Source organism: Podarcis pityusensis (assembly GCF_964106645.2).
Source record: "Podarcis pityusensis genome assembly, chromosome: W".
In the NCBI taxonomy this organism is placed as follows: domain Eukaryota; kingdom Metazoa; phylum Chordata; class Lepidosauria; order Squamata; family Lacertidae; genus Podarcis; species Podarcis pityusensis.
This window is the reverse complement of record NC_138045.1, coordinates 10,628,167-10,770,863: the sequence shown is the minus strand read 5'-3', so window position 1 is coordinate 10,770,863 and position 142,697 is coordinate 10,628,167.

Here is a 142,697-nt window from a genome sequence, read left to right as displayed (position 1 = left end):
CACGTTCCGGGGGTTCGACTCGGACGAGGAACCGACACGAGACGCCCGTTCCCCGGAGGGGTCACCCTCGGGATCTGCTTCAGAACCCTCGTATTGGTGGGATGATCGACCAGAGGAGCAGTTCCGCAGAAGGTGGCTGGAGGGTCCAGGACGAGCAACGTCTCCAGAAGGCAACGAGGGAGAGACGGACATGGACGTTTTCGGGGACGACCCGGGTTTCGAGCACGGCGGCACAGAGATGGAAGCGGAGGTGACCGTCGTCAACGAGAGCAGGGAGGAAGAACCGGAAGACTTCGGATGGCGGCCCGCCAGGGGAAGCGAACTGTATCCGACATTCGTCCCCCTGACACGGCAGCACCCAGATCCCGCACCGGAAGGAGGGGAGGGGGGAAGAGGGGGCTTCGAGGGGGGGATGGATGTCAGGGGTTCAGGAGCAGAGGCAAGGGCAAGGGAGGAAACAGAGAGCGAGGGGGAGGAGGCAGAAGAAAAGATGAGTGATGACGACGACCCGAGATCTCCGAGTCTTTCCAGTGAATCAGAAGATTCACAGAAAGGAGCACCAGTGGCCAGGGCAAGGGGGGAGCCTAGGGGGACACCCCAGGAAGATAGAGCCAGAGGGGACTCAGAGGGGAGCAGTTGGAAATCGGGACCAGCGTCACCGCCAGAGAGCAGGGAAGAGGAAGGGCGCCAGGGATCAAGCGCTGGCAGCTCACAACAGGGGGGAGGGCACGAGTCAGGAGTGGCCACACCTCCATCTGGGAGCGAAGAAACGGTCAGACGGAAGGTGGAAGGTTGGGCGCGCGCGCCAAGTTCAAATGCACAGGAAGGTGGCGCAGTAGGCAGCCCGGAAAGGGAGCCAGGTCCTAAAGCCCGCCGAAAGGAGGGAGAAGAGTCAGGGGGGTCAGCGTCAGAGGAATCCCGGAAGGAAGAGACCCCGGGGGGCAGAGGGACCCAGAGAAGAACAGTCAGGCGGAAAAGGTGGAGCAAGGCTAGGATATTAAGTTGGTGTACAAGGGGCGGAGACTCAGACGGAGCTTCGCCGATCTAACCATTAGACGTAGGGTTGCACGCAGCAGCTTGAGAATGGAAACTGTAACTCAATAAAGACTTTTATTTAATGATCGCTGGCTAGCGTGATCCTCTGTGAGCTAGGATCTGGAAGCAACTCTGACAGCTGCGCTGGGAAAAGGACTCTGTGGTTGTAAGAGATCTCTTCTGGGAGGGGCTAAACGCTTCCGTGAAAGATGAGCTGGCCAGGGGCGATAGACCTAGCACCACTGCAGAAGTGGTCCAGAGAGCACTCACAATAGGAGTGAGAATGGAGGAACGCCCATGGAACAGAGATGAGGGTCGCTTAGCACGCACACCGGCCAAAGCACCTCCTTTCATGCCTAGGGAGAGTGGACGCGCCCACTCCACGCCTCCTTTGGGGGAGGGAGTAGAACCAATGGAGTTGGGTGTTGCTAAGGCTCAGACAGCGGCCAGAGCCCTAACGCCAGGAGCAGTCAAGCCGAAAAATCCTAGAGGGAACAGGAAGTGTTTCTTATGCGACAGTGCACAACACATGGTCAAAGAGTGTCCCCAGAGGATCCAGAAGCACACTGCAGCCTCCGCAATTATTAAAGGGGGAATTCAGCAGGAGGGGGAGCAGCAGGGAAACGACCAAGCCTGGTTGGAAGCAGAGGCACTGGGGCCCAGCCAGGCAAGGTTTTGAAGCAGTCCCCAGAGATTCTGAAGCCCAAAGACCCCCTCCCGCCCAAACCAGTGGTGCAGCTCACTGCATCACTTCAACTGCCCAATGGATTCATCTTGGAGGTTCCTATTACCATCGATTCTGGCAGCAATGCAGACTTTGTGGGGGTGGAATTTGTCAAGCAGCACAGCATAGCACTCCTACCTGCCACGATGCCCCTGAACGTCGTCACAGTCGATGGCAGGAAGCTGCTGGGGGGGAAAGTGGTACAGCAGACACCACCTATGGTGATGCAAATTGGGAATCACCGCGAAGTCATCAGTTTCAATGTCACCCACCTATCCGAAACGCCCATAGTGTTGGGCATGAGTTGGCTGGATAGGCACAGCCCAGCGCTAGCCTGGTACCAGAGGCAACTGACCTTCTGCTCCTCTTACTGCGCGGAACATTGCATCCAGACCAGTCAGGAAGAGGAGGGAAAGGAGGATGCACAACAGCTACACCTCGGCATGGTGCAGGCGGTACCCAACAAGTACAAGGAGTTTTTGGACGTTTTCTGCGAGAAAGAAGCTGACAAGCTACCTCCTCATCGGCCCTACGACTGCACGATTGACCTCCTACCGGGAGCGAAGCTACCAACGGGGAAGCTGTATTCCATGTCTGAGGACGAAATGCAAGAACTCAAGGAGTTCATAGAGCTCAATTTGAAGCGGGGATTCATCCAAGAATCCAAATCAGTAGGGGGCAGTCCCGTGTTCTTCGTGAAGAAAAAAGACACGCCCCAACGGAGACTTGTGGTGGATTTCAGAATTTTAAACTCGAGGACAAAGCCCACTGCATTCCCCATGCCCAAGATAGACGATCTGCTAACGACGGTGAGGAAGGGGAGAATCTTCACCAAGCTGGATCTGCGAGGCGCATACAATCTGATACGCATGCGAGAGGGCGATGAGTGGAAGACGGCCATGTTTACACCCTTAGGCACCTATGAATACAAAGTCATGCCTTTCGGATTACAAAATGGCTCTCACACTTTCCAAAAATTTATGCACCACGTGTTGGCGGGGCTCCTCTACAAGAAGTGCGTCTGCTTCCTAGACGACATCCTGATCTTCTCGGAATCGCAGGGAGCTCACGAGGAGGACGTCAGGGAGGTCCTGCAGAGACTACGGGAGCACAAGCTCTACGCCAAGCTGGAAAAGTGCCAGTTCGACGTGACGGAAGTGGATTTCCTGGGATACAAGCTGTCGGACAAGGGACTCGCTATGGACAGCGCCAAGGTCCGCTCGGTGCTGGACTGGAAGAGCCCACGCAACAGGAAGGAAGTCCAGAAGTTCGTCGGCTTCGCCAATTTCTACCGCAAATTCATCAAGGGGTTTGCGAAGGAGACGGCGGCTATCACGGACACCCTCAGCTCCAAGAAGAAGAAGTTCATCTGGACGGAACAGGCGGAGCAGTCTTTTCAGAGGCTCAAGCGTCTTTTCGCGTCCGAGGAACAGCTGCTGCACGTCAACCCCGGCAACCCGCTGAGGATTGAGACTGACGCATCAGACAGAGCGGTGGGGGCGGTCCTGTTGCAGCAAGATCCGCAAGGGAACTGGAGACCCTGCGCATTTTACTCCAGGAAGCTCAGCAAGTCGGAGCAGAACTACACAATCTGGGACAGGGAGTTGCTGGCCATTCATGCAGCCTTCAAAGCGTGGAGGCATTTCCTCGTAGGAGCCCGACACACCGTGCAAGTTCGCACAGACCATAAAAACCTGGAGTACTGGCGCACGGCGAGGTTCCTGAACCAGAGACACATCCGCTGGGCGGAGTTCTTTGCGGATTTCGACTTCAGGATAGAGTACATCCCGGGAGACAACAACGTCATGGCGGATGCACTTTCCAGGAAACCGCAGTATCTGGAGGAAGCGGCGCCGGCGGCAGCTAAACACATTTTCACACCGGCAGTGTGGACGTGCTCTGCAGCCACCGTCGACCTGGACGCGGTACGTCGAGCGCTACAGACGGATCCATTCGCGCAATCCAAGATGGAGGAGGTGCGACGGGGCACAGCGAAGGACGGCGAGTTCCAGATACGTGACGGACTGCTCACCCGCAAAGGGGCGCTCTACGTGCCGGGAGATGACCTCCGCGCGAAAGTCCTGCAGCAGTTGCACGACACGCCCAGTGCTGGACACTTTGGCAAGGACAAGACGGCGGAATTGGTGGCCAGAGACTTTTGGTGGCCCCAGATGCGAGGGGAGGTCGCAGATTACGTCGCCAGGTGTGACACGTGCCAAAGAGCCAAACCAGTGCACAGGAAACCGGCGGGACTGCTGGAACCGCTACAGACGCCGTTCGAACCATGGGAGCAGGTGGCCCTGGACTTTGTCACGGATCTGCCCAGCTCACGAGGCAAGACAGCGGTTCTAGTGGTCGTAGACCTGTTCACCAAGATGGCGCACTTCATCCCATGCGCGAAGGTAGCCACGGCGGAACAAACTGCCAAGCTGTTCATAGACCACGTGTTCAGGGTTCACGGCTTGCCACGGTCCATCCTGTCTGAAATGGGGCGCCAGTTCATCTCGAGTTTCTGGCAGAAGCTCCTGGGCATCCTGAACGTCAAGATCAACTTAGCGTCGGCGCGACACCCGCAGACCAACGGGCAGGCGGAGAGGGTCAACGCCATCATGCAGCAGTATCTACGATGCTACGCGAATCAACAGCCCTCGACCTGGGTGGACTACCTGCCGCTGGCCGAGTTTGCCTACAACAACACGAAGCATGGGTCCACAGGGGTGACACCGTTCTTCGCCAACAATGGGCGGCATCCCAGAACCTTCCCGGGGTTTGAGAAGAAGGGGGAGGGGGAGTCACGAGGGGGAGCTGAGCACTTGGCAGCAGAGTTACAAGAGGTCCATGAGCAGCTCAGGAGGCACTTGGAACTAGCCAAACACGCCTACAAAGTGCAGGCAGACAAGCACAGGAGGGTAGGGGAAGACATCCAGGTGGGGGACTGGGTATGGCTAGCGGCCCAGGCAGTGCCGGCCAAATCGTTAGCCAAGCAGAAGCTAGGACACAAGCAGTTGGGGCCTTACCAAGTGGAGGCACAAATCAATCCAGTAGCCTTCAGGTTGGCGCTTCCGGAGGGTTCCAGGATGCACCCGGTCTTTCATAGGTCGGTGCTCACACCCTACAAGGCACCACACAGGTTTCAGGCACAAGGGTCAGCACCAGCCCCAAGCAGAAAATCACCTGCAGGGGGGGAGTCACAGAGGGTGACACCAATCAACGAGGTCACGGAGATTTTGGACTCGAGATGGGGGGAAGAGGGAGTAGAATATTTCCTCGCCAGGGAGGGTACCCCGGCTAGCGCCAACAGATGGGTACCGGACTATGCCCTGGAAGAGCGCTATCTCAAGGACGAGTTTCATGCACTCTTCCCCCAAAAACCCATGCCAGCAGATTTTTTCGACGACTGGCTTTTCACACCCACACTTTCGGCCAGCACGTTCCAGGGGTTCTCATCAGACGAGGAGGCGGAGCCGGGACGGAGCACACCAAGGGGATCTTGTTCGGGGGTCGACACAGACCGCTCCTATTGGTGGGACGATCAACCGGAGGAGCAATGGAGGCGGAAATAGTTGAGGGGACCTTGGCACGCAGAGTCACCCGAGGTATCGGAGGGTGGGACAAACATGGACGAGTGGGGTGAGGAACAGGGGTTTGAGCACGAATGCAAAGAGATGGAAGCGGAGGAGATAGACGTCGATGAACACAGTACGGACTGGCTGGAGCCAGCGGGAGGGCTGCACGACAGGGGCACCGAACAGTATCCAGCTCTCGCCCCCGAAGCACTGGAGCGCCCGGAACCCACGCCCGGAGAGGGGGAGGGGGGAAGGGGGGGCTTCGAGGGGGGGGTGGATGTCATGGGCTCAGGGGCTGAGCCACAGGGGAAGGAGGAGATGGAGAGCGAAGGGGAACAATCTGAGGGGAGCTCAGGAGGGTATGCCAGTGATCAGAGAGATTCCATGAGTCTCTCCAGCGAATCACAGGATTCCCAGAAGGGGGGCCCCAGAGGCAGGGCAAGGGGGGCCAGTGGGGAGTCTCCAAGCGGCAGCTGGAAATCAGGGGTAGCTTCCTCACCAGAGCGTAGCGGGGGGGAAGAATCCCAAGGATTAAAACAAGAGCCTCCTGCAGGAGGAGAGAGTGAGGCTGGACTGACCACGCCTCCGTCAGAGAGTGGGGGGGCGGAGGGAAGAGCAGGTCCGGCCAGCCTCCCTGAAGGAGAAAGCAGTGAGGGGAGCAGTGTAGCCGTTAGGAGGAAAGTAGGCGGCTGGGCGCGCGCGCCAAGTTCAAATGTGGAGGCGCGCGGGCCAGCAGAAAACCCGGATTGGGAGCCAGGTCCTAAAGCCCGCCGGAAGGGTGGGGAGGAGTCAGAAGAATCCGCCTCCGAAGAAAGTAGGAAGGAGGTAACCCCAGAGGACAGGAGGACCCGGAGGAGAAAGGAGCAGAAGGAGGAGAGGAAGAGGTGGAGCAAAGCTCGGGTCTTGAACTGGTGTAGGGGAGGGGAGGAGTCAGACGGAGCTTCGCCGGTCTAAGGACTCAGACGTAGCGCTGCGCGCCACGGATGTCAAACCAACAATGAACCACAATAAAGACTTTTGTTTATAAAGAGCAACTGGCGTTGGTCCTCTGTGAGCTAGGACCTGAGGCAGCGCTGACACACATATTTCAAGTCGTGTTCTTTGGTGTTAATGCACATTGACCTAGAAATCGCAAAGTGTTTGTAATGAGACCAAAATAACACAACACCGTCTTTTCGCTTCCATATGCGTAGAAAGAAGAAAAATAAGCTTTGATTGGGCTTATTTCAATTCGCATGGTGTTTTTTGGGTGTGCACCAGAAACACCCCCAACGAAAGCAAAAAGGTGTTTTGGGTTGTGTCAGCGCTGCCTCAGGTCTCACTGGCATACCCTCCTGAGCTCCCCTCAGATTGTTCCCCTTCGCTCTCCATCTCCTCCTTCCCCTGTGGCTCAGCCCCTGAGCCCATGACAGGTTGCATCTACATAAAAAGAAGATGATAAAGCTCTGATTGGGCTTGTTTCAAATTGGTGTTTTTGGGGTTGGAATGCACATTCACCCAAAAATCGCAGAGTGACATGTTTGTTCTCAGCCCAAATCAAGCACAGGTGTTTTCGTTATATCTCAATAGAAAGAGGACGAATAAGCTTGGAGTGTTTTTTCGGTTTACATTCACCCTAACCCTAACCCTAACCCTAACCCTAACCCTAACCCTAACCCTAAACTCTAACCCTAACCCTAACCCTAACCCTAACCCTAACCCTAACCCTAACCCTAACCCTAACCCTAACCCTAACTGTCAGGGCTGCCTCAAGTCTCAGCTCACAAAAGACCAACGCCAATCTCTTCTTATATACAAAAGTGTTTGTCAGGGGTTCAGGAGCAGAGGCAAGGGCAAGGGAGGAAACAGAGAGCGAGGGGGAGGAGGCAGAAGAAAAGATGAGTGATGACGACGACCCGAGATCTCCGAGTCTTTCCAGTGAATCAGAAGATTCACAGAAAGGAGCACCAGTGGCCAGGGCAAGGGGGGAGCCTAGGGGGACACCCCAGGAAGATAGAGCCAGAGGGGACTCAGAGGGGAGCAGTTGGAAATCGGGACCAGCGTCACCGCCAGAGAGCAGGGAAGAGGAAGGGCGCCAGGGGTCAAGCGCTGGCAGCTCACAACAGGGGGGAGGGCACGAGTCAGGAGTGGCCACACCTCCATCGGGGAGCGAAGAAACGGTCAGACGGAAGGTGGAAGGTTGGGCGCGCGCACCAAGTTCAAATGCACAGGAAGGTGGCGCAGTAGGCAGCCCGGAAAGGGAGCCAGGTCCTAAAGCCCGCCGAAAGGAGGGAGAAGAGTCAGGGGGGTCAGCGTCAGCGTCAGAGGAATCCCGGAAGGAAGAGACCCCGGGGGGCAGAGGGACCCAGAGAAGAACAGTCAGGCGGAAAAGGTGGAGCAAGGCTAGGATATTAAGTTGGTGTACAAAGGGCGGAGACTCAGATGGAGCTTCGCCGATCTAACCATGAGACGTAGAGTTGCACGCAGCAGCTTGAGAATGGAAACTGTAACTCAATAAAGACTTTTATTTAATGATCGCTGGCTAGCGTGATCCTCTGTGAGCTAGGATCTGGAAGCAGCTCTGACAGTAAGCTCCATCCCTAGATTGTGGGCATCTACGTCCTCGCGGAGAGGAGAGAAAGCGGGTGCCTACTAGCGAGCTCACGAACGGCAGACAACATGACGGCCGAACAGCAGATAGTGGAACTCAGAGAAGCAGTGACACGACTGAATGCCGAGGCTCTTGCATCCAGGAAGAGAGAGGAGGACGCAGCTGCCGCCTACAGGGATCTCCAGGTCAGGTTGGAAGTGCTTACGAAGCAAGGGCAACTGACACCCAAACCGGAGGGGATTGGGTTGGGGAGACGAACAGGCGGTCTGGTCTCTCACTTCGATGGGAATTTGCAACAGTACCCCAACTTTAGAGCAGATGTAATGTGTGCACTGCAACTGCTGAACAAAGACTTTAGAGATGAGCAAGAGAAGGTGGGATTCATCATGTCCCATTTGCATGGAGATGCTAAAGCATGGCTGCGCAATTTGTGGAGAGATAAGGATCCGGCGCTCCAAAATGCGGATGCCTTTATTAAAGCGATGGATGGGTGCTTTTTGTCAAGCATTGACGTGGATCTTGCTCGGCAGCAGATACATGGACTGAAGCAAGGGAGGGCCAGCGTAAGGCAGTACCATGCCCGCTTTTTCGCTTTGGTCAGTGCTCTGGAATGGGACAGAGATTCGGCTCCTGTAAGAGACCTGTTTTGGGAGGGATTGCACGGCTCGGTTAAAGATGAAATTGCGAGGGGGGAGAGACCCCGGACCACGCAGGAGATCGTTCAGAGGGCGCTGGCGGTGGGGGTGCGGCTGGAAGGACGTCCGTGGAGCAGGGACGAAGGGCGTGGAGGGCGCGAACCAGCCAGGGGCTCCTCCTTCCTTCCCAGAGAAGCAGCGCGTGCGCAATCCACGCCTCCGCCAGGAGGAGGAGCGGAACCTATGGAGGTTGGAGGTGCAAGGGCTCAGTCAGCAGCCAGAGCCCTAGCACCGGCAGCAGTGAAAGCGAAGCCTCCTAGAGGGAACAGGAAGTGTTACATCTGCGATGATCCACAGCATATGGCGAAAGAGTGTCCCCAGAGGCTCCACAAGCACACTGCAGCCTCAGCAATGGTAACTGCAGCAACGCAGCAAGGACAACCACAGCAGGGAAACGAAGGAGTCTGGTTGGAAGAAGAGGCACTGGGGCCCAGCCAGACGTGTCAGTGAAGCAGTCCCCAGAGATTTTACAGCCCATGGACCCCCTCCCGCCCAAACCGGTAGTGAAGCTCACCGCGTCGCTCCAGCTGCCCAATGGAATCACCATGGACGTGCCAATCACCATTGACTCCGGAAGCAATGCGGACTTTATAGGGCAGGACTTTGTCGACCGGCACGCTATACAGTTGCTGCCTGCCACGCTGCCCCTGCAGGTTGTCACGGTGGATGGCAGGGAGCTGCTAGGGGGGCAAGTGGTGAAGCAGACGCCACCAATGGTGATGCGACTTGGGAATCACAGGGAAATCATCAGCTTCAATGTCACTCAACTATCGGACACGCCCATTGTATTGGGCATGAGTTGGCTGGACAAGCACAGCCCGACGCTGGCTTGGTACCAGAGGCAGCTGACCTTCGGCTCTTCCTTTTGCGCTGAACACTGCATCGTGCCCAGGCAGGAAGGAGGGGAAGAGGAGTCACAGCTGCAGCTAGGCACGCTGCAAGCGGTTCCCCACAAGTACGCGGAATTTTTGGAGGTTTTCTGCGAGAAGGAGGCAGACAGGCTACCCCCCCACAGACCATATGACTGCAAAATTGACCTGCTGCCGGGGGCGGCGCTGCCCAAAGGGAAGCTGTATTCCATGTCTGAGGACGAACTGCAGGAACTCAAAGAGTTCATAGATCATAATTTGGAGCGCGGTTTCATCCGAGAGTCCAAGGCAGCGGGGGGCAGTCCGGTATTCTTTGTTAAGAAGCGGGACACGCCCCAAAAAAGACTTGTAGTGGACTTTCGCATCTTGAACAGTGTGACCAAGCCATCGGACTTCCCCATGCCCCGAATCGACGACCTCCTCGCAAAGGTACGGAAGGGCAGAGTGTTCACCAAGTTGGACCTGCGAGGGGCATACAACCTCATTCGCATGCGGGAAGGAGATGAGTGGAAGACAGCCATGTTCACGCCCCTGGGCACCTACGAATATAGAGTTATGCCTTTTGGATTGCAAAATGGCTCCCACGTTTTTCAAGCTTTCATGCATCACGTGTTGGCGGGGCTCCTCTACAAGACGTGCGTCTGTTTCTTGGATGACATCCTGATCTTTTCGGAATCGCAGCAGGAGCATGACAGACACGTCAAGGAAGTGCTGAGCAGGCTACAGCAACATAGGCTTTACGCCAAGCTGGAGAAGTGCCAATTCGACGTGACGGAGGTGGATTTCCTGGGCTATAAGTTGTCTGATAAAGGGCTCGCCATGGACAGCGCCAAGGTCCGAGCAGTGTTGGATTGGAAAAGCCCACGCAACCGGAAGGAGGTCCAACGGTTTGTCGGCTTCGCGAACTTCTATCGCAAGTTTATCAAAGGCTTTGCGATGCAGACAGCGGCCATCACGGACACGCTCAGCTCCAAGAAAAAGAAGTTCATCTGGACAGAGCAGGCGGAGCAGTCCTTTCAGGCACTCAAGCGTCTCTTCGCGTCGGAAGAGCAGCTGCTTCATGTCAACCCCAGCAGGCCGATGAGGGTGGAGACAGACGCTTCGGACAGAGCCGTGGGAGCAGTCCTGCTGCAGAAAGACCCGCAGGGGGTTTGGAGGCCGGGAGCGTTTTACTCAAGGAAGCTCAGCAAGTCCGAACAGAACTACACCATCTGGGACAGGGAGTTGCTGGCCATTCATGCAGCGTTCAAAGCGTGGAGGCACTTCCTGATCGGCGCCAAGCACACGGTGCAGGTCTGCACGGACCACAAGAATCTAGAGCACTGGCGCACGGCACAGTTCCTGAACCAGAGGCAGATACGTTGGGCTGAGTTCTTTGCGAATTTCGACTTCCGAATAGAATATGTCCCGGGGGACACCAACATCATGGCGGATGCTCTCTCCCGTAAGCCACAGTATCTGGAGGAGGCAACGCCAGCGGCCGCCATGCACATCTTCGCACCGACAGTGTGGGCGTGCGCGGCGGCAACAGTTGACCTGGATGCGGTGCGACGAGCGTTGCAGGATGACTCCTTCGCGCAAGCAAAGATGGCAGAGGTGCACAGGGGCACGGCAGCGACCGACGACTTCCAGCTGCGAGATGGTTTGCTCATCCGTAAAGGGGCCATCTACGTGCCGGGAGACGAACTTCGCGCCAAGGTACTGCAGCAGCTGCACGACGCGCCCACTGCCGGGCACTTTGGCAAGGAGAAGACGGTGGAATTAGTAGCCAGAGACTTCTGGTGGCCCGGAATGAGAGGGGAAGTCGCGGACTACGTGGCGAGGTGTGACACCTGCCAGAGGGCCAAACCAGTGCACAGACCGCCGGCCGGACTGCTGGAACCGCTGCAAACTCCGTTCGAACCATGGGAGAGAGTGGCCCTGGACTTTGTCACGGATCTGCCCAGCTCGAGGGGCAAGACGGCTGTGCTGGTGGTGGTGGACTTGTTCTCCAAGATGGCACATTTCATTCCGTGTGCGAAGGTGGCCACGGCGGAACAAACCGCCAAACTGTTCATAGACCACGTGTTCAAGGTTCACGGTCTGCCGCGGTCTATTCTGTCCGACCGAGGGCGACAGTTCATCTCGAACTTCTGGCAGAGGCTGATGGGCTTCCTGAACGTCAAGATCAACCTGGCGTCGGCTAGACACCCGCAGACCAACGGGCAAGCGGAGCGGGTCAATGCCATCATGCAGCAGTACCTGAGATGTTATGCGAATCAACAGCCTGCGACGTGGGTGGATTACCTGCCTCTCGCCGAGTTCGCCTACAACAACACGAAGCACGTGTCCACGGGGGTCACGCCGTTCTTCGCCAACAACGGGAGGCACCCCAGAACCTTCCCGGGACTGGAAAGAATGGGGGAGGGGGAGCCGCAGACAGCAGATACGTTCGCGTCGGAGTTGCAGGAGGTCCACGATCAGCTGCGGCGGCACCTGGAGCTGGCTAAACACGCATACAAGGTACAAGCGGACAAACACAGAAGGGTTGGCGAAGAGATCCATGTGGGAGACTGGGTCTGGTTAGCAGCCCACGCAGTGCCGGCCAGGTCGTTGGCGAAGAAGAAACTAGGGCATAAACAACTGGGGCCCTACCAAGTCGAAGAACAGGTCAACCCGGTGGCTTTCAGGCTGGCTCTTCCGGAGGGTTCCAGAATGCATCCGGTGTTCCACAGATCGGTGCTCACTCCCTACAAGGCACCTCACAGGTTTCAGGAACCAGGAACGGCACCGGGTCCGCTCCGAGAGAGAACCGGGCAAGGGGGAGTGGCACAGGAGGAGCGCATCAACGAAGTCACGGAGATTTTGGACTCCAGATGGGGGGAAGAGGGGGTAGAATACCTTCTCGCCAAGGAGGGCACCCCGGCCAGTGCCAACAGCTGGGTGCCGGGCTACGCTTTAGACGAACCTCTGCTCAAAGAAGAGTTTCATGCCCTCTTCCCACATAGGCCAATGCCAGCAGACTTTTTCGACGACTGGCTTTTCACGCCCACGCTTTCAGCCAGCACGTTCCGGGGGTTCGACTCGGACGAGGAACCGACACGAGACGCCCGTTCCCCGGAGGGGTCACCCTCGGGATCTGCTTCAGAACCCTCGTATTGGTGGGATGATCGACCAGAGGAGCAGTTCCGCAGAAGGTGGCTGGAGGGTCCAGGACGAGCAACGTCTCCAGAAGGCAACGAGGGAGAGACGGACATGGACGTTTTCGGGGACGACCCGGGTTTCGAGCACGGCGGCACAGAGATGGAAGCGGAGGTGACCGTCGTCAACGAGAGCAGGGAGGAAGAACCGGAAGACTTCGGATGGCGGCCCGCCACGGGAAGCGAACTGTATCCGACATTCGTCCCCCTGACACAGCAGCACCCAGATCCCGCACCGGAAGGAGGGGAGGGGGGAAGAGGGGGCTTCGAGGGGGGGATGGATGTCAGGGGTTCAGGAGCAGAGGCAAGGGCAAGGGAGGAAACAGAGAGCGAGGGGGAGGAGGCAGAAGAAAAGATGAGTGATGACGACGACCCGAGATCTCCGAGTCTTTCCAGTGAATCAGAAGATTCACAGAAGGGAGCACCAGTGGCCAGGGCAAGGGGGGAGCCTAGGGGGACACCCCAGGAAGATAGAGCCAGAGGGGACTCAGAGGGGAGCAGTTGGAAATCGGGACCAGCGTCACCGCCAGAGAGCAGGGAAGAGGAAGGGCGCCAGGGGTCAAGCGCTGGCAGCTCACAACAGGGGGGAGGGCACGAGTCAGGAGTGGCCACACCTCCATCGGGGAGCGAAGAAACGGTCAGACGGAAGGTGGAAGGTTGGGCGCGCGCACCAAGTTCAAATGCACAGGAAGGTGGCGCAGTAGGCAGCCCGGAAAGGGAGCCAGGTCCTAAAGCCCGCCGAAAGGAGGGAGAAGAGTCAGGGGGGTCAGCGTCAGAGGAATCCCGGAAGGAAGAGACCCCGGGGGGCAGAGGGACCCAGAGAAGAACAGTCAGGCGGAAAAGGTGGAGCAAGGCTAGGATATTAAGTTGGTGTACAAAGGGCGGAGACTCAGATGGAGCTTCGCCGATCTAACCATGAGACGTAGAGTTGCACGCAGCAGCTTGAGAATGGAAACTGTAACTCAATAAAGACTTTTATTTAATGATCGCTGGCTAGCGTGATCCTCTGTGAGCTAGGATCTGGAAGCAGCTCTGACAGTGTTTATTGCAGTTCATTGTTTGCTTCACATCCGAGGCGCGCAGCCCTACGTCTGTTACGCTTAGACCGCTGAAGTCCCCTCTGAGTCAGTCCCTCCCCTGCACCAGTTTAAGAGGCTTGCGCTGCTCCACCTCTTTCTCTCTTTCCTTTTCCGCAGGGTCTTCCTGCCCGCTGGGGTTTCGCCCCTCCTGGATTCCTCTGACGCGGAATCCCCAGATTGCTCTTGCCCCCTCCTGCGGGCTTTGGGACCTGGCCCCTCCTCCGGGCTCCCTGTACTTCCGCGCGCCTCCACATTTGAACTTGGCGCGCGCGCCCAACCTCTAACCTTCCTTTTGACAGCTACACTACTCCCTTCACTACTCCCCTCCCCTTCCGGGAGGGTGGCTTGCTCCGACCTCCCTCCCTTCTCTGCTGCCGGAGCTGCTTCCCCTGATACACTGGAACCTCCACCCCCTTCGCTGCACTCTGGCGGGGAGGCTGGTCCTGACGCCCAGCTGCCACTTTGGGATCCCCCGCTGGCCACCTGCTCCTGACACGTTCCCCCTGGGGCTCCCCTGGCCTTGACCACCGGCGCCCCCTTCTGGGAATCCTCTGATTCGCTGGAAAGACTCATGGAATCTCTTGAGTCATTGTCATCCTCTTCCTCGCTGTCCTGGGACTCATCCCCATCGCTCTCCATCTCCTGCCTACCCTGTGCCTCTGTCCCTGAACCCCTGACACTAACCCTAACCCTAACCAAAACCCTAACCCTAGACCTAACCCTAAACCTAACCCTAAACCTAACCCTAACCCTAACCCTAACCCTAACCCTAACCCTAACCCTAACCCTAACCCTAACCCTAACCCTAACCCTAACCCTGCTGCTGCCGCTCTGCCGTGAGTTTGTGGGGAGGACCGCTCCCCCCTGAAGCCCTTTTTCCACCTTGGGCCTGGGGGCGGGCCCCATACTCCACCTCAGCATATAAGGCTCCAAGGAGGCCTCGGGACATTGCTGCTGTTGCTTTGCCGGTGAGTCTTGGGGAGGACCGCTCCCCCCTGAAGCCCTTTTCCATCTTGGGCCTGGGGGCGGGCCCCATACTCCACCTCAGCATATAAGGCTCCAAGGAGGCCTTGGGACATTGCTGCTGCTGCTCTGCCGTGAGTTTGTGGGGAGGACCGCTCCCCCCTGAAGCCCTTTTTCCACCTTGGGCCTGGGGGCGGGCCCCATACTCCACCACAGCATATAAGGCTCCAAGGAGGCCCGGGACATTGCTGCTGTTGCTTTGCCGGTGAGTCTTGGGGAGGACCGCTCCCCCTTGAAGCCCTTTTTCCATCGTGGGGCGGGGGGCGGGCCCCATACTCCACCTCAGCATATAAGGCTCCAAGGAGGCCTCGGGACATTGCTGCTGCCGCTCTGCCGTGAGTTTGTGGGGAGGACCGCTCCCCCCTGAAGCCCTTTCTCCACCTTGGGCCTGGGGGCGGGCCCCATACTCCACCACAGCATATAAGGCTCCAAGGAGGCCTCGGGACATCGCTGCTGCTGCTCTGCCGTGAGTCTTGGGGAGGACCGCTCCCCCCTGAAGCCCTTTTTCCACCTTGGGCCTGGGGGCGGGCCCCATACTCCACCACAGCATATAAGGCTCCACGGAGGCCTCGGGACATCGCTGCTGCCGCTCTGCCTATGAGTCTTGGGGAGGACCGCTCCCCCTTGAAGCCCATTTTCCACCTTGGGCATGGGGGCGGGCCCCATACTCGCCTCCGCAGCTTATGGGGCTCCAGGGAGGCCTCGGGTGTGTGGGGTGGGGTGGGTGTTTAGTTGGGTGTGGGAATTTGTTTAATTTAATTATGTTGTGTTTGTAACTTTGTTTTTTGTTTTTATAGTTTTATTGTTCTGTTAGTTTGTTTTTTGTATAGGCTTTAATTTGATTTTAAGGGGAGGGCTCAGGGCTGCCTGGGAGTGGGTCCCAGCAAACAAAATGGCTGGGGCAGGTTCCACAGGGGGGGATGCACTCGGACAACCGATCTCAGTGATCACGGGTAGGAGGAGGAGTTACGCTAAGACCAGACCATGTCATTACCGAGGAAGCAGGCTTAGTCGTTGTTTGAGGACTATCCCTGCCTCCAGGCCTGGTCCTGACCGGAAGGATACTGGAATCAACAAGGGAAACCCACATGACCTGAAAGTGTTGCTGTGCAATGCCAGGTCAATGATGAATAAAACCTCTGCCATCCACGACCTGATTGTGGATGGAGGATTTGACCTGGCATGTGTGACAGAGACCTGGTTGGATGAAGCAGATGGGCCCGTCCTTGCCGCTGCTTGTCCACCAGGTTTCTCTTACGCACAGCAACCCAGGCCTTGTGGGCGGGGAGGGGGGGTTGCAGTGATTTTTAGGAAGTCATTAGTTTGCACCGGGCGTCCTATTGGAAAGACCCAGTTCTCTGAGTGCATGTTCTGGAAGTTGGGCAATAGGGGCAGTACAGGATTCCTTTTGGTGTACCGACCTCCCCGCTGCACCAAGGATTCCCTGCCCGAGCTGCTTCAGGTCGTGGCGGATGTCCTCCTGGAGACACCTAGTTTGGTTGTCCTAGGGGACTTTAACATCCATGCCGACACGACCTTACAAGGGGCCGCTCGGGACTTCGTGGAAAGCATGGCCTCCATGGGGCTGTCCCTGAATAAGTCTGGCCCAACTCATAGCCACGGGCATGCCTTAGACCTGGTGTTCACCTCTATGGATGTTGGTGATCTGACATTAAGTAAAAGCGAAACCAAAGAAGTGCCATGGTCAGATCACTTCCTGGTGCAACTGGACTTCTCCGTGACCCTTCCCCTCTGCAGGGAGGCGGGACCGATTCAGATGGTCCGCCCCCGCCACTTAATGGATCCAAATGGTTTCCAGAGAGTGGTAGGGGATGTTTTATCCCATGTTGATGGCCTTTCAGCTGATTCCCTGGTGGCCCGCTGGAATGTGGAGTTAACCAGGGCTATTGACTGTTTGGCTCCAAAGCGCCCTCTCCGATTGCATGGAGTCCGGACAGCCCCGTGGTTTTCCACGGATCTGAGGGCAATGAAACAATCGCTGAGACGGCTAGAGCGCCGGTGGCGGATAACCCATTCTGAATCTGACCGGACACGGGTTAGAGCTCAATGTCGAGCCTACCAAGTGGCAATAGCGACGGTGAAGAAGACTTTCTTCACCGCCTCTATTGCATCTGCGGAAAACAGCAGCAGGAGACTCTTTCAGGTGGTTCGCAATTTAGCGGAACCACCTGCTCCATCAGGGCCCAGTAGTGGCCACATGATCTCCTGCAATGACTTTGCAAAGTTTTTTGCAGATAAAGTCGCTCAGATTCGAGAAGAGGTAGACTCCACCGTGGGAGCAGGGCCGGGGCGGGAGAGTGCTAGAGTCCTGTCTAGTCAAGTTGTGTGGGATCAATTCCAATCTGTTACCCCCGAGGATGTGGACAGGCTGCTTGGACGAGTGAAACCAACCACTTGCCTCCTTGATCCTTGCCCATCCTGGCTTATAAAAGCTAGCCGGGAAGGACTGGGCGATGGGCTTCGTGGGGTGGTGAATGCTTCCCTCCGTGAGGGAGCCTTCCCAGACCCGCTGAAAGAGGCGGTTATTAAACCGCTTCTTAAAAAACCATCTTTAGATGCAGCCACGATAGCCAACTATCGCCCAGTCTCAAATCTTCCATTCTTGGGCAAGGTGATTGAGCGAGTGGTTGCTGAACAACTCCAGGCACGCCTGGAAGAAGCGGACCATTTGGATCCCTTCCAGTCGGGATTCAGGCCTCATCATGGGACTGAAACTGCCTTGGTCGCACTGGTTGATGATCTCCGGCGGGCTAGGGACAAAGGTGAGAGCTGTTTCCTAGTTCTGCTGGATCTCTCAGCGGCGTTTGATACCATCGACCATAACATCCTTCTGGACCGTCTTGAGGGGTTGGGAGCTGGGGGCACTGTTATACAGTGGTTCCACTCCTTCCTCCTGGGCCGTGTTCAGAAAGTGGTGGTGGGGGATGAGTGTTCAGACCCCTGGGCCCTCACTTGTGGGGTGCCTCAGGGTTCTGTCCTCTCCCCCATGCTTTTCAACATCTACATGAAGCCGCTGGGAGAGATCATCAGGGGATTTGGGCTGGGTGTTCATCAGTATGCAGATGATACCCAGCTCTACCTCTCTTTCAAATCAGAACCAGTGAAGGCAGTGAAGGCCCTGTGTGAGTGCCTGGAGGCGGTTGGAGGTTGGATGGTGGCTAACAGATTGAGGTTGAATCCTGACAAGACAGAAGTACTGTTTTTGGGGGACAGGAGGCGGGCAGGTGTGGAGGATTCCCTGGTCCTGAATGGGGTAACTGTGCCCCTGAAGGACCAGGTGCGCAGCCTGGGAGTCATTTTGGACTCACAGCTGTCCATGGAGGCACAGGTCAAATCTGTGTCCAGGGCAGCTGTTTACCAGCTCCATCTGGTACGCAGGCTGAGACCCTATCTGCCTGCGGACTGCCTCGCCAGAGTGGTGCATGCTCTGGTTATCTCCCGCTTGGATTACTGCAATGCGCTCTACGTGGGGCTACCTTTGAAGGTGACCCGGAAACTACAACTAATCCAGAACGCGGCAGCTAGACTGGTGACTGGGAGCGGCCGCAGAGACCACATAACACCGGTCTTGAAAGACCTACATTGGCTCCCAGTATGTTTCCGAGCACAATTCAAAGTGTTGGTGCTGACCTTTAAAGCCCTAAATGGCCTTGGTCCAGTATATCTGAAGGAGCGTCTCCTCCCCCATCGTTCTACCCGGACACTGAGGTCCAGCACTGAGGGCCTTCTGGCGGTTCCCTCACTGCGAGAAGCCAAGTTACAGGGAACCAGGCAGAGGGCCTTCTCGGTAGTGGCGCTTTCCCTGTGGAACACCCTCCCACCAGATGTCAAAGAGAACAACAACTACCAGGCTTTTAGAAGACATCTGAAGGCAGCCCTGTTTCGGGAAGCTTTTAATGTTTGATGTATTATAGTATTTTAATATTCTTTTGGAAGCCGCCCAGAGTGGCCGGGGAAGCCCAGCCAGATGGGCGGGGTATAAATAATAAATTATTATTATTATTATTTGTCAGGGGTTCAGGGACAGAGGCACAGGGTAGGCAGGAGATGGAGAGCGATGGGGATGAATCCCAGGACAGCGAGGAAGAGGATGACAACGACTCTAGAGATTCCATGAGTCTTTCCAGCGAATCAGAGGATTCCCAGAAGGGGGCGCCGGTGGTCAAGGCCAGGGGAGCCCCAGGGGGGACTTGTCAGGAGCAGGGGGCCAGCGGGGGATCCCAAAGTGGCAGCTGGGCGTCAGGACCAGCCTCCCCGCCAGAGTGCAGCGAAGGGGGTGGAGGTTCCAGTGTATCAGGGGAGGCGGCTCCGGCAGTAGAGAAAGGAGGGAGGTCGGAGCAAGCCACCCTCCCGGAAGGGGAGGGGAGTAGTGAAGGGAGTAGCGTAGCTGTCAAAAGGAAAGTTAGAGGTTGGGGGCACGCGCCAAGTTCAAATGTAGAGGCGCGCGGAAGTACAGGGAGCCCGGAGGAGGGGCCAGGTCCCAAAGCCCGCAGGAGGGGGCAAGAGCAGTCTGATTCCGCGTCGGAGGAATCCAGGAGGGGCGAAACCCCAGCGGGCAGAAAGACCCTGCGGAAAAGGAAAGAGAGAAAAAGGTGGAGCAGCGCAAGCCTCTTAAACTGGTGCAGGGCGGGGACAGATTCAGAAGGGACTTCAGCGGTCTAAGCCTAGCAGACGTAGGGCTGCGCGCCTCGGATCTGAAGCAAACAATGAACTGCAATAAACACTTTTGTATATAAGAAAAGAAAGGCGTTGGTCTTTTGTGAGCTGAGACTTGAGGCAGCCCTGACAGTAAGTCCCTTCTCGAAAAAACTGCAAAAATTTTTTTTTTGCAAAGCTCACGAAGTTTGGCAGACATGACTACTGAGGAGCAGATAACGACCCTGCAAAACGCAGTCGCTGAGCTATCCGCTGCGGTAGTGGGCTCCCAGAAGACAGTTGCTGAAGCAGAAGCGCGATGCCAGGATCTGCAAGCCAGGTGGGACCGTGCGTGCAAAGAGGGGTTCCCGGGGTCCAGATCAGAGGGAATCGGTCTCGGACGGAGGGGGGGCAATTTAGTAGCCCACTTCGATGGGAACCTGAAGCATTATCCCAGTTTCAGAGCAGACGTCGTATACGCGCTGCATTTGCTTCGGAAAGACTTCAAAGATGAGGAGGAGAAAGTAGGCTTTATTGTGTCCCACTTGCATGGGGACGCTAGAGCCTGGTTACGCAATTTGTGGCGCGAAGATGGTCCTGCCCGCAGGAACTCTGACGAATTTATCAAAGCCATGGACGCTTGCTTCCAATCTACCGTTGACGTGGATGTGGCGCGCCAGGAGATGCATGGATTGCGGCAGGGCAAGGCTACAGTGCGTCAGTACCATTCTCGCTTTTTTGCATTGCTGAATGTGCTGGGCTGGGAAAAAGACTCCCTGGCAGTGAGAGACTTGTTTTGGGAGGGGCTTCATGGCTCAGTAAAAGATGAGCTGGCTAGGGGAGACAGACCTCAAACCCTAGCAGACGTCGTCCAGAGGGCACTCACGATAGGGGTGCGCCACGAAGAACGCCCTTGGCACAGTGAGGAGGGGCGTCACGTCCGCCCACCAGCTAGAGCGCCTCCTTTTCTTCTTCCCAGGGACCTGGGACGTACAAATCCCTCGCCTATGCTGAAGGGAGGGGAGGAGCCAATGGAGCTGGGTCGTGCAAAGGCTCAGTCAGCTGCCGGAGCCTCAGCGTCCGGAGCAGTCAAGGCGAAGCCTCCTAGAGGGACCAGGAAGTGTTACATCTGTGACAGCCCACAGCACATGGCTAAAGAGTGTCCCCAGAGGCTCCAGAAGCACACTGCAGCCTTAGCAACAGTAACAGGGGAAGAGTTCCAAGGAGAACAGTTTCAGGGAAACGAGAATGCCTGGATGGAAGCAGAGATGCTGGGGCTCCACCAGGCAAGTCAGTGAAGCAGTCCCCAGCGCTTTTGCAGCCTACAGACCCCTTACCACCCAAGCCAGTGGTGCAGCTCACTGCTACTCTCCAGCTACCTAATGGACTCACCCTGGAAGTCCCCATTACAATTGACTCAGGGAGCAACGCAGACTTCGTGGGGATGCAGTTCATCAAGCAGCATCGCATAGCGCTACTACCAGCCACGCTGCCTCTGAACGTCGTCACGGTAGATGGCAGAAAGTTGCTGGGTGGGCAAGTGGTACAACAGACGCCACCCATGCTGCTGAAAATTGGGAATCATCGCGAGGTCATCAGTTTCAATGTCACCCAACTGTCAGACACGCCTATAGTGTTAGGCATGAGTTGGCTGGATAGACACAGCCCATCATTAGCGTGGTACCAGCGGCAGCTCACCTTTGGCTCGTCCTACTGCGCACAACATTGCATCCAGACAGGCCAGGAGGAGGAGGGCCAGGAGGAAGGGCAGCAGTTGCATCTAGGCATGGTGCAGGCAGTGCCCCACAAGTACAAGGGGTTTTTGGAGGTCTTCTGTGAAAAGGAAGCTGACCAATTACCACCCCACCGGCCCTACGACTGTGCAATTGACCTCTTACCAGGGGCGACGCTGCCGACTGCGAAGCTGTATTCCATGTCTGAAGATGAAATGCAGGAACTCCGGGAGTTCATAGATCACAATTTGAAGCGGGGATTCATCCGAGAATCCAAGGCCGTGGGGGGCAGTCCTGTGTTTTTCGTGAAGAAGAAGGACACGCCCCAAAAAAGGCTCATTGTGGACTATAGGGCCATCAACTCGATGACAAAGCCCAAGGCCTTCCCCATGCCCAAGATTGACGACCTGCTCGCGACGGTGAGGAAGGGGAGGATCTTCACCAAGTTGGATCTACGCGGAGCATACAATCTAATACGCATGAGGGAAGGTGACGAGTGGAAGACGGCCATGTTCACGCCGCTGGGCACCTATGAATACAGAGTTATGCCGTTTGGTCTCCAAAATGGCTCCCACTGTTTCCAAGCATTCACGCACCACGTGCTAGCAGGACTCCTCTACAAGAAGTGCGTATGCTTCCTCGACGACATTCTGATCTTCTCAGAATCGCAGGAGACTCACGAGAGAGACGTAAAGGAGGTCCTGCAGAGGCTACGGGAGCACAGGCTCTACGCCAAACTGGAGAAGTGCCAGTTTGACGTGACGGAGGTGGATTTCCTGGGCTACCGGCTGTCCGACAAGGGACTAGCCATGGACAGCGCCAAAGTCCGCGCGGTGTTGGACTGGAATAGTCCGCGCAATCGGAAGGAGGTCCAGAGGTTCGTCGGTTTCGCCAACTTTTACCGCAAGTTCATCAGGGGTTTCGCGAAAGAGACGGCAGCTATCACGGACACCCTCAGTTCCAAGAAGAAAAAGTTCACCTGGACGGACCAGGCGGAGCAGTCCTTCAGGAGACTTAAGAGTCTCTTCGCGTCCGAAGACCAGCTGCTACACGTGAATCCCGGCAGGCCCATGCGGGTTGAGACTGACGCATCTGACAGAGCAGTGGGGGCCGTCCTCTTGCAGGAAGATCCGCAAGGGAACTGGAGGCCCTGCGCTTTCTATTCCCGGAAGCTCAGCAAGTCGGAACAGAACTACACCATCTGGGACAGGGAGTTGTTGGCCATCCACGCGGCTTTCAAGGCGTGGCGGCACTTCCTTATCGGAGCCAAGCACACCGTGCAGGTCCGCACGGACCACAAGAACCTAGAGTATTGGCGCACGGCGAAGCTCCAGAGCCAGAGGCACATGAGATGGGCGGAGTTCTTTGCGGATTTCGATTTCCGGATAGAGTATATCCCGGGAGACAACAACGTCATAGCGGATGCGCTCTCCAGGAAACCGCAGTATCTCGAGGAAGCGGCACCAGTGGCAGCCAGGCACATTTTCGCACCGCAAGCGTGGGCGTGCGCTTCCGCCGCCGTGGACCTGGACGCGGTACGACGCGCGCTACAGACGGATCCGTTGGCACAATCCAAGATGGAGGAGGTGCGAAGAGGGACAGCAAAGGACGGCGAATTCCAGATACGCGACTGTCAGAGCTGGCTCCAGGTCCCAGCTCACAGAGGACCAACGCTAGCCGGCAGTAATGTACAAAAGTCTTTATTGAAGTACAGTTTCCATTTTCAAGCTGCAGCGCCCCAGCTCTACGTCTAGGGGTTAGATCGGCGAAGCTCCATCTGAGTCTCCGCCCCCTGTACACCAGTTTAAGATTCTAGCCTTACTCCACCTCTTCCGTCTCTCCTTTCTCCTCTGGGTCCTGCTACCCCCCGGGGTCCCTTCCTTCCTGGATTCTTCTGACGCTGACGTTGACCCCCCTGACTCCTCCCCCTCTTTTCGGCGGGCTTTGGGACCTGGCTCCCTATCCGGGCTGCCAACTGCGCCGCCCTCCTGTACATTTGAACTTGGCGCGCGCGCCCAGCCTTCAACCTTCCTCTCGACCGTTTCCTCGCTCCCCGATGGAGGCGTGGCCAATCCTGACTCATGTCCTCCCACTGGCAGTGCGCCGCCTGATCCCGATGCCTGGGACTCCTCCCCCCTACTGCACTCTGGTGTGGACGCTGGTCCTGATTTCCAACTGCTGCTCTCTGAGTCCCCTCTGGCCCCTTCTTCCTGGGGTGTCCCCCTCGGCACCCCCCTTGCTCTGACCATGGGAGCCCCTTTCTGTGAATCTTCCGATTCGCTGGAAAGACTCAGAGACCTCGGACCGCTGTCATCGCTAACATTTCCTTCGGACTCCTCCCCCTCGCTCTCTATTTCCTCCCTTTCCTGTGCCTCTGCTCCTGAACCCCTGACAGCGACGGTCTGCTGACCCGCAAAGGTGCTCTCTACGTGCCCATAGACGATCTCCGCGCGAAGGTTTTACAGCAGTTACACGACGCACCCAGCGCGGGTCACTTCGGCAAAGAAAAGACGGCGGACTTAGTAGCCAGAGACTTTTGGTGGCCCCAGATGCGGGGAGAGGTCGCGGATTACGTCGCCAGGTGTGACATTTGTCAGAGGTCCAAGCCAGTGCACAAGAAGCCAGCGGGATTGCTGGAACCGCTGGAGACGCCACTACAGCCGTGGGAACGGGTGGCGCTGGACTTTGTTACTGATCTGCCCAGTTCGCGGGGCAAGACGGCGGTGCTTGTGGTTGTAGACCTCTTCACCAAGATGGCGCACTTCATTCCTTGCGCGAAGGTGGCAACAGCGGAACAGACCGCCAAGCTGTTCATAGACCACGTGTTCCGGGTGCACGGCTTACCGCGGTCCATCCTGTCCGACCGGGGTCGCCAATTCATTTCCAGTTTCTGGCAGAAGCTCCTGGGCATCCTGAATGTCAAGATCAACTTAGCGTCGGCGAGACACCCGCAAACCAACGGCCAAGCGGAGAGGGTCAACGCCATCATGCAGCAGTACCTGCGATGTTACGCCAATCAAAAGCCTGCAACTTGGGTGGACTACTTGCCGATGGCCGAGTTTGCCTACAACAACACGAAGCACGCGTCAACGGGGGTGACACCGTTCTTCGCCAACAATGGGCGACATCCCAGAACCTTCCCGGCGTTGGAGACAACGACGCAGGGGGAGTCGCAGGGAGCTGAGCATTTAGCAGCAGAATTGCAGGAGGTCCACGAGGAGCTACGGCGGCACTTGGAACTAGCTAAACACGCCTACAAAGTGCAGGCAGACAGGCACAGGAGGGCAGGAGAAGACATCCAGGTGGGGGACTGGGTATGGTTAGCAGCCCAGGCGGTGCCGGCCAAGTCGTTAGCTAAGAAGAAGCTAGGACACAAACAGCTAGGGCCATACCAAGTTGAGGGCAGGATCAATCCCGTAGCTTTTCGGTTGACCCTCCCAGAAGGTTCCCGAATGCACCCGGTCTTTCATAGGTCGGTGCTTACACCCTACAAGGCCCCACACAGATTTCAGGAGCCAGGGACGGCACCAGACCCACGTAGAGAATCACCAGGGGGGGGGGAAGCACCGAGGACCCCGACACTCAACGAGGTCACGGAAATTCTGGACTCGAGATGGGGGGAGGAGGGAGTGGAATACCTCCTCGCCAGGGAAGGTACCCCGGCCAGCGCCAACAGTTGGGTGCCAGATTATGCTCTGGAGGAACCTCTTCTTAAAGACGAGTTCCATGCACTCTTCCCACACAGGCCCATGCCAGAGGAGTATTTTGACGACTGGCTTTTTACGCCCACACTTTCAGGCAGCACCTTCCGGGAGTTCTCCTCCGCAGAGGAGACCACGCCGGAATCGAGCCCTCCAAGGGGATCGTGCTCGGGGGTGGACACGGACCGCTCTTATTGGTGGGACGATCAACCAGAAGTGGGGTAGCGAAGGGGGCCTTGGCAAGCAGCATCGCCTGAAGTAACAGGGGGAGGGAAGGGTTTGGATGTGTTGGGGGAGGACCCCGGTTTCGAGCACGCATACACTGAACTGGAAGCAGAGGAGATCGACGTCGATGAACTGTATCCAGCGTCTACCCCCGCTACAACGGAGCTCCCGGAACCTGCGCCCGAGCAGCGGGAGGGGGGAAGGGGGGGCTTCGAGGGGGGGATGGATGTCAGGGGTTCAGGGACAGAGGCACAGGGTAGGCAGGAGATGGAGAGCGATGGGGATGAATCCCAGGACAGCGAGGAAGAGGATGACAATGGCTCTAGAGATTCCATGAGTCTTTCCAGCGAATCAGAGGATTCCCAGAAGGGGGCGCCGGTGGTCAAGGCCAGGGGAGCCCCAGGGGGGACTTGTCAGGAGCAGGGGGCCAGCGGGGGATCCCAAAGTGGCAGCTGGGCGTCAGGACCAGCCTCCCCGCCAGAGTGCAGCGAAGGGGGTGGAGGTTCCAGTGTATCAGGGGAGGCGGCTCCGGCAGTAGAGAAAGGAGGGAGGTCGGAGCAAGCAACCCTCCCGGAAGGGGAGGGGAGTAGTGAAGGGAGTAGCGTAGCTGTCAAAAGGAAAGTTAGAGGTTGGGGGCGCGCGCCAAGTTCAAATGTAGAGGCGCGCGGAAATACAGGGAGCCCGGAGGAGGGGCCAGGTCCCAAAGCCCGCAGGAGGGGGCCAGAGCAGTCTGATTCCGCGTCGGAGGAATCCAGGAGGGGCGAAACCCCAGCGGGCAGAAAGACCCTGCGGAAAAGGAAAGAGAGAAAGAGGTGGAGCAGCGCAAGCCTCTTAAACTGGTGCAGGGCGGGGACAGATTCAGAAGGGACTTCAGCGGTCTAAGCCTAGCAGACGTAGGGCTGCGCGCCTCGGATCTGAAGCAAACAATGAACTGCAATAAACACTTTTGTATATAAGAAAAGAAAGGCGTTGGTCTTTTGTGAGCTGAGACTTGAGGCAGCCCTGACAGGTTCCATCTACATAAAAAGAAGATGATAAAGCTCTGACTGGGCTTGTTTCAAATTGGTGTTTTTGGGGTTAGAATGCACATTCACCCAAAAATCGCAGAGTGAAATGTTTGTTCTCAGCCCAAATCAAGCACAGGTGTTTTTGTTATATATCAATAGAAAGAGGACGAATAAGCTTGGAGTGTTTTTTCGGTTTACATTCACCCTAACCCTAACCCTAACCCTAACCCTAACCCTAACCCTAACCCTAACCCTAACCCTAACCCTAACCCAAACCCAAACCCAAACCCAAACCCAAACCCAAACCCAAACCCAAACCCAAACCCAAACCCAAACCCAAACCCAAACCCAAACCCAAACCCAAACCATAGCAAAGCGAAGTGTAATAAGCCTAAAAAAAGCCAAACAGCTTGATTTGGTTTCCAGTTACATAGAAAGAAGAATCTTGGATTTCGCTTATTTCAAGTCGTGTTCTTTGGTGTTAATGCACATTGACCCAAAAATCGCAAAGTGTGTGTAATGAGACCAAAATAACACAACACCGTCTTTTCGCTTCTGTCAGGGCTGCCTCAAGTCTCAGCTTACAAAAGACCAACGCCTTTCTTTTCTTATATACAAAAGTGTTTATTGCAGTTCATTGTTTGCTTCAGATCCGAGGCGCGCAGCCCTACGTCTGCTAAGCTTAGACCGCTGAAGTCCCTTCTGAATCTGTCCCCGCCCTGCACCAGTTTAAGAGGCTTGCGCTGCTCCACCTCTTTCTCTCTTTCCTTTTCCGCAGGGTCTTTCTGCCCGCTGGGGTTTCGCCCCTCCTGGATTCCTCCGACGCGGAATCAGACTGCTCTTGCCCCCTCCTGCGGGCTTTGGGACCTGGCCCCTCCTCCGGGCTCCCTGTATTTCCGCGCGCCTCTACATTTGAACTTGGCGCGCGCCCCCAACCTCTAACTTTCCTTTTGACAGCTACGCTACTCCCTTCACTACTCCCCTCCCCTTCCGGGAGGGTGGCTTGCTCCGACCTCCCTCCTTTCTCTACTGCCGGAGCCGCCTCCCCTGATACACTGGAACCTCCACCCCCTTCGCTGCACTCTGGCGGGGAGGCTGGTCCTGACGCCCAGCTGCCACTTTGGGATCCCCCGCTGGCCCCCTGCTCCTGACAAGTCCCCCCTGGGGCTCCCCTGGCCTTGACCACCGGCGCCCCCTTCTGGGAATCCTCTGATTCGCTGGAAAGACTCATGGAATCTCTAGAGTCATTGTCATCCTCTTCCTCGCTGTCCTGGGATTCATCCCCATCGCTCTCCATCTCCTGCCTACCCTGTGCCTCTGTCCCTGAACCCCTGACATCCATCCCCCCCTCGAAGCCCCCCCTTCCCCCCTCCCGCTGCTCGGGCGCAGGTTCCGGGAGCTCCGTTGTAGCGGGGGTAGACGCTGGATACAGTTCATCGACATCGATCTCCTTTGCTTCCAGTTCAGTGTATGCGTGCTCGAAACCGGGGTCCTCCCCCAACACATCCAAACCCTTCCCTCCCCCTGTTACTTCAGGCGATGCTGCTTGCCAAGGCCCCCTTCGCCACCCCACTTCTGGTTGATCGTCCCACCAATAAGAGCGGTCCGTGTCCACCCCCGAGCACGATCCCCTTGGAGGGCTCGATTCCGGCGTGGTCTCCTCTGCGGAGGAGAACCCCCGGAAGGTGCTGCCTGAAAGTGTGGGCGTAAAAAGCCAGTCGTCAAAATACTCCTCTGGCATGGGCCTGTGTGGGAAGAGTCCATGGAACTCGTCTTTAAGAAGAGGTTCCTCCAGAGCATAATCTGGCACCCAACTGTTGGCGCTGGCCGGGGTACCTTCCCTGGCGAGGAGGTATTCCACTCCCTCCTCCCCCCATCTCGAGTCCAGAATTTCCGTGACCTCGTTGAGTGTCGGGGTCCTCGGTGACTCCCCCCCCCTGGTGATTCTCTACGTGGGTCTGGTGCCGTCCCTGGCTCCTGAAATCTGTGTGGGGCCTTGTAGGGTGTAAGCACCGACCTATGAAAGACCGGGTGCATTCGGGAACCTTCTGGGAGGGTCAACCGAAAAGCTACGGGATTGATCCTGCCCTCAACTTGGTATGGCCCTAGCTGTTTGTGTCCTAGCTTCTTCTTAGCTAACGACTTGGCCGGCACCGCCTGGGCTGCTAACCATACCCAGTCCCCCACCTGGATGTCTTCTCCTGCCCTCCTGTGCCTGTCTGCCTGCACTTTGTAGGCGTGTTTAGCTAGTTCCAAGTGCCGCCGTAGCTCCTCGTGGACCTCCTGCAATTCTGCTGCTAAATGCTCAGCTCCCTGCGACTCCCCCTGCGTCGTTGTCTCCAACGCCGGGAAGGTTCTGGGATGTCGCCCATTGTTGGCGAAGAACGGTGTCACCCCCGTTGACGCGTGCTTCGTGTTGTTGTAGGCAAACTCGGCCATCGGCAAGTAGTCCACCCAAGTTGCAGGCTTTTGATTGGCGTAACATCGCAGGTACTGCTGCATGATGGCGTTGACCCTCTCCGCTTGGCCGTTGGTTTGCGGGTGTCTCGCCGACGCTAAGTTGATCTTGACATTCAGGATGCCCAGGAGCTTCTGCCAGAAACTGGAAATGAATTGGCGACCCCGGTCGGACAGGATGGACCGCGGTAAGCCGTGCACCCGGAACACGTGGTCTATGAACAGCTTGGCGGTCTGTTCCGCTGTTGCCACCTTCGCGCAAGGAATGAAGTGCGCCATCTTGGTGAAGAGGTCTACAACCACAAGCACCGCCGTCTTGCCCCGCGAACTGGGCAGATCAGTAACAAAGTCCAGCGCCACCCGTTCCCACGGCTGTAGTGGCGTCTCCAGCGGTTCCAGCAATCCCGCTGGCTTCTTGTGCACTGGCTTGGACCTCTGACAAATGTCACACCTGGCGACGTAATCCGCGACCTCTCCCCGCATCTGGGGCCACCAAAAGTCTCTGGCTACTAAGTCCGCCGTCTTTTCTTTGCCGAAGTGACCCGCGCTGGGTGCGTCGTGTAACTGCTGTAAAACCTTCGCGCGGAGATCGTCTATGGGCACGTAGAGAGCACCTTTGCGGGTCAGCAGACCGTCGCTGTCAGGGGTTCAGGAGCAGAGGCACAGGAAAGGGAGGAAATAGAGAGCGAGGGGGAGGAGTCCGAAGGAAATGTTAGCGATGACAGCGGTCCGAGGTCTCTGAGTCTTTCCAGCGAATCGGAAGATTCACAGAAAGGGGCTCCCATGGTCAGAGCAAGGGGGGTGCCGAGGGGGACACCCCAGGAAGAAGGGGCCAGAGGGGACTCAGAGAGCAGCAGTTGGAAATCAGGACCAGCGTCCACACCAGAGTGCAGTAGGGGGGAGGAGTCCCAGGCATCGGGATCAGGCGGCGCACTGCCAGTGGGAGGACATGAGTCAGGATTGGCCACGCCTCCATCGGGGAGCGAGGAAACGGTCGAGAGGAAGGTTGAAGGCTGGGCGCGCGCGCCAAGTTCAAATGTACAGGAGGGCGGCGCAGTTGGCAGCCCGGATAGGGAGCCAGGTCCCAAAGCCCGCCGAAAAGAGGGGGAGGAGTCAGGGGGGTCAACGTCAGCGTCAGAAGAATCCAGGAAGGAAGGGACCCCGGGGGGTAGCAGGACCCAGAGGAGAAAGGAGAGACGGAAGAGGTGGAGTAAGGCTAGAATCTTAAACTGGTGTACAGGGGGCGGAGACTCAGATGGAGCTTCGCCGATCTAACCCCTAGACGTAGAGCTGGGGCGCTGCGGCTTGAAAATGGAAACTGTACTTCAATAAAGACTTTTGTACATTACTGCCGGCTAGCGTTGGTCCTCTGTGAGCTGGGACCTGGAGCCAGCTCTGACAGTCGCGTATCTGGAATTCGCCGTCCTTTGCTGTCCCTCTTCGCACCTCCTCCATCTTGGATTGTGCCAACGGATCCGTCTGTAGCGCGCGTCGTACCGCGTCCAGGTCCACGGCGGCGGAAGCGCACGCCCACGCTTGCGGTGCGAAAATGTGCCTGGCTGCCACTGGTGCCGCTTCCTCGAGATACTGCGGTTTCCTGGAGAGCGCATCCGCTATGACGTTGTTGTCTCCCGGGATATACTCTATCCGGAAATCGAAATCCGCAAAGAACTCCGCCCATCTCATGTGCCTCTGGCTCTGGAGCTTCGCCGTGCGCCAATACTCTAGGTTCTTGTGGTCCGTGCGGACCTGCACGGTGTGCTTGGCTCCGATAAGGAAGTGCCGCCACGCCTTGAAAGCCGCGTGGATGGCCAACAACTCCCTGTCCCAGATGGTGTAGTTCTGTTCCGACTTGCTGAGCTTCCGGGAATAGAAAGCGCAGGGCCTCCAGTTCCCTTGCGGATCTTCCTGCAAGAGGACGGCCCCCACTGCTCTGTCAGATGCGTCAGTCTCAACCCGCATGGGCCTGCCGGGATTCACGTGTAGCAGCTGGTCTTCGGACGCGAAGAGACTCTTAAGTCTCCTGAAGGACTGCTCCGCCTGGTCCGTCCAGGTGAACTTTTTCTTCTTGGAACTGAGGGCGTCCGTGATAGCTGCCGTCTCTTTCGCGAAACCCCTGATGAACTTGCGGTAAAAGTTGGCGAAACCGACGAACCTCTGGACCTCCTTCCGATTGCGCGGACTATTCCAGTCCAACACCGCGCGGACTTTGGCGCTGTCCATGGCTAGTCCCTTGTCGGACAGCCGGTAGCCCAGGAAATCCACCTCCGTCACGTCGAACTGGCACTTCTCCAGTTTGGCGTAGAGCCTGTGCTCCCGTAGCCTCTGCAGGACCTCCTTTACGTCTCTCTCGTGAGTCTCCTGCGATTCTGAGAAGATCAGAATGTCGTCGAGGAAGCATACGCACTTCTTGTAGAGGAGTCCTGCTAGCACGTGGTGCATGAATGCTTGGAAACAGTGGGAGCCATTTTGGAGACCAAACGGCATAACTCTGTATTCATAGGTGCCCAGCGGCGTGAACATGGCCGTCTTCCACTCGTCACCTTCCCTCATGCGTATTAGATTGTATGCTCCGCGTAGATCCAACTTGGTGAAGATCCTCCCCTTCCTCACCGTCGCGAGCAGGTCGTCAATCTTGGGCATGGGGAAGGCCTTGGGCTTTGTCATCGAGTTGATGGCCCTATAGTCCACAATGAGCCTTTTTTGGGGCGTGTCCTTCTTCTTCACGAAAAACACAGGACTGCCCCCCACGGCCTTGGATTCTCGGATGAATCCCCGCTTCAAATTGTGATCTATGAACTCCCGGAGTTCCTGCATTTCATCTTCAGACATGGAATACAGCTTCGCAGTCGGCAGCGTCGCCCCTGGTAAGAGGTCAATTGCACAGTCGTAGGGCCGGTGGGGTGGTAATTGGTCAGCTTCCTTTTCACAGAAGACCTCCAAAAACGCCTTGTACTTGTGGGGCACTGCCTGCACCATGCCTAGATGCAACTGCTGCCCTTCCTCCTGGCCCTCCTCCTCCTGGCCTGTCTGGATGCAATGTTGTGCGCAGTAGGACGAGCCAAAGGTGAGCTGCCGCTGGTACCACGCTAATGATGGGCTGTGTCTATCCAGCCAACTCATGCCTAACACTATAGGCGTGTCTGACAGTTGGGTGACATTGAAACTGATGACCTCGCGATGATTCCCAATTTTCAGCAGCATGGGTGGCGTCTGTTGTACCACTTGCCCACCCAGCAACTTTCTGCCATCTACCGTGACGACGTTCAGAGGCAGCGTGGCTGGTAGTAGCGCTATGCGATGCTGCTTGATGAACTGCATCCCCACGAAGTCTGCGTTGCTCCCTGAGTCAATTGTAATGGGGACTTCCAGGGTGAGTCCATTAGGTAGCTGGAGAGTAGCAGTGAGCTGCACCACTGGCTTGGGTGGTAAGGGGTCTGTAGGCTGCAAAAGCGCTGGGGACTGCTTCACTGACTTGCCTGGTGGAGCCCCAGCATCTCTGCTTCCATCCAGGCATTCTCGTTTCCCTGAAACTGTTCTCCTTGGAACTCTTCCCCTGTTACTGTTGCTAAGGCTGCAGTGTGCTTCTGGAGCCTCTGGGGACACTCTTTAGCCATGTGCTGTGGGCTGTCACAGATGTAACACTTCCTGGTCCCTCTAGGAGGCTTCGCCTTGACTGCTCCGGACGCTGAGGCTCCGGCAGCTGACTGAGCCTTTGCACGACCCAGCTCCATTGGCTCCTCCCCTCCCTTCAGCATAGGCGAGGGATTTGTACGTCCCAGGTCCCTGGGAAGAAGAAAAGGAGGCGCTCTAGCTGGTGGGCGGACGTGACGCCCCTCCTCACTGTGCCAAGGGCGTTCTTCGTGGCGCACCCCTATCGTGAGTGCCCTCTGGACGACGTCTGCTAGGGTTTGAGGTCTGTCTCCCCTAGCCAGCTCATCTTTTACTGAGCCATGAAGCCCCTCCCAAAACAAGTCTCTCACTGCCAGGGAGTCTTTTTCCCAGCCCAGCACATTCAGCAATGCAAAAAAGCGAGAATGGTACTGACGCACTGTAGCCTTGCCCTGCCGCAATCCATGCATCTCCTGGCGCGCCACATCCACGTCAACGGTAGATTGGAAGCAAGCGTCCATGGCTTTGATAAATTCGTCAGAGTTCCTGCGGGCAGGACCATCTTCGCGCCACAAATTGCGTAACCAGGCTCTAGCGTCCCCATGCAAGTGGGACACAATAAAGCCTACTTTCTCCTCCTCATCTTTGAAGTCTTTCCGAAGCAAATGCAGCGCGTATACGACGTCTGCTCTGAAACTGGGATAATGCTTCAGGTTCCCATCGAAGTGGGCTACTAAATTGCCCCCCCTCCGTCCGAGTCCGATTCCCTCTGATCTGGACCCCGGGAACCCCTCTTTGCACGCCTGATCCCACCTGGCTTGCAGATCCTGGCATCGCGCTTCTGCTTCGGCAACTGTCTTCTGAGAGACCCGTACTGCAACGGAGAGTTCAGCGACTGCGTTTTGCAGGGTCGTTATCTGCTCCTCAGTAGTCATGTCTGCCAAACTTCGTGAGCTTTGCAAAAAAAATTTTTTGCAGTTTTTTCGAGAAGGGACTTACTGTCAGGGCTGCCTCAAGTCTCAGCTCACAAAAGACCAACGCCTTTCTTTTCTTATATACAAAAGTGTTTATTGCAGTTCATTGTTTGCTTCAGATCCGAGGCGCGCAGCCCTACGTCTGCTAAGCTTAGACCGCTGAAGTCCCTTTTGAATCTGTCCCTGCCCTGCACCAGTTTAAGAGGCTTGCGCTGCTCCACCTCTTTCTCTCTTTCCTTTTCCGCAGGGTCTTTCTGCCCGCTGGGGTTTCGCCCCTCCTGGATTCCTCCGACGCGGAATCAGACTGCTCTTGCCCCCTCCTGCGGGCTTTGGGACCTGGCCCCTCCTCCGGGCTCCCTGTATTTCCGCGCGCCTCTACATTTGAACTTGGCGCGCGCCCCCAACCTCTAACTTTCCTTTTGACAGCTACGCTACTCCCTTCACTACTCCCCTCCCCTTCCGGGAGGGTGGCTTGCTCCGACCTCCCTCCTTTCTCTACTGCCGGAGCCGCCTCCCCTGATACACTGGAACCTCCACCCCCTTCGCTGCACTCTGGCGGGGAGGCTGGTCCTGACGCCCAGCTGCCACTTTGGGATCCCCCGCTGGCCCCCTGCTCCTGACAAGTCCCCCCTGGGGCTCCCCTGGCCTTGACCACCGGCGCCCCCTTCTGGGAATCCTCTGATTCGCTGGAAAGACTCATGGAATCTCTTGAGTCATTGTCATCCTCTTCCTCGCTGTCCTGGGATTCATCCCCATCGCTCTCCATCTCCTGCCTACCCTGTGCCTCTGTCCCTGAACCCCTGACAGCTTCCATATGCGTAGAAAGAAGACGAATAAGCTTTGATTGGGCTTATTTCAATTCGCATGGTGTTTTTTGGGTGTGCACCAGAAACACCCCCAACGAAAGAAAAAAAGGTGTTTTGGGTTGCATCTACATAAAAAGAAGATGATAAAGGTCTGATTGGGCTTGTTTCAAATTGGTGTTGTCAGGGGTTCAGGGACAGAGGCACAGGGTAGGTAGGAGATGGAGAGCGATGGGGATGAATCCCAGGACAGCGAGGAAGAGGATGACAATGACTCAAGAGATTCCATGAGTCTTTCCAGCGAATCAGAGGATTCCCAGAAGGGGGCGTCGGTGGTCAGGGCCAGGGGAGCCTCAGGGGGGACGTGTCAGGAACAGGGGGCCAGCAGGGGATCCCAAAGTGGCAGCTGGGCGTCAGGACCAGCCTCCCCGCCAGAGTGCAGCGAAGGGGGTGGAGGTTCCAGTGTATCAGGGGAAGCAGCTCCGGCAGCAGAGAAGGGAGGGAGGTCGGACCAAGCCACCATCCCGGAAGGGGAGGGGAGAAGTGAAGGGAGTAGTGTAACTGTCAAAAGGAAGGTTAGAGGTTGGGCGCGCGCGCCAAGTTCAAATGTAGAGGCGCGCGGAAGTACAGGGAGCCCGGAGGAGGGGCCAGGTCCCAAAGCCCGCAGGAGGGGGGAAGAGCAGTCTGGGGATTCCGCGTCATGGGAATCCAGGAGGGGCGAAACCCCAGGGGGCAGGAAGACCCTGCGGAAAAGGAAAGAGAGGAAGAGGTGGAGCAGCGCAAGCTTCTTAAACTGGTGCAGGGGAGGGACTGACTCAGAGGGGACTTCAACGGTCTAAGCGTAACAGACGTAGGGCTGCGCGCCTCGGATGTGAAGCAAACAATGAACTGCAATAAACACTTTTGTATATAAGAAGAGATTGGCGTTGGTCTTTTGTGAGCTGAGACTTGAGGCAGCCCTGACAGTAAGTCCCCTCTCAGAGAAACCGCAAAATTTTTTTTTGCAAAGCTCACGAAGTTTGGCAGACATGACTACTGAGGAGCAGATAACGACCCTGCAAAACGCAGTCGCTGAACTCTCCGCTGCAGTACGGGTCTCTCAGAAGACAGTTGCCGAAGCAGAAGCGCGATGCCAGGATCTGCAAGCCAGGTGGGATCATGCGTGCAAAGAGGGGTTCCCGGGGTCCAGATCAGAGGGAATCGGACTCGGACGGAGGGGGGGCAATTTAGTAGCCCACTTCGATGGAAACCTGAAGCATTATCCCAGTTTCAGAGCAGACGTCCTATACGCGCTGCATTTGCTTCGGAAAGACTTCAAAGATGAGGAGGAGAAGGTAGGCTTTATTGTGTCCCACTTGCATGGGGAAGCTAGAGCCTGGTTACGCAATTTGTGGCCCGAAGATGGTCCTGCCCGCAGGAACTCTGATGAATTTATCAAAGCCATGGACGCTTGCTTCCAATCTATAGTTGATGTTGATGTGGCGCGCCAGGAGATGCATGGATTGCGGCAGGGCAAGGCTACAGTGCGTCAGTACCATTCTCGCTTTTTTGCTTTGCTGAATGTGCTGGGCTGGGAAAAGGACTCATTGGCAGTGAGAGACTTGTTCTGGGAGGGTCTTCATGGCTCCGTAAAAGATGAGTTGGCCAGGGGGGACAGACCTCAAACCCTAGCAGACGTCGTGCAGAGGGCACTCATGATAGGAGTGCGCCACGAAGAACGCCCTTGGCACAGTGAGGAGGGGCGCCAAGTCCGCGCACCAGCTAGAGCTCCTCCTTTTCTTCCCAGCGACCTGGGACGTACGCATCCCTCGCCTCGGCTAAGGGAGGGGGAGGAACCAATGGAACTGGGTGGTGCAAAGGCTCAGACAGCTGCCGGAGCCTCAGCGTCCGGAGCAGTCAAGGCGAAGCCTCCTAGAGGGACCAGGAAGTGTTACATCTGTGACAGTGCGCAGCACATGGCCAAAGAGTGTCCCCAGAGGCTCCAGAAGCACACTGCAGCCTTAGCAACAGTAACAGGGGAAGCGCTCCAAGGAGAGCAGTTTCAGGGAAACGACAATGCCTGGCTGGAAGCAGACATGCTGGGGCTCAGCCAGGCAAGTCAGTGAAGCAGTCCCCAGCGCTTTTGCAGCCTACAAACCCCTTACCACCCAAGCCAGTGGTGCAGCTCACTGCTACTCTCCAGCTACCTAATGGACTCACCCTGGAAGTCCCCATTACGATTGACTCAGGGAGCAACGCAGACTTCGTGGGGATGCAGTTCATCAAGCAGCATCGCATAGCGCTACTACCAGCCACGCTGCCTCTGAACGTCGTCACGGTAGATGGCAGGAAGTTGCTGGGCGGGCAAGTGGTACAACAGACGCCACCCATGCTGCTGAAAATTGGGAATCATCGCGAGGTCATCAGTTTCAATGTCACCCAACTGTCAGACACGCCTATAGTGTTAGGCATGAGTTGGCTGGATAGACACAGCCCATCATTAGCGTGGTACCAGCGGCAGCTCATCTTTGGCTCGTCCTACTGCGCACAACATTGCATCCAGACCGGCCAGGAGGAGGAGGGCCAGGAGGAAGGGCAACAGTTGCATCTAGGCGGTGGGGCCAAGATGGCGACGGAGGTAGCAGCCTAATTAGAGCCTCCGATTTCAACTAAGCGTTTTTATTAGTTTTAGCCTCTTCAAGACCCCAAAACTGCACCTTAAGGACCTTAAAGACTGTTGGCTGTCTGTCCTGTCGCCTCGTTTTAATTAGTTTATTCTTTTAGTCTTTTATTGTTTTATTGTTTTATCGTCGCACTGTTTACTGATACTGCTACACTGACTTACAACCTTGGAGCTCCCGGACAACGGATTGGCTTGAAATACAACCAAAGAAGCAGAGGAAACCGCTGAACTCCAGTGAGCCTAACCTCGATAAGATAAGTCCAAGAACTCCCCCATGAATACCCTCCCGCCCCAAGTTAAGGCTTAAAGAGGGAAAGGTAGGGAGGCTCCCTGATCCAACAGCCTGGACACCGGTTTTCCAAACTTGACCTCTACCTTTATTTCTACAACAAAGTGCCCAATAAGGGAAGCTTTCAACATAGAGAATGGTGTTTACAAGACAGAGCTATAAAGAGCTGGGAATTCCCCTCATCAAAGCGGCTGAACCCTCTACAAGAGGAAGGCAGGTGAAAATCTCACAATATTTTAAACCGAAAACAGACAAAATAAATAATGCTGACAAACGACACCCCCACGAATGGTCCATAGACCGTACCAGGTACGGGGAGCTAATGGAAACAGACGAAGAAGGGGTGGGAGTCAGTCTGGCAATGGAAATAAAACAAGTTGCCATAGAAGATGAAGCCTCAGTGAATCAACCGGGGCTGGAGGAGGAACAAGAGTCACAAGAGGAAAACCCAGTAATTAAGACAGATGAGCCCTCCCAGGGACCAGGGCCCGGGGAGAAGACGGGGTTTCACACTGCGACGAATGGGGACCCGGAGGACACAAGAGCCCAATATCTGGACTTGGAACACCTCCCCTACATACTAACAGGGCTATATAATGATCTGTTAAATGAACAGAAGTTGCAGATAGGCAGAGAACTGGGACACATCAAAGACTTCCTCTCAGAATGCTTGGGCCTACTTACCACTTTGACTGAAATAACTAGGAGAATAGACAACCTGCATTCATATAAAATTCTCTCTAGCACACCAAACGATAACACCAGTAAGGAAAATAAAACCCGACATAATGTGGAAAAAAGGAAAACATCTAGGATCAAAGCAAACCAGAAGGGAAACTTAATTGACCCTAAGAAACCCCTTTTAAAGGGGAAGTGCCCCAGGAATAAAGAGAAGAAGCCCAAGAACGTAAAAATGGGAAGGAAGACAAAGCTCCCATCTCGAACAAAGAAAATGAACCTCACAAGACTATTTAAGCTATTAGAAAATTCAAATCCAACGAACCCAGCTAACCTAGTCCTGCCACCCCTTGATAAAAGCCGAAGCCCAAGCCCAAATAAAAACCTCCATAAGGCTGGGCTTTTCAATTCAACAGAGGAACTCCATAAGGCTAGGCTTCATAATTCAACAGGGCAACTAGCGCTCCCGAATGGAACCGCGGGAAAATCAAGAGAAAACCCGACCCCTAAGCAAGAAACTACTCCTAAAACAACATACTCTCGCAGAAATCTAATTCTAAACAAACAAAAACTCATCATCCTACCTGTATACATGCACAAAGACCTCCTTTCTCCAGCACAACAGAGAATTTATATTCTCAAGAAAACTGAATTAGCCGTTAGAGGGTTCGTCCCAGCAGAAAACATCATTAATGTTAAATTTCTGCCATCAGACAAGGACCTAAACAGAGTTGTGGTAACATTCAGAGACTGGCACACAACCAAACTAGTTTCAGACAATAAGGACAAGCTACAAAGGGTTGGATTGCAGGTGACTCGCCTATTCGAAGTGTCCGGTACTCCCACTCCTCTCATCGAAACAATCATGACTGATAAGACAAAATCAAAGCCGACAATGTCTATGACGGACGAGAACTGTAAGATGCTTCAACTAGAGGCAGACAAAGCCCCAAACCAGCTGGCTAAAAGACCAAAAACCCTATCCCCAAATCACGTACCAGATGAAAGCTCCAACATAGAGAAGGAAAACCGCCTCATAGCAACTATTGAACAAATACATAAAGCTCAGGATGCACTAATTGAAAGATTAGCATCCATAAGGAAAACTATTACACTCCTAGCCACACCTGTCACCAGGGAATTTAACTATGCAACCTATACCACAAAACCTCTATCCAACAGTGAGTGGATACTAAGGCTATTCCTATCGCCAGAGGAACTCGGACCTACGGAACCACCTATAACAAAGAAAACAATAACACATCAAGCTGAAATAGCGGTACCACCAGGCAAGAACGGTTCAATCTTTGTGGACAACCTAGGAGCCCTAGACACCATCCACACGGACTGAAATAAGGTCACGGGGAAAGAACGTCCCTCCGGGACACTAAAATGTGTCCAAGTTCACACCGTGCCAAAATGTCCCACTACACACCCCAAAACGGACATAATGAATGATAAATCCCAAATTGGCTATAAACCTAAGCTTGATTGTCCCTTGAGATGTCTGACAACCAAAAATCACAAGCTGACCACCTGTACGTGGAACATCGCAGGGTGGGGAGCCAAAAGCAAAGATCCCAATCTAATGGACTTCCTCACTAAATTTGACATCCTGTTCATCCAGGAAACCTGGACGATAGACGAGCTCTACCTGGATAATTACCACTCATGTATTAAAAGAGCAACACCTAGCCAAAGAGGGAGCAGACCCAAAGGAGGCTTAGCCTTACTGTTCTCAACGCAGATACAAGCTAATATTATCCAATTACCCTCCAATGATGAATGGTCTGTAGCAGCAGTTTTAGATTTCGGACAAAGTAAACTGCTATGCATAAACTTATACTTACCTACATGTCGTCGGCAGGCACAAGTAGAACAACTATGGAAAGAAGTGGAAGCCCACGTGGTGCAATGGAGGAGACAACACCCGTCAGCCATGATATTACTAGCTGGTGACCTAAACGCAAGAGTGGGCCCTAACGACAACGCCCTATATGCACATTTTCACCAATGGCCTCCAGAAATGGAAACTATCCCACCCCTAATGATAAGATCATCCTACGATAAGACATGCAACATTGGAGGACTACATTTAGCACACATGGCCTACAGACAGAATCTACACTTACTGAATGGGGCTATACAAGGAGATTATCCTGGTCAATACACGTATTGGTCAGGACACAAACTGTCAACGATAGATTATTGCATTGTTTCCCAGGACCTGATCCCTAGGATATCAAAATTCACCATTACAGCAAGAGCTGAAAGTGATCATCTACCTTTATCCCTCGTGTGTGATTTACCCTTTGATCTGCCCAAACCACAACACAGATATCAACCAGATCTAACACCCGGAACAGGCCTCAAGAAAATCAGATGGAACGGACAAGTGAGCGAGCAGATATCTAACTGGTATAAAACTGAGGAGAGCTACCGTCTCTCAAAAGCAATTATGGAAGGGTGCTTAGAAATAGAGGAGAGCGCCCCGAACATGATGACAACATATGAAATACTTATACAAAAAATTCAAGAGTTTGTTGTAAAACCGAATTCCAAGCCTCCCCACCGTCGGAAAACTTCCAGGGAGTGGTTCGATCATGAGTGTATAACCTCCAAGAAATCATTGATCCACTCCTTCATCTGCCATAAGGATAATCCAACAGAGGACAACAAACAAAAGATGCTTGAAGCCAAAAGAAGTTACAAAAAACTTCTGACGCAAAAGAAAAGATACGCAATGAAGTTATTATGGCAGCAACTGATAGAGGCCTCCAAATCAAGTAACCCATCATTATTCTGGAGAATCGTAGCTGTACAACCGGATAGGGGCCTATCACAACTATCCTGCTGCATATCAATGAAAGCCTGGGAAACGCACTTCCATAATCTTTACGAGGAATCTAGCGATGAGTCCTATGCATTAGACATACCGGATGATCAGATACAGTCATGGCCAGCAGTCTCATTAACAGAGACCCATCTGCTGATTGACCAACTAAAGAACGGGAAAGCCCCCGGAATTGACTGTATACCAGCGGAACTATTTAAAACCAATGCAAACTGGTGGGCCCCCTTGCTAGCCTCTCTGTTCACATATATAGATAGAACTGCACAGATCCCATACGACTGGGGGACTTCCATCATTATTCCCATTTACAAAAAAGGCTCGAGGGACGATCCCTCCAACTATAGACCTATAAGCCTCCTGAATATAATAAGTAAATTATACGCTAAACATCTCAGCGAGAAACTGTGCGAATGGATAGAAAGAGCGAAGATTCTTGATGATGCACAGGCAGGATTTAGACAAGGGAGATCCACAATGGATCACTGCCTGATCTTACAGCACCTAGCTGAGAAATACACGTCGCATCACAATCACCACCTATTCGCAGCATTTGTAGACTTTAAAGCAGCCTTTGACTCCATCCCAAGAACTTGACTCTGGGACAAACTCAACAAATCATCCATAGACCGACGTCTGCTGCTACTAATATACAAACTGTACAATAACACACGACTTCGCATAAGATGCAGCCAAGAAGGCCAACTCTCTAATTTCATTAGAACAACAAAGGGAGTTAAACAAGGGTGCATTTTAGCCCCCTTTTTGTTCAACATCTATATAAACTCCCTAATAGACCAACTACAAGGAGCGGATACACACGCCCCAAAATTAGCAGACAAAAAACTGCCTATCCTACTCTATGCAGACGACGTGGTTATATTGTCCCAGACTCAGATGGGCCTCAAAAGAGCTCTTAACAGCTTATCCCAATATTGTAGAGAAGAGAAACTAGCAGTGAACTACCAAAAAACAAAAATCATGGTTTTCTCTAACAAAAGGAAAATATACAGATGGAATTTAGACAATCAGGAGATTGAACAAGTGACATGCTTTAAATATCTAGGAGTGATATTCCAAGCATCAAGGAAGAAGACTGCCCACATAAACTACAGCTCCTTTACAGCACAAAAAAGTACAACAGCAATCCTAAGATTCCATCGTACAACGGGAGGAAATTTCATTCCTGCTACAATTAAACTATTCGTTGCAAAACCAACAGCACAAATCCTATACGGCGCACCACTCGTCTCCCTCTCTAATCTAGACCCATATGAGAAGATACAATCAGGTTTCCTTAGATCACTCCTGCAAACACCTAAATGCGTCCCAAACGCCGCCTTACGACTGGAAACGGGCTTATACAGCATTAAAGCCAAAGTATGGATAAGAACTTTATGCACTTGGCTAAGACTTAACAACTCACCGGTTGGACTACTTCCCCTGATGCTTCTTGACAAATTCCAATCTAGCTGGTTGAAGGGCATTCTCAGAAAACTGGCCACATATGGTCTCTCCCCAGAGTATTTATTAAGTTTAGAAAGGGGAAGGGCCAAGAACATAATCAAAGAAAGACTCAGGGACATTGAAACCCAAAATGACTTTAACCAACTTCCGATAACCTATAAACTTCTATACAATTCCCAAAGGCCCCATCTAGCAAACTATCTCAAAGTTCTAGACAATGCTAAACACCGATGGGCATTTTCCAGGGCCCGCTTTAACGCCCTCCCTTCAGCTCTTCTAGAGGGAAGATACAATAAAATACCGATCGAACAAAGATTATGCCCCTGTAACAGCAATGAAATCGAAACCATTGGGCATGTCATCTTATACTGCCCATTATATCGAGACTCAAGAAAAGAGCTGATCGAACCGATTCTGAGGAAAATACCTCGCAGTACAGACGACACCTATATCAGACACCTCCTAGCTGACAAAGAGCCCGAAATTAACAGGTCCGTGGCAAAGTACTGTTACATTGCAACAAGAATAAGACGAGCAATGATGTCCACAAAGGAGTTCAAACTGTAAACATCGAAGGAACGACAATAAACAGTAGCGACTCCTGAATCGAATTTTAAAAACTTAAAACTCGAAACCTGGTCATAAATATAAGCACCAACTCTGTGAATTGGCCATATTTTTACTGTTACTTGTAGCACAATACTACTCTTAATGTCATGTTTTATAAATTGCTTCCTGGTCATTGACCGTATTAAAGATATTTGTTATTTTGTTGCATCTAGGCATGGTGCAGGCAGTGCCCCACAAGTACAAGGGGTTTTTGGAGGTCTTCTGCGAAAAAGAAGCTGACCAATTACCACCCCACCGGCCCTACGACTGTGCAATTGACCTCTTACCAGGGGCGACGCTACCGACTGCGAAGCTGTATTCCATGTCTGAAGATGAGATGCAGGAACTCAGGGAGTTCATAGATCACAATTTGAAGCGGGGATTCATCCGAGAATCCAAGGCAGTGGGGGGCAGTCCTGTGTTTTTCGTGAAGAAGAAGGACACGCCCCAAAAAAGGCTCATTGTGGACTATAGGGCCATAAACTCGATGACAAATCCCAAGGCCTTCCCCATGCCCAAAATTGACGACCTGCTCGCGACGGTAAGGAAGGGGAGGATCTTCACCAAGTTGGATTTGCGCGGAGCATACAATCTAATACGCATGAGGGAAGGTGACGAGTGGAAGACGGCCATGTTCACACCGCTGGGCACCTATGAATACAGAGTTATGCCGTTTGGTCTCCAAAATGGCTCCCACTGTTTCCAAGCCTTCATGCACCACGTGCTAGCGGGACTCCTCTACAAGAAGTGCGTATGCTTCCTCGACGACATTCTGATCTTCTCAGAATCGCAGGAGACTCACGAGAGAGACGTAAAGGAGGTCCTGCAGAGGCTGCGGGAGCACAGACTCTACGCCAAACTGGAGAAGTGCCAGTTCGACGTGACGGAGGTGGATTTCCTGGGCTATCGGCTATCTGACAAGGGACTAGCCATGGACAGCGCCAAGGTCCGCGCGGTGTTGGACTGGAATAGCCCGCGCAATCGGAAGGAAGTCCAGAGGTTCGTCGGCTTCGCCAACTTTTACCGCAAGGGTGCTCTCTACGTGCCGGGAGACGATCCCCGCGCGAAGGTTTTACAGCAGTTAGACGACGCACCCAGCGCGGGTCACTTCGGCAAAGAAAAGACGGCGGACTTAGTAGCCAGGGACTTTTGGTGGCCCCAGATGCGAGGAGAGGTCGCGGATTACGTCGCCAGGTGTGACACTTGTCAGAGGTCCAAGCCAGTGCACAAGAAGCCAGCGGGATTGCTGGAACCGCTGGAGACGCCACTACAGCCGTGGGAAAGGGTGGCGCTCGAATTTGTTACTGATCTGCCCAGTTCGCGAGGCAAGACGGCGGTGCTTGTGGTTGTAGACCTGTTCACCAAGATGGCGCACTTCATTCCTTGCGCGAAGGTGGCGACAGCGGAACAGACCGCCAAGCTGTTCATAGACCACGTGTTCCGGGTGCACGGCTTACCACGGTCCATCCTGTCCGACCGGGGTCGCCAATTCATTTCCAGTTTCTGGCAGAAGCTCCTGGGCATCCTGAATGTCAAGATCAACTTAGCGTCGGCGAGACACCCGCAAACCAACGGCCAAGCGGAGAGGGTCAACGCCATCATGCAGCAGTACCTGCGATGTTACGCCAATCAAAAGCCTGCAACTTGGGTGGACTACTTACCGATGGCCGAGTTTGCCTACAACAACACGAAGCACGCGTCAACGGGGGTGACACCGTTCTTCGCCAACAATGGGCGACATCCCAGAACCTTCCCGGCGTTGGAGACAACGACGCAGGGGGAGTCGCAGGGAGCTGAGCATTTAGCAGCAGAATTGCAGGAGGTCCACGAGGAGCTACGACGGCACTTGGAACTAGCTAAACACGCCTACAAAGTGCAGGCAGACAGGCACAGGAGGGCAGGAGAAGACATCCAGGTGGGGGACTGGGTATGGTTAGCAGCCCAGGCGGTGCCGGCCAAGTCGTTAGCTAAGAAGAAGCTAGGACACAAACAGTTAGGGCCATACCAAGTTGAGGGCAGGATCAATCCCGTAGCTTTTCGGTTGACCCTCCCAGAAGGTTCCAGAATGCACCCGGTCTTTCATAGGTCGGTGCTTACACCCTACAAGGCCCCACACAGATTTCAGGAGCCAGGGACGGCACCAGACCCACGTAGAAAGTCACAAGGGGGGGGGGAGTCACCGAGGACCCCGCCACTCAACGAGGTCACGGAAATTCTGGACTCGAGATGGGGGGAGGAGGGAGTAGAATACCTCCTCGCCAGGGAAGGTACCCCGGCCAGCGCCAACAGTTGGGTGCCAGATTATGCTCTGGAGGAACCTCTTCTTAAAGACGAGTTCCATGCACTCTTCCCACACAGGCCCATGCCAGCGGAGTATTTTGACGACTGGCTTTTTACGCCCACGCTTTCAGACAGCACATTCCGGGGTTTCTCCTCCGCAGAGGAGACCACGCCTGAATCGAGCCCTCCAAGGGGATCGTGCTCGGGGGTGGACACGGACCGCTCTTATTGGTGGGACGATCAACCAGAAGTGGGGTGGCGACGGGAGCCTTGGCAAGCAGCATCGCCTGAAGTAACAGGGGGAGGGGAGGACTTGGATGTGTTGGGGGAGGACCCTGGTTTCGAGCACTCATACACTGAACTGGAAGCAGAGGAGATCGACGTCGACAGACTGTGTCCAGTATCTACCCCCGCTACAACGGAGCTCCCGGAACCTGCGCCCGAGCAGCGGGAGGGGGGAAGGGGGGCTTAGAGGGGGGGATGGATGTCAGGGGTTCAGGGACAGAGGCACAGGGTAGGCAGGAGATGGAGAGCAATGGGGATGAATCCCAGGACAGCGAGGAAGAGGATGACAATGACTCAAGAGATTCCATGAGTCTTTCCAGCGAATCAGAGGATTCCCAGAAGGGGGCGGCGGTGGTCAGGGCCAGGGGAGCCTCAGGGGGGACGTGTCAGGAACAGGGGGCCAGCAGGGGATCCCAAAGTGGCAGCTGGGCGTCAGGACCAGCCTCCCCGCCAGAGTGCAGCGAAGGGGGTGGAGGTTCCAGTGTATCAGGGGAAGCAGCTCCGGCAGCAGAGAAGGGAGGGAGGTCGGAGCAAGCCACCCTCCCGGAAGAGGAGGGGAGAAGTGAAGGGAGTAGTGTAACTGTCAAAAGGAAGGTTAGAGGTTGGGCGCGCGCGCCAAGTTCAAATGTAGAGGCGCGCGGAAGTACAGGGAGCCCGGAGGAAGAGCCAGGTCCCAAAGCCCGCAGGAGGGGGGAAGAGCAGTCTGGGGAATCCGCGTCAGGGGAATCCAGGAGGGGCGAAACCCCAGGGGGCAGGAAGACCCTGCGGAAAAGGAAAGAGAGGAAGAGGTGGAGCAGCGCAAGCTTCTTAAACTGGTGCAGGGGAGGGACTGACTCAGAGGGGACTTCAACGGTCTAAGCGTAACAGACGTAGGGCTGCGCGCCTCGGATGTGAAGCAAACAATGAACTGCAATAAAGACTTTTGTATATAAGAAGAGATTGGCGTTGGTCTTTTGTGAGCTGAGACTTGAGGCAGCCCTGACAGGTGTTTTTGGGATTAGAATGCAAATTCACCGAAAAATCGCAGAGTGACATGTTTGTTATCAGCCCAAATCAAGCATAGGTGGTTTGGTTCCATCTCAATAGAACGACGACTGTCAACGCTGCCTCAGGTCCTAGCTCACAGAGGACCAACGCCAGTTGCTCTTTATAAACAAAAGTCTTTATTGTGGTTCATTGTTGGTTTGACATCCGTGGCGCGCAGCGCTACGTCTGAGTCCTTAGACCGGCGAAGCTCCGTCTGACTCCTCCCCTCCCCTACACCAGTTCAAGACCCGAGCTTTGCTCCACCTCTTCCTCTCCTCCTTCTGCTCCTTTCTCCTCCGGGTCCTCCTGTCCTCTGGGGTTACCTCCTTCCTACTTTCTTCGGAGGCGGATTCTTCTGACTCCTCCCCACCCTTCCGGCGGGCTTTAGGACCTGGCTCCCAATCCGGGTTTTCTGCTGGCCCGCGCGCCTCCACATTTGAACTTGGCGCGCGCGCCCAGCCGCCTACTTTCCTCCTAACGGCTACACTGCTCCCCTCACTGCTTTCTCCTTCAGGAAGGCTGGCCGGACCTGCTCTTCCCTCCGCCCCTCCACTCTCTGACGGAGGCGTGGTCAGTCCAGCCTCACTCTCTCCTCCTGCAGGAGGGGGCTCTTGTTTTAATCCGTGGGATTCTTCCCCCCCGCTACGCTCTGGTGGGGAAGCTACTCCTGATTTCCAGCTGCCGCTTGGAGACTCCCCACTGGCCCCCCTTGCCCTGCCTCTGGGGGCCCCCTTCTGGGAATCCTCTGATTCGCTGGAGAGACTCATGGAATCTCTCTGATCACTGGCATACCCTCCTGAGCTCCCCTCAGATTGTTCCCCTTCGCTCTCCATCTCCTCCTTCCCCTGTGGCTCAGCCCCTGAGCCCATGACAGGTGTTAATGCACATTGACCCAGAAATCGCAAAGTGTGTGTAATGAGACCAAAATAACACAACACCGTCTTTTCGCTTCCATATGCGTAGAAAGAAGACGAATAAGCTTTGATTGGGCTTATTTCAATTCGCATGGTGTTTTTTGGGTGTGCACCAGAAACACCCCCAACGAAAGAAAAAAAGGTGTTTTGGGTTGCATCTACATAAAAAGAAGATGATAAAGCTCTGATTGGGCTTGTTTCAAATTGGTGTTTTTGGGGTTAGAATGCACATTCACCCAAAAATCATAGAGTGACATGTTTGTTATCAGCCCAAATCAAGCATAGGTGTTTTGGTTATATCTCAATAGAAAGAGGAAGAATAAGGTTGGAGTGTTTTTTCGGTTTACATTCACCCTAACCCTAACCCTAACCCTAACCCTAACCCTAACCCTAACCCTAACCCTAACCCAACCCCAACCCTTAACCCTAACCCTAACCCTAACCCTAACCCTAACCCTAACCCTAACCCTAACCCTAACCTTAACCAAAACCCTAACCCTAGACCTAACCCTAAACCTAAACCTAACTGTCAGGGATTCAGGGACAGAGGCACAGGGTAGGCAGGAGATGGAGAGCGATGGGGATGAATCCCAGGACAGCGAGGAAGAGGATGACAATGACTCAAGAGATTCCATGAGTCTTTCCAGCGAATCAGAGGATTCCCAGAAGGGGGCGCCGGTGGTCAAGGCCAGGGGAGCCCCAGGGGGGACGTGTCAGGAGCAGGGGGCCAGCGGGGGATCCCAAAGTGGCAGCTGGGCGTCAGGACCAGCCTCCCCGCCAGAGTGCAGCGAAGGGGGTGGAGGTTTCAGTGTATCAGGGGAAGCGGCTCCGGCAGCAGAGAAAGGAGGGAGGTCGGAGCAAGCCACCCTCCCGGAAGGGCAGGGGAGTAGTGAAGGGAGTAGTGTAGCTGTTAAAAGGAAGGTTAGAGGTTGGGCGCGCGCGCCAAGTTCAAATGTAGAGGCGCGCGGAAGTACAGGGAGCCCGGAGGAGGGGCCAGGTCCCAAAGCCCGCAGGAGGGGGCAAGAGCAGTCTGATTCCGCGTCAGAGGAATCCAGGAGGGGCGAAACCCCAGCGGGCAGGAAGACCCTGCGGAAAAGGAAAGAGAGAAAGAGGTGGAGCAGCGCAAGCCTCTTAAACTGGTGCAGGGGAGGGACGGATTCAGAGGGGACTTCAGCGGTCTAAGCCTAGCAGACGTAGGGCTGCGCGCCTCGCATGTGAAGCAAACAATGAACTGCAGTAAACACTTTTGTATATAAGAAGAGATAGGCGTTGGTCTTTTGTGAGCTGAGACTTGAGGCAGCCTTGACAGCACCAGAAACACCCCCAAAGAAAGCAAAAAGGTGTTTTGGGTTGCATCTACATAAAAAGAAGATGATAAAGCTCTGATTGGGCTTGTTTCAAATTGGTGTTTTTGGGGTTAGAATGCACATTCACCCAAAAATCGCAGAGTGACATGTTTGTTCTCTGCCCAAATCAAGCACAGGTGTTTTCGTTAAAGCTCAATAGAAAGAGGACGAATAAGCTTGGAGTGTTTTTTCGGTTTACATTCACCCTAACCCTAACCCTAACCCTAACCCTAACCCTAACCCTAACCCTAACCCTAACCCTAACCCTAAACTCTAACCCTAACCTAACCCTAACCCTAACCCTAACCCTAACCCTAACCCTAACCCTAACCCTAACCCTAACCCAAGACCTAACCCTAAACCTAACCCTAACCCTAACCCTAACCCTAAACCTAACCCTAACTGTCAGGGGTTCAGGGACAGAGGCACAGGGTAGGCAGGAGATGGAGAGCGATGGGGATGAATCCCAAGACAGCGAGGAAGAGGATGACAATGACTCAAGAGATTCCATGAGTCTTTCCAGCGAATCAGAGGATTCCCAGAAGGGGGTGCCGGTGGTCAAGGCCAGGGGAGCCCCAGGAGGAACGTGTCAGGAGCAGGGGGCCAGCGAGGGATCCCAAAGTGACAGCTGGGCGTCAGGACCAGCCTCCCCGCCAGAGTGCAGCGAAGGGGGTGGAGGTTCCAGTGTATCAGGGGAAGCAGCTCCGGCAGCAGAGAAGGGAGGGAGGTCGGAGCAAGCCACCCTCCCGGAAGGGGAGGGGAGTCGTGAAGGCAGTAGTGTAGCTGTCAAAAGGAAGGTTAGAGGTTGGGCTCGCGCGCCAAGTTCAAATGTGGAGGCGCGCGAAAGTACAGGGAGCCCGGAGGAGGGGCCAGGTCCCAAAGCCCGCAGGAGGGGGCAAGAGCAATCTGGGGATTCCGCGTCAGAGGAATCCAGGAGGGGCGAAACCCCAGCGGGCAGGAAGACCCTGCGGAAAAGAAAAGAGAGAAAGAGGTGGAGCAGCGCAAGCCTCTTAAACTGGTGCAGGGGAGGGACTGACTCAGAGGGGACTTCAGCGGTCTAAGCGTAACAGACGTAGGGCTGCGCGCCTCGGATGTGAAGCAAACAATGAACTGCAATAAACACTTTTGTATATAAGAAGAGATTGGCGTTGCTCTTTTGTGAGCTGCGACTTGAGGCAGCCCTGACAGCATTCTAACCCCAAAAACACCAATTTGAAACAAGCCCAATCAGAGCTTTATCATCTTCTTATATGTAGATGCAACCCAAAACACCTTTTTGCTTTCGTTGGGGGTGTTTCTGGTGCACACCCAAAAAACACCATGCGAATTGAAATAAGCCCAATCAAAGCTTATTCGTCTTCTTTCTACGCATATGGAAGCGAAAAGACAGTGTTGTGTTATTTTGGTCTCATTACACACACTATTACACTTCGCTTTGCTAGGGTTAGGGTTAGGGTTAGGGTTACGGTTTTGGTTAGGGTTTTGTTTAGGGTTTTGGTTAGGGTTAGGGTTAGGGTTAGGGTTAGGGTTAGGGTTAGGGTTAGGGTTAGGGTTAGGGTTAGGGTGAATGTAAACCGAAAAAACACTCCAACCTTATTCGTCCTCTTTCTATTGAGATATAACCAAAACACCTATTGTCAGGGGTTCAGGAGCAGAGGCAAGGGCAAGGGAGGAAACAGAGAGCGAGGGGGAGGAGGCAGAAGAAAAGATGAGTGATGACGACGACCCGAGATCTCCGAGTCTTTCCAGTGAATCAGAAGATTCACAGAAAGGAGCACCAGTGGCCAGGGCAAGGGGGGAGCCTAGGGGGACACCCCAGGAAGATAGAGCCAGAGGGGACTCAGAGGGGAGCAGTTGGAAATCGGGACCAGCGTCACCGCCAGAGAGCAGGGAAGAGGAAGGGCGCCAGGGATCAAGCGCTGGCAGCTCACAACAGGGGGGAGGGCACGAGTCAGGAGTGGCCACACCTCCATCGGGGAGCGAAGAAACGGTCAGACGGAAGGTGGAAGGTTGGGCGCGCGCGACAAGTTCAAATGCACAGGAAAGTGGCGCAGTAGGCAGCCCGGAATGGGAGCCAGGTCCTAAAGCCCGCCGAAAGGAGGGAGAAGAGTCAGGGGGGTCAGCGTCAGCGTCAGAGGAATCCCGGAAGGAAGAGACCCCGGGGGGCAGAGGGACCCAGAGAAGAACAGTCAGGCGGAAAAGGTGGAGCAAGGCTAGGATATTAAGTTGGTGTACAAGGGGCGGAGACTCAGATGGAGCTTCGCCGATCTAACCATTAGACGTAGGGTTGCACGCAGCAGCTTGAGAATGGAAACTGTAACTCAATAAAGACTTTTATTTAATGATCGCTGGCTAGCGTGATCCTCTGTGAGCTAGGATCTGGAAGCAACTCTGACAGAACCCAAAACACCGTATTGCTTTGGTTGGGGGTGATTCTGGTGCACACCCAAAAAACACCATGCGAATTGTAGTAAGCCCAATCAAGGCTTATTCGTCTTCTTTCTACGCATATGGAAGCGAAAAGACGGTGTTGTGTTATATTGTTCTCATTACACACTGTCAGGGGCTCAGGGGCTGAGCCACAGGGGAAGGAGGAGATGGAGAGCGAAGGGGAAAAATCTGAGGGGAGCTCAGGAGGGTATGCCAGTGATCAGAGAGATTCCATGAGTCTCTCCAGCGAATCAGAGGATTCCCAGAAGGGGGCCCCCAGAGGCAGGGCAAGGGGGGCCAGTGGGGAGTCTCCAAGCGGCAGCTGGAAATCAGGGGTAGCTTCCCCACCAGAGCTAGCGGGGGGGAAGTATCCCACGGATTAAAACAAGAGCCTCCTCCTGCAGGAGGAGAGAGTGAGGCTGGACTGACCACGCCTCCGTCAGAGAGTGGAGGGGCGGAGGGAAGAGGAGGTCCGGTCAGCCTTCCTGAAGGAGAAAGCAGTGAGGGGAGCAGTGTAGCCATTAGGAGGAAAGTAGGCGGCTGGGCGCGCGCGCCAAGTTCAAATGTGGAGGCGCGCGGGCCAGCAGAAAACCCGGATTGGGAGCCAGGTCCTAAAGCCCGCCGGAAGGGTGGGGAGGAGTCAGAAGAATCCGCCTCCGAAGAAAGTAGGAAGGAGGTAACCCCAGAAGACAGGAGGACCCGGAGGAGAAAGGAGCAGAAAGAGGAGAGGAAGAGGTGGAGCAAAGCTCGGGTCTTGAACTGGTGTAGGGGAGGGGAGGAGTCAGACGGAGCTTCGCCGGTCTAAGGACTCAGACGTAGCGCTGCGCGCCACGGATGTCAAACCAACAATGAACCACAATAAAGACTTTTGTTTATAAAGAGCAACTGGCGTTGGTCCTCTGTGAGCTAGGACCTGAGGCAGCGTTGACACACACACTTTGCGATTTCTAGGTCAATGTGCATTAACACCAAAGAACACGACTTGAAATATGTGAAATCCAAGATTCTTCTTTCTATGTAACTGGAAACCAAATCAACCTGTTTGGCTTTGTTTAGGCTTATTACACTTCGCTTTGCTAGGGTTAGGGTTAGGGTTAGGGTTAGGGTTAGGGTTAGGGTTAGGGTTAGGGTTAGGGTTAGGGTTAGGGTTAGGGTTAGGGTTAGGGTTAGGGTTAGGGTTAGGTTAGGGTTAGGGTTAGGGTTAGGGTTAGGGATAGGGTTAGGGTTAGGGTTAGGGTTAGGGTTAGGGTTAGGGTTAGGGTTAGGGTTAGGGTTAGGGTTAGGGTTAGGGTTAGGGTTAGGGTTAGGTTTAGGGTTAGGTCTAGGGTTAGGGTTAGGGTTAGGGTTAGGGTTAGGGTTAAGGTTAGGGTTAGGGTTAGGGTTAGGGTTAGGGTTAGGGTTAGGGTTAGGGTTAGGGTTAGGGTTAGGGTTAGGGTTAGGGTTAGGGTTAGGGTTAGGGTTACTGTAAGGGCTGCCTCAGGTCTCAGCTCACAAAAGACCAACGCCAACTTCTTCTTATATACAAAAGTGTTTATTGGAGTTCATTGTTTGCTTCACATCCTAGACAATTGGGTGGTAAGGGGTTTGTAGGCTGCAAAAGCGCTGGGGACTGCTTCACTGACTTGCCTGGCTGAGCCCCAGCATGTCTGCTTCCAGCCAGGCATTGTCGTTTCCCTGAAACTGCTGTCCTTGGAGCGCTTCCCCTGTTACTGTTGCTAAGGCTGCAGTGTGCTTCTGGAGCCTCTGGGGACACTCTTTGGCCATGTGCTGCGCACTGTCACAGATGTAACACTTCCTGGTCCCTCTAGGAGGCTTCGCCTTGACTGCTCCGGACGCTGAGGCTCCGGCAGCTGTCTGAGCCTTTGCACCACCCAGTTCCATTGGTTCCTCCCCCTCCCTCAGCCGAGGTGAGGGATGCGTACGTCCCAGGTCGCTGGGAAGAAAAGGAGGCGCTCTAGCTGGCGCCCCTCCTCACTGTGCCAAGGGCGTTCTTCGTGGTGCACTCCTATCGTGAGTGCCCTCTGCACGACGTCTGCTAGGGTTTGAGGTCTGTCCCCCCTGGCCAACTCATCTTTTACGGAGCCATGAAGCCCCTCCCAGAACAAGTCTCTCACTGCCAATGAGTCCTTTTCCCAGCCCAGCACATTCAGCAAAGCAAAAAAGCGAGAATGGTACTGACGCACTGTAGCCTTGCCCTGCCGCAATCCATGCATCTCCCGGCGCGCCACATCCACATCACCTGTAGATTGGAAGCAAGCGTCCATGGCTTTGATAAATTCATCAGAGTTCCTGCGGGCAGGACCATCTTCGGGCCACAAATTGCGTAACCAGGCTCTAGCTTCCCCATGCAAGTGGGACACAATAAAGCCTACCTTCTCCTCCTCATCTTTGAAGTCTTTCCGAAGCAAATGCAGCGCGTATACGACGTCTGCTCTGAAACTGGGATAATGCTTCAGGTTTCCATCGAAGTGGGCTACTAAATTGCCCCCCCTCCGTCCGAGTCCGATTCCCTCTGATCTGGACCCCGGGAACCCCTCTTTGCACGCATGATCCCACCTGGCTTGCAGATCCTGGCATCGCGCTTCTGCTGCGGCAACTGTCTTCTGAGAGACCACTACTGCAGCGGAGAGTTCAGCGACTGCGTTTTGCAGGGTCGTTATCTGCTCCTCAGTAGTCATGTCTGCCAAACTTCGTGAGCTTTGCAAAAAAAAAATTTGCGGTTTGAAGAGAGGGGACTTACTGTCAGGGCTGCCGCAAGTCTCAGCTCACAAAAGACCAACGCCAATCTCTTCTTATATACAAAAGTGTTTATTGCAGTTCATTGTTTGCTTCACATCCGAGGCGCGCAGCCCCACATCTGTTACGCTTAGACCGTTGAAGTCCCCTCTGAGTCAGTCCCTCCCCTGCACCAGTTTAAGAAGCTTGCGCTGCTCCACCTCTTCCTCTCTTTCCTTTTCCGCAGGGTCTTCCTGCCCGCTGGGGTTTCGCCCCTCCTGGATTCCCCTGACGCGGAATCCCCAGACTGCTCTTCCCCCCTCCTGCGGGCTTTGGGACCTGGCTCTTCCTCCGGGCTCCCTGTACTTCCGTGCGCCTCTACATTTGAACTTGGCGCGCGCGCCCAACCTCTAACCTTCCTTTTGACAGTTACACTACTCCCTTCACTACTCCCCTCCCCTTCCGGGAGGGTGGCTTGCTCCGACCTCCCTCCCTTCTCTGCTGCCGGAGCTGCTTCCCCTGTGTCAGGGGTTCAGGAGCAGAGGCAAGGGCAAGGGAGGAAACAGAGAGCGAGGGGGAGGAGGCAGAAGAAAAGATGAGTGATGACGACGACCCGAGATCTCCGAGTCTTTCCAGTGAATCAGAAGATTCACAGAAAGGAGCACCAGTGGCCAGGGCAAGGGGGGAGCCTAGGGGGACACCCCAGGAAGATAGAGCCAGAGGGGACTCAGAGGGGAGCAGTTGGAAATCGGGACCAGCGTCACCGCCAGAGAGCAGGGAAGAGGAAGGGCGCCAGGGATCAAGCGCTGGCAGCTCACAACAGGGGGAAGGGCATGAGTCAGGAGTGGCCACACCTCCATCGGGGAGCGAAGAAACGGTCAGACGGAAGGTGGAAGGTTGGGCGCGCGCGACAAGTTCAAATGCACAGGAAGGTGGCGCAGTAGGCAGCCCGGAAAGGGAGCCAGGTCCTAAAGCCCGCCGAAAGGAGGGAGAAGAGTCAGGGGGGTCAGCGTCAGCGTCAGAGGAATCCCGGAAGGAAGAGACCCCGGGGGGCAGAGGGACCCAGAGAAGAACAGTCAGGCGGAAAAGGTGGAGCAAGGCTAGGATATTAAGTTGGTGTACAAGGGGCGGAGACTCAGATGGAGCTTCGCCGATCTAACCATTAGACGTAGGGTTGCACGCAGCAGCTTGAGAATGGAAACTGTAACTCAATAAAGACTTTTATTTAATGATCGCTGGCTAGCGTGATCCTCTGTGAGCTAGGATCTGGAAGCAACTCTGACAGTAAGCTCCATCCCTTAAATTGTGGGCATCTACAGCCTCGCGGAGAGGAGAGAAAGCGGGTGCCTACTAGCGAGCTCACGAACGGCAGACAACATGACGGCCGAACAGCAGATAGTGGAACTCAGAGAAGCAGTGTCGCGCCTGAATGCCGAGGCTCTTGCATCCAGGAAGAGAGAGGAGGACGCAGCTGCCGCCTACAGGGATCTCCAGGTCAGGTTGGAAGTGCTTACGAAGCAAGGGCAACTGACACCCAAACCGGAGGGGATTGGATTGGGGAGACGAACAGGCGGTTTGGTCTCTCACTTCGATGGGAATTTGCAACAGTACCCCAACTTTAGAGCAGATGTAATGTGTGCACTGCAACTGCTGAACAAAGACTTTAGAGATGAGCAAGAGAAGGTGGGATTCATCATGTCCCATTTGCATGGAGATGCTAAAGCATGGCTGCGCAATTTGTGGAGAGATAAGGATCCGGCGCTCCAAAATGCGGATGCCTTTATTAAAGCGATGGATGGGTGCTTTTTGTCAAGCATTGACGTGGATCTTGCTCGGCAGCAGATACATGGACTGAAGCAAGGGAGGGCCAGCGTAAGGCAGTACCATGCCCGCTTTTTCGCTTTGGTCAGTGCTCTGGAATGGGACAGAGATTCGGCTCCTGTAAGAGACCTGTTTTGGGAGGGATTGCACGGCTCGGTTAAAGATGAAATTGCGAGGGGGGAGAGACCCCGGACCACGCAGGAGATCATTCAGAGGGCGCTGGCGGTGGGGGTGCGGCTGGAAGGACGTCCGTGGAGCAGTGGCGAAGGGCGTGGAGGGCGCGAACCAGCCAGGGGCTCCTCCTTCCTTCCCAGAGAAGCAGCGCGTGCGCAATCCACGCCTCCGCCAGGAGGAGGAGCGGAACCTATGGAGGTTGGAGGTGCAAGGGCTCAGTCAGCAGCCAGAGCCCTAGCACCGGCAGCAGTGAAAGCGAAGCCTCCTAGAGGGAACAGGAAGTGTTACATCTGCGATGATCCACAGCATATGGCGAAAGAGTGTCCCCAGAGGCTCCACAAGCACACTGCAGCCTCAGCAATGGTAACTGCAGCAACGCAGCAAGGACAACCACAGCAGGGAAACGAAGGAGTCTGGTTGGAAGAAGAGGCACTGGGGCCCAGCCAGACGTGTCAGTGAAGCAGTCCCCAGAGATTTTACAGCCCATGGACCCCCTCCCGCCCAAACCGGTAGTGAAGCTCACCGCGTCGCTCCAGCTGCCCAATGGAATCACCATGGACGTGCCAATCACCATTGACTCCGGAAGCAATGCGGACTTTATAGGGCAGGACTTTGTCGACCGGCACGCTATACAGTTGCTGCCTGCCACGCTGCCCCTGCAGGTTGTCACGGTGGATGGCAGGGAGCTGCTAGGGGGGCAAGTGGTGAAGCAGACGCCACCAATGGTGATGCGACTTGGGAATCACAGGGAAATCATCAGCTTCAATGTCACTCAACTATCGGACACGCCCATTGTATTGGGCATGAGTTGGCTGGACAAGCACAGCCCGACGCTGGCTTGGTACCAGAGGCAGCTGACCTTCGGCTCTTCCTTTTGCGCTGAACACTGCATCGTGCCCAGGCAGGAAGGAGGGGAAGAGGAGTCACAGCTGCAGCTAGGCACGCTGCAAGCGGTTCCCCACAAGTACGCGGAATTTTTGGAGGTTTTCTGCGAGAAGGAGGCAGACAGGCTACCCCCCCACAGACCATATGACTGCAAAATTGACCTGCTGCCGGGGGCGGCGCTGCCCAAAGGGAAGCTGTATTCCATGTCTGAGGACGAACTGCAGGAACTCAAAGAGTTCATAGATCATAATTTGGAGCGCGGTTTCATCCGAGAGTCCAAGGCAGCGGGGGGCAGTCCGGTATTCTTTGTTAAGAAGCGGGACACGCCCCAAAAAAGACTTGTAGTGGACTTTCGCATCTTGAACAGTGTGACCAAGCCATCGGACTTCCCCATGCCCCGAATCGACGACCTCCTCGCAAAGGTACGGAAGGGCAGAGTGTTCACCAAGTTGGACCTGCGAGGGGCATACAACCTCATTCGCATGCGGGAAGGAGATGAGTGGAAGACAGCCATGTTCACGCCCCTGGGCACCTACGAATATAGAGTTATGCCTTTTGGATTGCAAAATGGCTCCCACGTTTTTCAAGCTTTCATGCATCACGTGTTGGCGGGGCTCCTCTACAAGACGTGCGTCTGCTTCTTGGATGACATCCTGATCTTTTCGGAATCGCAGCAGGAGCATGACAGACACGTCAAGGAAGTGCTGAGCAGGCTACAGCAACATAGGCTTTACGCCAAGCTGGAGAAGTGCCAATTCGACGTGACGGAGGTGGATTTCCTGGGCTACAAGTTGTCTGATAAAGGGCTCGCCATGGACAGCGCCAAGGTCCGAGCAGTGTTGGATTGGAAAAGCCCACGCAACCGGAAGGAGGTCCAACGGTTTGTCGGCTTCGCGAACTTCTATCGCAAGTTTATCAAAGGCTTTGCGATGCAGACAGCGGCCATCACGGACACGCTCAGCTCCAAGAAAAAGAAGTTCATCTGGACAGAGCAGGCGGAGCAGTCCTTTCAGGCACTCAAGCGTCTCTTCGCATCGGAAGAGCAGCTGCTTCATGTCAACCCCAGCAGGCCGATGAGGGTGGAGACAGACGCTTCGGACAGAGCCGTGGGAGCAGTCCTGCTGCAGAAAGACCCGCAGGGGGTTTGGAGGCCGGGAGCGTTTTATTCAAGGAAGCTCAGCAAGTCCGAACAGAACTACACCATCTGGGACAGGGAGTTGCTGGCCATTCATGCAGCGTTCAAAGCGTGGAGGCACTTCCTGATCGGCGCCAAGCACACGGTGCAGGTCTGCACGGACCACAAGAATCTAGAGCACTGGCGCACGGCACAGTTCCTGAACCAGAGGCAGATACGTTGGGCTGAGTTCTTTGCGAATTTCGACTTCCGAATAGAATATGTCCCGGGGGACACCAACATCATGGCGGATGCTCTCTCCCGTAAGCCACAGTATCTGGAGGAGGCAACGCCAGCGGCCGCCATGCACATCTTCGCACCGACAGTGTGGGCGTGCGCGGCGGCAACAGTTGACCTGGATGCGGTGCGACGAGCGTTGCAGGATGACTCCTTCGCGCAAGCAAAGATGGCAGAGGTGCACAGGGGCACGGCAGCGACCAACGAGTTCCAGCTGCGAGATGGTTTGCTCATCCGTAAAGGGGCCATCTACGTGCCGGGAGACGAACTTCGCGCCAAGGTACTGCAGCAGCTGCACGACACGCCCACTGCCGGGCACTTTGGCAAGGAGAAGACGGTGGAATTAGTAGCCAGAGACTTCTGGTGGCCCGGAATGAGAAGGGAGGTCGCGGACTACGTGGCGAGGTGTGACACCTGCCAGAGGGCCAAACCAGTGCACAGACCGCCGGCCGGACTGCTGGAACCGCTGCAAACTCCGTTCGAACCATGGGAGAGAGTGGCCCTGGACTTTGTCACGGATCTGCCCAGCTCGAGGGGCAAGACGGCTGTGCTGGTGGTGGTGGACTTGTTCTCCAAGATGGCACATTTCATTCCGTGTGCGAAGGTGGCCACGGCGGAACAAACCGCCAAACTGTTCATAGACCACGTGTTCAAGGTTCACGGTCTGCCGCGGTCTATTCTGTCCGACCGAGGGCGACAGTTCATCTCGAACTTCTGGCAGAGGCTGATGGGCTTCCTGAACGTCAAGATCAACCTGGCGTCGGCTAGACACCCGCAGACCAACGGGCAAGCGGAGCGGGTCAATGCCATCATGCAGCAGTACCTGAGATGTTATGCGAATCAACAGCCTGCGACGTGGGTGGATTACCTGCCTCTCGCCGAGTTCGCCTACAACAACACGAAGCACGTGTCCACGGGGGTCACGCCGTTCTTCGCCAACAACGGGAGGCACCCCAGAACCTTCCCGGGACTGGAAAGAATGGGGGAGGGGGAGCCGCAGACAGCAGATGCGTTCGCGTCAGAGTTGCAGGAGGTCCACGATCAGCTGCGGCGGCACCTGGAGCTGGCTAAACACGCATACAAGGTACAAGCGGACAAACACAGAAGGGTTGGCGAAGAGATCCATGTGGGAGACTGGGTCTGGTTAGCAGCCCACGCAGTGCCGGCCAGGTCGTTGGCGAAGAAGAAACTAGGGCATAAACAACTGGGGCCCTACCAAGTCGAAGAACAGGTCAACCCGGTGGCTTTCAGGCTGGCTCTTCCGGAGGGTTCCAGAATGCATCCGGTGTTCCACAGATCGGTGCTCACTCCCTACAAGGCACCTCACAGGTTTCAGGAACCAGGAACGGCACCGGGTCCGCTCCGAGAGAGAACCGGGCAAGGGGGAGTGGCACAGGAGGAGCGCATCAACGAAGTCACGGAGATTTTGGACTCCAGATGGGGGGAAGAGGGGGTAGAATACCTTCTCGCCAAGGAGGGCACCCCGGCCAGTGCCAACAGCTGGGTGCCGGGCTACGCTTTAGACGAACCTCTGCTCAAAGAAGAGTTTCATGCCCTCTTCCCACATAGGCCAATGCCAGCAGACTTTTTCGACGACTGGCTTTTCACGCCCACGCTTTCAGCCAGCACGTTCCGGGGGTTCGACTCGGACGAGGAACCGACACGAGACGCCCGTTCCCCGGAGGGGTCACCCTCGGGATCTGCTTCAGAACCCTCGTATTGGTGGGATGATCGACCAGAGGAGCAGTTCCGCAGAAGGTGGCTGGAGGGTCCAGGACGAGCAACGTCTCCAGAAGGCAACGAGGGAGAGACGGACATGGACGTTTTCGGGGACGACCCGGGTTTCGAGCACGGCGGCACAGAGATGGAAGCGGAGGTGACCGTCGTCAACGAGAGCAGGGAGGAAGAACCGGAAGACTTCGGATGGCGGCCCGCCACGGGAAGCGAACTGTATCCGACATTCGTCCCCCTGACACAGCAGCACCCAGATCCCGCACCGGAAGGAGGGGAGGGGGGAAGAGGGGGCTTCGAGGGGGGGATGGATGTCAGGGGTTCAGGAGCAGAGGCAAGGGCAAGGGAGGAAACAGAGAGCGAGGGGGAGGAGGCAGAAGAAAAGATGAGTGATGACGACGACCCGAGATCTCCGAGTCTTTCCAGTGAATCAGAAGATTCACAGAAAGGAGCACCAGTGGCCAGGGCAAGGGGGGAGCCTAGGGGGACACCCCAGGAAGATAGAGCCAGAGGGGACTCAGAGGGGAGCAGTTGGAAATCGGGACCAGCGTCACCGCCAGAGAGCAGGGAAGAGGAAGGGCGCCAGGGATCAAGCGCTGGCAGCTCACAACAGGGGGAAGGGCACGAGTCAGGAGTGGCCACACCTCCATCGGGGAGCGAAGAAACGGTCAGACGGAAGGTGGAAGGTTGGGCGCGCGCGACAAGTTCAAATGCACAGGAAGGTGGCGCAGTAGGCAGCCCGGAAAGGGAGCCAGGTCCTAAAGCCCGCCGAAAGGAGGGAGAAGAGTCAGGGGGGTCAGCGTCAGCGTCAGAGGAATCCCGGAAGGAAGAGACCCCGGGGGGCAGAGGGACCCAGAGAAGAACAGTCAGGCGGAAAAGGTGGAGCAAGGCTAGGATATTAAGTTGGTGTACAAGGGGCGGAGACTCAGATGGAGCTTCGCCGATCTAACCATTAGACGTAGGGTTGCACGCAGCAGCTTGAGAATGGAAACTGTAACTCAATAAAGACTTTTATTTAATGATCACTGGCTAGCGTGATCCTCTGTGAGCTAGGATCTGGAAGCAACTCTGACACCCTGATACACTGGAACCTCCACCCCCTTCGCTGCACTCTGGCGGGGAGGCTGGTCCTGACGCCCAGCTGCCACTTTGAGATCCCCTGCTGGCCCCCTGTTCCTGACACGTCTCCCCTGGGGCTCCCATGGCCCTGACCACCGGCGCCCCCTTCTGGGAATCCTCTGATTCGCTGGAAAGACTCATGGAATCTCTTGAGTCATTGTCATCCTCTTCCTCGCTGTCCTGGGATTCATCCCCATCGCTCTCCATCGCCTGCCTACCCTGTGCCTCTGTCCCTGAACCCCCGACAACCCCCAACAAAAGCAAAAAGGTGTTTTGGGTTGCATCTACATAAAAAGAAGATGATAAAGCTCTGATTGGGCTTGTTTCAAATTGGTGTTTTTGGGGTTAGAACGCACATTCACCCAAAAATCGCAGAGTGACATGTTTGTTATCAGCCAAAATCAAGCATAGGTGTTTTGCTTATATCTCAATAGAAAGAGGACGAATAAGCTTGGAGTTTTTTTTCGGTTTCCATTCACCCTAACCCTAACCCTAACCCTAACCCTAACCAAAACCCTAACCCTAGACCTAACCCTAAACCTAACCCAAACCCAAACCCAAACCCAAACCCAAACCCTAACCCTAACCCTAGCAAAGCGAAGTGTAATAAGCCTAAACAAAGCCAAACAGGTTGATTTGGTTTCCAGTTACATAGAAAGAAGAATCTTGGATTTCACATATTTCAAGTCGTGTTCTTTGGTGTTAATGCACATTGACCTAGAAATCGCAAAGTGTGTGTAATGAGACCAAAATAACACAACACCGTTGTAAGGGCTGCCTCAGGTCTCAGCTCACAAAAGACCAACGCCAATCTCTTCTTATATACAAAAGTGTTTATTACAGTTCATTGTTTGCTTCACATCCGAGGCGCGCAGCCCCACGTCTGTTACGCTTAGACCGTTGAAGTCCCCTCTGAGTCAGTCCCTCCCCTGCACCAGTTTAAGAAGCTTGCGCTGCTCCACCTCTTTCTCTCTTTCCTTTTCCGCAGGGTCTTCCTGCCCGCTGGGGTTTCGCCCCTCCTGGATTCCTCTGACGCGGAATCCCCAGATTGCTCTTGCCCCCTCCTGCGGGCTTTGGGACCTGGCCCCTCCTCCGGGCTCCCCGTACTTCTGCGCGCCTCCACATTTGAACTTGGCGCGCGCGCCCAACCTCTAACCTTCCTTTTGACAGCTACACTACTCCCTTCACTACTCCCCTCCCCTTCCGGGAGGGTGGCTTGCTCCGACCTCCCTCCTTTCTCTGCTGCCGGAGCCGCTTCCCCTGATACACTGAAACCTCCACCCCCTTCGCTGCACTCTGGTGGGGAGGCTGGTCCTGACGCCCAGCTGCCACTTTGGGATCCCCCGCTGGCCCCCTGCTCCTGACACGTTCCCCCTGGGGCTCCCCTGGCCCTGACCACCGGCGCCCCCTTCTGGGAATCCTCTGATTCGCTGGAAAGACTCATGGAATCTCTTGAGTCATTGTCATCCTCTTCCTCGCTGTCCTGGAACTTATCCCCATCGCTCTCCATCTCCTGCCTACCCTGTGCCTCTGTCCCTGAACCCCTGACATCCATCCCCCCATCAAGCCCCCCCTTCCCCCCTCCCGCTGCTCGGGCGCAGGTTCCGGGAGCTCCGTTGTAGCGGGGGTAGATGCTGGATACAGTTCGTCGACGTCGATCTCCTCTGCTTCCAGTTCAGTGTATGAGTGCTCGAAACCGGGGTCCTCCCCCAACACATCCAAGTCCTCCCCTCCCCCTGTTACTTCAGGCGATGCTGCTTGCCAAGGCCCCCTTAGCCACCCCCTGCGCCACTCCTCTTCTGATTGATCGTCCCACCAGTAAGAGCGGTCCGTGTCCACCCCCGAGCACGATCCCCTTGGAGGGCACAATTCTGGCGTGGTCTCCTCTGCGGAGGAGAACCCCCGGAAGGTGCTGTCTGAAAGTGTGGGCGTAAAAAGCCAGTCGTCAAAATGCTCCACTGGCATGGGCCTGTGTGGGAAGAGTGCATGGAACTCGTCTTTAAGAAGAGGTTCCTCCAGAGCATAATCTGGCACCCAACTGTTGGCGCTGGCCGGGCTACCTTCCCTGGCGAGGAGGTATTCTACTCCCTCCTCCCCCCATCTCGAGTCCAGAATTTCCGTGACCTCGTTGAGTGTCGGGGTCCTCGGTGACTTCTCCCGCCCTGGTGACTTTCTACGTGAGTCTGGTGCCGTCCCTGGCTCCTGAAATCTGTGTGGGGCCTTGTAGGGTGTAAGCACCGACCTATGAAAGACCGGGTGCATTCTGGAACCTTCTGGGAGGGTCAACCGAAAAGCTACGGGATTGATCCTGCCCTCAACTTGGTATGGCCCTAGCTGTTTGTGTCCTAGCTTCTTCTTGGCTAACGACTTGGCCGGCACCGCCTTTGCTGCTAACCATACCCAGTCCCCCACCTGGATGTCTTCTCCTGCCCTCCTGTGCCTGTCTGCCTGCACTTTGTAGGCGTGTTTAGCTAGCTCCAAGTGCCGTCGTAGCTCCTCGTGGACCTCCTGCAATTCTGCTGCTAAATGCTCAGCCCCCTGCGACTCCCCCTGCGTCATTGTCTCCAACCCCGGGAAGGTTCTGGGATGTCGCCCATTGTTGGCGAAGAATGGTGTCACCCCCGTTGACGGGTGCTTCGTGTTGTTGTAGGCAAACTCGGCCATCGGTAAGTAGTCCACCCAAGTTGCAGGCTTTTGATTGGCGTAACATCGCAGGTACTGCTGCATGATGGCGTTGACCCTCTCCGCTTGGCCGTTGGTTTGCGGGTGTCTTCCCGACGCTAAGTTGATCTTGACATTCAAGATGCCCAGGAGCTTCTGCCAGAAACTGGAAATGAATTGGCGACCCTGGTCGGACAGGATGGACCGTGGTAAGCCGTGCACCCGGAACACGTGGTCTATGAACAGCTTGGCGGTCTGTTCCGCTGTCGCCACCTTCGCGCAAGGAATGAAGTGCGCCATCTTGGTGAACAGGTCTACAACCACAAGCACCGCCGTCTTGCCTCGCGAACTCGGCAGATCAGTAACAAAGTCCAGCGCCACCCTTTCCCACGGCTGTAGTGGCGTCTCCAGCGGTTCCAGCAATCCCGCTGGCTTCTTGTGCACTGGCTTGGACCTCTGACAAGTGTCACACCTGGCGACGTAATCCGCGACCTCTCCTCGCATCTGGGGCCACCAAAAGTCCCTGGCTACTAAGTCCGCCGTTTTTTCCTTGCCGAAGTGACCCGCGCTGGGAGCGTCGTGCAACTGCTGTAGAACCTTCACGCGGAGATCGTCTCCCGGCACGTAGAGAGCACCTTTGCGGGTTAACAGGCCGTCGCGTATCTGGAATTCGTCATCCTTTGCTGTGCCTCTTCGCACCTCCTCCATCTTGGATTGTGCTAACGGATCCGTCTGTAGTGCGCGTCGTACCGCGTCCAGGTCCACGGCGGCGGAAGCGCACGCCCACGCCTGCAGTGCGAAAATGTGCCTGGCTGCCACTGGTGCCGCTTCCTCGAGATACTGCGGTTTCCTGGAGAGCGCATCCGCTATGACGTTGTTGTCTCCCGGGATATACTCTATCCGGAAATCGAAATCCGCAAAGAACTCCGCCCATCTCATGTGCCTCTGGCTCTGGAGCTTCGCCGTGCGCCAATACTCTAGGTTCTTGTGGTCCGTGCGGACCTGCACGGTGTGCTTGGCTCCGATGAGGAAGTGCCGCCACGCCTTGAAAGCCGCGTGGATGGCCAACAACTCCCTGTCCCAGATGGTGTAGTTCTGTTCCGACTTGCTGAGCTTCCGGGAATAGAAAGCGCAGGGCCTCCAGTTCCCTTGCGGATCTTCCTGCAAGAGGACGGCCCCCACTGCTCTGTCAGATGCGTCAGTCTCAACCCGCATGGGCCTGCAGGGATTCACGTGTAGCAGCTGTTCTTCGGACGCTGTCAGAGCTGGCTCCAGGTCCCAGCTCACAGAGGACCAACGCTAGCCGGCAGTAATGTACAAAAGTCTTTATTGAAGTACAGTCTCCATTTTCAAGCCGCAGCGCCCCAGCTCTACGTCTAGGGGTTAGATCGGCGAAGCTCCATCTGAGTCTCCGCCCCCTGTACACCAGTTTAAGATTCTAGCCTTACTCCACCTCTTCCGTCTCTCCTTTCTCCTCTGGGTCCTGCTACCCCCCGGGGTCCCTTCCTTCCTGGATTCTTCTGACGCTGACGTTGACCCCCCTGACTCCTCCCCCTCTTTTCGGCGGGCTTTGGGACCTGGCTCCCTATCCGGGCTGCCAACTGCGCCGCCCTCCTGTACATTTGAACTTGGCGCGCGCGCCCAGCCTTCAACCTTCCTCTCGACCGTTTCCTCGCTCCCCGATGGAGGCGTGGCCAATCCTGACTCATGTCCTCCCACTGGCAGTGCGCCGCCTGATCCCGATGCCTGGGACTCCTCCCCCCTACTGCACTCTGGTGTGGACGCTGGTCCTGATTTCCAACTGCTTCTCTCTGAGTCCCCTCTGGCCCCTTCTTCCTGGGGTGTCCCCCTAGGCACCCCCCTTGCTCTGACCATGGGAGCCCCTTTCTGTGAATCTTCCGATTCGCTGGAAAGACTCAGAGACCTCGGACCGCTGTCATCGCTAACATTTCCTTCGGACTCCTCCCCCTCGCTCTCTATTTCCTCCCTTTCCTGTGCCTCTGCTCCTGAACCCCTGACATCCATCCCCCCCTCGAAGCCCCCCCTTCCCCCCTCCCCTCCTTCAGGTGTGGGTACTGGGTGCTCCGTCGTTGTGGGGGTGAGTGCCGGATACAGTTCGTCCCCCGTGGCGTGCATCCAGCCGGATAAGTCCGGCTCGTCCTCCGTGCTCTTGCCGACCTCAATTTCCTCTGCTTCCATCTCTTTGCCGCCGTGCTCGAACCCAAGGTCCTCCCCCAACACGTCCATGTCCGTCTCTCCCCCGGTCTCCTCCGGGGACGTTGCCTGCCAAGGACCCCCCAGCCACTTCCTGCGCCACTGCTCCTCTGGTCGATCGTCCCACCAATAGGAACGGTCTGAGGCAGACCCCGAGGGTGATCCCTCCGGGGAACGTGTTTCTAGTGCCGGTTCCTCGGCCGAGGTGAACCCCTGGAATGTGCTGGCTGAAAATGTGGGTGTGAAAAGCCAGTCGTCGAAATACTCGGCTGGCATGGGCCTGTGTGGGAAAAGGGCATGAAACTCGTCCTTGAGAAGAGGTTCGTCCAAGGCATAGTCTGGCACCCAACTGTTGGCGCTGGCCGGGGTACCTTCTCTGGCGAGAAGATATTCTACTCCCTCTTCCCCCCATCTCGAGTCTAAAATCTCTGTGACCTCGTTGACGGGTTCCCGCCTTGGCGACCCCCCCCTTGTGGGCGTCTCCCTGAACGGGTCTGGTGCCGTGCCTGGCTCCTGAAATCTATGAGGTGCTTTGTAGGGCGTGAGCACTGATCTATGGAAAACTGGGTGCATTCTGGATCCCTCCGGCAGTGTCAACCGGAAGGCCACTGGATTGACCTGTGCCTCGACTTGGTAAGGTCCTAGCTGCTTATGCCCTAGCTTCTTCTTCGCTAACGATCTGGCCGGCACTGCCTGGGCTGCTAACCAAACCCAGTCTCCCACCTGTATGTCTTCCCCAACCCTTCTGTGCTTGTCAGCCTGCAGTTTGTATGCGTGCTTTGCTAGTTCTAACTGCCTCCGAAGCTGTTCGTGAACCTCCTGCAACTCTGATGCTAAGGCTTCCGCTGCCTGTGGCTCCCCCTCCCCCGCTCTCGCTAATCCCGGGAAGGTTCTGGGATGCCTCCCGTTGTTGGCGAAGAACGGTGTCACCCCCGTGGACACGTGCTTCGTGTTGTTGTAGGCGAACTCAGCGAGCGGCAGGTAGTCCACCCATGTTGCCGGCTGCTGATTTGCGTAGCATCGCAGGTACTGCTGCATGATGGCGTTGACTCGCTCCGCTTGTCCGTTCGTCTGCGGGTGTCTCGCCGACGCTAGGTTGATCTTGACGTTCAGGAAACCCATCAGCTTCTGCCAGAAGTTCGAGATGAACTGTCGCCCCCGGTCGGACAGGATAGACCGTGGCAGACCGTGAACCCTGAACACGTGGTCTATGAACAGTTTGGCGGTCTGTTCCGCCGTGGCCACCTTCGCGCACGGAATGAAGTGGGCCATTTTGGTGAACATGTCCACCACCACTAGCACTGCCGTCTTGCCCCTCGAGCTGGGTAGATCCGTGACAAAGTCCAGGGCCACCCTCTCCCACGGTTCGAGCGGTGTCTGCAGCGGTTCGAGCAGTCCCGCCGGCGGTTTGTGCACTGACTTGGCCCTTTGGCAGGTGTCGCACCTCGAGACGTAATCCGCGACTTCCCCCCGCATCTTGGGCCACCAAAAATCTCTGGCTACTAATTCTACCGTCTTCTCTTTGCCAAAGTGCCCGGCGGTGGGTGCGTCGTGCAACTGCTGCAGTACTTTCGCGCGGAGGTCGTCTCCCGGTACGTAGAGGGCCCCTCTGCGGATGAGCAATCCGTCGCGTATCTGGAACTCGTCGTCCTCCGCCGTGCCCCTGTGCACCTCCTCCATCTTGGCTTGTGCGAAGGGGTCCTCCTGCAGTGCTCGACGTACAGCATCCAGGTCCACGGTTGCTGAAGCGCACGCCCACGCTTTCGGTGCGAAAATGTGCTTGCCCGCCGCTGGTGCCGCCTCCTCGAGGTATTGCGGCTTTCTGGACAGTGCATCCGCCATGATGTTGTTGTCGCCTGGGATGTACTCTATCCTGAAGTCGAAATCCGCAAAGAACTCCGCCCATCGTATGTGCCTCTGGTTCAGGAACCTTGCCGTGCGCCAGTACTCCAGGTTTTTATGGTCCGTGCGGACCTGCACTGTGTGTTTGGCTCCAATGAGGAAGTGCCGCCACGCCTTGAAAGCTGCATGAATGGCCAGCAACTCCCTGTCCCAGATGGTGTAGTTCTGCTCTGACTTGCTGAGCTTCCTGGAGTAGAAGGCACACGGTCTCCAGTCCCCATGCGGGTCTTGCTGCAACAGTACTGCTCCCACGGCTCTGTCTGAGGCGTCCGTTTCAACCCTCATCGGTCTGCTGGGATTCACATGCAGTAGCTGCTCTTCGGACGAGAAGAGACGCTTGAGTTTCTGAAAGGACTGCTCCGCTTGCTCCGTCCAGATGAACTTCTTCTTCTTGGAGCTGAGCGTGTCGGTAATGGCCGCCGTCTGCATCGCGAACCCCTTGATGAACTTGCGGTAAAAGTTGGCGAAACCGACAAACCGCTGGACCTCCTTCCGATTGCGCGGGCTCTTCCAGTCCAACACTGAGCGAACCTTGGCGCTGTCCATGGCGAGCCCCTTGTCCGACAACTTGTAGCCCAGGAAATCTACCTCCTTCATGTCGAACTGGCACTTCTCCAGCTTGGCGTACAGCCTGTGCTCCTGCAGTCTCTGCAGAACTTCCTTGACGTCTCCCTCGTGGGTCTCCTCTGATTCTGAAAATATCAGGATGTCGTCCAGGAAGCAGACGCATTTCTTGTAGAGGAGACCCGCCAATACGTGATGCATGAAGGCTTGAAAACAGTGGGAGCCATTTTGTAATCCAAAGGGCATAACTCTGTATTCATAGGTGCCCAGGGGCGTGAACATGGCAGTCTTCCATTCGTCGCCCTCCCGTATGCGAATCAGGTTGTACGCCCCTCGCAGATCCAACTTTGTGAAAACGCGTCCTTTCCTCACCGTTGCGAGCAGGTCATCTATCTTGGGCATGGGAAAGGCTGTGGGCTTGGTTTTCGAGTTCAAAATTCTATAGTCCACCACAAGCCTTTTTTGGGGCGTGTCCTTCTTCTTCACAAAGAATACAGGACTGCCCCCCACTGCCTTCGACTCCTGGATGAAACCGCGCTTCAAGTTGAGGTCTATGAACTCCCTGAGTTCCTGCAGCTCGTCTTCAGACATGGAATACAGTTTCCCGGTTGGCAGCGTCGCCCCTGGCAGGAGGTCAATCTTGCAGTCATAGGACCTGTGGGGAGGCAGCTTGTCCGCTTCCTTCTCGCAGAAAACCTCCAAAAACGCTGCGTACTTGAGTGGCACTGCTTGCAGCGTGCCTAATTGTAGCTGCGGGTCATCCTCTTCCCCTTCCGGGCTAGGCAGAATGCAATGTTCCGCACAGTATGAGGAGCCGAAGGTCAGTTGTCGCTGGTACCACGCCAATGCTGGGCTGTGCCTGTGCAGCCAACTCATGCCTAATACTATAGGCGTGTCCGACAGTTGGGTGACATTGAAGCTGATGACTTCTCGGTGATTCCCAATTTGCATCACCATCGGAGGCGTTTGCTGCACCACCTGCCCCCCCAGCAATTCCCTGCCATCCACCGTGACAACCTTCAGAGGCAGCGTGGCTGGCAGGAGTGCTATGTTGTGCTCTTGAATGAAATCCAGTCCTATGAAGTCTGCGTTACTACCAGAGTCAATGGTAATCGGCACTTCCATAGTGAGTCCATTGGGTAGTTGGAGCGATGCTGTGAGCTGCACCACTGGTTTGGGCGGGAGGGGGTCTGTGGGCTGCAAAATCTCTGGGGACGGCTTCATTGACTTGTCTGGCTGGGCCCCAGTGCCTCTTCCTCCAACCAGACTCTGTCGTTTCCCTGCTGTGGTTCTCTCTGCTGAGTTGCGTCTGTTACTGTTGCTGAGGCTGCAGTGTGCTTGTGGAGCCTCTGGGGACACTCTTTCGCCATGTGCTGAGCACTGTCGCAGATGTAGCACTTCCTGTTCCCTCTAGGAGGCTTCGCTTTGACTGCTCCCGGTGTTAGGGCTCTGGTTGCTGACTGAGCCCTGGCGCCTCCAATTTCCATCGGTTCCTCTCCCCCTCCCTGCGGAGGTGTGGATTGCGCACGCGCTGCATCCTTGGGAAAGAGGGGAGGTGCTCTCACTGGCGTACGTCCCCAACGTCCTTCTTCTCTGTTCCATGGACGTTCTTCCAGACGCACCCCAATTTGCAGCGCCCGCCGGACAACCTCCTGAGTGCTCTTTGGTCTCTCCCCCCTTGCAATCTCATCTTTCACATTTGCATTCAAGCCTTCCCAAAAAAGGTCTCTGGCTGGGGCAGAATCCTTCTCCCATCCCAGCGCATGGACTAATGCAAAAAAGCGGGAATGGTACTGCCTTACACTGGCTCTGCCTTGTTTGAGCCCATGTATGTCTTTTCTGGCGATATCAATGTCTATATTTGATAAAAAACACGAATCCATCGCTTTAATGAATGCATCCGCATTTTGGAGCGCCGGATCCTTATCTCTCCACAGATTGCGCAGCCACGCTTTAGCTTCCATATGCAAATGGGACAAGATAAACCCCACCTTCTCTTGCTCATCTCTAAAGTCTTTATCCAGCAGTTCCAGCGCAAACAGCACGTCTGCTCGGAAGTTAGGGTACTGCTGCAAATTCCCATCGAAATGAGATACCAGGCTGCCTCCTCTTTTCCCCAGCCCAATCCCCTCTGATTTGGGTCTCGGTTGCCCCTGCTTAGCAAGCACTTCCAACCTGGCTTGGAGATCCCTGCAGGCGGCAGCCGCTTCCTCTTCCCTTTTCCTGGATGCGAGTACCTCCGCGTTGAGTTGTGTCACTGCATCTTGCAGGGCTGCTAGTTGCTGTTCTGTAGTCATCTTGCCTGACTTTTGTGAGCTCGCGAAGCACCAATCTTCTTCCCTCGCTGCGTCCACTCACGTTACGAGGTTTTTGGTGCAAAACTTTTGGTCAGATGGAGCTTACTGTCAGAGCTGGCTCCAGGTCCCAGCTCACAGAGGACCAACGCTAGCCGGCAGTAATGTACAAAAGTCTTTATTGAAGTACAGTCTCCATTTTCAAGCCGCAGCGCCCCAGCTCTACGTCTAGGGGTTAGATCGGCGAAGCTCCATCTGAGTCTCCGCCCCCTGTACACCAGTTTAAGATTCTAGCCTTACTCCACCTCTTCCGTCTCTCCTTTCTCCTCTGGGTCCTGCTACCCCCCGGGGTCCCTTCCTTCCTGGATTCTTCTGACGCTGACGTTGACCCCCCTGACTCCTCCCCCTCTTTTCGGCGGGCTTTGGGACCTGGCTCCCTATCCGGGCTGCCAACTGCGCCGCCCTCCTGTACATTTGAACTTGGCGCGCGCGCCCAGCCTTCAACCTTCCTCTCGACCGTTTCCTCGCTCCCCGATGGAGGCGTGGCCAATCCTGACTCATGTCCTCCCACTGGCAGTGCGCCGCCTGATCCCGATGCCTGGGACTCCTCCCCCCTACTGCACTCTGGTGTGGACGCTGGTCCTGATTTCCAACTGCTGCTCTCTGAGTCCCCTCTGGCCCCTTCTTCCTGGGGTGTCCCCCTAGGCACCCCCCTTGCTCTGACCATGGGAGCCCCTTTCTGTGAATCTTCCGATTCGCTGGAAAGACTCAGAGACCTCGGACCGCTGTCATCGCTAACATTTCCTTCGGACTCCTCCCCCTCGCTCTCTATTTCCTCCCTTTCCTGTGCCTCTGCTCCTGAACCCCTGACAGACGCGAAGAGGCTCTTAAGTCTCCTGAAGGACTGCTCCGCCTGGTCCGTCCAGGTGAACTTTTTCTTCTTGGAACTGAGGGTGTCCGTGATAGCTGCCGTCTCTTTCGCGAAACCCCTGATGAACTTGCGGTAAAAGTTGGCGAAGCCGACGAACCTCTGGACCTCCTTCCGATTGCGCGGGCTGTTCCAGTCCAACACCGCGCGGACCTTGGCGCTGTCCATGGCTAGTCCCTTGTCGGACAGCCGGTAGCCCAGGAAATCCACCTCCGTCACGTCGAACTGGCACTTCTCCAGTTTGGCGTAGAGTTTGTGCTCCCGTAGCCTCTGCAGGACCTCCTTTACGTCTCTCTCGTGAGTCTCCTGCGATTCTGAGAAGATCAGCATGTCGTCGAGGAAGCATACGCACTTCTTGTAGAGGAGTCCCGCTAGCACGTGGTGCATGAATGCTTGGAAACAGTGGGAGCCATTTTGGAGACCAAACGGCATAACCCTGTATTCATAGGTGCCCAACGGCGTGAAAATGGCCGTCTTCCACTCGTCACCTTCCCTCATGCGTATTAGATTGTATGCTCCGCGTAGATCCAACTTGGTGAAGATCCTCCAATTCCTCACCGTCGCGAGCAGGTCGTCAATTTTGGGCATGGGGAAGGCCTTGGGCTTTGTCATCGAGTTTATGGCCCTATAGTCCACAATGAGCCTCTTTTGGGGCGTGTCCTTCTTCTTCACGAAAAACACAGGACTGCCCCCCACTGCCTTGGATTCTCGGATGAATCCCCGCTTCAAATTGTGATCTATGAACTCCCTGAGTTCCTGCATCTCATCTTCAGACATGGAATACAGTTTCGCAGTCGGCAGCGTCGCCCCTGGTAAGAGGTCAATTGCACAGTCGTAGGGCCGGTGGGATGGTAATTGGTCAGCTTCCTTTTCGCAGAAGACCTCTAAAAACCCCTTGTACTTGTGGGGCACCGCCTGCACCATGCCTAGATGCAACTGTTGCCCTTCCTCCTGGCCCTCCTCCTCCTGGCCGGTCTGGATGCAATGTTGTGCGCAGTATGACGAGCCAAAGGTGAGCTGCTGCTGGTACAACGCTAAGGATAGACTGTGTCTATCCAGCCAACTCATGCCTAACACTATAGGCGTGTCTGACAGTTGGGTGACGTTAAAACTGATGACCTCGCGATGATTCCCAATCTGCATGACCATGGGTGGCCTCTGCTGTACCACCTGCCCGCCCAGCAACTTCCTTCCATCTACCGTGACGACGTTCAGAGGCAGCGTGGCTGGTAGAAGCGCTATGCGATGCTGCTTGATGAACTGCACCCCCACGAAGTCTGCGTTGCTCCCTGAGTCAATTGTAATGGGGACTTCAAGGGTGAGTCCATTAGGTAGCTGGAGAGTAGCAGTGAGCTGCACCACTGGCTTGGGTGGTAAGGGATTTGTAGGCTGCAAAAGCGCTGGGGACTGCTTTACTGACTTGCCTGGCTGACCCCCAGCATGTCTGCTTCCAGCCAGGCATTCTCGTTTCCCTGAAACTGCTCTCCTTGGAGCGCTGCTCCTGTTACTGTTGCTAAGGCTGCAATGTGCTTCTGGCGCCTCTGGGGACACTCTTTGGCCATGTGCTGCGCACTGTCACAGATGTAACACTTCCTGGTCCCTCTAGGAGGCTTCGCCTTGACTGCTCCGGACGCTGAGGCTCCGGCAGCTGTCTGAGCCTTTGCACCACCAAGTTCTATTGGTTCCTCCCCCTCCCTCAGTGGAGGCGAGGGATGTATACGTCCCAGATCCCTGGGAAGAAAAGGAGGCGCTCTAGCTGGTGCGCGGACTTGGCGCCCCTCCTCACTGTGCCAAGGGCGTTCTTCGTGGCGCACTCCTATCGTGAGTGCCCTCTGCACGACGTCTGCCAGGGTTTGAGGTCTGTCCCCCCTGGCTAACTCATCTTTTACGGAGCCATGGAGCCCCTCCCAGAACAAGTCTCTCACTGCCAGGGAGTCCTTTTCCCAGCCCAGCACATTCAGCAAAGCAAAAAAGCGAGAATGGTACTGACGCACTGTAGCCTTGCCCTGCCGCAATCCATGCATCTCCCGTCGTGCCACATCAACGTCAACGGTAGATTGGAAGCAAGCGTCCATGGCTTTGATAAATTCGTCAGAGTTCCTGCGGGCAGGACCATCTTCGCGCCACAAATTGCGTAACCAGGTTCTAGCTTCCCCATGCAAATGGGACACAATAAAGCCTACTTTCTCCTTCTCATCTTTGAAGTCTTTTCGAAGCAAATGCAGTGCGTATACGACGTCTGCTCTGAAACTGGGATAATGCTGCAGGTTCCCATCGAAGTGGGCTACTAAATTGCCCCCCCTCCGTCCGAGTCCGATTCCCTCTGATCTGGACCCCGGGAACCCCTCTTTGCACGCATGGTCCCACCTGGCTTGCAGATCCTGGCATCGCGCTTCTGCTTCGGCAACTGTCTTCTGGGAAACCACTACCGCAGCGGAGAGTTCGGCGACTGCGTTTCGCAGGGTCGTTAGCTGCTCCTCAGTAGTCATGTCTGCCAAACTTCGTGAGCTTTGCAAAAAAATTTTTGCGGTTTTTTGAGAGGGGACTTACTGTAAGGGCTGCCTCAGGTCTCAGCTCACAAAAGACCAACGCCAATCTCTTCTTATATACAAAAGTGTTTATTACAGTTCATTGTTTGCTTCACATCCGAGGCGCGCAGCCCCACGTCTGTTACGCTTAGACCTTTGAAGTCCCCTCTGTGTCAGTCCCTCCCCTGCACCAGTTTAAGAGGCTTGCGCTGCTCCACCTCTTTCTCTCTTTTTCTTTTCCGCAGGGTCTTCCTGCCCGCTGGGGTTTCGCCCCTCCTGGATTCCTCTGATGCGGAATCCCCAGATTGCTCTTGCCCCCTCCTGCGGGCTTTGGGACCTGGCCCCTCCTCCGGGCTCCCTGTACTTCTGCGCGCCTCAACATTTGAACTTGGCGCGCGCGCCCAACCTCTAACCTTCCTTTTGACAGCTACAATACTCCCTTCACTACTCCCCTCCCCTTCCGGGAGGGTGGCTTGCTCCGACCTCCCTCCCTTCTCTGCTGCCGGAGCTGCTTCCCCTGATACACTGGAACCTCCACCCCCTTCGCTGCACTCTGGCGGGGAGGCTGGTCCTGACGCCCAGCTGCCACTTTGGGATCCCCCGCTGGCCCCCTGCTCCTGACACGTTCCCCCTGGGGCTCCCCTGGCCCTGACCACCGGCGCCCCCTTCTGGGAATCCTCTGATTCGCTGGAAAGACTCATGGAATCTCTTGAGTCATTGTCATCCTCTTCCTCGCTGTCCTGGGACTCATCCCCATCGCTCTCCATCTCCTGCCTACCCTGTGCCTCTGTCCCTGAACCCCTGACAACCGTCTTTTCGCTTCCATATGCGTAGAAAGAAGACGAATAAGCTTTGATTGGGCTTATTTCAATTCGCATGGTGTTTTTTGGGTGTGCACCAGAAACACCCCCAACAAAAGTAAAAAGGTGTTTTGGGTTCCATCTACATAAAAAGAAGATGATATAGCTTTGATTGGGCTTGTTTCAAATTGGAGTTTTTGGGGTTAGAATGCACATTCACCCAAAAGTCGCAGAGTGACATGTTTGTTATCAGCCCAAATCAAGCATAGTTGTTTTGGTTATATCTCAATAGAAAGAGGACGAATAAGCTTGGAGTGTTTTTTCGGTTTACATTCACCTTAACCCTAACCCTAACCCTAACCCTAACCCTAACCCTAACCCTAACCCTAACCTTAACCAAAACCCTAACCCTAGACCTAACCCTAACCCTAACCCTAACCCTAACCCTAACCCTAACCCTAACCCTAACCCTAACCTTAACCCTAAACCCTTTGTTTAGGCTTATTACACTTCGCTTTGCTATTTGTGGGTGAATGAACACCATGCGAATTGAAATAAGCCCAATCAAAGCTTATTCGTCTTCTTTCTTTGCATATGGAAGTGAAAAGACGGTGTTGTGTTGTTTTGGTCTCATTACACACACTGCGATTTCTGGATCAATTTGCATTCTATGTAATTGAAACCCAAGACAACCTGTTTGGCTTTGTTTAGGCGCTTCCCACCCGTTCCGAACTCTTGCCGCAGGGTGGGCCTCCCAGTCTGATTCGTCTCCCTCTGACACCTCCCCTCCCTCCTCTTCGGAGGCAGGAAAACCCACAAAGTCCTCTTCGTCGTCTGTGGTTCCAAATTCTTCCTCCCAGAATCTCGCTAGTGGTTTTGGTTTATCTGGGAACAGGCTGTGGAATTCTTCCACTAGATACCCGTCATTGATCGCCTCAGCGGGGACCCATGTGTTTTTTGACCCGGGTTCTCCCTCCCAAGCTACCAAGTACTCCACCTGGCGCCCTCGCCACCTTGAATTGAGTATTTCTGTGGCTCGGTTGTGGTGTTCCCTCTCCTCTACCCGCGGGTGGGTGGTGACTCCTCCCTCCCGCCCCGGAAATTCCCGCCCCTCCCTGTACGGTGAGAGTAGGGGCCTATGGAACATCGGATGCATCTTCATGCTGTCAGGCAACTTGAGCTTGAATGCCACAGGGTTCACCTGCTGTGTTACCTCAAAGGGTCCCAGCCGCCTCGGCTGCAACTTCTTGCACCCTCCTTTTAGGGGCAACCCTTGGGTTGACAACTACACTCGGTCTCCCACCCATATGGCATCCCCCTCCCGACGGTGCTTGTCTGCCTGCCTCTTGTAAACTTCCTTGGCCCGCTCCAAGTTCATCTTGAGTTGCTGGTGCAGGGCCTCCATTTCTTCCACAAACTGCTCTACCGCAGGTACACTCCATCTTTCCTCCCCCCTCCCCGGGAAGGCCCTGGGGTGACACCCATAATTGGCCATGAACGGGCTCATTCCCGTGGACACATGTTCAGCATTATTGTACGCTGTCAGGGGTTCAGGAGCAGAGGCAAGGGCAAGGGAGGAAACAGAGAGCGAGGGAGAGGAGGCAGAAGAAAAGATGAGTGATGACGACGACCCGAGATCTCCGAGTCTTTCCAGTGAATCAGAAGATTCACAGAAAGGAGCACCAGTGGCCAGGGCAAGGGGGGAGCCTAGGGGGACACCCCAGGAAGATAGAGCCAGAGGGGACTCAGAGGGGAGCAGTTGGAAATCAGGACCAGCGTCACCGCCAGAGAGCAGGGAAGAGGAAGGGCGCCAGGGATCAAGCGCTGGCAGCTCACAACAGGGGGGAGGGCACGAGTCAGGAGTGGCCACACCTCCATCGGGGAGCGAAGAAACGGTCAGACGGAAGGTGGAAGGTTGGGCGCGCGTGCCAAGTTCAAATGCACAGGAAGGTGGCGCAGTAGGCAGCCTGGAAAGGGAGCCAGGTCCTAAAGCCCGCCGAAAGGAGGGAGAAGAGTCAGGGGGGTCAGCGTCAGCGTCAGAGGAATCCCGGAAGGAAGAGACCCCGGGGGGCAGAGGGACCCAGAGAAGAACAGTCAGGCGGAAAAGGTGGAGCAAGGCTAGGATATTAAGTTGGTGTACAAGGGGCGGAGACTCAGATGGAGCTTCGCCGATCTAACCATGAGACGTAGAGTTGCACGCAGCAGCTTGAGAATGGAAACTGTAACTCAATAAAGACTTTTATTTAATGATCGCTGGCTAGCGTGATCCTCTGTGAGCTAGGATCTGGAAGCAGCTCTGACATACGCAAATTCAGCCAGCGCTAGTTTCTCTACCCAATCGTTCTGTCTCTCGCTGACGTAGCAGCGTAGGTATTGCTGCAGTATACTGTTTGCTCTTTCTGCTTGCCCGTTGGTTTCCGGGTGTCGCGTCGTCGAGAAGCCCACCTCGACCTGCAGCAAGCTCATGAGCTTCCTCCAGAACCGGGAAGTAAATTGTTTCCCACAATCTGAGATGACCCTCGAGGGAGCCCCATGCAGCCTGAAGATGTGATCCACAAACAACCTGGCTGTCTCCTCTGCCGTCACCGCATGTGAGCAAGCTATGAAATGGCACATCTTCGTCAGTAGATCGACTACTACCATGACTGCTGTCTTCCCCCTTGACTTGGGCAGATCTGTCATAAAATCAATGGACACCACCTCCCAGGGTCTTCCCGGCGTGGGTAAGCGTTCCAGTAACCCTGCGGGGGCAGCCCGCTCCCCCTTTGCCCATTGGCAGCGGTCGCACCCCCGTACATATTCCCGTACATCCTCCCTCACCCTTGGCCACCAGAACTGTCTGGTGACGAGCAGCATGGTTTTGTGCGGTCCAAAGTGCCCAGCTGTAGGGTTGTCGTGGAGTTGTTTGAGTACTTTCCCCCTCAAGGTCTCCCCCGGTACATACAGCGCCCCCTTGTAGTACAGCAGCCCTTCCTTTTCCTCAAACCCTCCATGGTTTTCCCTTCCGTCTCGGAGTTCCCTGATTTTAGTTTGAGCGAACATGTCGTTTCTAGTAAACCCTGCCAGCTCTCGTTTCCCAACCAACGCTCCCCCACACACCCATCAGTCCTTGGGGATCACGTGTCGGATCTCCGGTGGTCCCTCTCCTTCCATGTACTCCGGTTTCCGGGAGAGAGCATCTGCTCTTACGTTTTCCTCTCCCGGCACGTATCGGATCTCGAAGGAAAACTTGGAGAACTCCTGTGCCCATCGAATCTGTCTCTGGTTGAGCACTCGCGCGGTCCTCCAGTATTCCAAGTTCTTGTGATCAGTACAAACCTGGATCTTGTGCTGCGCCCCTATTAACAGATGTCTCCATCGGCGAAACGCCGCATAGATCGCAAGCAGTTCGCGGTCATACACCGTATAGTTCTGCTCCGACTTGCTCAGCTTCCTCGAGAAAAAGGCACACAGCCTCCAGCCCTGCTTGGCCCCTGGCTGCAAAAGTACTGCCCCAATGGCTCTGTCGGACGCGTCGGTCTCCAGCCTCATGGGCTTCTCCAGATCAACGTGCAGGAGCTGCTCTTCCGAAGCGAACGCCTTCTTCAGTCTTTCAAAGGATTGCTGGGCACTTTCTGTCCAGGCGAACTTCCTTTTGCTACTGAGACAATCTGTGATGGGCGCTGTCAAGTGGGCGAAGTTCTTGATGAACTTCCTGTAGAAGTTGCTGAACCCTAAGAACCTCTGCACATCCTTCCGGGTTTTGGGGGCCTTCCATTCCAGCACTGCCTGCACCTTGCTTGGGTCCATAGCTAGGCCCTTGTCTGACAACTTGTACCCCAGAAACTCGACCTCTCTGGCGTGAAATTGGCATTTTTCCAGCTTGACCCACAACTGGTGTTTATGCAGTTTCTTTAGTACTTCCCTGACGTCTCTGACATGTTGCTTCTCATTGTCCGAATAGATTAAGACGTCGTCCAAAAAGGCTACGCAGTTCTTGTACAGCAGGGGCCCCAACACGTGGTGCATGAATGCTTGAAAGCAGGCGGAGCCCGATTGTAATCCAAATGGCATGACTAAGTACTCAAAAGCCCCCAGGGGGGTGAACATGGTGGTTTTCCATTCGTCCCCCTCCCTTATCCTAATCAAATTGTACGCTCCCCTGAGGTCCAGCTTGGTAAAAAATTTCCCCTGCCTCACCCGTGTTAAAATGTCGTCAATCCTGGGCATTGGGAATGTCACGGGTTCTGACACCAGGTTTAACGCCCGGTAATCTACGACTAATCTAGGTTGATTATTCTCCTTTTTGTCCACAAAGAACACCGGACTGCCCCCCACCACCTTTGATTCCCTTATGAACCCCCTCTTCAGGTTCTTGTCAATAAACTGCCACAACTCCTGCATCTCCTGGTCAGACATGGCATACAGCTTACCCACCGGCAGCTGAGCCCCTGGGAGCAAGTTGATTTGGCAGTCAAAGGGCCTATGGGGGGGTAGTCTATCCGCCTCCTTCTCGCTGAAGACTTCCTTCAGGTCAGCATATTGTCGTGGCACCTCCCCTTTTGTTTCCACCGCCAGCCCAGCCACCCTGGCCACTGTCATTCTTGGGGTCCCCCCCAGACAGTGTTCCAAGCAGTAAGCTGACCCAAAGGTGACTGACCGCTGATGCCATGATACTACTGGATCATGCAGTGCCAGCCAGCTCATCCCCAGTATTATTGGGGGTCCTGCCAGTGTGGCCACGTGAAAGGCAATGGTCTCCGTGTGCCTGGAAGCCCTCATTCGCATTGGCGGGGTCTGGTGTGTCACTTCCCCTCCCAGAAGCTCCCTGCCATTGATGGTGGTCACTTGCAAGGGAAAATCCAGGGGCAGCAGGTGCAGTTGGTGCTCCAGAGCGAAGTCGCTGCTGAAGAAATTGCAGGAGCTGCCCGAATCCAGCAGCCCCCAACCTTGACTGGGTGCCCATTCGGGAGTTCTAGCACCACTTCTATGGCTATAGATGCCCTGGGGGGGTCAGGCTGGGGCACTTCTATTGGTTGCTGGCCTGGCTGCTGCCCCCGCTGGTTGGCAGCCAGGCGTTGTCATTTCCCTGCGCCTGCCCTTCCTCGCCCTTCTCCTCACAGCCAGCAGCCCCCACCATCCCTTGCCAGGCCTTTCTTTGAGGGCAGACCCTGGCAAAATGTCCTGGCCGTTGGCAGAGGAAACACTTCTTGGTGGTTTTCCAATCCTTCCCCTCCCTCTTGCGACCTTCACTGGAGTTTGAAACCTCTCTCTCTCTCGCGCGCGCCATCTATTTCCATTGGCTCAGCCGCCTGGGAAAGCCGTCTCGGTATTTCAGGAATGCGGTAGTCATGGCAACGTTCCCCTCTCACTTCGCGTTTCTCCTGAGCCCGTGCTTCCTGCCAAACTCCAATCACAAGCACAGCCTTGGTCAGCTGATCCACCGACTGTGGGCGGGGCGCGCAGGACAGCTCGTCCTTCACAGTTGGGGACAACCCCTCCTTAAACAACATTTGAGTCCAGATCCCACCCGAGCCGGTGGATCAACATTGCAAAGCGCGACCAGTAGTCTCTAACTGACTGGCTCCCCTGCTTGCACCCCATCAGTTCTCGTCGAGTCACACTGCGATTTCTGGATCAATTTGCATTAACACCAAAGAAGACGATTTGAAATAAGCGAAATCCAAGATTCTTCTTTCTATGTAGCTGGAACCCCAAAAAACCTGTTTGGCTTTGTTTAGGCTTATTAGACTTCGCTTTGCTAGGGTTAGGGTTAGGGTTAGGGTTAGGGTTAGGGTTAGGGTTAGGGTTAGGGTTAGGGTTAGGGTTAGGGTTAGGGTTAGGGTGAATGAACACCGAAAGAACAATCCAAGCTTATTCGACCTCTTTCTATTGAGATGGAACCAAAACACCTATGCTTGATTTGGGCTGATAACAAACATTTGATTCTGTGATTTTTGGGTGAATGTGCATTCTAACCCCCAAAACACCAATTTGAAACAAGCCCGATCAGAGCTTTATCATCTTATTTTTATGTAGATGGAACCCAAAACACCTTTTTGCTTTGGTTTGGGGTGATTCTGGTGCACACCCAAAAAGACCATGTGAATTGAAATAAACCCAATCAAAGCTTATTCGTCGGATTTCTATGCATATAGAAGTGAAAAGACGGTATTGTGTTTTTTTGGTCTCATTACACACACTTTGCGATTTTTGGGTCAATGTGCATTAACACCAAAGAACACGACTTGAAATAAGCGAAATCCAAGATTCTTTTTTCTATGTAGCTGGAACCCAAAACAACCTGTTTGGCTTTGTTTAGACTTATTACACTTCGCTTTGCTTTTTGTGGGTGAATGAACACCAAAAGAACAATCCAAGCTTATTCGTCCTCTTTCTATTGAGATGGAACCAAAACACCTATGCTTGATAACAAACAAGTCACTTTGCGATTTTTGGGTGAATGTGCGTTCTAACCTCAAAAACACCAATTTGAAATAAGCCCAATCTGAGCTTTATCATCTTCTTTTTATGTAGATGGAACCCAAAACACCTTTTTGCTTTGGTTGGGGATGATTCTGGTGCACACCCAAAAAACACCATGCGAATTGAAATAAGCCCAATCAAAGCTTTTTTGTATTCTTTCTACGCATATGGAAGTGAAAAGACGGTGTTGTGTTATTTTGGTCTCGTTACACACATTTGCGATTTCTGGGTCAATGTGCATTAACACCAAAGAACACGAATTGAAATAAGCGAAATCCAAGATTCTTCTTTCTATGTAGCTGGAACCTAAAACAACCTTTTTGGCTGTGTTTAGGCTTATTACACTTCACTTTGCTAGGGTTAGGGTTAGGGTGAATGAACACCGAAAGAACAATCCAAGCTTCTTCGTCCTCTTTCTATTGAGATGGAACCAAAACACCTATGCTTGATTTGGGCTGATAACAAACATGTCACTCTGCGATTTTTGGGTGAATGTGCATTCTAACCCCAAAAACACCAATTTGAAATAAGCCCAATCAGCGTTTTATCATCTTCCTTTCATGTAGATGGAACCCAAAACACCTTTGGTTTTGGTTTGCTTTGGTTGGGAATGATTCTGGTGCACACCCAAAAAACACCATGCTAATTGAAATAAGCGCAATCAAAGCCTATTCGTCTTCTGTCTTTGCATATGGAAGCGAAAAGACGGTTGTCAGAGCTGCTTCCAGATCCTAGCTCACAGAGGATCACGCTAGCCAGCGATCATTAAACAAAAGTCTTTATTGAGTTACAGTTTCCATTCTCAAGCTGCTGCGTGCAACTCTACGTCTCATGGTTAGATCGGCGAAGCTCCATCTGAGTCTCCGCCCCCTGTACACCAGTTTAAGATTCTAGCCTTACTCCACCTCTTCCGTCTCTCCTTTCTCCTCTGGGTCCTGCTACCCCCCGGGGTCCCTTCCTTCCTGGATTCTTCTGACGCTGACGTTGACCCCCCTGACTCCTCCCCGTCTTTTCGGCGGGCTTTGGGACCTGGCTCCCTATCCGGGCTGCCAACTGCACCGCCCTCCTGTACATTTGAACTTGGCGAGCGCGCCCAGCCTTCAACCTTCCTCTCGACCGTTTCCTCGCTCCCCGATGGAGGCGTGGCCAATCCTGACTCATGTCCTCCCACTGGCAGTGCGCCGCCTGATCCCGATGCCTGGGACTCCTCCCCCCTACTGCACTCTGGTGTGGACGCTGGTCCTGATTTCCAACTGCTGCTCTCTGAGTCCCCTCTGGCCCCTTCTTCCTGGGGTGTCCCCCTCGGCACCCCCCTTGCTCTGACCATGGGAGCCCCTTTCTGTGAATCTTCCGATTTGCTGGAAAGACTCAGAGACCTCGGACCGCTGTCATCGCTAACATTACCTTCGGACTCCTCCCCCTCGCTCTCTATTTCCTCCCTTTCCTGTGCCTCTGCTCCTGAACCCCTGACATCCATCCCCCCCTCGAAGCCCCCCCTTCCCCCCTCCCCTCCTTCAGGTGTGGGTACTGGGTGCTCCGTCGTTGTGGGGGTGAGTGCCGGGTACAGTTCGTCCCCCGTGGCGTGCATCCAGCCGGATAAGTCCGGCTCGTCCTCCGTGCTCTCGCCGACCTCGATTTCCTCTGCTTCCATCTCTTTGCCGCCGTGCTCGAACCCAAGGTCCTCCCCCAACACGTCCATGTCCGTCTCTCCCCCGGTCTCCTCCGGGGACGTTGCCTGCCAAGGACCCCCCAGCCACTTCCTGCGCCACTGCTCCTCTGGTCGATCGTCCCACCAATAGGAACGGTCTGAGGCCGACCCCGAGGGTGATCCCTCCGGGGAACGTGTTTCTAGTGCCGGTTCCTCGTCCGAGGTGAACCCCTGGAATGTGCTGGCTGAAAATGTGGGTGTGAAAAGCCAGTCGTCGAAATACTCGGCTGGCATGGGCTTGTGTGGGAAAAGGGCATGAAACTCGTCCTTGAGAAGAGGCTCGTCCAAGGCATAGTCCGGCACCCAACTGTTGGCGCTGGCCGGGGTACCTTCTCTGGCGAGAAAATATTCTACACCCTCTTCCCCCCATCTCGAGTCTAAAATCTCTGTGACCTCGTTGATGGGTTCCCCCCTTGGCGACCCCCTCCTTGGGGGCGTCTCCCTGAGCGGGTCTGGTGCCGTGCCCGGCTCCTGAAATCTGTGAGGTGCTTTGTAGGGCGTGAGCACTGATCTATGGAACACTGGGTGCATTCTGGATCCCTCCGGAAGTGTCAACCGGAAGGCCACTGGATTGACCCGTGCCTCGACTTGGTAAGGGCCTAGCTGCTTATGTCCGAGCTTCTTCTTCGCTAACGATCTGGCCGGCACCGCCTGGGCTGCTAACCAAACCCAGTCTCCCACCTGTATGTCTTCCCCAACCCTTCTGTGCTTGTCAGCCTGCAGTTTGTATGCGTGCTTTGCTAGTTCTAACTGCCTCCGAAGCTGTTCGTGAACCTCCTGCAACTCTGACGCTAAGGCTTCCGCTGCCTGTGGCTCCCCCTCCCCCAGTCTCTCTAATCCCGGGAAGGTTCTGGGATGCCTCCCGTTGTTGGCGAAGAACGGTGTCACCCCCGTTGACGCGTGCTTCGTGTTGTTGTAGGTAAACTCGACCATCGGTAAGTAGTCCACCCAAGTTGCAGGCTGTTGATTGGCGTAACATCGCAGGTACTGCTGCATGATGGCGCTGACCCTCTCCGCTTGGCCGTTGGTTTGCGGGTGTCTCGCCGACGCTAAGTTGATCTTGACATTCAGGATGCCCAGGAGCTTCTGCCAGAAACTGGAAATGAATTGGCGACCCCGGTCGGACAGGATGGACCGCGGTAAGCCGTGCACCCGGAACACGTGGTCTATGAACAGCTTGGCGGTCTGTTCCGCTGTTGCCACCTTCGCGCAAGGAATGAAGTGCGCCATCTTGGTGAACAGATCTACAACCACAAGCACCGCCGTCTTACCCCGCGAACTGGGCAGATCAGTAACAAAGTCCAGCGCCACCCTTTCCCACGGCTGTAGTGGCGTCTCCAGCGGTTCCAGCAATCCCGCTGGCTTCTTGTGCACTGGCTTGGACCTCTGACAAGTGTCACACCTGGCGACGTAATCCGCGACCTCTCCCCGCATCTGGGGCCACCAAAAGTCTCTGGCTACTAAGTCCGCCGTCTTTTCTTTGCCGAAGTGACCCGCACTGGGTGCGTCGTGTAACTGCTGTAAAACCTTCGCGCGGAGATCGTCTCCCGGCACGTAGAGAGCACCTTTGCGGGTCAGCAGGCCGTCGCGTATCTGGAATTCGCCGACCTTTGCTGTCCCTCTTCGCACCTCCTCCATCTTGGATTGTGCTAACGGATCCGTCTGTAGTGCGCGTCGTACCGCGTCCAGGTCCACGGCGGCGGAAGCGCACGCCCACGCCTGCAGTGCGAAAATGTGCCTGGCTGCCACTGGTGCCGCTTCCTCGAGATACTGCGGTTTCCTGGAGAGCGCATCCGCTATGACGTTGTTGTCTCCCGGGATATACTCTATCCGGAAATCGAAATCCGCAAAGAACTCCGCCCATCTCATGTGCCTCTGGCTCTGGAGCTTCGCCGTGCGCCAATACTCTAGGTTCTTGTGGTCCGTGCGGACCTGCACGGTGTGCTTGGCTCCGATGAGGAAGTGCCGCCACGCCTTGAAAGCCGCGTGGATGGCCAACAACTCCCTGTCCCAGATGGTGTAGTTCTGTTCCGACTTGCTGAGCTTCCGGGAATAGAAAGCGCAGGGCCTCCAGTTCCCTTGCGGATCTTCCTGCAAGAGGACGGCCCCCACTGCTCTGTCAGATGCGTCAGTCTCAACCCGCATGGGCCTGCCGGGATTCACGTGTAGCAGCTGGTCTTCGGACGCGAAGAGACTCTTAAGTCTCCTGAAGGACTGCTCCGCCTGGTCCGTCCAGGTGAACTTTTTCTTCTTGGAACTGAGGGTGTCCGTGATAGCTGCCGTCTCTTTCGCGAAACCCCTGATGAACTTGCGGTAAAAGTTGGCGAAGCCGACGAACCTCTGGACCTCCTTCCGATTGCGCGGGCTATTCCAGTCCAACACCGCGCGGACTTTGGCGCTGTCCATGGCTAGTCCCTTGTCGGACAGCCGGTAGCCCAGGAAATCCACCTCCGTCACGTCGAACTGGCACTTCTCCAGTTTGGCGTAGAGTCTGTGCTCCCGTAGCCTCTGCAGGACCTCCTTTACGTCTCTCTCGTGAGTCTCCTGCGATTCTGAGAAGATCAGCATGTCGTCGAGGAAGCATACGCACTTCTTGTAGATGAGTCCCGCTAGCACGTGGTGCATGAATGCTTGGAAACAGTGGGAGACATTTTGGAGACCAAACGGCATAACTCTGTATTCATAGGTGCCCAGCGGCGTGAACATGGCCGTCTTCCACTCGTCACCTTCCCTCATGCGTATTACATTGTATGCTCCGCGTAGATCCAACTTGGTGAAGATCCTCCCCTTCCTCACCGTCGCGAGCAGGTCGTCAATCTTGGGCATGGGGAAGGCCTTGGGCTTTGTCATCGAGTTGATGGCCCTATAGTCCACAATGAGCCGTTTTTGGGGCGTGTCTTTCTTCTTCACGAAAAACACAGGACTGCCCCCCACTGCCTTGGATTCTCGGATGAATCCCCGCTTCAAATTGTGATCTATGAACTCCCTGAGCTTCTGCATCTCATCTTCAGACATGGAATACAGCTTCGCAGTCGGTAGCGTCGCCCCTGGTAAGAGGTCAATTGCACAGTCGTAGGGCCGGTGGGGTGGTAATTGGTCAGCTTCCTTTTCGCAGAAGACCTCCAAAAACCCCTTGTACTTGTGGGGCACTGCCTGCACCATGCCTAGATGCAACTGTTGCCCTTCCTCCTGGCCCTCCTCCTCCTGGCCGGTCTGGATGCAATGTTGTGCGCAGTAGGACGAGCCAAAGGTGAGCTGCCGCTGGTACCACGCTAATGATGGGCTGTGTCTATCCAGCCAACTCATGCCTAACACTATAGGCGTGTCTGACAGTTGGGTGACATTGAAACTGATGACCTCGCGATGATTCCCAATTTTCAGCAGCATGGGTGGCGTCTGTTGTACCACTTGCCCACCCAGCAACTTCCTGCCATCTACCGTGACGACGTTCAGAGGCAGCGTGGCTGGTAGTAGCGCTATGCGATGCTGCTTGATGAACTGCATCCCCACGAAGTCTGCGTTGCTCCCTGAGTCAATCGTAATGGGGACTTCCAGGGTGAGTCCATTAGGTAGCTGGAGAGTAGCAGTGAGCTGCACCACTGGCTTGGGTGGTAAGGGGTCTGTAGGCTGCAAAAGCGCTGGGGACTGCTTCACTGACTTGCCTGGCGGAGCCCCAGCATCTCTGCTTCCAGCCAGGCATTGCCGTTTCCCTGAAACTGTTCTCCTTGGAACGCTTCCCCTGTTACTGTTGCTAAGGCTGCAGTGTGCTTCTGGAGCCTCTGGGGACACTCTTTGGCCATGTGCTGTGCACTGTCACAGATGTAACACTTCCTGGTCCCTCTAGGAGGCTTCGCCTTGACTGCTCCGGACGCTGAGGCTCCGGCAGCTGTCTGAGCCTTTGCACCACCCAGCTCCATTGGTTCCTCCCCTCCCTTCAGCATAGGCGAGGGATTTGTACGTCCCAGGTCCCTGGGAAGAAAAAGAGGCGCTCTAGCTGGTGGGCGGACATGACACCCCTCCTCACTGTGCCAAGGGCGTTCTTCGTGGCGCACCCCTATCGTGAGTGCCCTCTGCACGACGTCTGCTAGGGTTTGAGGTCTGTCTCCCCTAGCCAGCTCATCTTTTACTGAGCCATGAAGCCCCTCCCAGAACAAGTCTCTCACTGCCAGGGAGTCCTTTTCCCAGCCCAGCACATTCAGCAATGCAAAAAAGCGAGAATGGTACTGACGCACTGTAGCCTTGCCCTGCCGCAATCCATGCATCTCCTGGCGCGCCACTTCAACGTCAACGGTAGATTGGAAGCAAGCGTCCATGGCTTTGATAAATTCGTCAGAGTCCCTGCGGGCAAGACCATCTTCGCGCCACAAATTGCGTAACCAGGTTCTAGCTTCCCCATGCAAATGGGACACTACTTTCTCCTCCTCATCTTTGAAGTCTTTTCGAAGCAAATGCAGCGCGTATACGACGTCTGCTCTGAAATTGGGATAATGCTTCAGGTTCCCATCGAAGTGGGCTACTAAATTGCCCCCCCTCCGTCCGAGTCCGATTCCCTCTGATCTGGACCCCGGGAACCCCTCTTTGCACGCCTGATCCCACCTGGCTTGCAGATCCTGGCATCGCGCTTCTGCTTCGGCAACTGTCTTCTGAGAGACCCGTACTGCAACGGAGAGTTCAGCGACTGCGTTTTGCAGGGTCGTTATCTGCTCCTCAGTAGTCATGTCTGCCAAACTTCGTGAGCTTTGCAAAAAAAAATTTTTGCGGTTTGTGAGAGGGGACTTACTGTCAAGGCTGCCTCAAGTCTCAGCTCACAAAAGACCAACGCCTATCTCTTCTTATATACAAAAGTGTTTATTGCAGTTCATTGTTTGCTTCACATCCGAGGCGCGCAGCCCTACGTCTGCTAGGCTTAGACCGCTGAAGTCCCCTCTGAATCCGTCCCTCCCCTGCACCAGTTTAAGAGGCTTGCGCTGCTCCACCTCTTTCTCTCTTTCCTTTTCCGCAGGGTCTTTCTGCCCGCTGGGGTTTCGCCCCTCCTGGATTCCTCTGACGCGGAATCAGACTGCTCTTGCCCCCTCCTGCGGGCTTTGGGACCTGGCCCCTCCTCCGGGCTCCCTGTACTTCCGCGCGCCTCTACGTTTGAACTTGGCGTGCGCGCCCAACCTCTAACCTTCCTTTTAACAGCTACACTACTCCCTTCACTACTCCCCTCCCCTTCCGGGAGGGTGGCTTGCTCCGACCTCCCTAATTTCTCTGCTGCCGGAGCCGCTTCCCCTGATACACTGAAACCTCCACCCCCTTCGCTGCACTCTGGCGGGGAGGCTGGTCCTGACGCCCAGCTGCCACTTTGGGATCCCCCGCTGGCCCCCTGCTCCTGACACGTCCCCCCTGAGGCTCCCCTGGCCTTGACCACCGGCGCCCCCTTCTGGGAATCCTCTGATTCGCTGGAAAGACTCATGGAATCTCTTGAGTCATTGTCATCCTCTTCCTCGCTGTCCTGGGATTCATCCCCATCGCTCTCCATCTCCTGCCTACCCTGTGCCTCTGTCCCTGAACCCCTGACAGGTGTTAATGCACATTGACCCAGAAATCGCAAAGTGCGTGTAATGGACCAAAATAACACAACACCGTCTTTTCGCTTCCATATGCGTAGAAAGAAGACGAATAAGCTTTGATTGGGCTTATTTCAATTCGCATGGTGTTTTTTGGGTGTGCACCAGTAACAACCCAAACGAAAGTAAAAAGGTGTTTTGGGTTCCATCTACATAAAAAGAAGATGATATAGCTTTGATTGGGCTTGTTTCAAATTGGAGTTTTTGGGGTTAGAATGCACATTCACCCAAAAATCGCAGAGTGACATGTTTGTTATCAGCCCAAATCAAGCATAGTTGTTTTGGTTATATCTCAATAGAAAGAGGACGAATAAGCTTGGAGTGTTTTTTCGGTTTACATTCACCCTAACCCTAACCCTAACCCTAACCCTAACCCTAACCCTAACCCTAACCCTAACCTTAACCAAAACCCTAACCCTAGACCTAACCCTAACCCTAACCCTAACCCTAACCCTAACCCTAACCCTAACCCTAACCCTAACGCTAACCCTAACCCTAACCCTAACCCTAACCCTAACCCTAACCAAAACCCTAACCAAAACCCTAACCAAAACCCTAACCCTAACCCTAACCCTAACCCTAACCCTAACCCTAACCCAAACCCTAACCCAAACCGTAACCCTAGCAAAGCGAAGTGAAATGAGCCTAAACAAAGCCAAACAGGTTGATTTGGTTTCCAGTTACATAGAAAGAAGAATCTTGGATTTCACATATTTCAAGTGGTGTTCTTTGGTGTTGTCAGAGTTGCTTCCAGATCCTAGCTCACAGAGGATCACGCTAGCCAGCGATCATTAAATAAAAGTCTTTATTGAGTTACAGTTTCCATTCTCAAGCTGCTGCGTGCAACCCTACGTCTAATGGTTAGATCGGCGAAGCTCCATCTGAGTCTCCGCCCCTTGTACACCAACTTAATATCCTAGCCTTGCTCCACCTTTTCCGCCTGACTGTTCTTCTCTGGGTCCCTCTGCCCCCCGGGGTCTCTTCCTTCCGGGATTCCTCTGACGCTGACGCTGACCCCCCTGACTCTTCTCCCTCCTTTCGGCGGGCTTTAGGACCTGGCTCCCTTTCCGGGCTGCCTACTGCGCCACCTTCCTGTGCATTTGAACTTGTCGCGCGCGCCCAACCTTCCACCTTCCGTCTGACCGTTTCTTCGCTCCCCGATGGAGGTGTGGCCACTCCTGACTCGTGCCCTCCCCCCTGTTGTGAGCTGCCAGCGCTTGATCCCTGGCGCCCTTCCTCTTCCCTGCTCTCTGGCGGTGACGCTGGTCCCGATTTCCAACTGCTCCCCTCTGAGTCCCCTCTGGCTCTATCTTCCTGGGGTGTCCCCCTAGGCTCCCCCCTTGCCCTGGCCACTGGTGCTCCTTTCTGTGAATCTTCTGATTCACTGGAAAGACTCGGAGATCTCGGGTCGTCGTCATCACTCATCTTTTCTTCTGCCTCCTCCCCCTCGCTCTCTGTTTCCTCCCTTGCCCTTGCCTCTGCTCCTGAACCCCTGACATCCATCCCCCCCTCGAAGCCCCCTCTTCCCCCCTCCCCTCCTTCCGGTGCGGGATCTGGGTGCTGCTGTGTCAGGGGGACGAATGTCGGATACAGTTCGCTTCCCGTGGCGGGCCGCCATCCGAAGTCTTCCGGTTCTTCCTCCCTGCTCTCGTTGACGACGGTCACTTCCGCTTCCATCTCTGTGCCGCCGTGCTCGAAACCCGGGTCGTCCCCGAAAACGTCCATGTCCGTCTCTCCCTCGTTGCCTTCTGGAGACGTTGCTCGTCCTGGACCCTCCAGCCACCTTCTGCGGAACTGCTCCTCTGGTCGATCATCCCACCAATACGAGGGTTCTGAAGCAGATCCCGAGGGTGACCCCTCCGGGGAACGGGCGTCTCGTGTCGGTTCCTCGTCCGAGTCGAACCCCCGGAACGTGCTGGCTGAAAGCGTGGGCGTGAAAAGCCAGTCGTCGAAAAAGTCTGCTGGCATTGGCCTGTGTGGGAAGAGGGCATGAAACTCTTCTTTGAGCAGAGGTTCGTCCAAAGCGTAGCCCGGCACCCAGCTGTTGGCACTGGCCGGGGTGCCCTCCTTGGCGAGAAGGTATTCTACCCCCTCTTCCCCCCATCTGGAGTCCAAAATCTCCGTGACTTCGTTGATGCGCTCCTCCTGTGCCACTCCCCCTTGCCCGGTTCTCTCTCGGAGCGGACCCGGTGCCGTTCCTGGTTCCTGAAACCTGTGAGGTGCCTTGTAGGGAGTGAGCACCGATCTGTGGAACACCGGATGCATTCTGGAACCCTCCGGAAGAGCCAGCCTGAAAGCCACCGGGTTGACCTGTTCTTCAACTTGGTAGGGCCCCAGTTGTTTATGCCCTAGTTTCTTCTTCGCCAACGACCTGGCCGGCACTGCGTGGGCTGCTAACCAGACCCAGTCTCCCACATGGATCTCTTCGCCAACCCTTCTGTGTTTGTCCGCTTGTACCTTGTATGCGTGTTTAGCCAGCTCCAGGTGCCGCCGCAGCTGATCGTGGACCTCCTGCAACTCCGACGCGAACGCATCTGCTGTCTGCGGCTCCCCCTCCCCCATTCTTTCCAGTCCCGGGAAGGTTCTGGGGTGCCTCCCGTTGTTGGCGAAGAACGGCGTGACCCCCGTGGACACGTGCTTCGTGTTGTTGTAGGCGAACTCGGCGAGAGGCAGGTAATCCACCCACGTCGCAGGCTGTTGATTCGCATAACATCTCAGGTACTGCTGCATGATGGCATTGACCCGCTCCGCTTGCCCGTTGGTCTGCGGGTGTCTAGCCGACGCCAGGTTGATCTTGACGTTCAGGAAGCCCATCAGCCTCTGCCAGAAGTTCGAGATGAACTGTCGCCCTCGGTCGGACAGAATAGACCGCGGCAGACCGTGAACCTTGAACACGTGGTCTATGAACAGTTTGGCGGTTTGTTCCGCCGTGGCCACCTTCGCACACGGAATGAAATGTGCCATCTTGGAGAACAAGTCCACCACCACCAGCACAGCCGTCTTGCCCCTCGAGCTGGGCAGATCCGTGACAAAGTCCAGGGCCACTCTCTCCCATGGTTCGAACGGAGTTTGCAGCGGTTCCAGCAGTCCGGCCGGCGGTCTGTGCACTGGTTTGGCCCTCTGGCAGGTGTCACACCTCGCCACGTAGTCCGCGACTTCCCCTCTCATTCCGGGCCACCAGAAGTCTCTGGCTACTAATTCCACCATCTTCTCCTTGCCAAAGTGCCCGGCAGTGGGCGCGTCGTGCAGCTGCCGCAGTACCTTGGCGCGAAGTTCGTCTCCCGGCACGTAGATGGCCCCTTTACGGATGAGCAAACCATCTCGCAGCTGGAACTCGTCGGTCGCTGCCGTGCCCCTGTGCACCTCTGCCATCTTTGCTTGCGCGAAGGAGTCATCCTGCAACGCTCGTCGCACCGCATCCAGGTCAACTGTTGCCGCCGCGCACGCCCACACTGTCGGTGCGAAGATGTGCATGGCGGCCGCTGGCGTTGCCTCCTCCAGATACTGTGGCTTACGGGAGAGAGCATCCGCCATGATGTTGGTGTCCCCCGGGACATATTCTATTCGGAAGTCGAAATTCGCAAAGAACTCAGCCCAACGTATCTGCCTCTGGTTCAGGAACTGTGCCGTGCGCCAGTGCTCTAGATTCTTGTGGTCCGTGCAGACCCGCACCGTGTGCTTGGCGCCGATCAGGAAGTGCCTCCACGCTTTGAACGCTGCATGAATGGCCAGCAACTCCCTGTCCCAGATGGTGTAGTTCTGTTCGGACTTGCTGAGCTTCCTTGAGTAAAACGCTCCCGGCCTCCAAACCCCCTGCGGGTCTTTCTGCAGCAGGACTGCTCCCACGGCTCTGTCTGAAGCGTCTGTCTCCACCCTCATCGGCCTGCTGGGGTTGACATGAAGCAGCTGCTCTTCCGACGCGAAGAGACGCTTGAGTGCCTGAAAGGACTGCTCCGCCTGCTCTGTCCAGATGAACTTCTTTTTCTTGGAGCTGAGCGTGTCCGTGATGGCCGCTGTCTGCATCGCAAAGCCTTTGATAAACTTGCGATAGAAGTTCGCGAAGCCGACAAACCGTTGGACCTCCTTCCGGTTGCGTGGGCTTTTCCAATCCAACACTGCTCGGACCTTGGCGCTGTCCATGGCGAGCCCTTTATCAGACAACTTGTAGCCCAGGAAATCCACCTCCGTCACGTCGAATTGGCACTTCTCCAGCTTGGCGTAAAGCCTATGTTGCTGTAGCCTGCTCAGCACTTCCTTGACGTGTCTGTCATGCTCCTGCTGCGATTCCGAAAAGATCAGGATGTCATCCAAGAAACAGACGCACGTCTTGTAGAGGAGCCCCGCCAACACGTGATGCATGAAAGCTTGAAAAACGTGGGAGCCATTTTGCAATCCAAAAGGCATAACTCTATATTCGTAGGTGCCCAGGGGCGTGAACATGGCTGTCTTCCACTCATCTCCCTCCCGCATGCGAATGAGGTTGTATGCCCCTCGCAGGTCCAACTTGGTGAACACTCTGCCCTTCCGTACCTTTGCGAGGAGGTCGTCGATTCGGGGCATGGGGAAGTCCGATGGCTTGGTCACACTGTTCAAGATGCGAAAGTCCACTACAAGTCTTTTTTGGGGCGTGTCCCTCTTCTTAACAAAGAATACCGGACTGCCCCCCGCTGCCTTGGACTCTCGGATGAAACCGCGCTCCAAATTATGATCTATGAACTCTTTGAGTTCCTGCAGTTCGTCCTCGGACATGGAATACAGCTTCCCTTTGGGCAGCGCCGCCCCCGGCAGCAGGTCAATTTTGCAGTCATATGGTCTGTGGGGGGGTAGCCTGTCTGCCTCCTTCTCGCAGAAAACCTCCAAAAATTCTGCGTACTTGTGGGGAACCGCTTGCAGCGTGCCTAGCTGCAGCTGTGACTCCTCTTCCTCTTCTTCCTGCCTGGGCACGATGCAGTGTTCAGCGCAAAAGGAAGAGCCGAAGGTCAGCTGCCTCTGGTACCAAGCCAGCGTCGGGCTGTGCTTGTCCAGCCAACTCATGCCCAATACAATGGGCGTGTCCGATAGTTGAGTGACATTGAAGCTGATGATTTCCCTGTGATTCCCAAGTCGCATCACCATTGGTGGCGTCTGCTTCACCACTTGCCCCCCTAGCAGCTCCCTGCCATCCACCGTGACAACCTGCAGGGGCAGCGTGGCAGGCAGCAACTGTATAGCGTGCCGGTCGACAAAGTCCTGCCCTATAAAGTCCGCATTGCTTCCGGAGTCAATGGTGATTGGCACGTCCATGGTGATTCCATTGGGCAGCTGGAGCGACGCGGTGAGCCTCACTACCGGTTTGGGCGGGAGGGGGTCCATGGGCTGTAAAATCTCTGGGGACTGCTTCACTGACACGTCTGGCTGGGCCCCAGTGCCTCTTCCAACCAGACTCCGTCGTTTCCCTGCTGTGGTTGTCCTTGCTGCGTTGCTGCAGTTACCATTGCTGAGGCTGCAGTGTGCTTGTGGAGCCTCTGGGGACACTCTTTCGCCATATGCTGTGGATCATCGCAGATGTAACACTTCCTGTTCCCTCTAGGAGGCTTCGCTTTCACTGCTGCCGGTGCTAGGGCTCTGGCTGCTGACTGAGCCCTTGCACCTCCAACCTCCATAGGTTCCGCTCCTCCTCCTGGCGGAGGCGTGGATTGCTCACGCGCTGCTTCTCTGGGAAGGAAGGAGGAGCCCCTGGCTGGTTCGCGCCCTCCACGCCCTTCGCCACTGCTCCACGGACGTCCTTCCAGCCGCACCCCCACCGCCAGCGCCCTCTGAACGATCTCCTGCGTGGTCCGGGGTCTCTCCCCCCTCGCAATTTCATCTTTAACCGAGCCGTGCAATCCCTCCCAAAACAGGTCTCTTACAGGAGCCGAATCTCTGTCCCATTCCAGAGCACTGACCAAAGCGAAAAAGCGGGCATGGTACTGCCTTACGCTGGCCCTCCCTTGCTTCAGTCCATGTATCTGCTGCCGAGCAAGATCCACGTCAATGCTTGACAAAAAGCACCCATCCATCGCTTTAATAAAGGCATCCGCATTTTGGAGCGCCGGATCCTTATCTCTCCACAAATTGCGCAGCCATGCTTTAGCATCTCCATGCAAATGGGACATGATGAATCCCACCTTCTCTTGCTCATCTCTAAAGTCTTTGTTCAGCAGTTGCAGTGCACACATTACATCTGCTCTAAAGTTGGCGTACTGTTGCAAATTCCCATCGAAGTGAGAGACCAAACCGCCTGTTCGTCTCCCCAACCCAATCCCCTCCGGTTTGGGTGTCAGTTGCCCTTGCTTCGTAAGCACTTCCAACCTGACCTGGAGATCCCTGTAGGCGGCAGCTGCGTCCTCCTCTCTCTTCCTGGATGCAAGAGCCTCGGCATTCAGGCGCGACACTGCTTCTCTGAGTTCCGCTATCTGCTGTTCGGCCGTCATGTTGTCTGCCGTTCGTGAGCTCGCTAGTAGGCACCCGCTTTCTCTCCTCTCCGCGAGGCTGTAGATGCCCACAATTTAGGAGATGGAGCTTACTGTCAGAGTTGCTTCCAGATCCTAGCTCACAGAGGATCACGCTAGCCAGCGATCATTAAATAAAAGTCTTTATTGAGTTACAGTTTCCATTCTCAAGCTGCTGCGTGCAACCCTACGTCTAATGGTTAGATCGGCGAAGCTCCATCTGAGTCTCCGCCCCTTGTACACCAACTTAATATCCTAGCCTTGCTCCACCTTTTCCGCCTGACTGTTCTTCTCTGGGTCCCTCTGCCCCCCGGGGTCTCTTCCTTCCGGGATTCCTCTGACGCTGACGCTGACCCCCCTGACTCTTCTCCCTCCTTTCGGCGGGCTTTAGGACCTGGCTCCCTTTCCGGGCTGCCTACTGCGCCACCTTCCTGTGCATTTGAACTTGTCGCGCGCGCCCAACCTTCCACCTTCCGTCTGACCGTTTCTTCGCTCCCCGATGGAGGTGTGGCCACTCCTGACTCGTGCCCTCCCCCCTGTTGTGAGCTGCCAGCGCTTGATCCCTGGCGCCCTTCCTCTTCCCTGCTCTCTGGCGGTGACGCTGGTCCCGATTTCCAACTGCTCCCCTCTGAGTCCCCTCTGGCTCTATCTTCCTGGGGTGTCCCCCTAGGCTCCCCCCTTGCCCTGGCCACTGGTGCTCCTTTCTGTGAATCTTCTGATTCACTGGAAAGACTCGGAGATCTCGGGTCGTCGTCATCACTCATCTTTTCTTCTGCCTCCTCCCCCTCGCTCTCTGTTTCCTCCCTTGCCCTTGCCTCTGCTCCTGAACCCCTGACAGGTGTTAATGCACATTGACCTAGAAATCGCAAAGTGTGTGTAATGAGACCAAAATAACACAACACCGTCTTTTCGCTTCCATATGCGTAGAAAGAAGACGAATAAGCTTTGATTGGGCTTATTTCAATTCGCATGGTGTTTTTTGGGTGTTCACCAGAAACACCCCCAACGAAAGCAAAAAGGTGTTTTGGGTTGCATCTACATAAAAAGAAGATGATAAAGCTCTGATTGGGCTTGTTTCAAATTGGTGTTTTGGGGGTTAGAATGCACATTCACCCAAAAATCGCAGAGGGACATGTTTGTTATCAGCCCTAATCAAGCATAGGTGTTTTGGTTATATCTCAATAGAAAGAGGACGAATAAGCTTGGAGTGTTTTTTCGGTTTACATTCACCCTAACCCTAACCCTAAACCTAACCCTAACGCTAAGCCTAATGCTAACCCTAACGCTAACCCTAACCCTAACCCTAACCCTAACCCTAACCATAACCCTAACCCTAACCCTAACCCTAACCCTAACCCTAACCCTAACCCTAACCCTAACCTTAACCCTAACCAAAACCCTAACCCTAACCCTAACCCTAACCCTAACCCAAACCATAACCCTAGCAAAGCGAAGTGTAATAAGCCTAAACAAAGCCAAACAGCTTGATTTGGTTTCCAGTTACATAGAAAGAAGAATCTTGGATTTCACATTGTCATGGGCTCAGGGGCTGAGCCACAAGTCGTGTTCTTTGGTGTTAATGCACATTGACCTAGAAATCGCAAAGTGGGTGTAATGAGACCAAAATAACACAACACCATGTAACATTCCGGAAAAAAGGAAGAAAATATTTCATATTGTCAGGGGTTCAGGAGCAGAGGCACAGGAAAGGGAGGAAATAGAGAGCGAGGGGGAGGAGTCCGAAGGAAATGTTAGCGATGACAGCGGTCCGAGGTCTCTGAGTCTTTCCAGCGAATCGGAAGATTCACAGAAAGGGGCTCCCATGGTCAGAGCAAGGGGGGTGCCTAGGGGGACACCCCAGGAAGAAGGGGCCAGAGGGGACTCAGAGAGAAGCAGTTGGAAATCAGGACCAGCGTCCACACCAGAGTGCAGTAGGGGGGAGGAGTCCCAGGCATCGGGATCAGGCGGCGCACTGCCAGTGGGAGGACATGAGTCAGGATTGGCCACGCCTCCATCGGGGAGCGAGGAAACGGTCGAGAGGAAGGTTGAAGGCTGGGCGCGCGCGCCAAGTTCAAATGTACAGGAGGGCGGCGCAGTTGGCAGCCCGGATAGGGAGCCAGGTCCCAAAGCCCGCCGAAAAGAGGGGGAGGAGTCAGGGGGGTCAACGTCAGCGTCAGAAGAATCCAGGAAGGAAGGGACCCCGGGGGGTAGCAGGACCCAGAGGAGAAAGGAGAGACGGAAGAGGTGGAGTAAGGCTAGAATCTTAAACTGGTGTACAGGGGGCGGAGACTCAGATGGAGCTTCGCCGATCTAACCCCTAGACGTAGAGCTGGGGCGCTGCGGCTTGAAAATGGAGACTGTACTTCAATAAAGACTTTTGTACATTACTGCCGGCTAGCGTTGGTCCTCTGTGAGCTGGGACCTGGAGCCAGCTCTTACACATATATTAAAAAAAGAACAATTGGACATTATTTGTTTACAGGAAACACATGTGACGAGGCTCCACAGAAAAGTGTTAATAAATAAAAGACTGGGCCAGGAATTTGTATCGTCGGATAAAGTTAAGAAGAGAGGTGTGGTGATATATGCGAAAGAGAGCCTGTCACCTAAATTTTTATTTAAAGATGAACATGGAAGAATTTTGGCAATTGAGATACAACATCAAGGAGAGAAATTGTTGATATTAGGAATCTATGCACCTAATGAAGGGAAATCGGAATTTTACAAGAAGCTGCAGGAGACAATGCTGGATTATCTGGACTACAACAACATCATAATGATGGGAGATATGAATGGGGTCGTATCAACTAACATGGACAAGTCACAAAGTCAAAATGTTACAAAAGACGGCAGACTACCTAAAACCTTTTTTGAAATGACAGACAATATGGATTTGATTGACATCTGGAGGACAAAGAACCCACTAGGAAGAGAGGGAACATTCTTTTCTGAAGCCCAACTGACCTGGACAAGAATCGACCAAATATGGATATCGAGAGGCCTGGCACCTAAGGTCAGAAAAGTGGAAATCTGCCCAAAGACCTGTTCCGACCATAATGCAGTAAAGATGGATATGACACTACTACTAACTGGATCCTTTAGATGGAAGATGAATGACAATTTGTTCAGAGATCAGGAAATTACCAAGAAGGCCCAAAAAGTTTTGAAGGATTACTTTGAGATAAATATGAATACTACGGTGGAAAAAAGAATCGTCTGGGACGCAAGTAAAGCTGTAATGAGGGGATTCTTGATACAACAGAATGCAGTAAAGAAAAGAACACAAAATGAGAAAAAAGATAAGATCTTGGATAAAATAAAAGAATTAGAGAAGAAGTTAAGAGTGAATCCGAAGTCACAGCCAACTCTGAGAGAAATTAAACTTTATCAAACACAATATTCTAAACTGATAAACCAGGAAATCGAATGGAAGGTTAAACTAATGAAACAAAAAACGTTTGAGTCGGCGAATAAATGTGGAAAACTGCTAGCTTGGCAGTTGAAGAGAAGACAAAGATTAAATACGGTTACAAATTTAGAGGTTGAAGGAAAAAACATTCAGAATCCAGTGGACATTAGAAAGTGTTTCCAGAGATACTTCAAAAAACTATACACCCAAGGGCCGCAAGACGAAGTTGAGATTAAACAATTTTTGGCAAAAAATGGACTATCCAAATTGTCACAAGAAAATAGGACAATCCTGAATTCTAAAATAACACGACAGGAGATTGAACAAGCCATTCAGAACATGCAACCGGGCAAATCTCCAGGGCCAGATGGGCTGACCTCCAAGTACTATAAGACATTAAAAGACTATTTGATACAACCTTTGATGGAGGTCAGCAATGAAATTATGGAGGGGAAGAGGGCACCGGAGTCGTGGAAGGAAGCGTTTATCACATTAATACCAAAGTCGGAAGCTGAAAAGACACAACTTAAGAACGACCGTCCCATCTCCCTTCTAAATGTGGATTACAAAATATTTGCAGACATTTTGGCAAGTAGATTTAAAAAAGTTTTAAATGAAGTAATCCATAAGGACCAGGCTGGCTTTCTCCCAGGTAGACATTTGTTTGCTAATACAAGGAACATCATTGACATTTTGGAACTTTTGCAAACAGATATAAATACAAAAGCAGTTTTAATTTTTATAGATGCGGAGAAGGCCTTTGACAATATCTCCTGGAAATTTATGATGGGAAATTTAAAAGAGATGGGAGTGGGACGGGGTTTTGAGAATGGGATTGAGGCGATATATTCAGAACAGAAAGCTAAATTGATAGTTAATAATGTGGTTACAGAAGAGTTTAAAATTGAAAAAGGGACACGACAAGGTTGCCCTATCTCCCCTTTGTTATTCATTTCGGTTCTGGAAGTGCTATTGAACATGATTAGAGGGGATCGGTTGGTGGAAGGAATTCAGGTCGGACAGAAACAATACAAATTAAAAGCTTTTGCAGATGACCTGGTTTTGACCTTGCAGAAGCCAGAGCCTAGTACGAAAAGAGTATTACAACTGATTAATGACTTTGGTCGGGTGGCTGGATTTAAATTAAATAAACAGAAAACTAAGGTTTTGGGAAAAAATTTGACAGATACAGAGTCAGAACGGTTTCAGAAAGAGACGGAACTTAATGTGGTTAAAAAAGTAAAATACCTAGGGGTAAACATAACAGCAAAAAACCTAAGTCTATTTAAGGATAATTATGAAAAATGCTGGGCAGAAATTAAGAGAGACTTAGATAGTTGGTCAAAATTGAAACTTTCTTTGTTAGGCCGAATTGCTGCTATCAAGATGAATGTATTGCCAAGGATGTTGTTTTTATTTCAAACACTTCAGGTTTTGGACAAGACGGAGTGCTTTCAGAAGTGGCAGAGAGATATTTCTAAGTTTGTCTGGCAGGGCAAAAAGCCCAGAATTAAGTTTAAGATATTAACTGATGCAAAACAAAGAGGGGGCTTTGCCCTGCCAGATTTAAAGTTGTATTATGAAGCCGCAGCGTTCTGCTGGCTAAAAGACTGGCTACTTCTTGAAGACACTGATGTGTTGGATTTGGAAGGGTTTAACAATGCTTTTGGATGGCATGCATATTTGTGGTATGACAAGGTTAAAGCAAATAAGGCCTTTAAGAACCATATTGTCAGAAAATCACTGTTTAATGTATGGACAAAATATAAAGACTTGCTGGAAAATAAAACCCCAAGGTGGCTTTCACCTTTGGAAGCTAAGGCCCGAAAAAGACCCAATATGGAGGCCAAATGGCCAAAATATTGGGAAATTCTAGAAAAAGATGGAGACAATTGGAAACTGTAGAGTTTGGAGAAAATGAAGGATAAAGTGTGAGACTGGTTACATTACGCTCAGATTAAAGAAGTTTTTAAAAATGACAAGAAATTAGGGTTCCAGGTGGAGAAATCGAAAATAGAAACAGAATTGTTAGAACCTAAGAGTAAGGTACTTTCAAGGATGTATAACTTGCTGTTAAAATGGAACACACAAGACGAAATGGTTAAATCGGCTATGATAAGGTGGGCGCAGGACATTGGGCATAATATTATGTTTGAGGACTGGGAAAGGTTGTGGAGTACTGGATTGAAATTTACTGCATGTAACGCTTTGAAAGAAAATGTAATGAAAATGATATATAGATGGTATATGACCCCAGTCAAACTTGCAAAAATTTACCACCTGACTGACAATAAGTGTTGGAAATGTAAAGAGTGTGAAGGAACATTCTTCCACCTCTGGTGGACTTGCCCTAAAGTGAAGGCGTTCTGGGAAATGATTTATAATGAACTGAAAAAGGTATTTAAATATACCTTCACTAAGAAACCAGAGGCCTTTCTTTTGGGTATTGTCGGCCAAGGGGTGGTAAAGAAGGACCAGACATTTTTTATGTATGCAACAACAGCAGCAAGGATACTACTCGCAAAGCATTGGAAAGCTCAAGATCTACCCACACTGGAAGAGTGGCAGATGCAACTGATAGACTACATGGAACTGGCTGAGATGACCGGCAGAATTCGAGACCTGGGAGAAGAGAGGACTGAGGAGGATTGGAAGAAATTTAAGAATTATTTACAAAAACATTGCAATTTGAGTGAATGCTAAACAGGATGCTAGATCAATATAACTGAGCACCACTAAACTTAGATGACTTTAAGAAAATAAGTGAGATTGAGAAAATATAACTCTTTTTGAGAACTAGAAGATTATGAAGCATAGAAGGGATATAAGAATGCAAATAAGATAATAAATTGTTGACAAAATGCTATAACGATGAAAGTGGGAGCGGGAGATGTGAGGAAGTCCAAAGAAAATGTGAAATTATGTTAAGATATATGTTACATTGTTTATTATGTTTATTTCTATTGTAAAACCCAATAAATTTCTATAAAAAAAAAAACAAAATAACACAACACCGTCTTTTCGCTTCCATATGCGTAGAAAGAAGACAAATAAGCTTTGATGGGGCTTATTTCAATTCGCATGGTGTTTTTTGGGTGTGCACCTGTCAGGGGTTCAGGGACAGAGGCACAGGGTAGGCAGGAGATGGAGAGCGATGGGGATGAATCCCAGGACAGCGAGGAAGAGGATGACAATGACTCAAGAGATTCCATGAGTCTTTCCAGCGAATCAGAGGATTCCCAGAAGGGGGCGCCGGTGGTCAAGGCCAGGGGAGCCCCAGGGGGGACGTGTCAGGAGCAGGGGGCCAGCGGGGGATCCCAAAGTGGCAGCTGGGCGTCAGGACCAGCCTCCCCACCAGAGTGCAGCGAAGGGGGTGGAGGTTTCAGTGTATCAGGGGAAGCGGCTCCGGCAGCAGAGAAAGGAGGGAGGTCGGAGCAAGCCACCCTCCCGGAAGGGGAGGTGAGTAGTGAAGGGAGTAGTGTAGCTGTTAAAAGGAAGGTTAGAGGTTGGGCGCGCACGCCAAGTTCAAATGTAGAGGCGCGCGGAAGTACAGGGAGCCCGGAGGAGGGGCCAGGTCCCAAAGCCCGCAGGAGGGGGCAAGAGCAGTCTGATTCCGCGTCAGAGGAATCCAGGAGGGGCGAAACCCCAGCGGGCAGAAAGACCCTGCGGAAAAGGAAAGAGAGAAAGAGGTGGAGCAGCGCAAGCCTCTTAAACTGGTGCAGGGGAGGGACGGATTCAGAGGGGACTTCAGCGGTCTAAGCCTAGCAGACGAAGGGCTGCGCGCCTCGGATGTGAAGCAAACAATGAACTGCAATAAACACTTTTGTATATAAGAAGAGATAGGCGTTGGTCTTTTGTGAGCTGAGACTTGAGGCAGCCTTGACAGTAAGTCCCCTCTCACAAACCGCAAAAATTTTTTTTTGCAAAGCTCACGAAGTTTGGCAGACATGACTACTGAGGAGCAGATAACGACCCTGCAAAACGCAGTCGCTGAACTCTCCGTTGCAGTACGGGTCTCTCAGAAGACAGTTGCCGAAGCAGAAGCGCGATGCCAGGATCTGCAAGCCAGGTGGGATCAGGCGTGCAAAGAGGGGTTCCCGGGGTCCAGATCAGAGGGAATCGGACTCGGACGGAGGGGGGGCAATTTAGTAGCCCACTTCGATGGGAACCTGAAGCATTATCCCAATTTCAGAGCAGACGTCGTATACGCGCTGCATTTGCTTCGAAAAGACTTCAAAGATGAGGAGGAGAAAGTAGGCTTTATTGTGTCCCATTTGCATGGGGAAGCTAGAACCTGGTTACGCAATTTGTGGCGCGAAGATGGTCTTGCCCGCAGGGACTCTGATGAATTTATCAAAGCCATGGACGCTTGCTTCCAATCTACCGTTGACGTTGATGTGGCGCGCCAGGAGATGCATGGATTGCGGCAGGGCAAGGCTACAGTGCGTCAGTACCATTCTCGCTTTTTTGCATTGCTGAATGGGCTGGGCTGGGAAAAGGACTCCCTGGCAGTGAGAGACTTGTTCTGGGAGGGGCTTCATGGCTCAGTAAAAGATGAGCTGGCTAGGGGAGACAGACCTCAAACCCTAGCAGACGTCGTGCAGAGGGCACTCACGATAGGGGTGCGCCACGAAGAATGCCCTTGGCACAGTGAGGAGGGGCGTCACGTCCGCCCACCAGCTAGAGCGCCTCCTTTTCTTCTTCCCAGGGACCTGGGACGTACAAATCCCTCGCCTATGCTGAAGGGAGGGGAGGAACCAATGGAGCTGGGTGGTGCAAAGGCTCAGACAGCTGCCGGAGCCTCAGCGTCCGGAGCAGTCAAGGCGAAGCCTCCTAGAGGGACCAGGAAGTGTTACATCTGTGACAGTGCGCAGCACATGGCTAAAGAGTGTCCCCAGAGGCTTCAGAAGCACACTGCAGCCTTAGCAACAGTAACAGGGGAAGCGTTCCAAGGAGAACAGTTTCAGGGAAACGAGAATGCCTGGCTGGAAGCAGAGATGCTGGGGCTCCGCCAGGCAAGTCAGTGAAGCAGTCCCCAGCGCTTTTGCAGCCTACAGACCCCTTACCACCCAAGCCAGTGGTGCAGCTCACTGCTACTCTCCAGCTACCTAATGGACTCGCCCTGGAAGTCCCCATTACAATTGACTCAGGGAGCAACGCAGACTTCGTGGGGATGCAGTTCATCAAGCAGCATCGCATAGCGCTACTACCAGCCACGCTGCCTCTGAACGTCGTCACGGTAGATGGCAGGAAGTTGCTGGGTGGGCAAGTGGTACAACAGACGCCACCCATGCTGCTGAAAATTGGGAATCATCGCGAGGTCATCAGTTTCAATGTCACCCAACTGTCAGACACGCCTATAGTGTTAGGCATGAGTTGGCTGGATAGACACAGCCCATCATTAGCGTGGTACCAGCGGCAGCTCACCTTTGGCTCGTCCTACTGCGCACAACATTGCATCCAGACCGGCCAGGAGGAGGAGGGCCAGGAGGAAGGGCAACAGTTGCATCTAGCTATGGTGCAGGCAGTGCCCCACAAGTACAAGGGGTTTTTGGAGGTCTTCTGCGAAAAGGAAGCTGACCAATTACCACCCCACCGGCCCTACGACTGTGCAATTGACCTCTTACCAGGGGCGACGCTACCGACTGCGAAGCTGTATTTCATGTCTGAAGATGAGATGCAGGAACTCAGGGAGTTCATAGATCACAATTTGAAGCGGGGATTCATCCGAGAATCCAAGGCAGTGGGGGGCAGTCCTGTGTTTTTCGTGAAGAAGAAAGACACGCCCCAAAAACGGCTCATTGTGGACTATAGGGCCATAAACTCGATGACAAAGCCCAAGGCCTTCCCCATGCCCAAGATTGACGACCTGCTCGCGACGGTGAGGAAGGGGAGGATCTTCACCAAGTTGGATCTACGCGGAGCATACTGTTGGGAAAAAGCACCAAGGCAAAAGCCAGCTCCAGATGGCTGGAATGCAAAACAGGTTTGCAGATGTACTGTTGGAGAAAAGGTGGAGCCTATTCTCTGTACTGAGCACCGGATGTTAGCTCAGTGTGTCATCTGACCTGTACTGGAAGTACAGGGGAGGAGTTGTGACTCTTCTAATGGAGACTGAAGGGTGCAGTCACATTTCTATGTACTGTTGAGTGACAGGAATAAAACATGTAGAAAGGACTCCTGTCTGTCTCATTTCTCCTCCCTGGGAGAATGCAGGGAGGGAGAGAGAAGCAGAGAAGCAGAGGGTGTGTTCTTCTCACGACTAATGAGAAGAATCGCCGGGTTTGTTTACCTAGCCTGCCGGGATCGCAGACGGACGGTAAACACAGTATCTCGCTCAATTGCCTCGGGGGAGGCCAGGTACCTCTGCCTGTGAGCTGAAGATACCGACAAATGGCAGCCTTCGGATGGTTGCGATTCATCGGACATCTGCATGAGAGGCTGGTGGATTGTCCTCCTCTGCTCCAAGGAGGAAGAGAAGCGTCTGAAAGAAGCCAGAGGCTCAACAGACAGCTGGTGGAAAGAAGAGGTGTTTTCCAGAGCAACAAAGTTCAAGGTATGCTGCATTTCGGGCTAAAAGTGTGAACGCAGTTCGATTAATTCACTGGTTCACGGGGAGCTGCGTTTTGGAAAAATACAGCTCCGGGAGAAGAGGCCTGCAGCTTGAAGGCTGAAGCCTGCATTCCACAAATTCTTGTGGTTGATAAACTGTCCTATTGAAATGCATTGTTGCTAGGTAACGGAAAGTTGGAAAGTTACTGGCAAAGGGGCTGGACTGTGAGTGTGAGCCTGGGAAAGCGAAACAAAATCAGAGAATGTTTTGGCTACAAAGTTTACGTGCCCTTGGAAGGGACTTTCATAGCAGCCAGAGTTTAGCTGCCAGGTGCAAAAGGGCGTAAACAACTTGCAGTTTGCTGCGTGAGAAAGGAAAAAACAACTGTTGGATTTTACAGTTTGTTTGACAGTGTGAGCTGGAGGCTTGGATTCAAAATGGATGCCAAGAAGGGGGGAGACTTGCCTAACTCATCTCCCCTGACCAGAGACAGTTATTCATCAGGGTCTGGATGGATAACTACCCCAGAAGGGGTGAGCCAAGATGATGCTGGCCAAGTTCCTAAGAGCTCAACGAAAGCTGAGGAGAGCTTTGACCCCAGAGGGGAGAGTGCAGGAACTGTGGCTGTTGGAACTGTTGGTGTTCCTGAACAAGGTGCAATGGGTGTTGCTGACAGGGGGAGGGAAGAACAGAGTTCAAATTCCCCCACTGCTGATGCTACTAGGGAGCATGGAGTAGCATTGAGTGCTGTCCGATGCTACAATTGTGGACAGACTGGGCATCTACAGCGAAACTGTAAGAAGCCGCGCCAGTCAAGAGGAGCAAAGAGCAGCTCTACGAAGCCTGAGGCGTCAGGCAAAAGCCGTTCCAAGTGCCAGGTGAAACCTGCAAAGGCTATGATGGCGAAAGGAACCACGCCAGATGTTGGGAACGCATTCATAATCGACACTGGATGCACAAAACATTTATGCCCGCACAGAGGACTGTTTTCGACATTGAAGAAGCAAAGCTTCACTGTGAAACAGGCCAACGGTCAAGAGTTGGAAGCGACCGGAATTGGAACTGTGTATCTTGAGAGTCTGAACTTGACTATAAGTGATGTTTACCTGGTTCCAGAACTGAGATTTAATCTGCTGAGCGTGTCGCAGATTGCAAAGAAAGGACTGAAACTGTCCTCTGATGCTAAAAGCTGCAAGATCTACAAAGATGGAGAACTGTTTCTTACAGCCAAAGAGAAAGATGGACTGTATTTGTTGACTTTTGATCAAAGTGATTACATGAAATGTAATTCTTCTGTTTCTAACGAAATCTCTCTTGCAGGTGTGACCAGTGTGAGCACCAGGAAGCTGACCAAGAAGGTCGACAGAGCATTTCAGCGGGTGTTTGCTGATGTGATTGGTCCTCTAGAACCATCTAGGGGCAATGCAAAATATTACCTTTTGTGTGTGGATTGTTTCACTAATTATTCTTGGGTTTATATGATGGAGAAACCGCAAGAAACTTTAGAAAAGTTTCAGGAGTTTTGTGACAAGGTTAAAAATATGCATGATGCTAACATTGATTGTCTTTTCACAGATGACAAGCAAGTTTTTCTGTTACAGAAGTTTCAGAAGTTCCTGGATGGAAAAGGGATAGACCACAAAGTTGCAGTTTCGCAAGAAGCGTGGAACAGGGGGGTCTGTGTGAGAGTGAACACAGAATTGCAAAAGGGGATGAATGCGCAATTGCTGAGTTCACATTTGCCACATGAATATTGGGCCGAATCGCTAGCGTCCTATCTTCATGTGTGGTTGAGAAAGGTCTCAACAGAGTTGGGATGTTCTCCTTTTGAGAAGCTGTTCAATAGAAAACCTTCTGTTGCCTATTTTAAGGTTTTCGGGTCTCATGTGAGAGCAGAAGCTCCAGGTGGAGTAAAGAATGCCAGAGGCATTTTTGTGGGTTATGAAAAGGGTCTCTACAGAGTAATTTTGTCTGAATCTGGTCAGGTGATTCTCACAAAGTTTCTAGAGAGTGCTCCAGAGCAAGAGCGGGTTGTAGAACACACATTTCCCACAGGAAACGATTCAGATGATGATGATGATTTTTCTGATGTCACAGATTACAGTGGTACTGATGATGATGACAGTGATAGCTCAGAGAGTTCAGTTGTAACAGTCATTGAGAGGAAATCTCACACAATGGATAGACCTTCACAGGTGAAGGAAGAACCACTGATTGCTACTGGTTCTCAACAGAGTCCAGAGGTTGAACCAGTGAGCAGAGAGGATCAGCACCTCATACGCAGGTCTGAGAGAGTTACAAAGGGTGTACCACATAAGAGGTACTCAAAAGAGTTTGCTAACGTAGCTGTTGCATGTGTTGCTATTGTTAACAACTCAAAGCAGGTTAAAGCAGTGTCTAAGTCAGAGACAAAGACACAACAGAGAGTAGCTAGCCAAGGTAATGCAGAGGCACTCATTCCTTGGAAGCCAGACAACCAGAGAGGTACACTGGTGAAACCAGTGGTGGGGAGTTCCAAGGGTGGAACTAAAACAACAGGGGACTGTTATATGTATAACAACTGTTTGTTCTCTTCTCTGGATCATGTTTTGCCAATTGATGCTTTTGGGGGAGGATGTTGGGAAAAAGCACCAAGGCAAAAGCCAGCTCCAGATGGCTGGAATGCAAAACAGGTTTGCAGATGTACTGTTGGAGAAAAGGTGGAGCCTATTCTCTGTACTGAGCACCGGATGTTAGCTCAGTGTGTCATCTGACCTGTACTGGAAGTACAGGGGAGGAGTTGTGACTCTTCTAATGGAGACTGAAGGGTGCAGTCACATTTCTATGTACTGTTGAGTGACAGTAATAAAACATGTAGAAAGGACTCCTGTCTGTCTCATTTCTCCTCCCTGGGAGAATGCAGGGAGGGAGAGAGAAGCAGAGAAGCAGAGGGTGTGTTCTTCTCACGACTAATGAGAAGAATCGCTGGGTTTGTTTACCTAGCCTGCCGGAATCGCAGACGGACGGTAAACATAGTATCTCGCTCAATTGCCTCGGGGGAGGCCAGGTACCTCTGCCTGTGAGCTGAAGATACTGATACGCATGAGGGAAGGTGACGAGTGGAAGACGGCCATGTTCACGCCGCTGGGCACCTATGAATACAGAGTTATGCCGTTTGGTCTCCAAAATGGCTCCCACTGTTTCCAAGCATTCATGCACCACGTGCTAGCAGGACTCCTCTACAAGAAGTGCGTATGCTTCCTCGACGACATGCTGATCTTCTCAGAATCGCAGGAGACTCACGAGAGAGACGTAAAGGAGGTCCTGCAGAGGCTACGGGAGCACAGACTCTACGCCAAACTGGAGAAGTGCCAGTTCGACGTGACGGATGTGGATTTCCTGGGCTACCGGCTGTCCGACAAGGGACTAGCCATGGACAGCGCCAAAGTCCGCGCGGTGTTGGACTGGAATAGCCCGCGCAATCGGAAGGAGGTCCAGAGGTTCGTCGGCTTCGCCAACTTTTACCGCAAGTTCATCAGGGGTTTCGCGAAAGAGACGGCAGCTATCACGGACACCCTCAGTTCCAAGAAGAAAAAGTTCACCTGGACGGACCAGGCGGAGCAGTCCTTCAGGAGACTTAAGGGTCTCTTCGCGTCCGAAGACCAGCTGCTACACGTGAATCCCAGCAGGCCCATGCGGGTTGAGACTGACGCATCTGACAGAGCAGTGGGGGCCGTCCTCTTGCAGGAAGATCCGCAAGGGAACTGGAGGCCCTGCGCTTTCTATTCCCGGAAGCTCAGCAAGTCGGAACAGAACTACACCATCTGGGACAGGGAGTTGTTGGCCATCCACGCGGCTTTCAAGGCGTGGCGGCACTTCCTCATCGGAGCCAAGCACACCGTGCAGGTCCGCACGGACCACAAGAACCTAGAGTATTGGCGCACGGCGAAGCTCCAGAGCCAGAGGCACATGAGATGGGCGGAGTTCTTTGCGGATTTCGATTTCCGGATAGAGTATATCCCGGGAGACAACAACGTCATAGCGGATGCGCTCTCCAGGAAACCGCAGTATCTCGAGGAAGCGGCACCAGTGGCAGCCAGGCACATTTTCGCACCGCAAGCGTTGGCGTGCGCTTCCGCCGCCGTGGACCTGGACGCGGTACGACGCGCGCTACAGACGGATCCGTTCGCACAATCCAAGATGGAGGAGGTGCGAAGAGGGACAGCAAAGGACGGCGAATTCCAGATACGCGACGGCCTGCTGACCCGCAAAGGTGCTCTCTACGTGCCGGGAGACGATCTCCGCGCGAAGGTTTTACAGCAGTTACACAACGCACCCAGCGCGGGTCACTTCGGCAAAGAAAAGACGGCGGACTTAGTAGCCAGAGACTTTTGGTGGCCCCAGATGCGGGGAGAGGTCGCGGATTACGTCGCCAGGTGTGACACTTGTCAGAGGTCCAAGCCAGTGCACAAGAAGCAGCGGGATTGCTGGAACCGCTGGAGACGCCACCACAGCCGTGGGAAAGGGTGGCACTGGACTTTGTTACTGATCTGCCCAGTTCGCGGGGCAAGACGGCGGTGCTTGTGGTTGTAGATCTGTTCACCAAGATGGCGCACTTCATTCCTTGCGCGAAGGTGGCAACAGCGGAACAGACCGCCAAGCTGTTCATAGACCACGTTTTCCGGGTGCACGGCTTACCGCGGTCCATCCTGTCCGACCGGGGTCGCCAATTCACTTCCAGTTTCTGGCAGAAGCTCCTGGGCATCCTGAATGTCAAGATCAACTTAGCGTCGGCGAGACACCCGCAAACCAACGGCCAAGCGGAGAGGGTCAACGCCATCATGCAGCAGTACCTGCGATGTTACGCCAATCAAAAGCCTGCAACTTGGGTGGACTACTTACCGATGGCCGAGTTTGCCTACAACAACACGAAGCACGCGTCAACGGGGGTGACACCGTTCTTCGCCAACAATGGGCGACATCCCAGAACCTTCCCGGCGTTGGAGACAACGACGCAGGGGGAGTCGCAGGGAGCTGAGCATTTAGCAGCAGAATTGCAGGAGGTCCACAAGGAGCTACGACGGCACTTGGAACTAGCTAAACACGCCTACAAAGTGCAGGCAGACAGGCACAGGAGGGCAGGAGAAGACATCCAGCTGGGGGACTGGGTATGGTTAGCAGCCCAGGCGGTGCCGGCCAAGTCGTTAGCCAAGAAGAAGCTAGGACACAAACAGCTAGGGCCATACCAAGTTGAGGGCAGGATCAATCCCGTAGCTTTTCGGTTGACCTTCCCAGAAGATTCCCGAATGCACCCGGTCTTTCATAGGTCGGTGCTTACACCCTACAAGGCCCCACACAGATTTCAGGAGCCAGGGACGGCACCAGACCCACGTAGAAAGTCACCAGGGGGGGGGGAGTCACCGAGGACCCCGCCACTCAACGAGGTCACGGAAATTCTGGACTCGAGATGGGGGGAGGAGGGAGTGGAATACCTCCTCGCCAGGGAAGGTACCCCGGCCAGCGCCAACAGTTGGGTGCCAGATTATGCTCTGGAGGAACCTCTTCTTAAAGACGAGTTCCATGCACTCTTCCCACACAGGCCCATGCCAGCGGAGTATTTTGACAACTGGCTTTTTACGCCCACACTTTCAGGCAGCACCTTCCGGGGGTTCTCCTCCGCAGAGGAGACCACGCCGGAATCGAGCCCTCCAAGGGGATCGTGCTCGGGGGTGGACACGGACCGCTCTTATTGGTGGGACGATCAACCAGAAGTGGGGTGGCGAAGGGGGCCTTGGCAAGCGGCATCGCCTGAAGTAACAGGGGGAGGGAAGGGTTTGGATGTGTTGGGGGAGGACCCCGGTTTCGAGCACTCATACACTGAACTGGAAGCAGAGGAGATCGACGTCGACGAACTGTATCCAGCATCTACCCCCGCTACAACGGAGCTCCCGGAACCTGCGCCCGAGCAGCGGGAGGGGGGAAGGGGGGGCTTCGAGGGGGGGATGGATGTCAGGGGTTCAGGGACAGAGGCACAGGGTAGGCAGGAGATGGAGAGCGATGGGGATGAATCCCAGGACAGCGAGGAAGAGGATGACAATGACTCAAGAGATTCCATGAGTCTTTCCAACGAATCAGAGGATTCCCAGAAGGGGGCGTCGGTGGTCACGGCCAGGGGAGCCCCAGGGGGGACGTGTCAGGAGCAGGGGGCCAGCGGGGGATCCCAAAGTGGCAGCTGGGCGTCAGGACCAGCCTCCCCGCCAGAGTGCAGCGAAGGGGGTGGAGGTTTCAGTGTATCAGGGGAAGCGGCTCCGGCAGCAGAGAAAGGAGGGAGGTCGGCGCAAGCCACCCTCCCGGAAGGGGAGGGGAGTAGTGAAGGGAGTAGTGTAGCTGTTAAAAGGAAGGTTAGAGTTTGGGCGCGCGCGCCAAGTTCAAATGTAGAGGCGCGCAGAAGTACAGGGAGCCCGGAGGAGGGGCCAGGTCCCAAAGCCCGCAGGAGGGGGCAAGAGCAATCTGGAGATTCCGCATCAGAGGAATCCAGGAGGGGCGAAACCCCAGGGGGCAGGAAGACCCTGCGGAAAAGAAAAGAGAGAAAGAGGTGGAGCAGCGCAAGCCTCTTAAACTGGTGCAGGGGAGGGACGGATTCAGAGGGGACTTCAGCGGTCTAAGCCTAGCAGACGTAGGGCTGCGCGCCTCGGATGTGAAGCAAACAATGAACTGCAATAAACACTTTTGTATATAAGAAGAGATAGGCGTTGGTCTTTTGTGAGCTGAGACTTGAGGCAGCCTTGACAGCACCAGAAACACCCCCAACAAAAGCAAAAAGGTGTTTTGGGTTGCATCTACATAAAAAGAAGATGATAAAGCTCTGATTGGGCTTGTTTCAAATTGGTGTTTTTGGGGTTAGAATGCACATTCACCCAAAAATCGCAGAGTGACATGTTTGTTATCTGCCCAAATCAAGCACAGGTGTTTTCGTTAAAGCTCAATAGAAAGAGGACGAATAAGCTTGGAGTGTTTTTTCGGTTTACATTCACCCTAACCCTAACCCTAACCCTAACCCTAACCCTAACCCTAACCCTAACCCTAACCCTAACCCTAACCCTAACCCTTACCCTAACCCTAACCCTAACCCTAACCCTAACCCTAACCCTAACCCTAACCCTAACCCTTACCCTAACCCTAACCCAAACCCAAACCCAAACCCTAACCATAGCAAAGCGAAGTGTAATAAGCCTAAACAAAGCCAAACAGGTTGATTTGGTTTCCAGTTACATAGAAAGAAGAATCTTGGATTTCACATATTTCAAGTCGTGTTCTTTGGTGTTAATGCACATTGACCTAGAAATCGCAAAGTGTGTGTAATGAGACCAAAATAACACAACACCGTCTTTTCGCTTCCATATGCGTAGAAAGAAGACGAATAAGCTTTGATTGGGCTTATTTCAATTCGCATGGTGTTTTTTGGGTGTGCACCAGAAACACCCCCAACGAAAGCAAAAAGGTGTTTTGGGTTGCATCTACATATAAGAAGATGATAAAGCTCTGATTGGGCTTGTTTCAAATTGGTGTTTTTGGGGTTAGAATGCTGTCAGGGCTGCCTCAAGTCGCAGCTCACAAAAGAGCAACGCCAATCTCTTCTTATATACAAAAGTGTTTATTGCAGTTCATTGTTTGCTTCACATCCGAGGCGCGCAGCCCCACATCTGTTACGCTTAGACCGTTGAAGTCCCCTCTGAGTCAGTCCCTCCCCTGCACCAGTTTAAGAAGCTTGCGCTGCTCCACCTCTTCCTCTCTTTCCTTTTCCGCAGGGTCTTCCTGCCCCCTGGGGTTTCGCCCCTCCTGGATTCCCCTGACGCGGAATCCCCAGACTGCTCTTGCCCCCTCCTGCGGGCTTTGGGACCTGGCTCTTCCTCCGGGCTCCCTGTACTTCCGCGCGCCTCTACATTTGAACTTGGCGCGCGCGCCCAACCTCTAACCTTCCTTTTGACAGTTACACTACTCCCTTCACTACTCCCCTCCCCTTCCGGGAGGGTGGCTTGCTCCGACCTCCCTCCCTTCTCTGCTGCCGGAGCTGCTTCCCCTGATACACTGGAACCTCCACCCCCTTCGCTGCACTCTGGCGGGGAGGCTGGTCCTGACGCCCAGCTGCCACTTTGGGATCCCCTGCTGGCCCCCTGTTCCTGACACGTCTCCCCTGGGGCTCCCCTGGCCCTGACCACCGGCGCCCCCTTCTGGGAATCCTCTGATTCGCTGGAAAGACTCATGGAATCTCTTGAGTCATTGTCATCCTCTTCCTCGCTGTCCTGGGATTCATCCCCATCGCTCTCCATCTCCTGCCTACCCTGTGCCTCTGTCCCTGAACCCCTGACAACCCCCAACAAAAGCAAAAAGGTGTTTTGGGTTGCATCTACATAAAAAGAAGATGATAAAGCTCTGATTGGGCTTGTTTCAAATTGGTGTTTTTGGGGTTAGAACGCACATTCACCCAAAAATCGCAGAGTGACATGTTTGTTATCAGCCAAAATCAAGCATAGGTGTTTTGCTTATATCTCAATAGAAAGAGGACGAATAAGCTTGGAGTGTTTTTCCGGTTTACATTCACCCTAACGCTAACCCTAACCCTAACCCTAACCCTAACCCTAACCCTAACCCTAACCCTAACCAAAACCCTAACCCTAGACCTAACCCTAAACCTAACCCTAACCCTAACCCTAACCCTAACCCAAACCCAAACCCAAACCCAAACCCAAACCCAAACCCAAACCCAAACCCAAACCCAATCCCAAACCCAAACCCAAACCCAAACCCTAGCAAAGCGAAGTGTAATAAGCCTAAACAAAGCCAAACAGGTTGATTTGGTTTCAAGTTACATAGAAAGAAGAATCTTGGATTTCACATATTTCAAGTCTTGTTCTTTGGTGTTAATGCACATTGACCTAGAAATCTCAATGTGTGTGTAATGAGACCAAAATAACACAACACCGTTGTAAGGGCTGCCTCAGGTCTCAGCTCACAAAAGACCAACGCCAATCTCTTCTTATATACAAAAGTGTTTATAACAGTTCATTGTTTGCTTCACATCTGAGGCGCGCAGTCCCACGTCTGTTACGCTTAGACCGTTGAAGTCCCCTCTGAGTCAGTCCCTCCCCTGCACCAGTTTAAGAGGCTTGCGCTGCTCCACCTCTTTCTCTCTTTCCTTTTCCGCAGGGTCTTCCTGCCCGCTGGGGTTTCGCCCCTCCTGGATTCCTCTGACGCGGAATCCCCAGATTGCTCTTGCCCCCTCCTGCGGGCTTTGGGACCTGGCCCCTCCTCCGGGCTCCCTGTACTTCTGCGCGCCTCCACATTTGAACTTGGCGCGTGCGCCCAACCTCTAACCTTCCTTTTGACAGCTACACTACTCCCTTCACTACTCCCCTCCCCTTCCGGGAGGGTGGCTTACTCCGACCTCCCTCCCTTCTCTGCTGCCGGAGCTGCTTCCCCTGATACACTGGAACCTCCACCCCCTTCGCTGCACTCTGGCGGGGAGGCTGGTCCTGACGCCCAGCTGCCACTTTGGGATCCCCTGCTGGCCCCCTGCTCCTGACACGTTCCCCCTGGGGCTCCCCTGGCCCTGATCACCGGCGCCCCCTTCTGGGAATCCTCTGATTCGCTGGAAAGACTCATGGAATCTCTTGAGTCATTGTCATCCTCTTCCTCGCTGTCCTGGGATTCATCCCCGTCGCTCTCCATCTCCTGCCTACCCTGTGCCTCTGTCCCTGAACCCCTGACATCCACCCCCCCCTCGAAGCCCCCCCTTCCCCCCTCCCGCTGCTCAGGCGCAGGTTCCGGGAGCTCCGTTGTAGCGGGGGTAGATGCTGGATACAGTTCGTCGACGTCGATCTCCTCTGCTTCCAGTTCAGTGTATGAGTGCTCGAAACCGGGGTCATCCCCCAACACATCCAAGTCCTCCCCTCCCCCTGTTACTTCAGGCGATGCTGCTTGCCAAGGCCCCCTTCGCCACCCCACTTCTGGTTGATCGTCCCACCAATAAGAGCGGTCCGTGTCCACCCCCGAGCACGATCCCCTTGGAGGGCTCGATTCTGGCATGGTCTCCTCTGCAGAGGAGAACCCCCGGAAGGTGCTGCCTGAAAGTGTGGGCGTAAAAAGCCAGTCGTCAAAATACTCCGCTGGCATGGGCCTGTGTGGGAAGAGTGCATGGAACTCGTCTTTAAGAAGAGGTTCCTCCAGAGCATAATCTGGCACCCAACTGTTGGCGCTGGCCGGGGTACCTTCCCTGGCGAGGAGGTATTCTACTCCCTCCTCCCCCCATCTCGAGTCCAGAATTTCCGTGACCTCGTTGAGTGGCGGGGTCCTCGGTGACTTCTCCCCCCCTTGGTGACTTTCTACGTGAGTCTGGTGCCGTCCCTGGCTCGTGAAATCTGTGTGGGGCCTTGTAGGGTGTAAGCACCGACCTATGAAAGACCGGGTGCATTCTGGAACCTTCTGGGAGGGTCAACCGAAAAGCTACGGGATTCATCCTGCCCTCAGCTTGGTATGGCCCTAGCTGTTTGTGTCCTAGCTTCTTCTTGGCTAACGACTTGGCCGGCACCGCCTGGGCTGCTAACCATACCCAGTCCCCCACCTGGATTTCTTCTCCTGCCCTCCTGTGCCTGTCTGCCTGCACTTTGTAGGCGTGTTTAGCTAGCTCCAAGTGCCGTCGTAGCTCCTCGTGGACCTCCTGCAATTCTGCTGCTAAATGCTCAGCCCCCTGCAACTCCCCCTGCGTCATTGTCTCCAACCCCGGGAAGGTTCTGGGATGTCGCCCATTGTTGGCGAAGAACGGTGTCACCCCCGTTGACGCGTGCTTCGTGTTGTTGTAGGCAAACTCGGCCATCGGTAAGTAGTCCACCCAAGTTGCAGGCTTTTGATTGGCGTAACATCGCAGGTACTGCTGCATGATGGCGTTGACCCTCTCCGCTTGGCCGTTGGTTTGCGGGTGTCTCCCCGACGCTAAGTTGATCTTGACATTCAAGATGCCCAGGAGCTTCTGCCAGAAACTGGAAATGAATTGGCGACCCCGGTCGGACAAGATGGACCGTGGTAAGCCGTGCACCCGGAACACGTGCTCTATGAACAGCTTGGCGGTCTGTTCCGCTGTTGCCACCTTCGCGCAAGGAATGAAGTGCGCCATCTTGGTGAACAGGTCTACAACCACAAGCACCGCCGTCTTGCCTCGCGAACTCGGCAGATCAGTAACAAATTCCAGCACCACCCTTTCCCACGGCTGTAGTGGCGTCTCCAGTGGTTACAGCAGTCCCGCTGGCTTCTTGTGCACTGGCTTGGACCTCTGACAAGTGTCACACCTGGCGACGTAATCCGCGACCTCTCCTCGCGTCTGGGGCCACCAAAAGTCCCTGGCTACTAAGTCCGCCGTTTTTTCCTTGCCGAAGTGACCCGCGCTGGGAGCGTCGTGTAACTGCTGTAGAACCTTCGCGCGGAGATCGTCTCCCGGCACGTAGAGAGCAACTTTGCGGGTTAACAGGCCGTCGCGTATCTGGAATTCGTCGTCCTTTGCTGTGCCTCTTCGCACCTCCTCCATCTTGGATTGTGCGAACGGATCCGTCTGCAGCGCGTGTCGCACCGCGTCCAGGTCCACGGCTGCGGAAGCGCACGCCCACGCCTGCGGTGCGAAAATGTGCTTGGCTGCCACTGGTGCCGCTTCCTCGAGATACTGCGGTTTCCTGGAGAGGGCATCCGCTATGACGTTGTTGTCTCCCGGGATATACTCTATTCTGAAGTCGAAATCCGCAAAGAACTCCGCCCATCGTATGTGCCTCTGACTCTGGAGCTTCGCCGTGCGCCAATACTCTAGGTTCTTGCGGTCCGTGCGGACCTGCACGGTGTGCTTGGCTCCGATGAGGAAGTGCCTCCACGCCTTGAAAACCGCGTGGATGTCCAACAACTCCCTGTCCCAGATGGTGTAGTTCTGTTCCGACTTGCTGAGCTTCCGGGAATAGAAAGCGCAGGGCCTCCAGTTCCCTTGCGGATCTTCCTGCAAGAGGACGGCCCCCACTGCTCTGTCAGATGCGTCAGTCTCAACCCGCATGGGCCTGCCGGGATTCACGTGTAGCAGCTGTTCTTCGGACGCGAAGAGGCTCTTAAGTCTCCTGAAGGACTGCTCCGCCTGGTCCGTCCAGGTGAACTTTTTCTTCTTGGAACTGAGGGTGTCTGTGATAGCTGCCGTCTCTTTCGCGAAACCCCTGATGAACTTGCGGTAAAAGTTGGCGAAGCCGACGAACCTCTGGACCTCCTTCCGATTGCGCGGGCTGTTCCGGTCCAACACCGCGCGGACCTTGGCGCTGTCCATGGCTAGTCCCTTGTCGGACAGCCGGTAGCCCAGGAAATCCACCTCCGTTACGTCGAACTGGCACTTCTCCAGTTTGGCGTAGAGTCTGTGCTCCCGTAGCCTCTGCAGGACCTCCTTCACGTCTCTCTCGTGAGTCTCCTGCGATTCTGAGAAGATCAGAATGTCGTCGAGGAAGCATACGCACTTCTTGTAGAGGAGTCCCGCTAGCACGTGGTGCATGAATGCTTGGAAACAGTGGGAGCCATTTTGGAGACCAAACGGCATAACCCTGTATTCATAGGTGCCCAACAGCGTGAACATGGCCGTCTTCCACTCGTCACCTTCCCTCATGCGTATTAGATTGTATGCTCCGCGTAGATCCAACTTGGTGAAGATCCTCCCCTTCCTCACCGTCGCGAGCAGGTCGTCAATTTTGGGCATGGGGAAGGCCTTGGGCTTTGTCATCGAGTTTATGGCCCTATAGTCCACAATGAGCCTTTTTTGGGGCGTGTCCTTCTTCTTCACGAAAAACACAGGACTGCCCCCCACTGCCTTGGATTCTCGGATGAATCCCCGCTTCAAATTGTGATCTATGAACTCCCTGAGTTCCTGCATCTCATCTTCAGACATGGAATACAGCTTCGCAGTCGGCAGCGTCGCCCCTGGTAAGAGGTCAATTGCACAGTCGTAGGGCCAGTGGGATGGTAATTGGTCAGCTTCCTTTTCGCAGAAGACCTCTAAAAACCCCTTGTACTTGTGGGGCACCGCCTGCACCATGCCTAGATGCAACTGTTGCCCTTCCTCCTGGCCCTCCTCCTCCTGGCCGGTCTGGATGCAATGTTGTGCGCAGTAGGACGAGCCAAAGGTGAGCTGCTGCTGGTACCACGCTAAGGATAGACTGTGTCTATCCAGCCAACTCATGCCTAACACTATAGGCGTGTCTGACAGTTGGGTGACGTTAAAACTGATGACCTCGCGATGATTCCCAATCTGCATGACCATGGGTGGCGTCTGCTGTACCACCTGCCCGCCCAGCAACTTCCTGCCATCTACTGTGACGACGTTCAGAGGCAGCGTGGCTGGTAGAAGCGCTATGCGATGCTGCTTGATGAACTGCATCCCCACGAAGTCTGCGTTGCTCCCTGAGTCAATTGTAATGGGGACTTCCAGGGTGAGTCCATTAGGTAGCTGGAGAGTAGCAGTGAGCTGCACCACTGGCTTGGGTGGTAAGGGATTTGTAGGCTGCAAAAGCGCTGGGGACTGCTTTACTGACTTGCCTGGCTGACCCCCAGCATGTCTGCTTCCAGCCAGGCATTGTCGTTTCCCTGAAACTGCTCTCCTTGGAGCGCTGCTCCTGTTACTGTTGCTAAGGCTGCAGTGTGCTTCTGGCGCCTCTGGGGACACTCTTTAGCCATGTGCTGCGCACTGTCACAGATGTAACACTTCCTGGTCCCTCTAGGAGGCTTCGCCTTGACTGCTCCGGACGCTGAGGCTCCGGCAGCTGTCTGAGCCTTTGCACCACCAAGTTCCATCGGTTCCTCCCCCTCCCTCAGCGGAGGCAAGGGATGTATACGTCCCAGATCCCTGGGAAGAAAAGGAGGCGCTCTAGCTGGTGCGCGGACTTGGCGCCCCTCCTCACTGTGCCAAGGGCGTTCTTCGTGGCGCACTCCTATCGTGAGTGCCCTCTGCACGACGTCTGCTAGGGTTTGAGGTCTGTCCCCCCTGGCCAACTCATCTTTTATGGAGCCATGAAGCCCCTCCCAGAACAAGTCTCTCACTGCCAATGAGTCCTTTTCCCAGCCCAGCACATTCAGCAAAGCAAAAAAGCGAGAATGGTACTGACACACTGTAGCCTTGCCCTGCCGCAATCCATGCATCTCCCGGCGTGCCACATCCACATCAACTGTAGATTGGAAGCAAGCGTCCATGGCTTTGATAAATTCGTCAGAGTTCCTGCGGGCAGGACCATCTTCGCGCCACAAATTGCGTAACCAGGTTCTAGCTTCCCCATGCAAATGGGACACAATAAAGCCTACTTTCTCCTCCTCATCTTTGAAGTCTTTCCGAAGCAAATGCAGCGCGTATACGACGTCTGCTCTGAAACTGGGATAATGCTGCAGGTTCCCATCGAAGTGGGCTACTAAATTGCCCCCCCTCCGTCCGAGTCCGATTCCCTCTGATCTGGACCCCGGGAACCCCTCTTTGCACGCATGGTCCCACCTGGCTTGCAGATCCTGGCATCGCGCTTCTGCTTCGGCAACTGTCTTCTGGGAGACCACTACCGCAGTGGAGAGTTCGGCCACTGCGTTTCGCAGGGTCGTTATCTGCTCCTCAGTAGTCATGTCTGCCAAACTTCGTGAGCTTTGCAAAAAAAATTTTGCGGTTTTTTGAGAGGGGACTTACTGTAAGGGCTGCCTCAGGTCTCAGCTCACAAAAGACCAACGCCAATCTCTTCTTATATACAAAAGTGTTTATTACAGTTCATTGTTTGCTTCACATCCGAGGCGCGCAGCCCCACGTCTGTTACGCTTAGACCGTTGAAGTCCCCTCTGAGTCAGTCCCTCCCCTGCACCAGTTTAAGAGGCTTGCGCTGCTCCACCTCTTTCTCTCTTTCCTTTTCCGCAGGGTCTTCCTGCCCGCTGGGGTTTCGCCCCTCCTGGATTCCTCTGACGCGGAATCCCCAGATTGCTCTTGCCCCCTCCTGCGGGCTTTGGGACCTGGCCCCTCCTCCGGGCTCCCTGTACTTCTGCGCGCCTCCACATTTGAACTTGGCGCGCGCGCCCAACCTCTAACCTTCCTTTTGACAGCTACACTACTCCCTTCACTACTCACCTCCCCTTCCGGGAGGGTGGCTTGCTCCGACCTCCCTCCCTTCTCTGCTGCCGGAGCTGCTTCCCCTGATACACTGGAACCTCCACCCCCTTCGCTGCACTCTGGCGGGGAGGCTGGTCCTGACGCCCAGCTGCCACTTTGGGATCCCCCGCTGGCCCCCTGCTCCTGACACGTTCCCCCTGGGGCTCCCCTGGCCCTGACCACCGGCGCCCCCTTCTGGGAATCCTCTGATTCGCTGGAAAGACTCATGGAATCTCTTGAGTCATTGTCATCCTCTTCCTCGCTGTCCTGGGACTCATCCCCATCGCTCTCCATCTCCTGCCTACCCTGTGCCTCTGTCCCTGAATCCCTGACAACCGTCTTTTCGCTTCCATATGTGTAGAAAGAAGACGAATAAGCTTTGATTGGGCTTATTTCAATTCGCATGGTGTTTTTTGGGTGTGCACCAGAAACACCCCCAACGAAAGTAAAAAGTTGTTTTGGGTTCCATCTACATAAAAAGAAGATGATATAGCTTTGATTGGGCTTGTTTCAAATTGGAGTTTTTGGGGTTAGAATGCACATTCACCCAAAAGTCGCAGAGTGACATGTTTGTTATCAGCCCAAATCAAGCATAGTTGTTTTGGTTATATCTCAATAGAAAGAGGACGAATAAGCTTGGAGTGTTTTTTCGGTTTACATTCACCCTAACCCTAACCCTAACCCTAACCCTAACCCTAACCCTAACCCTAACCCTAACCTTAACCAAAACCCTAACCCTAGACCTAACCCTAACCCTAACCCTAACCCTAACCCTAACCCTAACCTTAACCCTAAACCCTTTGTTTAGGCTTATTACACTTCGCTTTGCTATTTGTGGGTGAATGAACACCATGCGAATTGAAATAAGCCCAATCAAAGCTTATTCGTCTTCTTTCTTTGCATATGGAAGTGAAAAGACGGTGTTGTGTTGTTTTGGTCTCATTACACACACTGCGATTTCTGGATCAATTTGCATTCTATGTAATTGAAACCCAAGACAACCTGTTTGGCTTTGTTTAGGCGCTTCCCACCCGTTCCGAACTCTTGCCGCAGGGTGGGCCTCCCAGTCTGATTCGTCTCCCTCTGACACCTCCCCTCCCTCCTCTTCGGAGGCAGGAAAACCCACAAAGTCCTCTTCGTCGTCTGTGGTTCCAAATTCTTCCTCCCAGAATCTCGCTAGTGGTTTTGGTTTATCTGGGAACAGGCTGTGGAATTCTTCCACTAGATACCCGTCATTGATCGCCTCAGCGGGGACCCATGTGTTTTTTGACCCGGGTTCTCCCTCCCAAGCTACCAAGTACTCCACCTGGCGCCCTCGCCACCTTGAATTGAGTATTTCTGTGGCTCGGTTGTGGTGTTCCCTCTCCTCTACCCGCGGGTGGGTGGTGACTCCTCCCTCCCGCCCCGGAAATTCCCGCCCCTCCCTGTACGGTGAGAGTAGGGGCCTATGGAACATCGGATGCATCTTCATGCTGTCAGGCAACTTGAGCTTGAATGCCACAGGGTTCACCTGCTGTGTTACCTCAAAGGGTCCCAGCCGCCTCGGCTGCAACTTCTTGCACCCTCCCTTTAGGGGCAACCCTTGGGTTGACAACTACACTCGGTCTCCCACCCATATGGCATCCCCCTCCCGACGGTGCTTGTCTGCCTGCCTCTTGTAAACTTCCTTGGCCCGCTCCAAGTTCATCTTGAGTTGCTGGTGCAGGGCCTCCATTTCTTCCACAAACTGCTCTACCGCAGGTACACTCCATCTTTCCTCCCCCCTCCCCGGGAAGGCCCTGGGGTGACACCCATAATTGGCCATGAACGGGCTCATTCCCGTGGACACATGTTCAGCATTATTGTACGCAAATTCAGCCAGCGCTAGTTTCTCTACCCAATCGTTCTGTCTCTCGCTGACGTAGCAGCGTAGGTATTGCTGGAGTATACTGTTTGCTCTTTCTGCTTGCCCGTTGGTTTCCGGGTGTCGCGTCGTCGAGAAGCCCACCTCAACCTGCAGCAAGCTCATGAGCTTCCTCCAGAACCGGGAAGTAAATTGTTTCCCACAATCTGAGATGACCCTCGAGGGAGCCCCATGCAGCCTGAAGATGTGATCCACAAACAACCTGGCTGTCTCCTCTGCCGTCACCGCATGTGAGCAAGCTATGAAATGGCACATCTTCGTCAGTAGATCGACTACTACCATGACTGCTGTCTTCCCCCTTGACTTGGGCAGATCTGTCATAAAATCAATGGACACCACCTCCCAGGGTCTTCCCGGCGTGGGTAAGGGTTCCAGTAACACTGCGGGGGCAGCCCTCTCCCCCTTTGCCTTTTGGCAGCGGTCGCACCCCCGTACATATTCCCGTACATCCTCCCTCACCCTTGGCCACCAGAACTGTCTGGTGACGAGCAGCATGGTTTTGTGCTGTCCAAAGTGCCCAGCTGTAGGGTTGTCGTGGAGTTGTTTGAGTACTTTCCCCCTCAAGGTCTCCCCCGGTACATACAGCGCCCCCTTGTAGTACAGCAGCCCTTCCTTTTCCTCAAACCCTCCATGGTTTTCCCTTCCGTCTCGGAGTTCCCTGATTTTAGTTTGAGCGAACATGTCTGTCAGGGGTTCAGGAGCAGAGGCAAGGGCAAGGGAGGAAACAGAGAGCGAGGGGGAGGAGGCAGAAGAAAAGATGAGTGATGACGACGACCCGAGATCTCCGAGTCTTTCCAGTGAATCAGAAGATTCACAGAAAGGAGCACCAGTGGCCAGGGCAAGGGGGGAGCCTAGGGGGACACCCCAGGAAGATAGAGCCAGAGGGGACTCAGAGGGGAGCAGTTGGAAATCGGGACCAGCGTCACCGCCAGAGAGCAGGGAAGAGGAAGGGCGCCAGGGATCAAGCGCTGGCAGCTCACAACAGGGGGGAGGGCACGAGTCAGGAGTGGCCACACCTCCATCGGGGAGCGAAGAAACGGTCAGACGGAAGGTGGAAGGTTGGGCGCGCGCGACAAGTTCAAATGCACAGGAAGGTGGCGCAGTAGGCAGCCCGGAAAGGGAGCCAGGTCCTAAAGCCCGCCGAAAGGAGGGAGAAGAGTCAGGGGGGTCAGCGTCAGAGGAATCCCGGAAGGAAGAGACCCCGGGGGGCAGAGGGACCCAGAGAAGAACAGTCAGGCGGAAAAGGTGGAGCAAGGCTAGGATATTAAGTTGGTGTACAAGGGGCGGAGACTCAGATGGAGCTTCGCCGATCTAACCATTAGACGTAGGGTTGCACGCAGCAGCTTGAGAATGGAAACTGTAACTCAATAAAGACTTTTATTTAATGATCGCTGGCTAGCGTGATCCTCTGTGAGCTAGGATCTGGAAGCAACTCTGACAATGTCGTTTCTAGTAAACCCTGCCAGCTCTCGTTTCCCAACCAACGCTCCCCCACACACCCATCAGTCCTTGGGGATCACGTGTCGGATCTCCGGTGGTCCCTCTCCTTCCATGTACTCCGGTTTCCGGGAGAGAGCATCTGCTCTTACGTTTTCCTCTCCCGGCACGTATCGGATCTCGAAGGAAAACTTGGAGAACTCCTGTGCCCATCGAATCTGTCTCTGGTTGAGCACTCGCGCGGTCCTCCAGTATTCCAAGTTCTTGTGATCAGTACAAACCTGGATCTTGTGCTGCGCCCCTATTAACAGATGTCTCCATCGGCGAAACGCCGCATAGATCGCAAGCAGTTCGCGGTCATACACCGTATAGTTCTGCTCCGACTTGCTCAGCTTCCTCGAGAAAAAGGCACACAGCCTCCAGCCCTGCTTGGCCCCTGGCTGCAAAAGTACTGCCCCAATGGCTCTGTCGGACGCGTCGGTCTCCAGCCTCATGGGCTTCTCCAGATCAACGTGCAGGAGCTGCTCTTCCGAAGCGAACGCCTTCTTCAGTCTTTCAAAGGATTGCTGGGCACTTTCTGTCCAGGCGAACTTCCTTTTGCTACTGAGACAATCTGTGATGGGCGCTGTCAAGTGGGCGAAGTTCTTGATGAACTTCCTGTAGAAGTTGCTGAACCCTAAGAACCTCTGCACATCCTTCCGGGTTTTGGGGGCCTTCCATTCCAGCACTGCCTGCACCTTGCTTGGGTCCATAGCTAGGCCCTTGTCTGACAACTTGTACCCCAGAAACTCGACCTCTCTGGCGTGAAATTGGCATTTTTCCAGCTTGACCCACAACTGGTGTTTATGCAGTTTCTTTAGTACTTCCCTGACGTCTCTGACATGTTGCTTCTCATTGTCCGAATAGATTAAGACGTCGTCCAAAAAGGCTACGCAGTTCTTGTACAGCAGGGGCCCCAACACGTGGTGCATGAATGCTTGAAAGCAGGCGGAGCCCGATTGTAATCCAAATGGCATGACTAAGTACTCAAAAGCCCCCAGGGGGGTGAACATGGTGGTTTTCCATTCGTCCCCCTCCCTTATCCTAATCAAATTGTACGCTCCCCTGAGGTCCAGCTTGGTAAAAAATTTCCCCTGCCTCACCCGTGTTAAAATGTCGTCAATCCTGGGCATTGGGAATGTCACGGGTTCTGACACCAGGTTTAACGCCCGGTAATCTACGACTAATCTAGGTTAATTATTCTCCTTTTTGTCCACAAAGAACACCGGACTGCCCCCCACCACCTTTGATTCCCTTATGAACCCCCTCTTCAGGTTCTTGTCAATAAACTGCCGCAACTCCTGCATCTCCTGGTCAGACATGGCATACAGCTTACCCACCGGCAGCTGAGCCCCTGGGAGCAAGTTGATTTGGCAGTCAAAGGGCCTATGGGGGGGGGTAGTCTATCCGCCTCCTTCTCGCTGAAGACTTCCTTCAGGTCAGCATATTGTCGTGGCACCTCCCCTTTTGTTTCCACCGCCAGCCCAGCCACCCTGGCCACTGTCATTCTTGGGGTCCCCCCCAGACAGTGTTCCAAGCAGTAAGCTGACCCAAAGGTGACTGACCGCTGATGCCATGATACTACTGGATCATGCAGTGCCAGCCAGCTCATCCCCAGTATTATTGGGGGTCCTGCCAGTGTGGCCACGTGAAAGGCAATGGTCTCCGTGTGCCTGGAAGCCCTCATTCGCATTGGCGGGGTCTGGTGTGTCACTTCCCCTCCCAGAAGCTCCCTGCCATTGATGGTGGTCACTTGCAAGGGAAAATCCAGGGGCAGCAGGTGCAGTTGGTGCTCCAGAGCGAAGTCCCTGCTGAAGAAATTGCAGGAGCTGCCCGAATCCAGCAGCCCCTCAACCTTGACTGGGTGCCCATTCGGGAGTTGGAGCACCACTTCTATGGCTATAGATGCCCTGGGGGGGTCAGGCTGGGGCACTTCTATTGGTTGCTGGCCTGGCTGCTGCCCCCGCTGGTTGGCAGCCAGGCGTTGTCATTTCCCTGCGCCTGCCCTTCCTCGCCCTTCTCCTCACAGCCAGCAGCCCCCACCATCCCTTGCCAGGCCTTTCTTTGAGGGCAGACCCTGGCAAAATGTCCTGGCCGTTGGCAGAGGAAACACTTCTTGGTGGTTTTCCAATCCTTCCCCTCCCTCTTGCGACCTTCACTGGAGTTTGAAACCTCTCTCTCTCGCGCGCGCGCCATCTATTTCCATTGGCTCAGCCGCCTGGGAAAGCCGTCTCGGTATTTCAGGAATGCGGTAGTCATGGCAACGTTCCCCTCTCACTTCGCGTTTCTCCTGAGCCCGTGCTTCCTGCCAAACTCCAATCACAAGCACAGCCTTGGTCAGCTGATCCACCGACTGTGGGCGGGGCGCGCAGGACAGCTCGTCCTTCACAGTTGGGGACAACCCCTCCTTAAACAACATTTGAGTCCAGATCCCACCCGAGCCGGTGGATCAACATTGCAAAGCGCGACCAGTAGTCTCTAACTGACTGGCTCCCCTGCTTGCACCCCATCAGTTCTCGTCGAGTCACACTGCGATTTCTGGATCAATTTGCATTAACACCAAAGAAGACGATTTGAAATAAGCGAAATCCAAGATTCTTCTTTCTATGTAGCTGGAACCCCAAAAAACCTGTTTGGCTTTGTTTAGGCTTATTAGACTTCGCTTTGCTAGGGTTAGGGTTAGGGTTAGGGTTAGGGTTAGGGTTAGGGTTAGGGTTAGGGTTAGGGTTAGGGTTAGGGTTAGGGTTAGGGTTAGGGTTAGGGTGAATGAACACCGAAAGAACAATCCAAGCTTATTCGACCTCTTTCTATTGAGATGGAACCAAAACACCTATGCTTGATTTGGGCTGATAACAAACATTTGATTCTGTGATTTTTGGGTGAATGTGCATTCTAACCCCCAAAACACCAATTTGAAACAAGCCCGATCAGAGCTTTATCATCTTATTTTTATGTAGATGGAACCCAAAACACCTTTTTGCTTTGGTTTGGGGTGATTCTGGTGCACACCCAAAAAAGGCCATGTGAATTGAAATAAACCCAATCAAAGCTTATTCGTCGGATTTCTATGCATATAGAAGTGAAAAGACGGTATTGTGTTTTTTTGGTCTCATTACACACACTTTGCGATTTTTGGGTCAATGTGCATTAACACCAAAGAACACGACTTGAAATAAGCGAAATCCAAGATTCTTTTTTCTATGTAGCTGAAACCCAAAACAACTTGTTTGGCTTTGTTTAGACTTATTACACTTCGCTTTGCTTTTTGTGGGTGAATGAACACCGAAAGAACAATCCAAGCTTATTCGTCCTCTTTCTATTGAGATGGAACCAAAACACCTATGCTTGATTTGGGCTGATAACAAACATGTCACTCTGCGATTTTTGGGTGAATGTGCATTCTAAACCCAAAAACACCAATTTGAAATAAGCCCAATCAGCGTTTTATCATCTTCCTTTCATGTAGATGGAACCCAAAACACCTTTGGTTTTGGTTTGCTTTGGTTGGGAATGATTCTGGAGCACACCCAAAAAACACCATGCTAATTGAAATAAGCGCAATCAAAGCCTATTCGTCTTCTGTCTTTGCATATGGAAGCGAAAAGACGGTGTTGTGTTATTTTGGTTTCATTACACACATTTGCGATTTCTGGGTCAATGTGCATTAACACCAAAGAACACGACTTGAAATAACCGAAATCCAAGTGTCAAGGCTGCCTCAAGTCTCAGCTCACAAAAGACCAACGCCTATCTCTTCTTATATACAAAAGTGTTTATTGCAGTTCATTGTTTGCTTCACATCCGAGGCGCGCAGCCCTACGTCTGCTAGGCTTAGACCGCTGAAGTCCCCTCTGAATCCGTCCCTCCCCTGCACCAGTTTAAGAGGCTTGCGCTGCTCCACCTCTTTCTCTCTTTCCTCTTCCGCAGGGTCTTTCTGCCCGCTGGGGTTTCGCCCCTCCTGGATTCCTCTGACGCGGAATCAGACTGCTCTTGCCCCCTCCTGCGGGCTTTGGGACCTGGCCCCTCCTCCGGGCTCCCTGTATTTCCGCGCGCCTCTACATTTGAACTTGGCGCGCGCGCCCAACCTCTAACCTTCCTTTTAACAGCTACACTGCTCCCTTCACTACTGCCCTCCCCTTCCGGGAGGGTGGCTTGCTCCGACCTCCCTCCTTTCTCTGCTGCCGGAGCCGCTTCCCCTGATACACTGAAACCTCCACCCCCTTCGCTGTACTCTGGCGGGGAGGCTGGTCCTGACGCCCAGCTGCCACTTTGGGATCCCCCGCTGGCCCCCTGCTCCTGACACGTCCCCCCTGGGGCTCCCCTGGCCTTGACCACCGGCGCCCCCTTCTGGGAATCCTCTGATTCGCTGGAAAGACTCATGGAATCTCTTGAGTCATTGTCATCCTCTTCCTCGCTGTCCTGGGATTCATCCCCATCGCTCTCCATCTCCTGCCTACCCTGTGCCTCTGTCCCTGAACCCCTGACACCAAGGTTCTTCTTTCTATGTATCTGGAACCCAAAACAAACTGGCTTTGTTTAGGCTTATTACACTCCGCTTTGCGAAGGTTAGGGTTAGGGTTAGGGTTAGGGTTAGGGTTAGGGTTAGGGTTAGGGTTAGGGTTAGGGTTAGGGTTTGGGTTAGGGTTAGGGTTAGGGTTAGGGTTAAGTTTAGGGTTAGGGTTAGGGTTAGGGTTAGGGTTAGGTTTAGCGTTAGGGTAAGGGTTAGGGTTAGGGTTAGGGTTAGGGTTAGGCTGAAAAAACACCGAAAGAACAATCCAAGCTTATTCGTCCTCTTTCTATTGAGATGGAACCAAAACACCTATGCTTGATTTGGGCTGATAACAAACATGTCACTCAGCGATTTTTGGGTGAATGTGCATTCTAACCCCAAAAACACCCATTTGAAACAAGCCTAATCAGAGCTTTATCATTTTCTTTTTCTGTAGATGCAACCCAAAACACCTTTTTGCTTTGGTTGGGGGGTGATTCTGGTGCACACCCAAAAAACACCATGCGAATTGAAATAAGTCCAATCATAGCTTATTCGTCTTCTTTCTACGCATATGGAAGCGAAAAGACGATTGTCAGGGGTTCAGGGACAGAGGCACAGGTTAGGCAGGAGATGGAGAGCGATGGGGATGAATCCCAGGACAACGAGGAAGAGGATGACAATGACTCAAGAGATTCCATGAGTCTTTCCAGCGAATCAGAGGATTCCCAGAAGGGGGCGCCAGTGGTCAAGGCCAGGGGAGCCCCAGGGGGGACGTGTCAGGAGCAGGGGGCCAGCGGGGGATCCCAAAGTGGCAGCTGGGCGTCAGGACCAGCCTCCCCGCCAGAGTGCAGCGAGGGGAGTGGAGGACCAGTGTATCAGGGGAAGCAGCTCCGGCAGCAGAGAAGGGAGGGAGGTCGGAGCAAGCCACCCTCCCGGAAGGGGAGGGGAGTAGTGAAGGGAGTAGTGTAACTGTCAAAAGGAAGGTTAGAGGTTGGGCGTGCGCGCCAAGTTCAAATGTGGAGGCGTGCGGAAGTACAGGGAGCCCGGAGGAGGAGGGGCCAGGTCCCAAAGCTCGCAGGAGGGGGGAAGAGCAATCTGGAGATTCCGCCTCAGGGGAATCCAGGAGGGGCGAAACCCCAGGGGGCAGGAAGACCCTGCGGAAAAGGAAAGAGAGATAGAGGTGGAGCAGCGCAAGCTTCTTAAACTGGTGCAGGGGAGGGACTGACTCAGAGGGGACTTCAACGGTCTAAGCGTACAGACGTGGGGCTGCGCGCATCGGATATGAAGCAAACAATGAACTGCAATAAACAGTTTTGTATATAAGAAGAGATTGGCGTTGGTCTTTTGTGAGCTGAGACCTGAGGCAGCCTTGACAGTAAGTCCCCTCTCCTCAGAAACCGCAAAATTTTTTTTTGCAAAGCTCACGAAGTTTGGCAGACATGACTACTGAGGAGCAGATAACGTCCCTGCAAAACACAGTCGCCGAACTCTCCGCTGCAGTACTGGTCTCTCAGAAGACAGTTGCCGAAGCAGAAGCGCGATGCCAGGATCTGCAAGCCAGGTGGGATCATGCGTGCAAAGAGGGGTTCCCGGGGTCCAGATCAGAGGGAATCGGACTCGGACGGAGGGGGGGCAATTTAGTATCCCACTTCGATGGGAACCTGAAGCATTATCCCAGTTTCAGAGCAGACGTCGTATACGCGCTGCATTTGCTTCGGAAAGACTTCAAAGATGAGGAGGAGAAAGTAGGCTTTATTGTGTCCCATTTGCATGGGGAAGCTAGAACCTGGTTACGCAATTTGTGGCGCGAAGATGGTCCTGCCCGCAGGGACTCTGACGAATTTATCAAAGCCATGGACGCTTGCGTCCAATCTACTGTTGACGTTGATGTGGCGCGCCGGGAGATGCATGGATTGCGGCAGGGCAAGGCTACAGTGCGTCAGTACCATTCTCGCTTTTTTGCATTGCTGAATGTGCTGGGCTGGGAAAAGGACTCACTGGCAGTGAGAGACTTGTTCTGGGAGCGGTTTCATGGCTCCGTAAAAGATGAGTTGGCCAGGGGGGACAGACCTCAGACCCTAGCAGACGTCGTGCAGAGGGCACTCACGATAGGGGTGCGCCACGAAGAACGCCCTTGGCACAGTGAGGAGGGGCGCCACGTCCGCACACCAGCTAGAGCGCCTCCTTTTCTTCCCAGGGACCTGGGACGTACGCATCCCTCGCCTCTGCTGAGGGAGGGGGAAGAACCAATGGAGCTTGGTGGTGCAAAGGCTCAGACAGCTGCTGGAGCCTCAGCGTCCGGAGCAGTCAAGGCGAAGCCTCCTAGAGGGACCAGGAAGTGTTACATCTGTGACAGTGCACAGCACATGGCTAAAGAGTGTCCCCAGAGGCTCCAGAAGCACACTGCAGCTTTAGCGACAGTAACAGGGGAAGCGCTCCAAGAAGAGCAGTTTCAGGGAAACGACAATGTCTGGCTGGAAGCAAACATGCTGGGGCTCAGCCAGGCAAGTCACTGAAGCAGTCCCCAGCGCTTTTGCAGCCTACAAACCCCTTGCCACCCAAGCCAGTGGTGCAGCTCACTGCTACTCTCCAGCTACCTAATGGACTCACACTGGAAGTCCCCATTACAATTGACTCAGGGAGCAACGCAGACTTCGTGGGGATGCAGTTCATCAAGCAGCATCGCATAGCGCTTCTACCAGCCACGCTGCCTCTGAACGTCGTCACGGTAGATGGCAGGAAGTTGCTGGGCGGGCAAGTGGTACAACAGATGTCACCCATGCTGCTGAAGATTGGGAATCATCGCGAGGTCATCAGTTTCAATGTCACCCGACTGTCAGACGCGCCTATAGTGTTAGGCATGAGTTGGCTGGATAGACACAGCCCATCATTAGAGTGGTACCAGCGGCAGCTCACCTTTGGCTCGTCCTACTGCGCACAACATTGCACCCAGACAGGCCAGGAGGAGGAGGGCCAGGAGGAAGGGCAACAGTTGCATCTAGGCATGGTGCAGGCAATGCCCCACAAGTACAAGGGGTTTTTGGAGGTCTTCTGCGAAAAGGAAGCTGACCAATTACCACCCCAGCGGCCCTACGACTGTGCAATTGACCTCTTACCAGGGGCGACGCTGCCGACTGCGAAGCTGTATTCCATGTCTGAAGATGAGATGCAGGAACTCAGGGAGTTCATAGATCACAATTTGAAGCGGGGATGCATCCGAGAATCCAAGGCAGTGGGGGGCAGTCCTGTGTTTTTCGTGAAGAAGAAGGACACGCCCCAAAAAAGGCTCATTGTGGACTATAGGGCCATCAACTCGATGACAAAGCCCAAGGCCTTCCCCATGCCCAAAAATGACGACCTGCTCGCGACGGTGCGGAAGGGGAGGATCTTCACCAAGTTGGATCTACGCGGAGCATACAATCTAATACGCATGAGGGAAGGTGACGAGTGGAAGACGGCCATGTTCACGCCGCTGGGCACCTATGAATACAGAGTTATGCCGTTTGGTCTCCAAAATGGCTCCCACTGTTTCCAAGCCTTCATGCACCACGTGCTAGCGGGACTCCTCTACAAGAAGTGCGTATGCTTCCTCGACGACATTCTGATCTTCTCAGAATCGCAGGAGACTCACGAGAGAGACGTAAAGGAGGTCCTGCAGAGGCTGCGGGAGCACAGACTCTACGCCAAACTGGAGAAGTGCCAGTTCGACGTGACGGAGGAGGATTTCCTGGGCTACCGGCTGTCCGAGAAGGGACTAGCCATGGACAGCGCCAAGGTCCGCGCGGTGTTGGACTGGAATAGCCCGTGCAATCAGAAGGAAGTCCAGAGGTTCGTCGGCTTCGCCAACTTTTACCGCAAGTTCATCAGGGGTTTCGCGAAAGAGACGGCAGCTATCACGGACACCCTCAGTTCCAAGAAGAAAAAGTTCACCTGGACGGATCAGGCGGAGCAGTCCTTCAGGAGACTTAAGAGCCTCTTCGCGTCCGAAGAACAGCTGCTACACGTGAATCCCGGCAGACCCATGCGGGTTGAGACTGACGCATCTGACAGAGCAGTGGGGGCCATCCTCTTGCAGGAAGATCCACAAGGGAACTGGAGGCCCTGCGCTTTCTATTCCCGGAAGCTCAGCAAGTCGGAACAGAACTACACCATCTGGGACAGGGAGTTGTTGGCCATCCACGCGGCTTTCAAGGCGTGGCGGCACTTCCTCATCGGAGCCAAGCACACCGTGCAGGTCCGCACGGACCACAAGAACCTAGAGTATTGGCGCACGGCGAAGCTCCAGAGCCAGAGGCACATGAGATGGGCAGAGTTCTTTGCGGATTTCGACTTCCGGATAGAGTATATCCCGGGAGACAACAACGTCATAGCGGATGCGCTCTCTAGAAAACCGCAGTATCTCGAGGAAGCGGCACCAGTGGCAGCCAAGCACATGTTCGCACCGCAGGCATGGGCGTGCGCTTCCGCCGCCGTGGACCTGGCCGCGGTACGACGCGCGCTGCAGACAGATCCTTTCGCACAATCCAAGATGGAGGAGGTGCGAAGAGGGACAGCGAAGGACGACGAATTCCAGATACGCGACGGCCTGCTAACCCGCAAAGGTGCTCTCTACGTGCCGGGAGACGATCTCCGCGCGAAGGTTCTACAGCAGTTACACGACGCACCCAGCGCGGGTCACTTCGGCAAGGAAAAGACGGCGGACTTAGTAGCCAGGGACTTTTGGTGGCCCCAGATGCGGGGAGAGGTCGCGGATTACGTCGCCAGGTGTGACACTTGTCAGAGGTCCAAGCCAGTGCACAAGAAGCCAGCGGGATTGCTGGAACCGCTGGAGACGCCACTACAGCCGTGGGAACGGGTGGCGCTGGACTTTGTTACTGATCTGCCCAGTTCGCGGGGCAAGACGGCGGTGCTTGTGGTTGTAGATCTGTTCACCAAGATGGCGCACTTCATTCCTTGCGCGAAGGTGGCAACAGCGGAACAGACCGCCAAGCTGTTCATAGACCACGTGTTCCGGGTGCACGGCTTACCGCGGTCCATCCTGTCCGACCGGGGTCGCCAATTCATTTCCAGTTTCTGGCAGAAGCTCCTGGGCATCCTGAATGTCAAGATCAACTTAGCGTCGGCGAGACACCCGCAAACCAACGGCCAAGCGGAGAGGGTCAACGCCATCATGCAGCAGTACCTGCGATGTTACGCCAATCAAAAGCCTGCAACTTGGGTGGACTACTTACCGATGGCCGAGTTTGCCTACAACAACACGAAGCACGCGTCAACGGGGGTGACACCGTTCTTCGCCAACAATGGGCGACATCCCAGAACCTTCCCGGCGTTGGAGACAACGACGCAGGGGGAGTCGCAGGGAGCTGAGCATTTAGCAGCAGAATTGCAGGAGGTCCACGAGGAGCTACGACGGCACTTGGAACTAGCTAAACACGCCTACAAAGTGCAGGCAGACAGGCACAGGAGGGCAGGAGAAGACATCCAGGTGGGGGACTGGGTATGGTTAGCAGCCCAGGCGGTGCCGGCCAAGTCGTTAGCTAAGAAGAAACTAGGACACAAACAGCTAGGGCCATACCAAGTTGAGGGCAGGATCAATCCCGTAGCTTTTCGGTTGACCCTCCCAGAAGATTCCCGAATGCACCCGGTCTTTCATAGGTCGGTGCTTACACCCTACAAGGCCCCACACAGATTTCAGGAGCCAGGGATGGCACCAGACCCACGTAGAAAGTCACAAGGGGGGGGAAGTCACCGAGGGCCCCGACACTCAACGAGGCCACGGAAATTCTGGACTCAAGATGGGGGGAGGAGGGAGTAGAATACCTCCTCGCCAGGGAAGGTACCCCGGCCAGCGCCAACAGTTGGGTGCCAGATTATGCTCTGGAGGAACCTCTTCTTAAAGACGAGTTCCATGCACTCTTCCCACACAGGCCCATGCCAGCGGAGTATTTTGACGACTGGCTTTTTACGCCCACGCTTTCAGACAGCACCTTCCGGGGGTTCTCCTCCGCAGAGGAGACCACACCGGTATCGAGCCCTCCAAGGGGATCGTGCTCGGGGGTGGACACGGACCGCTCTTATTGGTGGGACGATCAACCAGAAGTGGGGTGGCGAAAGGGGTCTTGGCAAGCAGCATCGCCTGAAGTAACAGGGGGAGGGGAGGACTTGGATGTGTTGGGGGAGGACCCTGGTTTCGAGCACACATACACTGAACTGGAAGCAGAGGAGATCGACGTCGACGAACTGTATCCAGCATCTACCCCCGCTACAATGGAGCTCCCGGAACCTGCGCCCGAGCAGCGGGAGGGGGGAAGGGGGGACTTCGAGGGGGGGATGGATGTCAGGGGTTCAGGGACAGAGGCACAGGGTAGGCAGGAGATGGAGAGCGATGGGGATGAATCCCAGGACAGCGAGGAAGAGGATGACAATGACTCAAGAGATTCCATGAGTCTTTCCAGCGAATCAGAGGATTCCCAGAAGGGGGCGCCAGTGGTCAAGGCCAGGGGAGCCCCAGGGGGGACGTGTCAGGAGCAGGGGGCCAGCGGGGGTTCCCAAAGTGGCAGCTGGGTGTCAGGACCAGCCTCCCCGCCAGAGTGCAGCGAGGGGAGTGGAGGTTCCAGTGTATCAGGGGAAGCAGCTCCGGCAGCAGAGAAGGGAGGGAGGTCGGAGCAAGCCACCCTCCCGGAAGGGGAGGGGAGTAGTGAAGGGAGTAGTGTAACTGTCAAAAGTAAGGTTAGAGGTTGGGCGCGCGCGCCAAGTTCAAATGTGGAGGCGCGCGGAAGTACAGGGAGCCCGGAGGAGGAGGGGCCAGGTCCCAAAGCCCGCAGGAGGGGGGAAGAGCAATCTGGAGATTCCGCCTCAGGGGAATCTAGGAGGGGCGAAACCCCAGGGGGCAGGAAGACCCTGCGGAAAAGGAAAGAGAGAAAGAGGTGGAGCAGCGCAAGCTTCTTAAACTGGTGCAGGGGAGGGACTGACTCAGAGGGGACTTCAACGGTCTAAGCGTACAGACGTGGGGCTGCGCGCCTCGGATATGAAGCAAACAATGAACTGCAATAAAAAGTTTTGTATATAAGAAGAGATTGGCGTTGGTCTTTTGTGAGCTGAGACCTGAGGCAGCCTTGACAACGGTGTTGTGTTATTTTGGTTTTATTGCACACATGTGTGATTTCTGGGTTAATGTGCATTAACACCAAAGAACACGACTTTAAATAACCGAAATCCAAGGTTCTTCTTTCTATGTATCTGGAACCCAAAACAAACTGGCTTTGTTTAGGCTTATTACACTCTGCTTTGCTAAGGTTAGGGTTAGGGTTAGGGTTAGGGTTAGGGTTAGGGTTAGGGTTAGGGTTAGGGTTAGGGTTAGCGTTAGGGTTAGGGTTAGAGTTAGGGTTAGCGTTAGCGTTAGGGTTAGGGTTAGCGTTAGCGTTAGGGTTAGGGTTAGGGTTAGGGTTAGGGTTAGGGTTAGGGTTAGTCTGAAAAAACACCAAAAGAACAATCCAAGCTTATTCATCCTCTTTCTATTGACATGGAACCAAAACGCCTATGCTTGATTTGGGTTGATAACAAACATGTCACTCTGCGATTTTTGGGTGAATGTGCATTCTAACCCCCAAAACACCAATTTGAAACAAGCCCAATCAGAGCTTTATCATCTTCCTTTCATGTAGATGGAACCCAAAACACCTTTGGTTTTGGTTTGCTTTGGTTGGGAGTGATTCTGGTGCACTCCCAAAAAACACCATGCGAATTGAAATAAGCCCAATCAAAGATTATTCGTCTTCTTTCTTTGCATATGGAAGTGAAAAGACGGTGTTGTGTTGTTTTGGTCTCATTACACACATTTGCGATTTCTGGGTCAATGTGCATTAACACCAAAGAAGACGACTTGAAATAAGCGAAATCCAAGATTATTCTTTCTATGTAGCTGGAACCCAAAAGAACCTTTTTGGCTGTGTTTAGGCTTATTATACATCGCTTTGCTAGTGTTAGCGTTAGGATTAGAGTTAGGGTGAATGAACATCGAAAGAACAAGCCAAGCTTATACGTACTTGTCAGAGTTGCTTCCAGATCCTAGCTCACAGAGGATCACGCTAGCCAGCGATCATTAAATAAAAGTCTTTATTGAGTTACAGTTTCCATTCTCAAGCTGCTGCGTGCAACCCTACGTCTAATGGTTAGATCGGCGAAGCTCCGTCTGAGTCTCCGCCCCTTGTACACCAACTTAATATCCTAGCCCTGCTCCACCTTTTCCGCCTGACTGTTCTTCTCTGGGTCCCTCTGCCCCCCGGGGTCTCTTCCTTCCGGGATTCCTCTGACGCTGACGCTGACCCCCCTGACTCTTCTCCCTCCTTTCGGCGGGCTTTAGGACCTGGCTCCCTTTCCGGGCTGCCTACTGCGCCACCTTCCTGTGCATTTGAACTTGGCGCGCGCGCCCAACCTTCCACCTTCCGTCTGACCGTTTCTTCGCTCCCCGATGGAGGTGTGGCCACTCCTGACTCGTGCCCTCCCCCCTGTTGTGAGCTGCCAGCGCTTGATCCCTGGCGCCCTTCCTCTTCCCTGCTCTCTGGCGGTGACGCTGGTCCTGATTTCCAACTGCTCCCCTCTGAGTCCCCTCTGGCTCTATCTTCCTGGGGTGTCCCCCTAGGCTCCCCCCTTGCCCTGGCCACTGGTGCTCCTTTCTGTGAATCTTCTGATTCACTGGAAAGACTCGGAGATCTCGGGTCGTCGTCATCACTCATCTTTTCTTCTGCCTCCTCCCCCTCGCTCTCTGTTTCCTCCCTTGCCCTTGCCTCTGCTCCTGAACCCCTGACATCCATCCCCCCCTCGAAGCCCCCTCTTCCCCCCTCCCCTCCTTCCGGTGCGGGATCTGGGTGCTGCCGTGTCAGGGGGACGAATGTCGGATACAGTTCGCTTCCCGTGGCGGGCCGCCATCTGAAGTCTTCCGGTTCTTCCTCCCTGCTCTCGTTGACGACGGTCACCTCCGCTTCCATCTCTGTGCCGCCGTGCTCGAAACCCGGGTCGTCCCCGAAAACGTCCATGTCCGTCTCTCCCTCGTTGCCTTCTGGAGACGTTGCTCGTCCTGGACCCTCCAGCCACCTTCTGCGGAACTGCTCCTCTGGTCGATCATCCCACCAATACGAGGGTTCTGAAGCAGATCCCGAGGGTGACCCCTCCGGGGAACGGGCGTCTCGTGTCGGTTCCTCGTCCGAGTCGAACCCCCGGAACGTGCTGGCGGAAAGCGTGGGCGTGAAAAGCCAGTCGTCGAAAAAGTCTGCTGGCATTGGCCTATGTGGGAAGAGGGCATGAAACTCTTCTTTGAGCAGAGGTTCGTCTAAAGCGTAGCCCGGCACCCAGCTGTTGGCACTGGCCGGGGTGCCCTCCTTGGCGAGAAGGTATTCTACCCCCTCTTCCCCCCATCTGGAGTCCAAAATCTCCGTGACTTCGTTGATGCGCTCCTCCCGTGCCACTCCCCCCTGCCCGGTTCTCTCTCGGAGCGGACTCGGTGCCGTTCCTGGTTCCTGAAACCTGTGAGGTGCCTTGTAGGGAGTGAGCACCGATCTGTGGAACACCGGATGCATTCTGGAACCCTCCGGAAGAGCCAGCCTGAAAGCCACCGGGTTGACCTGTTCTTCGACTTGGCAGGGCCCCAGTTGTTTATGCCCTAGTTTCTTCTTCGCCAACGACCTGGCCGGCACTGCGTGGGCTGCTAACCAGACCCAGTCTCCCACATGGATCTCTTCGCCAACCCTTCTGTGTTTGTCCGCTTGTACCTTGTATGCGTGTTTAGCCAGCTCCAGGTGCCGCCGCAGCTGATCGTGGACCTCCTGCAACTCCGACGCGAACGCATCTGCTGTCTGCGGCTCCCCCTCCCCCATTCTTTCCAGTCCCGGGAAGGTTCTGGGGTGCCTCCCGTTGTTGGCGAAGAACGGCGTGACCCCCGTGGACACGTGCTTCGTGTTGTTGTAGGCGAACTCGGCGAGAGGCAGGTAATCCACCCACGTCGCAGGCTGTTGATTCGCATAACATCTCAGGTACTGCTGCATGATGGCATTGACCCGCTCCGCTTGCCCGTTGGTCTGCGGGTGTCTAGCCGACGCCAGGTTGATCTTGACGTTCAGGAAGCCCATCAGCCTCTGCCAGAAGTTCGAGATGAACTGTCGCCCTCGGTCGGACAGAATAGACCGCGGCAGACCGTGAACCTTGAACACGTGGTCTATGAACAGTTTGGCGGTTTGTTCCGCCGTGGCCACCTTCGCACACGGAATGAAATGTGCCATCTTGGAGAACAAGTCCACCACCACCAGCACAGCCGTCTTGCCCCTCGAGCTGGGCAGATCCGTGACAAAGTCCAGGGCCACTCTCTCCCATGGTTCGAACGGAGTTTGCAGCGGTTCCAGCAGTCCGGCCGGCGGTCTGTGCACTGGTTTGGCCCTCTGGCAGGTGTCACACCTCGCCACGTAGTCCGCGACTTCCCCTCTCATTCCGGGCCACCAGAAGTCTCTGGCTACTAATTCCACCGTCTTCTCCTTGCCAAAGTGCCCGGCAGTGGGCGCGTCGTGCAGCTGCTGCAGTACCTTGGCGCGAAGTTCGTCTCCCGGCACGTAGATGGCCCCTTTACGGATGAGCAAACCATCTCGCAGCTGGAACTCGATGGTCGCTGCCGTGCCCCTGTGCACCTCTGCCATCTTTGCTTGCGCGAAGGAGTCATCCTGCAACGCTCGTCGCACCGCATCCAGGTCAACTGTTGCCGCCGCGCACGCCCACACTGTCGGTGCGAAGATGTGCATGGCGGCCGCTGGCGTTGCCTCCTCCAGATACTGTGGCTTACGGGAGAGAGCATCCGCCATGATGTTGGTGTCCCCCGGGACATACTCTATTCGGAAGTCGAAGTTCGCAAAGAACTCAGCCCAACGTATCTGCGTCTGGTTCAGGAACTGTGCCGTGCGCCAGTGCTCTAGATTCTTGTGGTCCGTGCAGACCTGCACCGTGTGCTTGGCGCCGATCAGGAAGTGCCTCCACGCTTTGAACGCTGCATGAATGGCCAGCAACTCCCTGTCCCAGATGGTGTAGTTCTGTTCGGACTTGCTGAGCTTCCTTGAGTAAAACGCTCCCGGCCTCCAAACCCCCTGCGGGTCTTTCTGCAGCAGGACTGCTCCCACGGCTCTGTCCGAAGCGTCTGTCTCCACCCTCATCGGCCTGCTGGGGTTGACATGAAGCAGCTGCTCTTCCGACGCGAAGAGACGCTTGAGTGCCTGAAAGGACTGCTCCGCCTGCTCTGTCCAGATGAACTTCTTTTTCTTGGAGCTGAGCGTGTCCGTGATGGCCGCTGTCTGCATCGCAAAGCCTTTGATAAACTTGCGATAGAAGTTCGCGAAGCCGACAAACCGTTGGACCTCCTTCCGGTTGCGTGGGCTTTTCCAATCCAACACTGCTCGGACCTTGGCGCTGTCCATGGCGAGCCCTTTATCAGACAACTTGTAGCCCAGGAAATCCACCTCCGTCACGTCGAATTGGCACTTCTCCAGCTTGGCGTAAAGCCTATGTTGCTGTAGCCTGCTCAGCACTTCCTTGACGTGTCTGTCATGCTCCTGCTGCGATTCCGAAAAGATCAGGATGTCATCCAAGAAGCAGACGCACGTCTTGTAGAGGAGCCCCGCCAACACGTGATGCATGAAAGCTTGAAAAACGTGGGAGCCATTTTGCAATCCAAAAGGCATAACTCTATATTCGTAGGTGCCCAGGGGCGTGAACATGGCTGTCTTCCACTCATCTCCTTCCCGCATGCGAATGAGGTTGTATGCCCCTCGCAGGTCCAACTTGGTGAACACTCTGCCCTTCCGTACCTTTGCGAGGAGGTCGTCGATTCGGGGCATGGGGAAGTCCGATGGCTTGGTCACACTGTTCAAGATGCGATAGTCCACTACAAGTCTTTTTTGGGGCGTGTCCCGCTTCTTAACAAAGAATACCGGACTGCCCCCCGCTGCCTTGGACTCTCGGATGAAACCGCGCTCCAAATTATGATCTATGAACTCTTTGAGTTCCTGCAGTTCGTCCTCAGACATGGAATACAGCTTCCCTTTGGGCAGCGCCGCCCCCGGCAGCAGGTCAATTTTGCAGTCATATGGTCTGTGGGGGGGTAGCCTGTCTGCCTCCTTCTCGCAGAAAACCTCCAAAAATTCTGCGTACTTGTGGGGAACCGCTTGCAGCGTGCCTAGCTGCAGCTGTGACTCCTCTTCCTCTCCTTCCTGCCGGGGCACGATGCAGTGTTCAGCGCAAAAGGAAGAGCCGAAGGTCAGCTGCCTCTGGTACCAAGCCAGCGTCGGGCTGTGCTTGTCCAGCCAACTCATGCCCAATACAATGGGCGTGTCCGATAGTTGAGTGACATTGAAGCTGATGATTTCCCTGTGATTCCCAAGTCGCATCACCATTGGTGGCGTCTGCTTCACCACTTGCCCCCCTAGCAGCTCCCTGCCATCCACCGTGACAACCTGCAGGGGCAGCGTGGCAGGCAGCAACTGCATAGCGTGCCGGTCGACAAAGTCCTGCCCTATAAAGTCCGCATTGCTTCCTGAGTCAATGGTGATTGGCACGTCCATGGTGATTCCATTGGGCAGCTGGAGAGATGCGGTGAGCCTTACTACTGGTTTGGGCGGGAGGGGGTCCATGGGCTGTAAAATCTCTGGGGACTGCTTCACTGAGACGTCTGGCTGGCCCCCAGTGCCTCTTCCTCCAGCCAGACTCCGTCGTTTCCCTGCTGTGGTTCTCCTTGCTGCGTTGCTGTAGTTACCATTGCTGAGGCTGCAGTGTGCTTGTGGAGCCTCCGGGGACACTCTTTCGCCATATGCTGTGGATCATCGCAGATGTAACATTTCCTGTTCCCTCTAGGAGGCTTCGCTTTCACTGTTGCCGGTGCTAGGGCTCTGGCTGCTGACTGAGCCCTTGCACCTCCAACCTCCATAGGTTCCGCCCCTCCTCCTGGCGGAGGCGTGGATTGCGCACGCGCTGCTTCTCTGGGAAGGAAGGAGGAGCCCCTGGCTGGTTCGCGCCCTCCGCGCCCTTCGTCCCTGCTCCACGGACGTTCTTCCAGCCTCACCCCCACCGCCAACGCCCTCTGAACGATCTCCTGCGTGGTCCGGGGTCTCTCCCCCCTCGCAATTTCATCTTTAACCGAGCCGTGCAATCCCTCCCAAAACAGGTCTCTTACAGGAGCCGAATCTCTGTCCCATTCCAGGGCACTGACCAAAGCGAAAAAGCGGGCATGGTACTGCCTTACGCTGGCCCTCCCTTGCTTCAGTCCATGTATCTGCTGCCGAGCAAGATCCACGTCAATGCTTGATAAAAAGCACCCATCCATCGCTTTAATAAAGGCATCCGCATTTTGGAGCGCCGGATCCTTATCTCTCCACAAATTGCGCAGCCATGCTTTAGCATCTCCATGCAAATGGGACATGATGAATCCCACCTTCTCTTGCTCATCTCTAAAGTCATTGTTCAGCAGTTGCAGTGCACACATTACATCTGCTCTAAAGTTGGGGTACTGTTGCAAATTCCCATCGAAGTGAGAGACCAGACCGCCTGTTCGTCTCCCCAACCCAATCCCCTCCGGTTTGGGTGTCAGTTGCCCATGCTTCGTAAGCACTTCCAACCTGACCTGGAGATCCCTGTAGGCGGCAGCTGCGTCCTCCTCTCTCTTCCTGGATGCAAGAGCCTCGGCATTCAGTCGTGACACTGCTTCTCTGAGTTCCGCTATCTGCTGTTCGGTCGTCATCTTGTCTGCCGTTCGTGAGCTCGCTAGTAGGCACCCGCTTTCTCTCCTCTCCGCGAGGCTGTAGATGCCCACAATTTAAGCAGACGGAGCTTACTGTCAGAGTTGCTTCCAGATCCTAGCTCACAGAGGATCACGCTAGCCAGCGATCATTAAATAAAAGTCTTTATTGAGTTACAGTTTCCATTCTCAAGCTGCTGCGTGCAACCCTACGTCTAATGGTTAGATCGGCGAAGCTCCGTCTGAGTCTCCGCCCCTTGTACACCAACTTAATATCCTAGCCCTGCTCCACCTTTTCCGCCTGACTGTTCTTCTCTGGGTCCCTCTGCCCCCCGGGGTCTCTTCCTTCCGGGATTCCTCTGACGCTGACGCTGACCCCCCTGACTCTTCTCCCTCCTTTCGGCGGGCTTTAGGACCTGGCTCCCTTTCCGGGCTGCCTACTGCGCCACCTTCCTGTGCATTTGAACTTGGCGCGCGCGCCCAACCTTCCACCTTCCGTCTGACCGTTTCTTCGCTCCCCGATGGAGGTGTGGCCACTCCTGACTCGTGCCCTCCCCCCTGTTGTGAGCTGCCAGCGCTTGATCCCTGGCGCCCTTCCTCTTCCCTGCTCTCTGGCGGTGACGCTGGTCCTGATTTCCAACTGCTCCCCTCTGAGTCCCCTCTGGCTCTATCTTCCTGGGGTGTCCCCCTAGGCTCCCCCCTTGCCCTGGCCACTGGTGCTCCTTTCTGTGAATCTTCTGATTCACTGGAAAGACTCGGAGATCTCGGGTCGTCGTCATCACTCATCTTTTCTTCTGCCTCCTCCCCCTCGCTCTCTGTTTCCTCCCTTGCCCTTGCCTCTGCTCCTGAACCCCTGACAGTACTCTTTCTATTGAGATGGACCCAAAACACCTATGCTTGATTTGGGTTGATAACAAACATGTCACTCTGCGATTTTTGGGTGAATGTGCATTCTAACCCCAAAAACATCAATTTGAAATAAGCCCAAACAAAGCTTTATCATCTTCTTTTTATGTAGATGGAACCCAAAACACCTTTTTGCCTGGGTTGGGGGTGATTCTGGAGCACAACCAAAAAACACCATGCGAATTGAAATAAGCCCAATCAAAGCTTATTCGTCTTCTTTCTATGCATATGGAAGCGAAAAGATGGTGTTGTGTTATTTTCGTCTCATTACACAC